The following is a 144,179-nucleotide window of genomic DNA, read 5'->3' as shown; positions in this document are numbered from 1 at the left end:
AATTTAACCAAGACAAGACTTGTATACTGAAAACTACAAAAACATTGCTGAAAGGAATTAAAGACCTAAATAAAGAAAAAGATATTCATGTTCATGGATTAGAGGACTTCATATTAAGAAGACAATACTCCCCAAAGAGATATACAGATATACAGATACATAAAAATAGTTATCAATATCTTAATGTCATTTTTTGCACAAATGGAAAATCTGATCTTAACATTCATATAGAATTACAATAGATTCTAGTCAAACAATTTTGAAAAAGAATAAGTTGAAGAATTTGCATTTTCTGATATTAATATGTATTTCAAAGCCACAGAAACGAAATGTAGTATGGTACTGGCATAAGGATAGACACACAGGCTGATAGAACAGAATTCAGAGTGCAATTATAAACTCTCACGTTCACGGACAATTCATTTGTAACAAAGATACCAAGACAATTCAATGTGGAAAAAAATCATCTTTTCAATAAATTATGCTGGGACAACTTGATGTTGACATGTAAAAGAATGTAGGCTCACATCATATACAGAATATAACTCAGAATCTTTCAAAGAAGAAAGCGTAGTGATACATCTTCATGATCTTGGATTTTGCTATGGATTCTTAGATTTGACACCAAAAGCCTAAGACACAAAAGAGAAAATGATAAGTTGAAATTAATGAAAATTTAAAACTTTCCTGCATCAAGGCATATCATCAAGAAAGTGAAAAGACAACTCACAAAATAGGAGAAAATATTTGCAGCCATATATCTGATAAGGTCTGGTAATCAGAATATGTAAAGAACTCTTACAAGTCAACAACAAAAAGACAACCTAATTTAAAACTGGGCAAAGGACTTGAATAGACATTTCTCCAAAGAAGATATATAAAAGGCCAATAAGCACATGAAAATATATTCAATATCACCAGTCACAGGGATTGCAAATCAAAACCACAGTTTTATACTACTTTACACCCACTAGGATGGCTATAATAATAATTTTAAAAAGGAAAATAAATGTTGGTGAGAATGTGGAGAAGTTGGAATCCTCATACTGATAATGCAAAATGGTACAGTTGCTGTCAAAAAGAAATAAGCAGTTTCTCAATATGTTAAACATAGAATTATTATATTATCCGGCAATTTCAGATAATTGAAAACAGGTGTTTGAACAAAAACTTGTACATGCTCCTTTTCTATTGGACCTTTTAGAAGTCTGGCCTTTTCAGCCTTTAGTTGTTTATTTTCTTTCCTTAATCTTTCATTCTCAGCCACAAGGAATTCCACATGCCTCTTCAAATCTGCAATTTTGGTTGCCTGCTCCTCTATAATTGTTTTATCATCTTTGGGGGCTTTGCTTCCAATACATGGCTCTGCTGGCTCACTCTTTTGCTGAAGTAAATAAAGTAGTGTGTCTGGATCCCTGTCAAAGATCCCCTGAATCCCAGGCAGGCATTTCTCTGTGGAAGGGCTGTACTTCTGAGAAAGGGGACTCCGGCCCTCTGCATCCTCTGCAGAGGGTTTGTGAGATGCCTGAAGATGGGCAGCTACATCCTTGTCTGTGTTCTGCTGGGCTTTCGATCTTTCTTCACGCTGGGCCCTTTTCCATCTCTCTTGGATGAGGAGGAGCTATTTCATATGGCTATCCCTTTGCAATTCCAGTGAAAGATGAGCCTGCTTAGACTGTGTCAGCTTCATGGCTTCAGAAAGATACGCTGCAGCCTTTTTGTGACAAGAAATAGCCTCTTCGTATTTGCCTGCAGCTAATAAATGGTCTGCTCGTCTGCTCTGTTAATGAGCGGGGTTGAGGGGTCCTTCCATTACTTTCATAGACCCCGGGGTAAGCGGTGGCCTTAGGAAGGGAAGTCGTGGCGCTGGGGAACATGGAGGGGACTGCAAGGGAGCGCGATGCAGCCACGGAGACTGCGGCCCCTCTCTGCGCCCCAAGAACCAGTGGTAGGCCTTTTTTTTTTTTTTTGAGATAGAGTCTTAGTCTGTCACCCAGGCCAGAGTGCAGTGGCATGATCTCGGCTCACTGCAACCTTTGCTGCCCGAGTTCAAACAATTCTCCTGCCTTAGCCTCCCGAGTAGCTTGGATTACAGGAACCTGCCACTGCGCCCGGCTAATTGTTTTTGTATTTTTAGTAGAGACGAGGTTTCACCATGTTGGTCAGGCTGGTCTTGAACTCCTGACCTCGTGATCCACCTGCCTTGGCCTCCCAAAGTGCTGGGATTACAGGCGTAAGCCACTGTGCCAGGCCCTGCAGTCACTATTTTTAATCAATGACAGGAATCCAGGAGGACACAAGTTCTTTAGAATCTTAATTGATGGCTTTGATGATAAATGTTTACTATTGCAGATAATTGTTTCAGTTCCCTACCAAACATGTGACAATAAGGAGATACACAGTAATTTTTCTTTCAGGAGGTAGAAACAAATTGAATACTTCCTTCAAAATATTCTTTTAATCCATTCCCCTAAAGCACAGCATAATCACTCATTTTCAATTAAATCTCTTTATAAAGGTCATATAAGTAAAAAGAGTCATTATCAAAGTAAAAGCTTAATGCAAAGCAAGGAGGAAAAAAGACATTTTCTTTAAGGTGAAGGTACCTTGGTTTCATAGAATTTGTAAGGTAAACAACAATTTCCCGCCAGAGTCATTTGGGAAACGCCCACGAGCACCAGTATCAGGGGAGATGATGGCTTTGCCCACAGAGGGACTCAGGTTTACACAGAAAAAAGAAGGTTGAGAAATGAGGCCCAAACTCAAGTGTCCTCCTACGTTCATGGGGAGAGACAGCTCTGACATGGTTTTTGTCAAGTGCAGCACGTGGCGTATTTCTGGATAAAAGCTGGATTCCAGAGATCTAGCCCAGTTCTACAAATCCAGGGGAGGTGGACACACCATAGTCTTTGTGGCCTGGCTCCCCAAATTGGGAGTGGGTTCCTGTAAGGCACTGACAGGTAAAGCTCATCTATTCTGATGGTGTACACTTGAATTTTTCCTGTTTTGAGTCCTTAATTTGCTAGATGAGTCCGTGTGTACAATTGCCTACTATATTAAATAAACTATTCCATGTTGGTTTGGTGGCAAAATCAAATTATTTGCCTATCTGGTTGCCCAATTGTTCACTTGAACTGACCAGCACCTGGCATGAGTTAACTGTCCTTATCATCAGCTAGATGCTGGCTAAATGGATTGGTTAGTTCACTGACCACTTAATTCAGCTAAGAGGGTAGATCCTATTCAGACAGCCCCTGAATCCTCCTCTGCTTTTTGTTGTTGTTAGTGGAAGTTACAAAGCCCAGGATAATTCACCGAGTACTTGTGTTTTTTCTTGGCTTTGTGATAAGCCTCTTATCTTTTGCCTGAATTTGCTTTATGTGTGTGTCCTGGGGGAATGAAATGCTTCTCAATTAGGAAAAAAAATCTTAAGTTTGAAAGGAATGTTTAAAATCATCAGATCCAAATAATTCTCTACTGATTTAGTCTCCTTTAGTTGTCTTCACATGTTTTTCTCATTGAACATCTCCAGTGATGGGGAGCAGATTCCTTCCATTTACCTATAGACAATACTAACTGTGCTGGGCATATTTGGAAGGAAAGGAGGGAGTAGATGAGAAAGAGCTGGAGAGGAGAGGATGAGGAGAAAGCACTGCCACTTACAGAGCACATTCCCTGGGCTCAGCCCTGTGCCAACATCATTTACAGATATATTGTGCAATTTGCTGGGCTGTGGCTCTAGAGTCAAGCTGCCTTATGTGAGCAGAGTTAACATAAGAGCATGTTAGCAGAGTTCACATCTCTAGCTTTTTCATTAATACCCTTTTAAAATTTGCTCTCTTCTGCTGAGGAGATAAGGGAGGAGATAGTGGCTGCATCCTAGGGTGGGAGGTCAGTATCACTGGCTTCTCTGCTGCCCTTGAAGGCCTCTTCCTGCACAGACCTGGAGATGGTAGAATTGTTTTTCCCTTAAAGATTGTCCAACTTGCCTTTGCTAAATGTCTTTGTGGCTGAGCAGCAATTGAAGCCAGCCTATTTAGTTTTACAGTCCATGCTCTCACAGGCTTCACTGTCTTTCTAGTTAATTCTCTCCTACTTTCACCTGGCTTTCCATTCTCCATCATGGGGCTCTGCCCTGCATCCAGGTGGTGAGGCAGTCCTGCAGCAGAAATGTAACTGCCTGGTAGAGGGTAAGAGGTAATGCCCTGTGCACATAAAAGTAGCAGCGTGAAGGCAAGTTCAGGAGATGATATAGAAAGTTGTCAGAGAGTGTGACTCTTTATGGGATTGCACCCTCACCAAGCAACAAAGCAGGCCTCACTTTCCCTGAAGTTAAAACAGGATGAAAGGCTGCCCTGTGAAAACTTTTATCTTCCTGCCTCTATGAGATGATGCACCTGAGCCTACGTACTCAGGCTCCATGACAGGCAGTGTTAGCGGTCAGGTACGAGAGATCTAGAGTGAGTCTAAATTTCATCTCTTCCACTTTTTAGAGGATTATCATGGATAAGTTACTTCACATCTCTGTGCCTCCATGTAAAGTGTGCCTCCATCTGTAATAAGAGTACTCACTACATAGGGTTGTTGTGATGATGAAATTTAGTTCTATATTTTCAGCACTTAGAACAGTGCCTGGGATAAAGAACATCACCATCATTAGCAGCAGCCCCAGCCAGGAGTTTGGCTGTGTTCTGTCAGAACTGAAGCCCTCTCTTTGAGATCTCAGACCATCATTTGTGCTTTGCAGGGGCTGGAGAGAAGTTTCCTCTTTGCACCTTCCCCATACTCCACTCAATGTGTTCAGGGTCTGAATCACCAGTTGCTGGGCATCCTCTGGGCACCAGGGCATCCTCTAGGCGCCAGGACTGCCAGGCAGCACAGATTCCAGGTTATTTCTATAAGCCACCTGGAAAGCTAGAACTGATGCTCCACAAGATGGTTCCCAGGACATTGGATCAGTTTAAACATGCGATCAGTGTATTGCCAAAGGCTATTGGTATGAGAACAGATAGCAGGAACAGCTTAATTATTCATGCAGTTGCACACACACACACATACACACACACACACACACACACACACACACACACACTACGGGATACTGCAAAGGAGACTGAGCTTTGTTTCCAATGCTCCCTTCAAAGTAAAAGCAATTCCTTGGTAAACTTAAGTAATGTCTGCAGCCCTGAATAACCAGTGATTTCCCAGTCTTTTTAGTTATATGCTTTTTGTACCTACTTAGCACATGTGACATTCTCTGGTCCTAAATGCCGTTTTATAGTTTATGGCAAACTGTTAAACAACTTGCTCAAAGTTTGATGCATAAACAAACAGAGCTCCTGCTTTGTTTGGGACTCTCTGGCTACTCATGGTAGCTACCTCATTATTATAGCCACACAGTGCTTTCTGTGCCTGTTGTAGACTTTCCCAACTCCACTTGCTTTCCTGCAGCCAACTAGTCCCTCTAAAACTACCTCAAGCAGGTGCAGATCCAGCACAAGGGAGTTGAGGATACTAAAGTGGGTTCAGCTTCAGACCTTGCCTGTGGCCTTAGCAGTTTTTTTGTGGGGGTTGGGGGAGATTGTCTATCCACCCCGAGCGTTTTGGTTGGGTGCGTGGTGGGCTTTAACCAATATGGTACTGAAGATGAGACTTGGGCTTCCTTAACTCATTTAAAATAACCCAAGGCTATCTTACACTCAATTGGTTGGTTGCACACAGTGTGTTAGGCCAGTTAGTTCTGAATCTTCTTTTCCATTTACTGCAGACCTAGATAAAATATTTTCAATGATCTGATTTTATCTATTTAAAACTGTGAGATAAGGCATTCCTGGGTTATACCAGCATGCACGCTGACCTCAGAACCAGAGAATCTCAGCTGGGCACGGTGGCTCACACCTGTAATCCCAGAGCTTTGGGAGACTGAGGCGGGCAGATCACTTGAGGTCAGGAGTTCAAGACCAGCCTGGCCAACAAGGTAAAACCCTGTCCCTTGTAGAAATACAAAAATTAGCCAGGCATGGTGGTGTGCACCTGTAATCCCAGCTACTTGGGAGGCTGAGGCAGGAGAATCGCTTAAACCCGGGAGGCAGAGGTTGCAGTGAGTCAAGATCGTACCACTGCACTCCAGCCTGGGTGACAGAGTGAGACTTTGTCTCAGAAAAAACAACAACAACAAAAAGAATCAGAGAATCTCAAACCTCACATTCACATGATTTTCTCTTGATAGTGCCACGGAAACCGAAACAGAAATAAAAAACTTCCTTCCCAGCTCAGGAAGAAACTGAAAAGAAAAGGATACATGATTGATAGGACAGGGCCATTTCACTAAAGACAAACAATGCTTGAGGTGGGAGGAGAGGGGTTCTTTGTCTTGGATCTGTGACTCTCTTAGGTCCTCTGTGAGAGTTCTCGAATCCTCTGGAATGTGCTCCTCATCCTCCTCTCAGTCCTACCTCCCTTCAGATCTTCTTCCTTCCTTTTCATAACTCACCAGATGAACACAGTACATGCAGGAAGGGCATATAGTAGGTGATTCTTCCTCTCTTTCTTTGTCCTCCTTCCCCTTTGCATTCCTGCTTCCATTTTTCTCTGCATTCCTCTGTTTCCATTTTCCTCAAAGACTGACATTGCTCCTGAGGAAGTGAAGATACAAGATAAGAGAAAAGGGGAGATTGAAGGCATAGGTTCTTAGTCCAAATTTTTTTCTTTCCCATTTTAGACCTTGAAATGAAAAGATGATCTCTCTCCACTCAAATAAGAAACCTTCCAAAAACCTGAGTGGGGATTGAAAACCATTCACTGTCCATGTTCTTTGTGTAAGCTAGAACTTTCTACATTTTCTTGTTTTATCACTGGGTGTTCTGTTTCTAGTGAAGCTGAGGCATGGTGATCCTGTCCTGGGAAAACCAAACGATGAGAGTGGAATTCGTGCTTCAAGGATTCTCTTCCATCAGACAGTTAAATATTTTCCTCTTTATGATACTTTTAGTTTTCTACATCTTAACTGTTTCTGGAAACATCCTCATTGTCCTTCTAGTTTTAGTCAGACATCATCTCCACACCCCTATGTACTTCCTCCTGGTGAACTTGTCCTGTCTGGAGATCTGGTATACCTCTAACATCATCCCCAAAATGTTGCTGATTATCATAGCTGAATAGAAGACTATCTCTGTGGCTGGCTGGCTGGCACAATTCTACTTCTTCGGATCCCTGGCTGCCACGGAGTGCTTCTTGCTCGCTGTGATGTCCTATGATCGCTACCTAGCCATCTGCCAGCCTCTTTGCTACCGTGTCCTCATGACTGGCCCCCTTTGCATCAGGCTAGCTGCTGGCTCTTGGTTCTGCTGCTTCCTCCTTACAGCAATCACCATGGTCTTGCTATGTAGACTAACCTTCTGTGGACCCTATGAAATTGATCACTTCTTTTGTGACTTCACCCCTCTGGTTCATCTCTCCTGCATGGATACCTCAGTGACTGAGACCATTGCCTTTGCCACCTCTTCTGCAGTAACTCTGATCCCATTTCTCCTCATTGTAGCCTCCTACTCCTGCGTCCTTTCTGCTATCCTAAGAATCCCATCTTGCACAGGCCAGAAAAAGGCCTTCTCCACCTGCTCTTCCCACCTCACTGTGGTCATGGTGTTTTATGGGACACTGATTGCCACATACCTTGTGCCCTCAGCCAACTCATCCCAACTCTTGTGCAAAGGGTCCTCTCTGCTCTACATCATCCTGACACCCATGTTTAACCCAATCATTTATAGCCTGAGAAACAGAGACATCCATGAAGCTCTGAAGAAGTGCTTGAGGAAGAAGTCAGGTGTTTGCCTTAGATAATAAGAAAAGGAAAAAAGTTGTATTTGTCTAAATGTTGATGAACTGGGCTGAGTCATTTAAATTCTACATAAAACGCAATTGCCTAAATGAAGAGCTACCTAAAACAGATGACCAGATACCTCTACTGAGTTATGACAGCCCCAGGTAAACTGCTGTCCCAGGATATGATCTATGCAGGTCAGACTGTGCTCCATCATCTCCAGCAGACTTGGATTCTTATGTAGAAGCCCATATTCAAAATGAGCCAGTAAGTGTGTTCATTCGTTCATTAAAATATTCATCAAGGGTTTGTTAATGCTCAAGGCATTGTGTTGGACATAAGTGATAAAGTGATGGGCAAAAACAGAGGCAGTTCCTGCTTTCACTGAACTCACAGTCTATGGGGAGAAAAACATTAATCAAGTAATGAATATAAAACTACATATATGATATAAAACTGTACTTGTAATTCAAAATTGAAAATAAGAAGATGACCAGCACATACCTATTAGAACGGCCAAAACCCTAAACACTGACAACACCAAATGCTGGTGAGGATGTGGAGCAACAGGAACTTTCATTCACTGCTGGTGGGAATACAAAATGGTACACCCACTTTGGAGTATACTCTTGCAGTTTCTCACAACACTGAATATACTTTTACAACAAAATTCAATAATCACATTCATTGCTATTTACCCAAATTGGTTGAAAACGTATGTCCATACAAAAACCTGTACATGGATGTTCATAGCAGCTTTATTCATAATTGCTGACATTTGGAAGCAAACAAGATGTCCTTCAGTAAGTGAATGAATAAATAAACTGTGGTACATCCAGATAATAGAATACTATTTGGTGCTAAAAAGAAATGAACTATCAAGCTATGAAAAGACATGAAGCAACCTTAAATGCATATTACTAAGTAAAAAAAAAAAAAAAATCTGAAAAGGCAAAATTATGGAAATAAGTGAAAAGATTAGTAGTTGCCAAGAGGTAGGAGGGAGGGAGGAATAAGAGCACAAAGCGGAGCGCAGAGAAATTTTACAGCTGTGAGGCTACTCTGTATGATAATACAGGGGTAGATACATGCCATTATACATTTGTCCAAACCTATTCAATGTACAACACTAAGCATGAACCCTAATGTAAATTACGGACTTTGCTGATGATGTGTCATTGTGGGTTCATTGATTATAAAAAATGTACCACTCAGGTGTGAGATGTCAGTAGTGGGGAAGGCTGTGCATGTGTGAGGGTGAAGGATATGTGGAAACCATCTGTATTTTCTGCTCAGTTTTGCTGTGAACCTAAAACTGCTCTAAAAAATCAATTTAAAAAGAATAACTATTATTATAGATGTTAAGTGTATATTAATAATGTAAAACTTCAGTCTCTTTGGAGTAGATTTTGCCTAGGAAAAGCATTTTCTAGTCCTTTGTACTCTTGAAATTAGAAGTGGGAAAATGAAGATTTGGGGAAATAAGCTAGACAAAGGACCTATGACAATATCTCCAATACTCCATCTCCTCCGCTGCCACAGCGGTAGGCTTAGTTGGAAGTTAGGGATTTATATTTATTGAGTGCCACCTCTTCCTGCCAGGCTGTTGTCTGTACTGGGTCCTCTTCCTGTTGGCACATACTCTCAGCAGTTAGAACACAGGGTGTGTTGAGCTTGTGTTTGTTCTTGGCTCTATGCAATTCTAAAGAGCAGAATTGACTTCAGAGTAGAAAAGCTGAGGTCAGCATTGCACACGGATAGTACCTGCCTCCTTCTCTGGTTCCTACAAAGTATGTTCCCCCAGTGCTGGGAACAGGAGTCTTTCTTATCCAAACTTTTCTCTTTTTTTGAGTTAAGCAAAGAGATTATATTCACCATTCATGGAGGTTACTCAAAACTCTGGCTGGGAAACAGTTCATAAGTATCTGAAGACATTCTCAGGCTTTGCTTATGAAAAGATAATTAATTGCCCTCTTCTTGTAAACTAGAAGAATATTGTTGAAATCATCTTAGAGTAGTTTCAGCAAAAGTAAAAGTTGTCAGCTTTCAATTATCTGCAGGTGGCTCATCTGCAGCAAGTTTCAAAGCCACACTAAATTTAAAGGAAGATGGATGGCTGGATAAGAGAGCAAGATCTGCATCAAGGGCAAGTTTGAATTCAAGCACTGCCACTTTCTAGCAGTGTGGCTTTGGTTAAGTTATCCAACATCACGAATCTTAGGATTTCCTATCTGTAAAGGAGAAAATGCCATGTCTTTTTTTTCTTTTTCTTTTTCTTTTTTTTGAGACAGAGTCTTGCTCTGTCACCCAGTCTGGAGCGCAGTGGCACGATCTCGGCTCACTTCAACTTCCACCTCCCGGGTTCAGGCAATTCTCCTGCCTCAGCCTCCTGAGTAGGTGGGACTATAGGCATGCACCACCACACCTGGCTTTTTTTTTTTTTTTTTTTTTTTTTTTGTATTTTTAGTAGAGACAGAGTTTTACCACGTTGGTCAGGCTGGTCTCGAACTCCTGACCTCAAATGATCTGCCCACCTCGGTCTTTCAAAGTGCTGGGATTACAGGTATGAGCCACCGTGCCCTGCCTGTCATGTCTATCTCATACTGCTAAGAACATGTCCAGTTCACGGTCTGGCCCACAGGAAAAGCTCAGTAAATGAAGAGCTCTTGTAATTCTTCTAGGTTCCACCTTCTGCACCAAATCCTAGTCAAAACTATGCTCTACTAAGAATTATTTTTGATATTATAAAGTGATAAATGCTCAGAATTTTTTTTTTTTTTGAGACAGAATTTCACTCTGCTGCCCAGGCTGGAGTGCAATGGTGCAATCTCGGCTCACCACAACCTCTGCCTCTGGGGTTCAAGCGATTCCTGCCTCAGCCTCCTGAGTAGCTGGGATTACAGGCATGTGCCACTAAGCCAGGCTAATTTTTGTATTATCAGTAGAGATGGGGTTTCACCATGTTGGTCAGGCTGGTCTTGAACTCCCAACCTCAGGTGATCTGCCCGCCTCGGCCTTCCAAAGGCTTGGAATTACAAGCATGAGCCACCGTGCCCAGCCAATGCTCAGAATTTTTAAGGTGCACAGAGAATATATGGCTTACCTAGTCTATATATTATTTCACAGATAGAAAAGTGATCTCCTACTTTAGGTGGACTTTTCCTGGGTAATTATATAACAAAGGCTAGAATCCAGTGCTTCTGTTTCCAAATCTAGGCCTCTTCCCCAAGGACACACCACCTACCAACTAAGTGGCTTCTCTCTCTGTCCAGAGGCACCTAAGAAACTTCCCTTTTATAGTAGTGCTCCCCTTATCTGAGGTTTTGCTTTCCATGGTGTCAGTTGCCCTCAGTAAACTATGCTCCAAAAATATTAAGTGGAAAATTCTAGAAGTAAGAAATGTATAAGTTTTAACTTGCCTGTTCTCCTGAGTAGCATGTTAAAAATCTTTCACTGTCCCACTCTGTCCTGCACAGAAGTGAATCATCTCTTTACCCAGTGTATCCACACTGTGTAGGCTACCTGCCCCATTAGTCACTCGGTAGCCCTCTTGAGTGTCACAGCAATTGTCCTAGTATCACAGAGCTTGTGTTCAAGTAACCCTTATTTTGCTGAATAATGGCCCCTAAGTGCAAGAGTAGTGAGGTTGGTATATTGTTATTATTGTTTTATGTTATTATTAGTTATTACTGTGCCTAATTTATAAATTAAATTTTAGCAGGGGTGTGTATGTATAGGTAAAAAACATAGTGTATATAGGGTTTGGTGGTATCTGTGGTTTCAGGCATCCACCAGGGGTCTTGAAGTGTAGTATCCCCTGCAGATAAGAGGAGACTACTGCATATGCCAGATTTGCCTCTAGGATCACTGTTAGGTTACGCTCGGCAGGGATAGAGTGCAGTGTATCACAGCACATGCCAGTGCCATTGACATCCCCTGCCAGCACTGAGCTCCACGTTGTACCTTCTACAAAGTCACAGCCTTGAATTAGGTAACACGGCCTCAGATTTTTGTGGTGAGCAAACCCCTATCAGATGGGAGATATTCCCGTTATTCTTTCTGCAAAAAGCCACAACTCCCAGCCTTCTAAATAGGGAAGGGGAAATGCTGGGTATAGAACTGGCTTATTTTCATTGTGACATGACAATGAAGCACAAAGACTGGAGACTCTCCTTCCAGGTCACTGAGGGATGTAGGACTGGAGGAGCCACACCCCTGGTCTCACAACTGAAAATAAATTCCAACACTGGCAAGGAACCCAGAAGTCTGACCCCCTGGACCAGTGGTTTTTTATCCTGAGAGTTGGGCAAAGGTGCCTAAGAAGCCACCAAAGGAGGAAAGCGGCTGAGCAGTCTCTGAGCCCCACCCCTGTGCTCGCTGAGCAATTCTGCTTTTATCTATCCTGTTTACTTCTATTCCGTTTAAAACTTCATTTGAATAAAGACTTTTGGTGCTATACATGCATGCCCACACACTTTCACACATATATCTTTTTGGTAGGCCTTTTCTTTCTTTAGAGCTTACCTTATTTTTCTGCTAGAAAACATGCAAAACACAAGAGTCATGTTTGGCTTAATTTATATCCTGTGAGTTCAAAGACAGTTGGTGTGCCCTTGCTGAGAGGAGAAAAAGGAGAGAGTATCTGGAGAAGGCTACAGCTAACAGAGAATGACCAGTTTCTATAGATAATTTTGTACATCACCATTACAAGCACTATACCTTTTTAAGCCTTCTGAATCTCTGTAACTGACTTTTCTTCTACAAATTGAGTCATAAAACAACACTTGCCGCCAGGCGCGGTGGCTCACGCCTGCAATCCCAGCACTTTGGGAGGCCGAGGTGGGCGGATCACGAGGTCAGGAGATGGAGACCATCCTGGCCAACATGGTGAAACCCCGTCTCTACCAAAAATACAAAAATTAGCTGGGCGTGGTGGTGGGCGCCTGTAATCCCAGCTGCTCGGGAGGCTGAGCCAGGAGAATGGCTTGAAACCGGGAGGCGGAGGTTGCAGTGAGCCAAGATCGCCACTGCACTCCAGCTCAGTGACAGAGCAAGATTCTGTCTCAAAAACAAAACAAAACAAAAAAAAACACTTGCCAATATATTCTCCAAATTTATGAACAATGCCCATCCCTGTATGGCATGGGATACCACCAGTTAGCCTGGCTATACCCTGACATATTTGTTCTTTGAAGCTCAGGTGTGAGATGGCCTTCAAAAGGTATGTCTTGTCATCCACAGTCAAATTACTTCAGAGGACAAGAAAAGGGAGTAATGCTACATGATGATCTATAAGTTACTGATTATTGCCTTATAGCTGGCAGTCCTTTGGTGATAAATGGGAGAGGATACTGATGTACAGTCAAGGTTGGACTGGGGAACTACATGGGAGATATCACAGCCACTGCAGTCATCACAGGATGTAGCAGTGTTTCCTGAGAGACTTCTCACTCTTCCCTCTCTGAGTTGGGACAAGAAAGCCCATTCAGTCTGGGCTACGGTGTCATCCAGTCTTGGTGGTTTCTCACTATCCACATCCATCTGAGCTCAAAGAAGATGAAACCTAAACAAGAGAGAGTCACAGCCTTCATGCTGAAATCAAGAGTCTGCAGCACAAGAGACCACTTTTTTTTTTTATACTTTAAGTTATAGGGTATATGTGCACAACGTGCAGGTTTGTTACATATGTATACATGTGCCATGTTGGTGTGCTGCACCCATTAACTCGTCATTTACATTAGGTATATCTCCTAATGCTATCCCTCCCCCCTCCCCCCACCCCATGACAGGCCCCTGTGTGTTACGTTCCCCATCCTGTGTCCAAGTGTTCTCATTGTTCGATTCCCACCTATGAGTGAGAACATGTGGTGTTTGGTTTTCTGTCCTTGAGATAGTTTGCTCAGAATGACAGTTAAGGAGACCACTTCTCGTACATCCTCCTGGGACCTACCTGTCCCTCAACCACTGAGTGAGTCAAGTTTGTGATGGTTCCTATGTAGCTGACAGACCTGGGCCAGTCTCTTAACTGCTTTGGGGCTCAGACTCCAAATCTGAAAAACCAGGAATATTGGCTAGGTGTTTTCTAAGGAACATACTAAGAATAATAACTAATATTTATATGGTATTTTAAACTTTATAAAACTTTTCCACACAGTTACTCACTTGCTCCTCATTTAGTTGTAAAGTAGAAACCATCTCCATGGCACAGATGAAAAAACTAAGACTCAAAGATGCTAAACAACTTTCACAAAGTGTCTCTGTGAATGCCTTCAGGTTTCCAACATTCCATTACATCACACTCTTAGCTCTAAGATTTCATAATTCAGTGTTTTTCTTCTGGAGATATATATATATATATATATATATATACACACACACACATATATCACCATCCAAAGTACAGCAACTTCAAAGACTGAAGGAACATCAGCCCACACAGATGAGAAAGAACCAGCTGAAGAACTCTGGCAACTCAGAGAGCCAGAATGCCTTCTTACCTCCAAACAACCACACTAGTTTCCCAGCAATGGCTCTTAACCAGACTGAAATGGATGAAATGACAGAAAGAAATAGAATTTATATATATAATATATATATATATATGCTCACACACAGTTATATATATTTATATATAATTATAGCTATATAAAAATATATATATTTAATTACAGTTACAATAACCATAATACTGCCTTATCTTTGGGGCTTAATCCAATATGATACAGATTGGAAAGCTTGCATCCATGGTAGCTGCATGCTGGTACCACTGTCCCAGATGCCATACTGCCAAATAGTTTGGTACTTTTTACGTAATCTGTGACATATTATGCATAACTTGAATTAGGCACTAGTAATGATATGGGCTTTTGATAATACACTCCCAATTTCTGAAATCCAGATTTTAATTCATATTTAATATGATTTTTTTAAACTTTTATTTTAGGTTTGGGGGTATATGTGGAGTTTTGTTACATAGATAAACATATGTCATGGAGGTTTGTTGTACATATCATTTCATCACCCAGGTATTAAGCCCAATACCCAATAGTTATCTTTTCTGCTTCTTTGCCTCCTCCCAGACTCCACCCTCCAGTAGACCCAGGGGCTATTGTTTCCTTCTTTGTGTTCATAAGCTCTTATCATTTAGCTCCCACTTACAAGTGAGAACACACAGTATTTTGTTTTCTGTTCCTACATGAATTTGTCTAGGATAAAAGCCTCCAGCTCCATCCATGTTCCCAAAAAAGACATAATCTTATTCTTTTTTATGGCTGCATAGTATTCCATGGTATGTGTGTAACACATTTTCTTTATCCAATCTGTCATTGATGGGCATTTATGTTGATTCCATGTCATTGCTCTTATGAATAGTGCTGCAATGAACATTTGCACGCATATGTCTTTATGGTAGAATGATTTATATTCCTCTGGGTATATAGCCAGTAATGGGATTGCTGGGTTGAATGGTAGTTCTGGTTTTAGCTGTTTGAGGAATTGCCATACTGCTTTCCACAATGGTTAAACTAGTAATTTACTCTCCCACCAACAGTGTATAAGCATACCTTTTTCTCTGCAGCCTTATCAGTATCTATTGTTTTTTGACTTCTTAGTAACAGCCATTCTGACTGGTGTGAGATATTATCTCATTGTGGTTTTGATGTGCATTTCTCTAACGATCGATGATATTGAGATTTTTTTCATGTGCCTGTTGGGCACATGTATGTCTTCTTTAGAGAGGTGTTTGTTCATGTCCTTTGCCCACTTTTTTATTGGGTTGTTTTTCTCTTGTGAATTTGTTTAAGTTCCTTATAGATTCTGGATATTAGACCTTTGTCAGATGCATAGTTTGCAGATATTTTTTCCCATTTTGTAGGTTGTCTGTTTACTCTGTTGACTGTTTCTTTTGCTGTGCAGAAGTTCTTAAGTTTAGCTCTTAATCAGGTCCCAATTGTCAATTTTTGCCTTTGTTGTAATTGCTTTTGGTGCCTTTGTCATGAAATCTTGCCCATTCCCATGTCCAGGATGGTATTTTCCAGGTTATCTCCCACGGTTTTATAAAGTTTTATGTTTTAGATTTAAATATTTCATCCATCTTGAGTTGATTTTTGTATATGGTGTAAGGAAGAGGTCCAATTTCAATCTTCTGCATATGGATAGCCAGTTAGCTCACTACCATTTATTGAATATGGGGTCTTTCCCCATAGCTTGTTTATGTTAGCTTTGTTGAAGATCAGATGGTCATAGATGTGCAGCCTTATTTCTGGGCTCTCTATTCTGTTCCATTGGTCTACGTGTCTGTTTCTGTACCAGTTCCATGCTGTTTTGGTTACTATAGCCTTATAGCATAGTTTGAAAGTGAGCAACGTAATGCCTCCAGCTTTGTTCTTTTTGCTTAGGATTGTCTTGGCTATTTGGGCTCTTTTTTTTGTTCTATATGAATTTTAAAATAGATTTTTCTAGTTTTATGAAGAATGACATTAATAATTTGATAGGAATAGCACTGAATCTGTAAATTGCTTTGGGCAGTGTAGCCATTTTAATGATATTTATTCTTCCTATTTATGAGCATGGGATGTTTTTCCATTTGTTTGTGTCTTCTCTGATTTCTCTGAGCAGTGTTTTGTAATTTTCTTTGTAGAGATCTTTCACCTTCCTGGGTAGTTATAGTCTAGATTACTAGATATTTTATTCATTTTGTGGTGATTGTGAATGGAATTTCCTTTTGGTTTCACTATTGTTGGTGTATAAGAATGCTAGTGATGTTTGTATTGTACAACTTTGCTGCAGTTGTTTATCAGCTGGAGGAGCTTTTGGGCTAAGACCATGGGGTTTTCTAGATATAGAATCATGTAATCTGCAGAGATGGTTTGACTTCCTTTCTTCTTATTTGGATGCCATTTATTTACTTCTCTTGCCAGATTGCTTTGGCTAGGACTTCCAATACTATGTTGAATAAGAGTGGCGAGAGAGGGCATCTTTGTCTTGTGCTGGTTTTCAAGGGGAATACTTCCAGCATTTGCCCATTCAATATAATGTTTCTGGAGTTTTGAAAAACCATTTGTTGTCCCACAGCAAATGAATGGTTTTTTGAAACTCCAGAAATATCCAGATTATATGAAGTCAAATATTAGAATTTTTAAACACTTATGCTTATTTCTAAGTAACAATAGAAATGAAATTATATGATACATTTTCTTATTAAAGATGATGTTCTGGCACTGAGCTTAGTTGCTGTCTCCACTGCTCCATCTTCTCTGTTCCAGGAGTCCCTGAGTGATTCTACTGCAGCCTCTGTCTGTCATCCTGTGACCTGCAGGTACTGGGAGGAGATCCATAGAAAAGACTCCAGAACATATGGAGGCTGGGAAATGTACTGGTTGATTCCACCATGCTGTCATGGCTGCTGGCATACATGAGTGAACATAGATCCTGATAAAACACTTTTGCTAGAACCACCCATTGGAGTGTTGTGGCCAGTAGACTAGGAGCACTTTGGCCCCACCAGCATAGCAGGTTCCTAATCTCCAGGGACTGGAGAACAAAGCTAGAAGCTGAGTACCAGCCCCCCAGAGTCACAGCATGCAGATCAGAAGTGCTGAGCTGAGCCTTTGCCCTGTAAAACTTTCCAGATATGAATTCAGTTGACTGAACCCACCTCATGTTGCAATCAAACCACCAAGGGCATCAGAGAAGATAAAAGCCAAAAAAAAAAAAAATCCAAAGTACAGCATCTTCAAAGACTGAGGGATCATCAGCCCACACAAATGAGAAAAAAAACCAATGCAAGAACTCCAGCAATTCAAAAAGCCAGAATGTCTTCTTACCTCCAAATGACCATACTAGTTCCCCAGAAATGGCTTTTAACCAGGCTGAAATGGCTGAAATGACAGGAAGAGGATTCAGAATATGGATAGGAACAAAGATCATTGACAGGAGAAAGTCTAAACTCAATCCAAGGAATCTAAGGAATACAATACAATGATATAAAAGATGAAAGATGAAATAGCTATTTTAAGAAAGAACCAAATTGATCTGATAAAGCTGAAAAATTCATTTCAAGGATCTCATAATAAAATGCAAGTATTAACAGCAAAACCAACCAAGCTGAGGAAATAGTCTCAGAGCTTGAAGACTAGTTCTCCAAACTAACTCAGTCAGACAAAAATAAAGAAAAAACAATAAGGAAGAATGAACAAAACCTCTGAGAAATATGGGCTTATGTGAAGAGATCAATCTATGACTCATTGGCATCCCTGAAAGGAGGCAGAGAAGACAAGCAAGTTGAAAAACATATTTGAGGACACCATCCATTAAAGTTTCCCCAACCTTGCTAGAGAGATGAACATTTAAATTCAGGAAATGCAGAGAACTCTTCTGGGATACTATACAAGATGATCATCCTCAAGTCACATAGTAATCAGATTCTCAGAGGATGAAATGAAAGAAAAAATGTTGAAGGCAGCTAAAGAGAAGGGAGGAGACACCTACAAAGGGAACCCCATCAGCCTAATAGCAGACCTTTCAGCAGAAACCCTATAAGCCATAAGACATTGGGGGCTATATTTAGCATCTGTAAAGGAGAGAAATTTCAACCAGTAATTTCATATCCAGCTAAACTAAGCTTCATGAGCAAAGAAGAAATAAGATCATTTTCAGAGAAGCAAATGCTAAGGCAATTCATTACCACCAGTCCTGCCTTACAAGGGGCCCTTAAAGGAGTGCTAAATATGGAAATGAAAGACTGTTACCAGCCCAACACAAAAACACATTTAAGCACAGAGACCATTGACACTATAAAGCAACCACACAAACGAGTCTGTATAACCAGCTAACAACATGACAACAGGATCATATCTTCACATATCAATATTAACCTTGAATGTAAACAGACAAAATGCCTCAATTAAAAGGCACAGAGTAGCAAGTTGGATAAAGAAGCAAGATCCAACTGTATGTAGTCTTCAAGAGGACCATCTGACATGCAATAACACCCACAGACTCAAAGTAAATAAGTGGAGAAAAATCTATCAAGCAAACAGAAAACAGAAAAAAGTAGGAGTTACTAGTCTAATTTCAGACAAAACAGACTTTAAACCAACAAAGATCAAAAACAACAAAGAAGAGCATTACATAATGGTAAAGGGTTCAATTAAACAAGAAGACATAGCTATCGTAAATATATATGCACCCAACACAGGAGCACCCAGATTCATATAGCAAGTTCTTAGAGACCTGCAAACAGACTTAGGTAACCACACAATATTAGTGGGAAACTGCAACACCCCACTGACAGATCATTGAGATAGAAAACTAACAAAGATATTTGGGACCTGAACCTGACACTTGACCAAATGGGCCTAAACAACATCTACAGAACTCTCCACACAAAACCAAAAGAATATACATTTGTCTCATCTGCACATGGCACACACTCTAAAATTAACCACACAGTTGGCCATAAAACAACCCTCAGCAAATTTTAAAAAGACCCAAATCATGCCAAACACACACTCAGACCACAGTGCAATAAAAATTGAAATCGGTATGAAGAAAATCATTCAAAACCACACAACTACATGGAAATTAAACAACCTGCCGCCAAATGACTTTTGGGTAAATTATGAAATTAAAGCATAAGTCAAGTAATATTTTGAAATGAATGAGAACAAAGATACACTGTACTAGAATCTCTAGGAAACAGCTAAAGCAGTATTAAGAGAAAAGCTTATAGCACTAAATGTCCACATCAAAAAGGTAGAAAGATCACAATTAACAACCTAACATCGTACCTGAAGGAATTAGAAAAACAAGAGTGAAGTAACCCCAAAGCTAGCAGAAGACAAGGAATAACCAAAATCAGATTTGAACTGAAGGAAATTAAGATGCAAAAACCATACAAAAGATCAACAAATCAAAGGGCTGGTTATTTGAAAGGATAAATAAGATTGACAGACTGCTAGCTAGACTGATAAATAAAAAAAGAGAGAAGTTCCAAATAAACACAATCAGAAATGACAAAAGGGACATTACCAATGACTCCACAGAAATACACAAACTCTCAGAGACTACTATGAACACTTGTATGCACACAAACTAGAAAACCTGGAAGAAATGGATAAATTCTTGGAAACATACAACCTCCTATGTTTGAACCAGGAGGCAATTGAATGCCTGAACAGACCAATAACAGTTTCCAAAATGAAATCAGTAATAAAAATCCTACCAACCAGAAAAAGCACAAGACCAGAAGAATTTACAGCCAAATTCTACCAGATGTATAAAGAAGAGCTGCTACCATTCCTACTGAACCATTCCAAAAAATTCAGGAGGAGGGTCTCCACTCTAACTACTTGTATGAAACCAGCATCATCCTAATACCGAAACCTGGCAGAAAAAAAAAACAAAAAAGAAAATTTCAAGCCAATACCCCTAATTAACATAGACACAAAAATCTCCTACAAAATGCCAGCAAATTGAATGCAGCAGAACATCAAAGAGCTAATCCACCATGATTAAATAGGCTTTAACCCTTGGATGGAAAGTTGGTTCAACATACACAAATCAATAAATGTAATTCACCGCATAAACGGAACTGAAAACAAAAACCACATGATTACCTCAATAGATGCAGAGAAGGCTTTTGATAAAATTCAACATCCCTTCATGTTACAAACCCTCAACAAGCTAGGCATTGAAGGGACGTACCTCAAAATAATAAGAGCCATCTATGACAAACCCACAGCCAACATCATACCGAATGGGCAAAAGCTGGAAGCATTCCCCTTGTGAACTGCAACAAGACAAGGATGCCCACTCTCACCACTCCTATTCAAATAGTACTGGAAGTCCTAGCCAGAGCAATTAGGCAAGAGAAATAAATAAAACCCATCCAAATAGGAAGAGAGGAAGTCAAATTATCCTTGTTCGCCAATAATATGATTCTATATCTAGAAAACCCCATAGTCTCTGCTCAAAAGCTCCTAGATCTGATAAACAACTTCAGCAAAGTGTCAACATATATAAAACCAATGTACAAAAATCACTATCATTTATATACATCAAGAGCTTCCAAGCTGAGGACCAAATCAAGAATGCAACCCTATTCACGAACACCACAAAATGAATAAAATACCTAGGAATACAGTTCACCAGGGAGGTGAAAGATCTCTACAATAAGAATTACAAAACATTGCTCAAAGAAATTAGAGATGACAGAAACAAATGGGAAACATTCCATGCTCATAAATTGGAAGAGTCAATATTGTTAAAATGACCATACTGCCCAAAGCAATTTGCAGATACTATGCTAATCCTATCAAACTACCAACACTATTCTTCACAGGACTAGAAAAAAACTATTTTAAAATTCATATGGAGCTAAAAACAAATAGCCAAGATAATCCTAAGCAAAAAGAACAAAGCTGGAAGCATCATGTTACCTGACTTTGAACTATACTACAAGGCTATCGTAACCAAAACAGCATGGTACTGATACAGAAACAGACGCATAGACCAATGGAACAGAATAGAGAGCCCAGAAATAATGCTGCACACCTACAACCATCTGATCTTCAACAAAGCTGACAAAAACAAGCAATATGGAAAGGACTCCATACTCAATAAATGGTACTGGGCTAACTGGCTATCCATATGCAGAAGATTGAAACTGGACCCCTTCCTTATACCATATACCAAAATCAACTCAAGATGGATTAAATTTTAAATCTGAAACCTAAAACTTTAAAAACCCTGGGAAATAACCTAGGAAATACCATTCTGGACAAAGGCCCTGGTAAAGACTTGATGATGAAGATGCCAAAAGCAATTGTGACAAAAACAAGAATTGATAAATAAGGCCTAATTAAACCAAAGAGCTTCTGAACAGAAAGGGAAACTATCAACAGAGTAAATAGACAGCCTGGAGCATGGGAGGAAATATCTGCAAACTATGTATCTGACAAAGGTCTAATATCCAAATCTATAAGAAGTTTAAACTAATTAACAAGCAAAAACCAAACAACTCCATTAAAAAGTGAGCAAAGGACATGAATAGACATTTGTCAAAAGAAGTCACACATGTAGCCAACAGGCATATGAAAAAATACTCAGCATCGCTAATTATTAGAAAAATGCAAATCAAAACCACAATGAGATACCATCTCACACCAGTCAAAATGCCTATTATTAAAAAGCCAAAACATAACAGGTGTTGGCGAGGTTTCAGAGTAAAGAGAATGCTTATACGCTGTTGGTGGGAATGTAAATTAGATTAGCCAGTGTGGAAAACAGTTTGGAAATTTCTCAAAGAACATAAAACAGAACTGCCTTTTGACCCAGCAATCCCATTACTGGGTACATATCTAAAGGAATACAAATTGTTCTATCATAAAGACACACACATGTGTATGTTCATCATAGCACTCTTTACAATAACAAAGACACGGAATCAATCTAAATGCCCATCAATGATAGACTGGAAAAAGAAAATGTGGTATATATACACCATGGAATACTATGCAGTCATAAGAAAGAATGAGATGATGTTCTTTGCAGCAACATGGATGCAGGTAGAAGGCCTTATCCTAAGCAATTTAATGCAGGAAGAGAAAACCAAATATCGCATATTCTCACTTATAAGTGGGAACTCAACACTGAGTACACATGGACACAAAGAAGGGAAAAACAGACACTAGGGCCTACTTGGGGGTGGAGCGGGGAAGGAGGGAGAGGATTAAAAAACTACCTGTTGGTCACTATACTTACCCCTGGGTGATGAAATAATCTGTACACCAAAACCCTGTCACACGCAATTTACCTGTATAATAAGCCTGCATATGTACGTTTGAACCTAAAATGAAAGTTAAGAATGATGTTCTATAGCATTTTCTTCAAAACTTTACTCTTAGAGCCCATAAGCAAAATCCAATGTACTACTAGTTAACTTTAATCTCCTATTTGAAGTTTCCAATCTTATAATTCTCACAAAATCTATGCCTCCTAAACTCTAATATCCTTATATATTTAAATAACTCTGAAATAAACTTGGAAGTTATATCTATATTCTCATATTTCAACAGTGATTATCTTCCAATAATAAAACAGAACTGCTCACTTAGAAGGCTTTTGAAAAAGGCCTAAATGGGGACTAAATTCAAAATGTCTATGTGAGTATTTGTCTATTCAGAATGTATTTGGGCAAATACGACCGCACAATAGTAGAGTACTCATAATTTGTATTCCCACTATTCGTCTGGCCAAGTTCAAGTTTCCTAAACTCTCAGGTTCTATTATCATCTATGATGGTGATCAGTATACCCCGTATTGAGAAGACCAAGCCATGAGTCTGAGCTTCTGCTAAATGCCTTTTCTAATTTAGTTTTTTCAAAGTTTTTGAGCGTTCTTTTGGGTTATTCAATAACATGGGGTTCCCTGACATTGTCTTATTCTCTATTTGTTTTTGTTCTTGTCCCTCCAAATGAATTCTAAATATCTGATGGTCAGAAACAGAATTAATTCTCAATAAAATTTTATAGGTATGGGTATAAGTGGGCACGTTGTTCTCTACCAAACCCCTAAACCCAGGAAACAGCCACCTCTAGTTGTCTGGCACTTGGAACAACTCTTCCCAGTGAAATGATGGAAAGAGGCACATTCAAGGAAAAATGTTCTGCATTAAAATGGTCACCTATTTTGCTGTGAACAATTTGTCTTGAGATAGTCTTCCCGATATTCCTAAGATTCCCCCTTATTTATCACTTCTCTCTCTGCAGATGTTCAGTCTGCCTATCTCTTTCTTCCCCTTACTCTCTCTGCCCGTCCCAAATTTCTGGTTCCCCTAACTTTCAGGCCTCACATTACCTGAAACTATTCAAATATTTATAGAACACCTCTTATGTGCCAGACCCAATACCAGGCACTAAAAATACAGTCATGAGCAAGATCACCCAACATACACAGAGTAACACAGAACCTACAGAGCTTTCAGTCTAGTGGGGAAAACAATGAAAAACAAGGAATGACAGAGGGTGGAGGAATGCCTGTGGGCAATGGGAGCAGAGAGCAGGAGTAACTGTTCCTGCCTGGAGGGCTTTCTGGTGCTATGATGGGGGATGAGTAAGGAATTAAGTGAACAGGTGAGAGGATATTCTAGAGAGAGCTCGTGAGACAGAACTAGATTGATTTGTTTAAGCAACTGAAAGGAATTCCACACCCAGTGTTACCCAGTGTGAGGAGATCTTGGGGGTGGGGCCGGGAAAGAAATAGCCAGCTGAGAGTTTTAAGCTGGGGAGTCATGTGATTAAATTTGCATTTTAGAAGGCTCTCCTCCCTTCTTCCTGAGGACAGACTGAAGAAACATCCAAGCTGGTCTTGAAGGAGAGTGGGATCCTGTAACACAGGTAAAAGATAAAGACTAATGTAATTTCTATGGGGTTGGAGAGAGGTGGTCTGGTTTGAGAAATATTTAGGCAAAAGCATAACTGACAGGACTTGGTGGCTGATAATAGGTGGCGGTGTGGGAGAGAGAATAGCTTAAGAGGACACCTGGTTTCTCATGAACGTGGCTGAAAGGCCAGTCAGGCCTTTCCTGGGTGGTGGACACGGTGGGAGGAGCAGGCTTGAGTGTGGGGATGCCAAGTTAATCAAACTGAATTTGGATATTGAATTTGAGGTGCCTGGGAGAGAGTGGAGCTCAAAGGAGAGATCATGGCATCTATATAGATTTGTGAATCTTTGGAATAGACAGATAGTAATTAGAGCCATCAGAATGGGTGAGATAACTAGGAAAATATGAGTTCAGCCAGAAGCCTCTCCTCAGCCCCACCACTTCAGGGACCTGTAAGCATGGCAGCAGCTCTGAGTGAGGGGCAGTGATTCCAGCCGAGGTGCAGAGAGTTTTTAATAGCATTCCCTAAAGTGTAGTTACACTGAAAAATTGTTCCCCAAGAGAAACTACACACACACACACACACACACACACACACCCCACACAGTTCCATGCTCAGATAAGTTTGGAGAAATCTATATATTATTTCCCCTGCTTAGAGAATATTAAGGACTGACAAGTTCTGCAGTAAAGACCTTTTTACCTTCATTTAATTCAGTTTTCCCCACAAGACAGCCCTGGCTGGAGATTACTCTGGATCTGAATGTCTCAGGGTGAAGGAAGCAGGAGACAGCTAGCTTTCCCAGAGACATGCCCCCAAGTCAGCACCGCAGAGTGTCATCTATCTGTTCATTTATAAGATGAAAACACTGGGGCCCAGTGATTGCTTCCAAGTTTCATAGTTAGCTAGTGATACATTTGGGTTGTCACATACTCCTTTGACCCAATCTAAGAAAATTCCAGTGATGCAGCATAGTGAAACTAGAAACACATTTTTCAAAATATATTGATCACAGTGTTTCTCAAAAGGCATTCTCTGTGACCTTGAATTTTAATCCTACCTCTGACATGTCTTAGTTGTATGAGCTTGGGCAAATTTTCTAACCTCTTTGAGCGCCTGTTTTCTTGTATATAAATAAGGATGTAACAGTAACTAGTAGGATTATTATTAGGTGTTACCATTAATAAACTGAGGCTGACAGATTGAGACTTGCTCAAGATCTCACAGCTAAAAGAGATAAAGCTGGAACTGAAACTCAGATCTTTGGCTCCAAATGTGGTGTTTCCTGTACTAACCAAATCATTTCTACCAGTGCCCCTGGGATTATGCCTTGGGGACTCACCTTAAGACAGTCTTGCTCTCGAGACAGAGAAGTCTGCAAATGGTGTCCAATTCAAGTCTAGAGACTGGCTGAAGCCAGACAGAGGGAGTATGAGGAGGGGGCAGAGAATCTTCAGAAAGACATTCCAAAGTCTCGGGCCTAGAAAATGTTTAGAAATATTGGTTCCTATGTTCCCCTCCAGTCTGTCTACCTGAATGGGAAACTGGTGGTGGGGCCAGGCATACTTCTTTTTGAACAAATACACAGTTAATTCTGAGATGCCACCTTGATTGAGAAGCACTGTCCTTTTCTAAGCAAAAATCATTGCCAAATTACCCTAGAATCCACCACTGCTCACAGATCTGTGCCTGAACCAACTTGGTTTTGAAGTTTTCCTTTGTTTCACAAAACTAGTTTAGGGTGGGCTGAGAGGAAGCTTCTAAAAAGCCACTGGGAAAGTACTAAATCTCTGAGACTAAAGAGGGCGGACTCAGCCTCACTTCCTCCTTCTTCTCATCTGGGCTTCCTGTCGTCACAGCATGATCATATTTTTTCACCCTTCACTTCTGCTTTTACACAAATAGCCCCGGATATCTGTGTTACCAGCCTTGTCTCGGCCACCTCAAGGATAATCACTAAATTCTGTCTAAAGGACTGAGGAACGGTGCCTGGAAAAGGTAAGGTTGATGACGTTTTAACTTGGCTTGCTGTCTAATGTGGGGTAGGGCGTATTCTTAGGGGTCTCCATATACCTCTCTAGTAACCAAAAAATCTCCAGCAACTTCTCTTTCACAAATATTTAGTGCACAAAGTAAAACAGATTAGCAAGATCCTAGTAACATCCCCAAAGGCAATCAGGCCAGAAATACTTTTACTTAATCAGGTTCCCATTATCTAAATCTCTGAGTCGAGGCATTCACATGCCTTAATTGCTTCAGAGCTTGAATTACTCTGTGTAGTAATTCTGATGCCTGGAGCTTTCTATGTGAGATGACATTGGGGAGATTTCCTATGTGCTCTGGTCTTCAGAAAATTGGTCTTGTGATTTTAAAGTAAGAAAGAACCCACAGCCAGAGCTGTCTTTAGAAAGACAGCTAGAAGACACAGTTCTTTTTCATTTGAGAAAATTTCAAAAGTAAATTTAGTGACTCCCACTGTGGTTCTTCAAAGCCACTAAATAGAAAGGTGGCTAAAAATCAAAACACCAGGATGTGCTCAGTAACTGTATTTTAAAAGGTGAAAGCTAGACATCTCTAAAGGATGCATAGATTGTTGGCTTTTAAGGAGCAGGAAACACATTGTGATCCTCAGCATTTCCCCAAATTATCCTTGGTGTACAAAACATGACCACTGATAAATGTAACATGAAATGCACGTATAAAGTGCAATCCCCAAAACTTGATACTGCAGTAATTTCCAATCATGTGCTGTAACTAATGACTGAGGTTGCATGGACTCAGCAAAGTGTTAGCAGAGCTTCGGTCCTGACTCTCTGTGACCACCATAGGAAACTCTATATAAGAGCTTTCTTCTTCCAAGACCTGTGAGAATTTCACTTGATTATGCCCTGGAGCAGAAAGGAGAAAGTTCTCTTTGACTACACCCACCCATCTAAGTATGAGGATTGGGAACAGGGCAGAGGGCTCTAGATTTCCAAGAGGGGTGGGGACGGGGAGAGGGCTCTAGATTCCCAAAACACCTCAGAGTTTATTGAGCCTTGTATTAAAAAATAAAAAGCAGTCTTTTAAAGAAATTCACTTAATAATCAAGTGGTAGGTGCCTCCTGAGGCCAGGCACTGTGCTTTGGGAATTGTGGGGGAGGGAGATGAAAAGGTAGAAGGAGAATATTTGTCTAGCAAACAGTCCTACTCTTAAGAAACTCCCATGGGAGATAAGAGATATCATACTGTGCATGTGCTTTGGAAGAAAGCTGAGAAAAAGCAAACTCCCAGCTGCTGGACAAACAAAGAGGTTTTGCTTTCTCAATCTTGAGGAGAATCTGTACTATTTTGAAATTGTGGTTGAATGGGAGCAAAGACTGAACTGAAACATTATTTCCTGTGATGTTTCCTGTGTGGGCCAGTTAAGAACATTTAACTTTTAAATGAAAGGATTGGGTACCTTTATATTCATGAGGAATGATTCCAAGTTCATGCCTTCACAGCTATGGTTACCACCACCTAAGTGACCTCACCTTTGTTCACTGACAAGAGGCACAAACTGGAAAGGACAAAGTCTGTTGGTCCTTGGTTTTTTGTGCCCTCTGATTGACCTCTGACTGCACAGAAGCCCTCGGACTCTGGTTCTCCTTTCCCACTCCTACCCCATGACCAGATATGGCACTTGGTGCTGGAGATACAGGATAACAGAAAAGATTATCATCTGAAAGGAGTTGTAGAGTTTATTATGGATGACAGTCACAGCAATATACAAATACAGTGCAATGTGCTCTTTTCTATAATAGATGGAGAACGTGCACAAACTGTAGGAGGAGTTAGGACTGTGCCAAAAACTGCCTGGAGAGGTGACTGGTGGGTTCACTTTCACAGAAGTATGGGTTTGCTATAGAGACATTCTAGACCAAGGGTGCTGTATATTCAAATTCAAAGAAGTGTGTACCTCCAGGCATGTTAGAAATGAGAGAAAGCAAGTGAGACTGCAGTGTAACACACCATGTTTACAGAGCCACATGAAGTGGGAAGCCCTTTCTCCTACTTGGCACCAGAAAGTGGAGGGCAAGATCGCTGACCAGGCAGGTCCTAGGTCCAGCTCTGGGTGGGGCTATGCCCACCATGTTCACACGACAGAATTGATGGGATGTGGGTTTGAAATGAGGGAGAAGAGGCAGGTTTTTGCCTCCTCAACCTAGATTTTCACTTAGAGCAGAAGGAAGGGTGGAGCTTCTTGTGAGGTTACAGCCATTGTTTTCAGCTTAGCTTCTGTTCCAGGAAGTACTGCGTTGATTCAGTTATAGTGGTTTGTTCTGCGTTCCTAGATTAGTCAGCCTAGGGCACTTCTTGTACCGAGCAAGCATCCACTGTGTGTAGATCACCCTGGGCCCTAGAGACTGGGCACCTGTCCTCAGGAAGCTCCTAGGACCCATCTGCCACTGCAGGTGCAGGGCACTGAAGCAAAGTAACCCAGAGAAAACAGACAGCTATGCAGAGCAGGACTCCAGCATGGCTGCTGGGGCAGAGGAGGGAAGGATTGAACTGGAGGTTGGGTGGTCAGTTTGGGAAGGCTGTCTGGAGGTAGGTTTTGGGAAAGAGAAAGACAGGCATTTGCAAAGCCAGTGGATGACCACTCAGAGTAAAGGCCAGGAATCTCTATGCTGAGAGTTAGAGGTGAGTGCTCTCTCTTCATTATCCATTTCATAAGCACACAGCAGAATTTCCACCCAAGCAATAGCATCAATATGTCATAGCTCTGACCAAGAATTGTTGTAAAAGAAAATATGACACAAGCATACATTTTTATAATCATTTAAAATGAGAGTGCTATATTCCAAGAATTAGAATATTGGTACTTAAAGCGAAGTTAGAGATTATTTAGATTCAAATAAAGTATCTAACTCACAATGAGAGCCAATAAATGGGAGCTGTCGCAACTGTCCAATCTGCTTACTTTTCAGGTAAAATGACTTGTCCAAAAATCATAAAATTACTTAATATTTATTTAGAATGTCTTCTGATTCTCTATGGCATGCCCTTTCTTCTACATTATACTACAGTCCCTTTTCTAAGATATTTTTTATTAAGTAAGCATCATTAGACTGTATTCTTCATTTACATAAATTCCTAGTGCATTTTAACATAAGCAAACATAAAAATACCACTTAATTGTAAATGTAATTGATCTTAAGCTACTATGCTAGCAAACTAAATACTTAACATATATTTTATTTTCCAAACCTTTTTGTTTGGCCTTTTCTATTTCAGGAGAACTAGATTGAGGAATAGGGGTAAGAAATGATTTTAATGCCTCATATCTTTTAAAACTTGTTAAAGTTTACTTGTTAAAGTAAATTTGAACTTATGGCTTACTTTATATCAGGAGCAAATAAAGGCATTCAAGAATTATTCCATGGTTTAGTCTTCTTAAAATAACTATTATAGAATCTCAGTATTTATAACATAGAAGACAAATTGTAATGATTTTGAGATGAGAATCCCTTAGATCATTTATTTATTTCCCATCTCTTTAAAAAAATAATGACAAAATTCAGACTGATAAAAGGTTGAAAAAATATTATGAAAAATTTCTAAATCCTTTTCACCCAGATTTCCAAAATATTAACATTTTACTTCATTTGTTTATTCTCTGGCTCTCTCATTTGAGAGTAATTAGTAACTTGATTGATGTCCCTTCCCCTAAGTATGTTAGTGTATATTTCTACAAACAAATGCATTCTCTTATATAACTACTTTACAATGATCAAAACCAGGAAATAAACACTTATGCAATATAATTAACAATCTATGTACTTTATTCAGATTCCACCAATTACCTCTTTAATATTCTTTATAGCAAAAGGAAATTTCTAGTCACGCATTGCCTTCAACTGTCACTTTTGTCTCCTTTAGTCTGGAACACTTCCTGAGTTTTTCTTGCCATTGATATTCTTGAAGAGTAAGGTCAGTTCTTTTTTAGAATGTTTCTCCATTTGGGTTTATCTGATGTTTCCTCATGATTAGATTCAGGTTATTTACATTTTTGATAGGAATACCAACAAAGTGGCTTTTCTTATCCCACAAAGAGTCTTGCTTAATCTGAGCATAGCCAGCCTGCAGACACCATGGACAGGCCTCTAGCCGAGGGACCCTGTATGTAAAGTTCTGCATATTTCTACCTAGGAGGACGGAGAACCTCTGGTCTCTTGACTCTGTAACAGTGCTAACTGTTTTAGGTAACTGTTCCTGATTTAGGAAGTAAGCTTATTAGAAGAGTCCCTGTCCCACCTCAGCTGTTATTAGTATCTTGCTAAGCTCCCACATGGGAGGAAGTGAGCTTCCAAGATCATCTGGATTTGTCTTTCTTCACTTTTTCTCTCCTCTTTTCTTCTTCCTTATTTCTCTCTTCTTCTATAAATCACCAAATCCTCTCCCCTAACAGCGGCCTAGAAGAAACAAAATTTTTATCAGATTACAATTTTAGGAAGGAATAAGATAACATATTCCTTGATTAGTTGATGGAGAGATGAGTGGACACGAATACATGAGAGTTGATGCTTTGGCTTCGTTTTATTTTACTCCTACTTCTTCCTCTACAACTGCTTATTACTCTTCAAAAGGACGTACAGCGATAACTTTGATTGCACCTCAGCCACTGCTCACAGGAGTTCAAACAAGCTGACGAAAAATGGAAGGTCTTCTCCTGGATGCTCAACACATTGTACCAAATGAGTTGGGAAGTAATAGGCACAAAACCAGAGCCTGGGGTGGTGGAAAGAGCATGGGCTTTGGAGGCTGAAAGAACTTGGCCTTCACCCTGCCTTTGATGATTCTTAGCTGGGTGACCTTGTGCCAGTCCTCGGCTTCGCTATTTGCAGAATGGGGCTAATGACAACTAAGTTGTCAGGCTGATTTGAGGATCATAAATAAGACATTTATGAGGAACTTAGTTATTTTGTGGGATTCAGTGAACTATTTATTATGTATCTAAGTTTGTTTGAGCAAGGCCTAAATTTGGGAGCCCTCACTGGGGCAGATTTTCGCTCCTATTTAGAAAAACTTTTTCTTAATCACAGCCTCAATTGTCTTAGCTAGGGAACAAAGACTGCCACAGGCTCTGTGTAGGAAGGGATAGGGAGCCATAATTACCTTGCGAATGCTCTTGTATGTAAATTGACAATCTGTATATAGAGAAATGTATATGGAGAAGTGTCTGGAAAGAGTTTGCCAAAATGCTAATGATGGTTATCTCTGGGAGGTGGGATTTCAGAAGATTTTATGCTTTCTTCTTTATACTTTTCTTTATTTTTTAAATGTAGAATTTTTTTTAAAGAAAGCATGCTTACATTTGCTTTCTATTGCTGGATTTTTCAACTTTTCCTAATAGGTTTGAATGCAGTAAGAAATGTGTTCTAATAATATATATTCTCAATCTTAGCTTACAAAGCTGTTTCTCTACCAAACACTTCCATTCACTGAAAGAAAACAATTTATGCATCTTAAAGAAACTGTGCTTACATTTGCCTTTTATTGCTGGGATTTTCCAACATGTCTTAACAGATTTCAGTGGAGAAAGAAATGTGTTCTAATAACATATTCTCAATCTTAGCATAGAAAGGTGTTTTTCTATTAAACGCTTTTCTTCACTGAAAGGAAGTCTTACAAAAACTGTACTTGCATTTATTTATTTATCTTTTATTACCGAAATTTAAAATTTTCAATTTGTCCTAATAGGTACAAATGGAAAAAAAAACATGTGCTTTTCTTTATTGTTTGATTTCTTTTTGTTTTTTTATTTTTTTTTACAAATGGCACACGAAACCTCTTTTTAAAACGTATGAAACAAGCAAGGGATTATTCTTGCCCCGTGTATATCTTATTCCTAAAAATCTGTTAGAAGCTAAGGGTTACCCTTAGGAATGGACTGGTAGGTAAGCTCTGAACTTGATCTTTCAGTGAGTTTTCACTGAATAAGGCAGATACTCAGGGACTGAGCCATCCTGGAAATAGTATCTCATTTAGCCCTCAGAACAACCTCTGAGGTAAGTATTAATAACCCTATTTCAAAGATATAGTGAAAGACAGGTTAAGCAAGTTGCCCAAGGTCACACTTCTGATAAGTAGTACTACCAGAATTCAAAACTAGACCTGTCTGATTACAAAGCTAGTGTTTATCAAACTGTGTTCCACAGAATACTATGTTATTTGACCTGTTAATAAGTGATCTCCAACATAAAACTAGGTTTGTAGTTATATAAACATATTTTTCTCTTAGAGACTCACAGCGCACATTAGCATATAACAAGTTTTTCTCTTACACTGTTTTTTTCTTTATCTTGGCTTTTGTTTGAGGAGCACTTATTAATATCTCATAAGCGTAATGGTCTATGTAGCACCAAAGCTGTCTTATGTGGCTCCAGACTAGCTTGTAATATTGGATCAGATAAGGCTGAAGATGAAGAACTGATAGAGGTTCTTTTTTTTTTAACTTAAAAAAAATTTTAAATAGAGACAGGGTCTCTCTATGTTGTTCAGGCTGGTCTTGAACTCCTAGGCTCAAGGGCTCCTCCCACCTCAGCTTCCCAAATGGCTGGGATTACAGGTGTGAGCCACCACGGCCAGGCTGATAGAGGTTCTTGAAGCCTCTATCCAACCTTAACCACTTCTAAGCTTGATTAAATTCAAGAGTAGATTACATGGTGCTGTTAGTACAGGTCAAAAAAAAGACAGGGATGGAATTAGAAATCCACAGGTTCTACCATCTCAAGCCCATTGGAGGAAACTAAAGGGCAAAGTTGATCCCTAACCTCCATGTTGAGTTGTGGAAGGTAGCCACAGTTAAGTGCAGTTTGGTCACGCAGGTTTCCTGGAAACTGATGTTGGTGGCTTTTTGCATAGAACCATGAGTCATGCGGCTAAGAGTCATAGACTTTGACTGTGGGAGGGGTGTCAGTTCCTCTAGATGGTAGTTGGAAGGGGTGGGAGGCTTAATCACTGCCCAGTAACAGTGAAGAAGGGGAAGGGGAAACGGAGCAGCATTCTCTCTGGGGCCCTTATGGCATGTGGCAAAAGTAGTGACAATCTTCACCAGGTGAGAAGATTTTCTTACTCAATTTAGTATGAGTCTGGAGAGGTAGAAAGTGGGAAAGGAAGGAAGAAGAGGTTCTTCTTCCTGTCTGTGAAGGAAAGAATCAGTAGGAATGTCCCTAAGTTTGTGGGCACCTAGCCAGCTGGTGCTCTGTGGACAATCAGGTTACACTGGCCTGAATTGTCACAGGATACCAGGATGCTGGGGCTGAAGTGACTCTAGGAGGCATCTAGCTCAATTCCTTTCTGTTACTGATGGGTAAGTTAGTTATTTTCCTATGTCCAAAACATCAGTTTATTAGCAGACTGAAAATTCAAGCCCAAGGCTCCTGACTCTGCAGTGTCATGTTCATTCCACTACATCAGATAATTCTGAGGTAATGAGGCTTTGAGAATTCAAAGATGAATAGCATAGATCCTACCCTCAAGGAGCTCACATTCTAGTGAGGGCATAGTCACTTATAAAACAAAATGGTTAGTACAATGGCAGAGGTACACAGGTATTACAGATACTCCTTAGGGCAAGTGAGGGTTGGGTGTGAAGACTTAGACACAAACAGAGAGAACTTCCTGGAAAAGTGACACATCATTAGGATGATGAGTAACTAACCAGAATAAGAAGCCAGAAAGAAAAGAGAAAATTTCAGCAAAGAAACACATTACCAAAGTAAGGAAGGAAGCATTAAGACAAGGATTCAATATTGCTTTGCTAAATTTTAAAGTATAATACAGGGGGTGTTGCCATGAGTGTGGAGTGATGGACAGGAGCAAATTAGGAGGGGCCTTTGACGTAAGTGTACATGCACAAATCCATCACCACAGTCAAAACACTGAGCGTATGCATCACTCACCACAGATTGTTGTGGCCTTCTGTAATCCCTTTCTCTCACCCTTCCCTGCTCCCTCTCTACTCACCTCCTGCCCTCCCCCATCTTCATCCTCAGACAGTCATTGATCTGCTTTCTGTTGCTATAGATTAGTTTTCATTTTCTAAAATGTTATATAACTGGAATCACACAGAATGTACTCTTTTTTATTTAACCTCTTTCACTCACCATGATTATTTTTACATTCACCTGTGCTGTAGAGGGTAACAACAGTTCATTCTTTTTAATTGCTAAGTAGTTTCCATTGTAAAATTATACCACTATTTATTTATACATTCACTTGTTTATGGACATTTGGGTTGCTTCCAGTTTGGGCTATTACAAATAAAACTACAAAACTATGAACCTTCCTGTACTAGTCCTAGTATGGACATATGCTTTCATTTCTCTTGAGTAAATACCTAGGAGTAGAATGGCTGGATAATATGATAAGTATATGTTTAACTTTGTACAAAACCAGCAAACTGCTTTTGAACATGGTTATACCATTTTACATTCCCACCAACAGTGTATAAGAGTTCCAGTTTCACTACATCCTCGCCAACACTTGGTGTGGTCAGGTTTTGAAAACATTTTAGCCATTCTAGGAGATGTGGAGTGGTATCTTACCATGGTTTTAATTTGCATTTCCTTAATGACTAATGAAGTAGAGAATTTTTTTCAAGTCCTTATTTGCCATCCATATAGTATCTTCTTTGGTGAATTGTCTGTTCTGATCTTTTGCCCATTTAAAAAATTGGATTGTTTATTTTCTTACCATTGAGCTTCAAGAGTTGTTTTTATACTCTGGATACATGCCTTTTATCTCCTGTGTGATTTGGAAATATTTTTTCCCTTCTGTGCCTTGTCTTTTCATTCTCTTAACGGTGTCTTTTGAAGAGCAGAAGTTTTTAATTTTGAAGAAGTCCAATTTATCAACTTATTGTGCTTTTGGTGTCTTATCTGAGAACTCTTTGCGTAACCAAGGTTGCAAATATTTCCTTCTGGAGAATTATAGTTTTGGATTTTACCTTTAGATCTATGATTCATCACTAGTTACGATTTCATATGGAGAGAGGTAGAAATGCAAGTTCATTTTTGCATATTAATAGACAATTGTTCCAGCACCATTTGTTGAAAAAAGTATTCTTCATTCTGTAATGTATTAATTTTGTATTTTTTTTGAAAATCAGTTGTCCATATACATATGGACTCTATTCTGTTCTCTTGATATATTTATTTAACACCAGTGCTATGCTGTCTTTATTGTTGTAGTTTTATAGAAAGCAATATAATTAGGTAGTGTTTGTACTCCAATTTTGTTCTTTATCAAACTCATTTTTACTATTCTAAGTCTTTTGCATTCCCAAATGAATTTTAGAATTAATTTCTTGAAGCCTACAAAAAATTCTGCTGTAATATTGATGGGGATTACAATCTATAGATAAATTTGGAAGAACTGACATCTTAAAAATATTGAATTCCTGGTAGATGGACGTGGTATATCTCTCCATTATTTGCATCTTTTCAATTTCTTTCAGCAATGTTTGTTTTTAAGTTTTCAGTGTACAATTCTTTCACAACTTTTGTCAGATTTATGCCTAAGTATTTCATATATGATGCTATTGTAAATGATAATTTTAAAAATACTTGATTTCTAATGGTTACTAGTGCATAGAATGCTATTATTTTTTGTGGATTGAATCTTGTTTCTAGCAACCTTGCTACACTTACTTGTTAGTTCTAGTAGTATTTTTGTAGATTTATTTAGATTTTCTACAAAGACATTCATGATATCTGTGAACAAAGCCAGTTTTACTTTTTTTCTTTCTGGTTTGGATTCCATTCTTTTCATATTTCATTTGCACTGCCTAGAAACTCCAGTACAATGCCAAATAGAGTAGTTAAGAGTAAACAGACTTATTTTCCTCCTTATATAAGGGTAAGGCATTTGGTGTTATACCATTAAGTATGATGTTCTTAATTCTATGCCCTTCATAAATGCCTTTTATAAGTTTGCATAAGCGTTCTTCTATTCCTAGTTTGCTAAGAGTTTTTATCAAAAATAGATGTTGAATTTTGTCAAATAAATTTCCTGTATCTATTGAGATGATAATTTATTTTCTCTTTCAATTCGTTAATATGATTAATTAAGTACTTTTTTCAATGTTAAAATAAACTTGCATTCCTGAGAGTAGCCCCATTTGTTCATAATTTCTTATCATTTTTCTATATCGTTAGATGCTTTTTACTAAAATCTTGTTTATAATTTTCACATCTTGTTCTGAGGAACATTGGCCCGTGGTTTTATTTCTTGTAATTCCTTTCTGCTTTTAGTATCTGAAAAGTCTGGCCTCACAGGATAAGGTAGAGAGTGTACCCTCCTTTTCTATTTTCTGGAAGATTTGATATAGAATCAGTATTATTTCTGCCTTACATGTTTAGTAGAAATCATCAATAAGACATCTGGACTAGCAGTTTTCTTTATGGGAAGACTTCTAAACTCCAAATTCAGTTTCTTATTAGAGATAGGATTATTCAGGTTATCTATTTTTTGAGTGAGATTTGGTAATTTGTGCCTTTCAGTGAATTCATCTATTTCATCTAAGTTGTATTGGCATGAAGTCATTTATTATATTGACTTATATTTTTGATATCTATAGAATTTGTAGTGTTGTTCTCTCATTCCTAATATTGATAATCTTTGTTCTCTATTTTAAAATTGATTACCTGTGTATAAGTTTATCAATTTTATCAGTCTTCTAAAAGAGCCAACTTTTGTGGGGTTTTTAAAATTGTTCTTCTGTTTAATTGATTTCAGTGTTTATCTTCATTATCTACTTCCTTCTGCTTATTCTGGGTTTAGTTTGTTATACTTTTTCTAGTTTCTCAAGATGCAATCTGAAGTCATTAATTTGAGACCACTTTCCTTTCAGCTATAGACGTTTAGCACTAAAATTCACCCCAAAATATTGCTTTAGTGACATTCCCACATTTTCAACATGTTTTAAAAGTTTTTCTCAATTCAGAATTCTAATTTTCTCTTTGATTTCTTCTTTCATCTATGAACTATTTAGAAGTATGCTATTTAGTTTCCCAATTTGAGGAAATTTTCTAGGGATATTTCTGTTATTGATTTCTAATTCAATTCCTTCTAAATTTGTTGAAACTTGATTTATGGTCCAGAATGGTCTATCTTGGTAAATGTTTCATGTAACCTTGAAAAGAATGTATGTTCTGCTGTTGTGGGGTGGAGTGTTCTATCACAATCAGTTAGTTTAAGTTGACTGATGCTGTTGTTCAAATATTTACTGCTTTCTGTCTACTGATTCCATCAACTATTGAGAGAAGGATATTGAACTATTCAAGTATAACTTATACTTGTCTATATCTTCTTTCAGTTCTGTTCATTTCTGTCTCATAAATTTTGACTAGGTGCAAAAACACTTAGGATTTTTATGTTTTTTAGCTCAATCAGTCCCTTTCTAATTATAAAGTAATCTTCTTTATCCTTGATAATTTTTTCTGTAATAGTGTTTGTTTTAGTCTAATATAGACACTCCAGCCTTTTTTCCCCTTTTATTAGTGTTAGTATGGTATATCTTTTTCCATCCTTTTACTTTAAAATGTATTTGCTTCTTTATATTTTAAATGCATTTTTTGTAAGCAACATAATTGGGTCTTGTTTTTTTAATCCATCTATTTATTCCTGCTTCATATTTTAAGTATTCAGACCATTTCATTTACTGTGATATTGGTATGGTTGGGATTTTAGCATATTTGTTTTTTATTTGTCTCATTTTTCTACTTGTTCTTTATTTTTTCCCATTTGTTGTTCCCCCTTTTCTCTTTTTCTGGCTTCTTTTGATTAATCGAGTATTTTTAAAGATTTTTACCTTCAAGTGAGATTTCCACTTTACATATAAGAAGCTCACAGTAGTATACTTCCATTTCTCCCTTCCCAGTCTCTACACTATTATTATCATAAAGTTTACTTTTACATTTATTATTAATGCAATGCAATACTGTTACTATTTTTGTTTGAACAGTTCAGTATCTATTAAAGAGATTTGGGCAGGCGCGGTGGCTCATGCCTGTAATCCCAGCACTTTGGGAGGCCGAGGCGGGCGGATCACAAGGTCAGGAGATCGAGACCACGGGGAAACCCCGTCTCTATTAAAAATACAAAAAATTAGCTGGACGTGGTGGCAGGCGCCTGTAGTCCTAGCCACTCGGGAGGCTGAGGCAGGAGAATGGCGTGAACCAGGGAGGCGGAGCTTGCAGTGAGCCGAGATCGCGCCACTGCACTCCAGCCTGGGCGACAGAGCGAGACTCTGTCTCAAAAAACAAAAAACAAACAACAACAACAAAAAAAGAGATTTAAGACGAGGTGCGGTGGCTCAAGCCTGTAATCCCAACACTTTGGGAGGCTGAGACAGGCAGATCACCTGAGGTCAGGAGTTCGAGACCAGCCTGGCCAACATGGCGAAACCCTTTCTCTACTAAAAACACAAAAAATTAGCTGGGCGTGGTGGTGCATGCCTGTAATCCCAGCTACTCAGGAGGCTGAGGCATGAGAATTTCTTGAACCTGAGAGGCGGAGGTTGCAGTGAGCCGAGATCACACCACTGCACTCCAGCCTGGGTCACAGAGCAAGACTTCGTCTCAAAAAAATAAAAATAAAAATAAATTAAAGAGATTTAAATAACAAGAAAAAAAGTATTGTGCATTTATTCCTGTAGTCACCATTTCTGGTGCTCTTTGTTCCTTTGTGTAAATCTGTAATTCCATCTGGTCTCATTTGTCTTCTACTTAGAGGATTGCTTTTAACATTTCTTGTAGTATGGATCTACTGATGAGGAATTCTTTCACCTTTTGTATATCTTAAAGTCCTTTTTTTAAGTTATTAAAATGTATTTTTATTGGGTATAGATTTTTAGTATGACAATTTTTTTCTTTAGTATTTTAAATGTGTTGCTCCACTTTCTTCCAGCTTGCCTGTTTTCCAATAAGAAGTCTGCTCTTATTCTTACAATTGTTCCTTAGTCCATAACATGTCTTTTTTTCCCCTGGTTGTTTTAAGATTTTCTTTTTATCACTGTTCCTTGAGTACTTTGATTATAAAGTACCTTAGTGTAGCTTTCTTCATGTTTCTTGTGCTTGGAGTTCATTGAGCTATTGAGCTTCTTGGTTCCATAGGGATATTATTTTCATCAAATTTAGGATTTTATTTAGTCATTATTTCTTCAAATATTTTTCTATCTCTCTTCTCTCCTCAATTTTAGAGACTCCAGTGACATGTATATTAAGCCACCTGAAATTATTTCTCAACTCATGATGCTCTGTTCATTTAAAACATTTTATTTTCTGGCCAGGCATGGTGGCTCACACCTGTAATCCCAGCACTTTGGGAGGCCGAGGTGGGTGGATCACTTGAGGTCAGGCATGCGAGACCAGCCTGGCCAACATGGTGAAACCCTGTCTCTACTAAAAATACAGAAATTAGTTGGGCATGGTGGCACGCGCTGTGGTCCCAGCTACTCGGGAGGCTGATGCAGAATTGCTTGAATCCAGGAGGTGGAGGCTGCCGTGAGCCAAGATCACGCCACTGCACTCTAGCCTAGGCAACAGAGCGAGACTCTGTCTCCAATATATATATATATATATATATATATATATATTTTTTTTTTTTTTTCTGTCTGTGTTTCTTTGAGGATATTTTCTCTTGCCGTCTTCAAGTTCGCTAGTTTTTTTCTTCAGCAATATCTAATCTGCCATTAATCCAATCCAATGTATTTTTCATGTCACACATTGTAGTTTCATCTTTAGAAGTTTGATTTGAGTCTTTTTATATTTTCCATCTCTCTATTTATGTTTATTTTATTTTATTTTATTTTATTTTATTTTGAGACGGAGTCTCGCTCTGTCACCCAGGCTGTAGTGCAGTGGCGCGATCTCGGCTCACTCCAAGCTCCGCCTCCCGGGTTCACGCCATTCTCCTGCCTCAGCCTCCCGAGTAGCTGGGACTACAGGCGCCCACCACCACGCCTGGCTAATTTTTTCTATTTTTTAGTAGAGACGGGGTTTCACCGTGTTAGCCAGGATGGTCTCGATCTCCTGACCTTGTGATCTGCCCGCCTTGGCCTCCCAAAGTGCTGGGATTACAGGAGTGAGCCACTGCGCCCAGCCTATTTTTTTGAAAACATAGTATCTGGCTTAATGGCTTTACTAATCTAACACCTGGGTTGGTTTTCATCTATCGCCATATTATAGGTTGTACTTTCTTGCTTCTTGCATGCCTGATATTTTGAGTGAATCTATGTGTAAATTTTACTTTGTTGGGTGCTAAATATTTGGCATTCCTATAAATCTTATTGAGCTTTGTTTTAGGATGCACTTAAGTTACTTGGAAAGTGTTTAATATTTTGGGCCCTTACTCTTAAGATTTGTTGGGTAGAACAGTGTTCAGTCTAGAGCTATCTGTTCCCTATTACTGAGGCCACATCCTTCTGTGTACTCTAGCCTGTGAATCTTGGAGTTTTCCAGTCTGACTGGTGGGAATAGTCACTGGTGCTGTGTGAATGCCAGGCACTGCTCAGATGGTTCCTATCCTTGGGTAGTTTTGTACATGCAGGTGCTAATCAGGACTCAGCTAAATTCTTAATGGACACTTTGGTAGACTGAATAATAGGCCCCAAATATGTCCATGCACCTTATAGGGCAAAGATGACTTTGAAGTTGTGATTAAATTAAACATCTCGAAATGGGGTGATTATCCTGGATTAGCCAGGTGGTTCTTATCTAATCATATGGGCCCTTATAAGAATGAAGCAGGAGATAAGAGTGGAAAGTAGCAGATGTGATGACAAAAGCAAGAAGTTGCATGATGCAAGAAAGGAGGTAAGGAATGCAGGTGATTTTAGAAGCTGACAAACACAAGGAAACAAATTCTCTCCCTGAGCCCTTAAGAAGAAATGTAGCCTAGCCAACAACCTGAATGTATACTTCTGACCTTCAGAACTGTAAAATAATAAATTTGCGTTGCTAAGGCACGAAGTTTGTGGTAATGTTTTAGCAGCAATAGGAAACTGATGCAAGCACCTGCTGCGAATCTCTGGGGTTTGCTCTCTGTGCACCTTTCTTTTGTACATTGCAGTGTCCTATAAACCCTAGCTGCCTTGGTCTCCTCAAAATCTCAGCTCTGCCAGGCTCTCCCTCTATGCTCCATGGTTTGGAAACTGTCTGTGAATATAAGCTGAGGCAATCACAGGGCTCACACCATTTATTTCCCATCTCTCATGGGTCCGTGCCCTTCATTGTCTCACATTCAGTGTTTTGCAGACCATTATTTTATAATCTACATTTTTTAGCTGTTTCAGGTGAGGGGGTAAATCTGGTTCCTGTTAATCCATTGGCCAGAGGCACATTTCCCAAATATGTGATTTTATATTTTTACGTTAAGAAAAGGAAAATGAAAAAGGTGAAATGAATTTTAATAACATTTTAGTTATCTCAATATGTACAAAATACTATAATTTAAAAATGTAATCCATATTGAAAAATTACTGATATAATCCTTTTTGTACTAAGTGTATATTTTACACTTATAGCACATAGTAATTCAGACTAGCCAGATTCTAAGTGCTCAAAGCTGTAGCACAGCTCTAGGGTACAGTGAATCATGAGAGTCTGTATTTAGCTGCTCAAGGGGACTACATTCATTTGAATGTTTCAGCTTTTATGTCCTCCACCATGAAATATTCTTTGATCAACCCAGCTGAAAATCTTTGCATCTTCATGGCCTTTGTTACTGTTCTTTGGGACTTGAGATATTTTATCTTTTATTGATTGATGTAGCTTGTGCAAAGGGCAACAGGAAGGATTCTCAAGAATTTGGAAATGAGGACTGGCAAATGTCACATTCTAAGAGTTAATTTAATTTTTTAAAATTCTAGATAAAATGAATAAGATTATTTATTCATAGATGTGTCTTACTCTATGAGATATTTTGTCAGTGTGATACTGATAAAGGGCTGGGAAACACTCAAATTCATCATTCACTCCTGATAAACAGAGTAGTTCTTTAAGACTCAATAATCGGCCGGGTGCGGTGGCTCAAGTCTGTAATCCCAACACTTTGGGAGGCTGAGACGGGTAGATCACCAGGTCAGGAGTTCGAGATCAGCCTGGCCAACATGGTGAAACCCCGTCTCTACTAAAAAAAAAAAATACAAAAATTAGCCAGGCGTGGTGACGGGCGCCTGTAACCCAGCTACTCGGGAGGCTGAGGCAGGAGAATGGCTTGAATCTGGAAGGTGGAGGTTGCAGTGAGCTGAGATCATGCCACTGCATGCCAGCCTCGGCAAAAGAGCAAAACTCCGTCAAATAAATAAATAAATAAATAAATAAATAAATAAATAAAGACTGAATAATCATGGGTTCAATTTATTGAGTACCGGTCTTGCTGTATGCCAGTCTGTGTGATAAGATCATTTAATATTCACAACCACCCTATAAGGGATAAGTGTTGGCCCGTTTTACATAGGAAGAAATTGTGACTGGAACTGTTAAGTTGGTGTCCAATTCTCACACAGCTGTTTAGAGGCATATGTAAGAGGAAAATTCAAGTTTGACCCCAAAGCCTGGGTAGTAAATTATCACACTTTACTTCTGATATATATTCAAATGCATTTATAATCTAATTTATTTTATTTTATTAAAGTAATCATGTAGATTTAAGAATAATCCTGAGGAGTAAGACAAGAAGAAAAGAGGGGAAAAGAGCACAAAGTAAAGGAAAAGGATATGAGATAGATACAAGTATTTGGTGTTTACAACAGAGAAATTCACTTTATTGTGGAAGAGAAGTAGCTCATCAGGCTTATCTACAGCCTGGATGAACTATTCCCTCAAGACCATGTGATTCCCGGGTACCTTGAAACTGCAAAGGAGATACTATGGATTGCACAAGTGACCCGTGCACTGGAAAAGGCACAATTTTAATGGAAAAAAATCACTGCCTCAACATTCTGCTTGATATATCAGTCCTGTGCACAGTTTTAAAAATGAGTCACTTTATAGAATATCATTACCTCTGACAGAAAATTCAAAATTCTGGCCAGGTGCGGTAGCTCATGCCTGTAATCCCAGCACTTTGGGAGGCCGAGGCAGGCGGATCACCTGAGGTCAGAAGTTTGAGGCCAGACTAGGCAACATGGTGAAACTTCGTTTCTACTAAAAATACAAAAATTATCCGGGCATGATGGTGCATGCCTTTAGTCTCAGCTACCTGGGAGGCTGAGGTGGGAGGATCACTTGAGCCTGGGAGGTGAAGGTTGCAGTGAATTGAGATTGTGCCACTGCACTCCAGCCTGGGTGACAGATTGAGACCCTGAAAGAAGAAAGAAAGAAAGAGAGAAAGAGAAAGAGAAAGGAAAGGAAAGGGAAAAGGAAAATGAAAATGAAAAGGAAAAGTCAAAATTCTGTATCTGGATTTCTAGAATTGAGGACCAGACATTGGACATTGATGTCCTCACTAAGAAAATGATATTCTAGTTGAAAAAAATAAAGCTTACATTGCTATCTCTTTTTACTTCCCCATTGCATATTTGTTGGCTTGTTTTATCTTTGCTGTAAGGCTGTTGTCTTCTGGAGGATAGCTACTGCTTAGTCACGGTTGCATCTTCCACAACATCTAGAACAGAAAACATAAATGTTTCTGCAATAAAAGAATAAATGAGGCGTGGATATGTTCCCCCTACTTTCATGTGGAGAAGTTTACTGATCAAATGTAGCATGTACATGAATCACAGAGTATTTAAGAAACTGGCTGATCAAGCTGTTGGCTTTCTTGATGGCTGATTGACCAGTCCATCCCTGACTTCAAGGGCTTAAGTGCCCAGGCACTAGTTGCTAATGCTGCAGTTAGAGCTAAAGCACTGGCCTGGTCTCTGTCACTGTGACTCATCCTCTTCTAAGAATGGCTCTATTTTCTTCTACAATACTTAATTCAATGTTAAGCATTGTTGGCTTGCTGAATTGGACAAAAACTGAATGTCTAAGATGAGCCAGTTGGTATTTCAGTTTAGAACTAGGAAAGCGCAGAGTTTGGGGAAACTTTCCAGAGGAGAGCCACAGCTCAAACCCAAGGTAATGCTAGAGATCCCTGAACATTTGTGCACTCTGATCTCTGGCTACTTTACAGAGCGAGGTAACTTAACTTTCTTCTTCCTTATTCCTTAGGGCAAGAATATCACGGCATGGGCATGAGTAGCTTGAAACTGCTGAAGTATGTCCTGTTTTTCTTCAACTTGCTCTTTTGGGTAAGTGTGTCTCTTCTGAGCATGGTTTAGCTCACCTTTGCCCAGCTAAGCTCTCCTCATTCCTCTACTGAAGAGGCTGGTGTGGGGTAAAATGCATGCGTGTTTGGGTCATGTCCAGCACAACCATCCTAGAAACAAAGGAGTAATAATTTTTCCCCTCTTCCTGCCACAGAATAAACCTGCAAAATTGAAAGGTACCAGTGCAGTTATTAATGGAGGTGCTGTTTCTCTCTGAGGGCTTTAGTTTACTACTACTCATAGCTAACATATATAGGTGAGAAACCTGAGACTGTGCTCTGGATATTGAGTGCCTCTGTTTTTCTTGTCTTTTTTTCTAGATTCCTTGAAACAATAAGTGATTGAAAGGAAAGTCACCCTTTCCAGGGAGGTTTCACTGTACAAAATTCAGCAATTGAATTTCAGATATAGGATGGGTTGGTACTTGTGTATATGAGAAGATTATTATAAGTTTGGCTTCTCTAGTTTTCTGCCTAGCAAGATGAGCTTCCTCAAGCAGGGCATCTTCTCTACATGGTCATGGTTTCTACAGAGAAAGCCATGTGTGAACGACTGAAAAGATAAGGAACAAGAAGTTAGACCTATATATGGTGAAGATATTGTGTGGCTCACAGAAGTGATCTTTCCTTGGTATCTGGAGATGGGTAGGAAGAGTTGTGAGTAGGTCTCCACATGAGAAAGCTGAGATTGCCTCTCCAATGTAAGCACGGAAAAGTTTGGTAAAGAAATTGTTCATGAGACTCTTGATTGAGCCAGTTAAAAATAAAGTGATTCTGATCTCAAGGAAGTGAGAATATGAGGAGATACCCAAGAACCACATTTTGCTTCAGGATGTTGTGGGATTCTTCCTTTCAGATCTGTGGCTGCTGCATTTTGGGCTTTGGGATCTACCTGCTGATCCACAACAATTTCGGAGTGCTCTTCCATAACCTCCCCTCCCTCACGCTGGGCAATGTGTTTGTCATCGTGGGCTCTATTATCATGGTAGTTGCCTTCCTGGGCTGCATGGGCTCTATCAAGGAAAACAAGTGTCTGCTTATGTCGGTGAGTCCTTACAGCAGATGTGGTGCCCCAAGTCAGGGAGATGGTGCCTAAATCCCAGGCAAGATGTTTATTGGTAGATCACTTATAGGCACAGAAAGATCACAGGAAAATGAGATTGGTACCTCAGATCAGCCAAGTCTGCCCAGACCAATAGTATATTATGTATGACTAGGGTCCCATGGACAGGTGAAAGAGGGCATTGCTATCCCCCTTGTAGCCATTTTTACATTGCTAATAATGACTTTTGTCATTATTGTAATTCCCCTTTATAGCATTTTATTTTTTCTTTATGTCTGGATGAAATCAGGTGTCATCCATCTTCCAAAATCCTCCTCATGCTAGCTATTATTATGTACTTTCAGATTCTGACTGAGAGTCGCTAACTAATGGAAAATAATTTCTAGACTCTTTCCTCCCCAAATGCCAAAGGATGCTTCCTTAACTCATGTCTGCACAAGATACTCCGTAGAGAGATCCAACTTAGGTGAGGGCTCTGGCTGCAGCCATTGAGGTCTAATGTGAGAGATGCTACAGCCTTTTGCATGTTCCCTATCAGGTACTATCCTGAGGAGTACCTTAAGGCTTAGGTTTTGCCTGTAAGCACAGTGCCTGTAGAGCACTGAGCTCTACATTTCTGTAGTGTTCCCAGAACAGAGCTTGGTGTAACAGTGCCACTCTACCAATAGGCGTGGGTTTCTAATCACTTTGGTTCTTCCTTAAGTCATTTGGTTAATCTTTTTTCCATTATGGTTCAACATTTTGGTGGTGGTTTTTTGTTTTGTTTTTTTCTTGTTGTTGTTGTTTTGGAGATGGAGTTTCACTCTTGTTGCCCAGGCTGGAGTGCAATGGCATGATCTCAGCTCACCACAGCCTCCGCCTCCCGGGTTCAAGCCATTCTCCTGCCTCAGCCTCCCGAGTAGCTGGGATTACAGTCATGCGCCACCATGTCCGGCTAATTCTGAATTTTTAGTAGAGACAGGGTTTCTCCATATTGGTCAAGCTGGTCTCTAACTCCCGACTTTAGGTGATCCACCTGCCTCGGCCTCCCAAAGTGTTGGGATTATAGGCGTAAGCCACTGTGCCCAGTCTGTATGGGTCAACTCTCAAACTGGAGCCAAGAGAAAGAATTTTTTAAAAAGTCCCTCTTCTCAGATAGTTCTCAGACTAATGGCAAAGGATGGAAGATAGCAGACATGGGGTAAGGTAAATGTTTTAAGCAGTCAAAATTAATGTTGGGGTAAAAAAGGTGAAGGAGAAGGAATAAGTGAAAATGTTTTCTGTTGTGTGTTATTAGCATAAAAGGAGTAAGCATCGAAAGCTGGAAACAAATATGAGTTAGAACCATGGCTAGGACCCTTCTTTCTAGCATTGTACAGGGCTCCTCTCAGCCACTACCAGCAGTCCTCCACCCAGAGGTATCCCTGATCTTGTAGAAAGGACCAGGCCCCAAATGATCTAGTTTACCAACCTTTTGCTTAACTGCTTCAATAGGCAGATGTCAAAATTGCTTAACTTATTCAACAGGTGGTGGTGTGTATGTATTACGCATGTAGTGCTCTGATAGGCACAGCAGGTAGGAAAGAGCAAAGAAGACAGTTGATCTGCCCTCTAGAGTCTAATTGTAGAAAAAGAACACATATTTTCACAAAACAAAAGAAGGCTTACAACGGCCTGAGGAGGCAGAACAGGAACACCCCGTACGTGTGCAAATGCCCCTGGATGCTCCCAGAGCTGAGTGGGAGTGGGACGAGAATGGGGATCAGTGCTGTGAGAATGTATCTGCTTTGTCCCAGTTCTTCATCCTGCTGCTGATTATCCTCCTTGCTGAGGTGACCTTGGCCATCCTGCTCTTTGTATATGAACAGAAGGTAAGTTATAAAGACAACAACTTATTGTCTTAATACTGAAAGTGGGGAGTATGCAGTGGAGAAGTTGGTACAAAATTATAGAATAAGTTCTATAATAGAGATAGAAATGAAGTGGAAGGATAGAGGAAACAGAGAGTAATTGTAATTGGGGGAGAAAAAATTTGTATGAAAGAGATTGTATCTGAGTGGTATCTTGAGGGGTGCCTGGAAAGAGCAGTAAAACAAGTGTCTCTTCCTCTACTTGCTTTCCTCTGTGTGTTTGGCAGGAGAGAATGTCTGCCTCAGTGCCTAAGGATAGCCCTTGCTTTAATTGCTCCTTTTCCTCCTTTGTAAAGCCAGAGCTCTAGAAGGAAGCAAGCCTACTAAATACTTCTTCCTTCAATGCCACCTCATGCTCAGCATGTATGCCCATAGATAAACAGCCTCCCCTCACCCTTAGTTCTGAGGAGACCATTTGGAAGGGAAGAGCAAGTGGAACCACTAACCTATACTGGAAATTCCTTATTCCTTGAACTCACCTGCTTTTTACCATGTCTCCTCTGCTGGAATGTGCCTGCCCAGCTGAATGAGTATGTGGCTAAGGGTCTGACCGACAGCATCCACCGTTATCACTCAGACAATAGCACCAAGGCAGCGTGGGACTCCATCCAGTCATTTGTGAGTACAGGTGGAATCCTCTTCAGATCAGCCCAGACTTCATTTTCAAGCCTAAATCCTTGGGGGCTAGTTCCTTTTTCTGGAAGTTTCAGAATCTAAGGTCCACATCCCTGAATCCCAGAATAATGCCTTGGCTATCACAAACATGGGAGCCCAGTAATTAGTCTGATTAGTACAAAGTTCTCTACATTCTCTCTTTCATCCTTTTCTAACATGAATAGGTTTATTTTCTAAGTTCTGCTAGGATGTGAAGAAGACCCAAACACAGCAAACTGGATTAGTTTATGTATTTTCCAAAATTTTACTGAAAACAGCATTGTATAACACAAGAAATTGCCATTGAGTTCCCGAGTTGCCCAAATCAGGCTTGTTACCTAGCCCACCAACATCCCATTCCTCATGTACTGTTTCCACCCACAAACATGTATATGTACAGCATATACAAGCTCTGCATTCCTGACATGATGTGTTGGGAGATAAAGATGGAGCCTTGCACCAGTATAATCTATTTGTGTCTCAAAACAGTACCACTATGAAAGCACGCCGGCTTAGTGTGGAGTAGAAGAAATGGCACAGGAATTAGAGCCTGGAGACCAGAATTGGGTAGCCCTGGGGAAGTCACTTAACTTATTTAGATCTCCAATTCTTTATTTTTTTAATTCAGTTTAGAAAACTTTTTATTATATAATTTTTAGAAATACACAAAAGAGAAAAACAGAAAAATGAATCTCCCAATTCTTCAATAGTTAATATTTTCCAGTGTCATCTCATCTAATTCCCCACACTTTTTTCGTTAGAATATGTTAAAGCAAATACTAGACAATATATTATTTCACCCACTAAATATAAAAGAACTTCTTTTTAATACACCTAAAATTTTATAATTTCTTAATACCACTAATAAAGTCTATAATTAAATTTCCCTAATTTTCTCAAAAAATTTTAATTGACTTGTTCAAATCAAGATCTTAACAAGGCCTATGTGTTTATATTTGAATGATAGGTCTCTCTATTTATCTTTTAATCTATAATAGTACACCTCTTTGTTCTTGCTCTTTGTGGAAAGAAATTAGGCTATTTGTCCTTTAGACTTCTCCACTCTCTAGATCAGGCTAGTTGCTTCCTCGAGTATTTTGGTATCAGAGAGTCTCTGTCTCCCATAAGCCCCATGAACTTAAAAGTTTGATGTGGTTTTTGTTTTGTGGTAAGATTGCCATAGCTGTCACTTCCTGTTGCATCGTGTAAGCAGGTACATAATGTCTGATGGTCCTCCTTTCTGTGATCTTAAGACTGGTTGGTGGGTCCAGGGGTGGTCAGCCTAATCCCTCCATTATGCAGTCCCTGGGTGCCTTATTCTTGATTTGTAAAATGTGACTAGATTAAGCACAGGGGTCTCTACTCCACAGGGATCTTATGTGAATGAAATGGTATAACAGATTAGAAAGCACTTTGTTTTAAGGAGCCCATAGCAATCAGACCAATTCTGGACTTCTGCTATAGAGTCAGATCTGAAGGGCACACCTTTTCCTCTAAGGTCCACAGCTTTTTTTCACTGTTGACTTTCTAACCATCATCATTTTGGGGGTTTGGCTTTTAGCTGCAGTGTTGTGGTATAAATGGCACGAGTGATTGGACCAGTGGCCCACCAGCATCTTGCCCCTCAGATCGAAAAGTGGAGGTAATTTTGTCGGCAATGTTTCTGTTATTGACCTCTTTGTTTAAATGTTTAATTACCTTGGAAACTGCAGTCACAGAGGACCTAGACCTTCTATTGAGAAACAGGGGACCTTGAATAAAAGAGAGGCCAGGGCAACAACCTTGGGTAATTAGAAAAGTCAGAAAAACATACGAACAAACTCATTTAGACTAGAGACACTGTGATTGATCTTGCTACACTAGACTATTACATTAGAGGGGAACAGTTACTTTTGTGTGAAAGTAGGAGAGGGTTGTGTCTAGATATTTCTTAAGCAAGAAGTAGGTCTCCTTATGGTTAAAAGTGAAATGTATAGGGTTGAGATAGAAAAGTTTCTCCCTCTCCCTCTTTCTCTGCTCTTCTTCCTTGGAGATGGCAGAATCCAGCCCCTTAGGGAAATGAATCATAGGTGAAGGAGTAAGGAGTTGAGGGAGACAGAGTTAGTGGAACTACTGAAACAACCTGTCCAATTAATTTGGACCTCCAGAATAGGCTCTGAGAAGAAGCCACAACTATCTTCCAACTAGACCGAATCCCTGAGGTCTTGTCTCCTCATGTTATCTGCTCCTGAAGGGGTTTGGAAATCTCCAGGATTTTTCAGGTTTGTGGAGAAAGACTAGGACAACCATTGACCAGCAACTGCCCTGGCGCTTGGTAGGGCTATGATGGATTTACTGAATGTTGAAGCAGAAAGTGAAATGCAAACCAATTTTAGTATTGCATGCCCTATGTTAATCTCTGGTCAGCACTGAATGTTCAAAGACAGTAGGATGTCAGTTGCTGACCTGCCTCTTAGAAGCTAGTTTAACTCAGCGGGTAAGGATCTAGGACTTCTACATTAGTTACCACTGTAATGATAACACCACCAGAAAAGTCTCTAGTTTAATATTTCCCACCTTATGCCTATTTCTTCATTCATGCAAAGAAAATAAAAATATAATACCTAAGCCTCTTTGTATTACATAAAGCAAAATGCAAAGCACTGTATCTTCCAAATACTTCCTCTTGATATGGTGGAATTATAGAGTAGCATCATTTGTAACTGAAATGTCTTCTAGGGTTGCTATGCGAAAGCAAGACTGTGGTTTCATTCCAATTTCCTGTATATCGGAATCATCACCATCTGTGTATGTGTGATTGAGGTAAGAGCTTAACCACAGGGTTATTGTGAGGATTACATGAGTTAAGTCAGGTAAGATTTCAGAATAATACCAGGTACACAGTATTTACACAATAAATGTTAGCTATTTTTACTAGTATATGAATTCCCCCAGCCAAGTAGCAAATAATGTAATTAACAATTTGCTTTAAGGTATATAGAAAATGTGCTATAAGAACATCTCTTGGCCGGGCGTGGTGGCTCACACCTGTAATCCCAGCACTTTGGGAGGCCGAGGCAGGCAGATCACGAGGTCAGGAGATCAAGACCATCCTGGCTAACATGGTGAAACCCCGTCTCTACTAAAAATACAAAAAATTAGCCAGACGTAGTGGCAGGTGCCTGTAGTCCCAGCTACTTGGGAGGCTGAGGTAGGAGAATGGCGTGAACCCGGGAGGCGGAGCTTGTAGTGAGTCAAGATCGCGCCACTGCACTCCCGCCTGGGCGACAGAGCGAGACTGTCTCCAAAAAAAAAAAAAAAAAAGAACATCTCTCTGGTCAATTCATTCCTCAGAGATATGAGTGATTCACATGATTCACAGTCAAACAAAAAGCCACCAAGCAGAATCCCACTGTGATCCCTCCTCAGCTGGTCTGAAAAATATGAATTGATAAAGTATTTCATTTGAAAACCTGATCTTGCATGTTAAGGGGCTGATGACGAAAATTGTAATCAATTTCCTCTTTGTTTCTGTGCTTAGTTTGACAAGTGATGGGTGAATTGAGGGTAGTTTTTTGTCCTTTTTAATAAAAAAGGACAAAAATAATGTGATATTTCTAACATTTTTCTACCCAAGTGTTGGGTATATCATAGATTAGTTAAAACTCAACCAGGAAGCTCAGAGAAAATGATTTTTCTCTGTTTGGAAACAAAGGAGGCACAGAGCGTGGATAGAGATAACTCATTGCACAGTGTTCAGTGAGCAGAATATGACCATCCTAGCAGCAGGGCTTCTGTGACTTCCTCAGAAGATAAAACATGCTCCAGTACTTTACAGCCTGTTATCTTGTCATCATTGACCCCGTTTCTCTCCTCACTGCTATTCTTTAACCAAAGGAAAGAGATCCTGAGAGAGACTTGAAAGTAATGGTTGGAAGGGTGGTTTCAGTGTAACGGATACATTCTTTTTCTCAGAGGCCAATCCCAGGCATTGTGAAAGAAATGGCTTTTCTTATGAAGACTTCAAATTTTCCCAACTCTTTTCACAGGTGTTGGGGATGTCCTTTGCACTGACCCTGAACTGCCAGATTGACAAAACCAGCCAGACCATAGGGCTATGATCTGCAGTGGTCCTGTGGTGAAGAGACTTGTTTCATCTATGGAAATGCAAAACCATTTATAGCATGAAGCCCTACATGATCACTGCGGGATGATCCTCCTCCCATCCTTTCCCTTTTTAGGTCCCTGTCTTATACAACCAGAGAAGTGGGTGTTGGCCAGGCATATCCCATCTCAGGCAGCAAGACAATCTTTCACTCACTGATGGCAGCAGCCATGTCTCTCAAAGTGGTGAAACTAATATCTGAGCATCTTTTAGACAAGAGAGGCAAAGAGAAACTGGATCTAATGGCCCAACATCAAAGGGTGAACCCAGGATATGAATTTTTGCATCTTCCCATTGTCGAATTAGTCTCCAGCCTCTAAATAATGCCCAGTCTTCTCCCCAAAGTCAAGCAAGAGACTAGTTGAAGGGAGTTCTGGGGCCAGGCTCACTGGACCATTGTCACACCCCTCTGTTTCTCTTTGACTAAGAGCCCTGGCTACAGGAATTACACAGTTCTCTTTCTCCAAAGGGCAAGATCTCATTTCAATTTCTTTATTAGAGGGCCTTATTGATGTGTTCTAAGTCTTTCCAGAAAAAAACTATCCAGTGATTTATATCCTGACTTCAACCAGTCACTTAGCTGATAATCACAGTAAGAAGACTTCTGGTATTCTCTCTCTATCAGATAAGATTTTGTTAATGTACTATTTTACTCTTCAATAAATAAAACAGTTTATTATCTCAATCACAACATTCCTATATATCAAACACTCCTTCCATGACCCAGCCTGATTACCCTGATTAATGCACCAAACCAGGTGTATTAATTGTCTCCTGCTGCATAAAATATTACTCCAAAATTTAGTGGCTGAGGACAACAAACATTTATTATCTCATGGTTTTTGTGGGTCAGGAATCTAGGAGCAGCTTAGCTGGGTGATTCTGGTTCACAGTCTCTCACGTAACTGCAATCAACATGTCAGCCTGGGCTGCAGTAACCTTAAGGCTCAACTGAAAGAGGATCTACTTTCAGGCTCTCTCACATCGCTGTTGGCAAGCCTCAGATCTTTGCCACTTGTGCCTTTCCACGGGGCTTCCTTATGACATGGAAGCTGGCTTCCCCCCATTTAAAGACATCCAAGAAAGGGCATGAGATTCGGCACCCAAAACAGAAGCCACAGTTTGTTGTTTTTGTTGTTGTTGTTTTGAGATGGAGACTCACTTTGTCACATAGGCTGGAGTCCAGTGGCACAATCTCGGCTCACTGCAACCTCTGCCTCCCAAGTTCAAGCAATTCTCCTGCTTCAGCCTCCTGACTGGGACCACAGGTGTGTGCCACCATGCCTGACTAATTTTTTGTGTGTTTTTAGTAGAGATGGGGTTTCACCATGTTGGCCAGGCTGGTCTTGAACTCCTGACCTCTGGTGATCCACCCGCTTCAGCCTCCCAAAGTGCTGGGATTACAGGTGTGAGCCACGCCACGGTTTTTTTTTATAACCCCAGATGTGCCACCACATCAGTTCTGCCATATACTGTTTTTAAAAAGTGAGTTGAATTGTTCAGCTCACACTCAAAAAAAAGGAGATTATAGACAAGGGTATAAATCTGTAGCACATAGAGATCACTGGAGGTCATCTAAGAGGTTGCCAACCCCACCATATTTGTTTGGTCAAAAAAAGAAGCTAAATTGAATTGTCTATAAGCTAAATTTAATTATCTACATATAACCACACTTTGTAAGGCAGAAAATAAGACCATATCTAATAGGGAGCCAAATGTAGAGAAGTCACAGAAAGGAATAGAGAAAAACTGGTTTCTGTTCCTGAAGTTTTATGTATCATCTCCCCTCTCCTTTTAAAAAAATTAGTATTTCAGTGGTAGTCTGTAGAAAAACCTACAACTTTTGCATTTTCCTGAGACAAAGAAGTAGCAGAGGAGACATTCTCTCTCTCTGTTTTTTGTTTGTTTGTTTGTTTTTTGTTTTTGTTTGTTTGTTTGTTTTTTTCTGAGACAGAGTTTTTTGCTCCTGTTGCCCAGGCTGGAGTACAGTGGTGCAATCTTGGCTCACTGCAACCTCCACCTCCTGGGTTCAAGTGATTCTCCTGCCTCAGCCTCCTAAGTAGCTGAGATTACAAGCACACGCCACCACTCCTGGCTAATTTTTGTATTTTTAGTAGAGATGGGGTTTCAGCATTTTGGTCAGGCTGGTCCCGAACTCCTGACCTTGTGATCTGCCCACCTTGGCTTCCCAAAGTGCTGGGATTACAGGTGTGAGCCACCTCGCACCTGGCCTTTTTTTTTTTTTTTTTTTAGATGGAGTCTCACTCTGGCCAGGCTGGAGTGCAGAGGCCTGATCTTGGCTCACTGTAACCTCTGCCTCCCTAGTTCAAGCAATTCTCCTGCCTCAGCCTCCTAAGTAGCTGGGATTACAGGGGCACACCACCACGCCTGGCTAATCTTTGTATTTTTACTAGAGACAGGGTTTCACTATGTTGGCCAGGATGGTCTCAAGCTCCTGACCTTAGATGATCCACCTGCCTTGGCCTCCCAAAGTGCTGGGATTATAGGCGTGAGGCACCGTCCCCGGTGAGACATTCTCTTGAGTATCACAAGTTTCAAAAGTATCTCACATTAAACATGCACAAAATGAAACTTATCATTCTATCTTCCAAATCTGCTTCTCTTCTTTGTTCCCCATATGAGTGAGTGATAATATCACCCACCTAGTTTTCCTAGCCAGAAGCCTAGGCTTTGTCTTTAACTCTAGCCTGTCCTTTACTCCCAAAAACAAGTCACAGTCAGTCATGAAGCTCTGAGGATTCACCCACCAAGTATCACCAAATTCATTAATTTTCCCTATTTCATTAACTTGCCTGTATTCCTTCAATAGTCTACTATCTGCTCTTCTAGTATTCACCATTGGCCCTTATCTACACCATTCTGCATATAGCAGCCAAAGTAATATTTCTAAAACATAAATGTAATAATGACACTTTTATGCTTGAAACTCTTCAATGACTCTGTTGTTCTTAGGATAAAGTCTAGATTTTTTATTTATTATAGCTGTCAAGCCCTACATGAGATGGCTCACTCTTAGCTCTCCAGCCTGCCTCTTGCCATTCTCATTTTGTTTTACTCACCAAAATAATACAGCACATAGTGCATCTTAAAAGAAGCATGCTTAGATTTACCTTTTAAATGGGTATATGTAAACCTTTCATAATAAGGCTTTGTGGAACAAAGGCAAGAAACATCCCTTAATAGCATGCTAACACTTCCTTACAGTGATCAAATCAAACTAAATCAATCACTTAAAAAAAAAAAAGACAAAAAGAAATACAGACAGAAAGGAAGAAAGAAGAAAGAAAGAATTCTAAAGAATAAATTTCAGGCATTAAAAACAGTGATCTCGGAACGTCTGAAATACAAGAAGGATCAAAGAGAAGATGTAAATATGTGGAAAATATAAATGACCACTGATTTCATAAAAGTTATAACAATGTGTTCCTTGAATTATAAACAAAAGATAGAAGGTATAGCGAGATGGTAGACTAGAATACCAGTTTCCCCTCCCCATCCAAGGACACCAATTTAACAACTAACTAACACAAAAAAACACCTTCGTATGAACCAAAAATTAGGTGAGTCCTCATAGGACCTGCTGTTAAGTTGGTATCACTGAAAGTCATGCTGGAGAGGTGAGTAAAACAGTTTTGAATCTCTAATGCCACTCCTGGCAGCAGCAGCATGATGCAGAGAGTGTCTCTGGGTGCCGGCGGAGGGAGAACACAGCAATTGTGTGGCACTGAACTCAGTGCCATCCCGTTAGAGCAGAAAGGAAACTGGACCAGACTCTGCTGGTGCCTGCCCATGGAGGGAGCATTTAAATCAGCCCTAACCAGAGGGAAATCGCCAATTCCAATTGTCAAAACTTGAATTCCTGCAAACCTCATCACCAACAGCTACAGTGCTATGTGTTTCTAAGTAAACTTGGAAGGCAGTCTAGGCCATAAGGATTGCAAATCTTAGGTAAGTCCTAGCATTGAACCAGGCCCAGAGACAGTGGACTGGGAGGGGCATGTGACCTACTAAGACACCAGCTGGGGTGGCTAAGAGAGTGCTGGCATCACCCTTCACCTAACCCCAGGCTGCACAGCTCACAGCTTGGAAAGAGACACCTTCCTTCTGCTTAATGAGAGGGGAGGGAAGAGAGAGGAGGACTTGTTTTGCATCTTGGATACCAGGTCAGCCACAGCAGATAGGACACCGGTCAGAGTTGTAAGGTCCCTGTTTCAGGCCCTAGCTCTTGGATAGCATTTCTAGACAACCTCTGGGCCAGAAGGGAATCCATTGCCTTGAAGGGAAGAACCCAGTCCTGGCAACATTCATCACCTGCTAAGTGAAAAGCCCCCAGGCTCTGAATAACCAGCAGTGAAACCAAGTTACTATGTCCAGGGCTTTGGGTGACCTTCTGAGACTTGCTTGTTTCAGGTGAGATTCAGCACATGGCTAGCTGTGGTGGCTATTGGCTGAAACTCCTTCTACTTGAGAAAAGCGGAGGGAAAAGTAAAGGAGACTTTGTCTTGCACCTTAAGTACCAGCATGGGCACAGGGGAATAGAGCACCAAGTAGGCTCCTGAGGTCCCTGATTCCAGGACTCAACTCTTGAACGGCATCTCTGGACCTGCCCTGGGCCAGAAGGGAGCCCACTGCCCTGAAGGGTGAGTCCCAAGACAGGCAGCATTCACCACAAGCTGACTTATGAGTACTTGGACCTTAAAGGAACATTAGCAGTAGTCTGGCAGTACTCCCTATGGCTTGTGGTGGTAGTGGCTACAGGGTGAGGCTCCTCTCCTTTGGAAAGGGGAGGGAAGAGTGGGGAAAACTGAGTCTTATGGTTTGAATGCCAGCTCAGTCACAGTACAATAGAATATCAGCTAGAGTTCTAAGGTTTTCCACTCTAGTCCCTGACTCCCAGACAGCACCTCTGGAACCACCCAGGGTCTAGAGGGACTTGGCACTCTGAAGAGAAGGACGCAGGCCTGGTTGGCTTTGCCATCTGTGATTGTAGAGCCCCAGGGCATTAAGTGAACATAGGCAGTAGTCAGGGAGTGGTTACAGCAGGCCTTGGGCAAGACTCAGTGCTGTGCTGGCTTGAGGTATGACCCAGCACAGTCATAGTGGTGGTCATAGAGTGACACAGGTGTGCTTGTGTCACTCCATCCCCAGGTTTAGATGGCTCAGAACAGAAAGAGAGAGAGAATCCCTTAGTTTAGGAGAAAGTGAGGGAAGAGAACAAGATTCTCTGCCTGGTAATCCAGGGAATTCTCCCCGATTTTATCCAAGACCATCAAAGTAGTACTTCTATGAGTCCATAAGAACCACAGTATTACTGAGCTCGAGGTGCCCCTAAAGCAGATACAGCTTAGATTACAACACTCAAGTCCTTTTGAATATCTGAAAAGCCTTCCCAAAAAGGACAAGTACAAACAAGCCCAGACAGTGAAGACAACAATAAATACCTAACTCTTCTATGCTCGGACACTAAAGGACATCTATTAGAATCAACACCATCCAGGAAAACATGACCTCACCAAAAAAACTAAAGAAGGCAGCAGGGGCCAATCCTGGGGAAACAGGGATATGCAAGCTTTCAGACAGAATTCAAAATAACTGTTTTCAGGCAACACAAATTCAGGGTAACACAGAGAAGGAATTAGGAATTCTATCAGATAAGTTTAATGAAGAGATTAAAATAATTAAAAAGAATCAAATTCTGGAGCTGAAAAATGCAATTGGCATATTAAAGAATGCTTCAGAATCTTTTAGTAGCAGAACTGATCAGGAAGAAGAAAGAATTAGTGAGCTTGAAGACAGGCTATTTGAAAATACAGTCAGAGGAGATTTAAAAAAAGAATAAAAAACAAGGAAGCATGTCTGCAGGATCTAGAAAATAACCTCAGAAGGGCAAATTTAAGAGTTACTGGCCTTAAAGAGGAGGTAGAGAAAGAGATAGAAGTAGAAAGTTTATTCAAGGGGATAATATCAGAGAATTCCCCAAACCTAGAGAAAGATATCAATATCCAAGTATAAGAAGATTATAGAGCACCAAGCTGACTTAATCCAAAGAAGACTACCTCAAGGCATTTAATAAGCAGACTCCCAAAGATCAAGGACAAAGAAAGGACTCCAAAAGCAGCAAGAGAAAAGAAACAAATAACATACAATGGAGCTCCAATATATCTGGTAGCAGACTTTTCGGTGGAAACCTTACAGGCCAAGAGAGAGTGGCATGACATATTTAAAGTGCTGAAGGAGAAAAACCTACCCTAGAATAGTATAACCAGCAAAAATATCCTTCAAAAATGAAGGCAAAATAAAGACTTTCCCAGACAAACAAAAGCTGAGGGATTTCATCAACACCAGTTCTGTCCTACAAGAAATGCTAAAGGGAGTACTTCAAACAGAAAGAAAGGGATGTTAATGAGCAATAAGTAATCATATGAAGATACAAAGCTCACTGGTAATAGTAAGTACACAAAAAGACAGAGAATATTATAACACTGTAACTGTGGTGTATAAACTACTCTTATCCTAAGTAGGAAGACTAAATAATGAAACAAATCAAAAATAATAACTACAATAACTTTTAAGACATAGACAGTACAATAAGATATAAGTAAAAACAACAAAAAGTTAAAGAGCAGAAGGATGAAGTTAAGGCATAGAGGTTTTATTAGTTTTCTTTTTGCTTTTTTTAAATGCAGAGAGTGTTAAGTTGTTATCAGGTTAAAATAATGGGATATAAGATAGTATTTGCAAGTCTCATGCAAAAACATATGATGGATACACAAGGAATAAAAAGCAAGAAACTAAATCATATCATCAGAGAAAAATCTTCACTAAAGGAAGACAAGAAAGAAAGAAGGAAGAGAAGACCACAAAACAACTAGATAAAATGTAAACATTTACAGATAAACTGTAAGAATTAATAAGAGATTTTGGCAATGTTATTGGGTATAAAATCAATATACTAAAGCCAACTGTATTTCTACTTACCAGAAACATAAAATAAAAAAGAGACAACAGACATGGTGGCTCATGCCTATAATGCCAGCACTTTGAGAGGTTGAAGCAGAGGACTGCTTGAGGCCAGGCATTTGAAACCAGCCTAGTCAACATAGCGAGACCCCATATCTACCAAAGAAAAATTAAAAGCCAAACATGGTGGCTCATGCCTGTAGTCCCAGCTCTTCAGGAAGGTGAGGCAGGAAGATCACTTGAGCCCAGAAGTTCAAGGCTGCAGTGAGCCATGATTATACCACTGCACTCCAGCCTGGGTGACAGGGTGAGATCCTGTCTCAAAAGAGAGAGAGAGAACATTTATGATTGCATCAAAAAAATAAATAAATAAACCTGAAAAAGATGTACAAGACCTTTACACAGAAAATATTCTAATTTGATTGGAATTCTAAAGAAGAGAGCTATATCCTGAAGATGTATACCCACAGGAAACTATCATACTCACTAATAGGAAGACTCAATATTTTATATATGTCCATTCTTTCCAAATTGGGCTATAGATTCAATGCAGTCTCAAAAAAAAAATCCCAACAAACTTTTTTAATGGAACTTGAACAAGCTGATTCTAAAATTTACATGTAAATACAAAAGGTCAAAACAACTGGGATGCTCTTGAAGAAAAAACACCAAGTTGGAGAACTTACTTTAAAAATATTGATACATATTTTAAGGTTATTACAATAGTATGGAAATTATAATAGTTTATGTTGTTTCAGGGACAGGTTAAACAGACCAGTAGAATATATTAGAGTTCTTAAAGAGGCCCCATGCTGAGAAGTACAAAAGAACTCTCAGCATATAACAACTCAGTCCAAACCCCTGCACTAAGAGACCTGACCATACTCTAGCATGGCTTCTAGCAGCCTAAGGTCATGTCTTGAAAAATAGCCAAATCCCCCTTTTGAGCTTTAAGAAAGCTCAAAAATGATGGGATAATTTCCTGTTTGTTCCAGCCAAAACCTGGTGAAGGTAAGTAGATCCCTGAACCTCCTCTTAAAACATTGACTTTAGAAGGCTTGCAATTATATATTTTTTGCTACCCTTTGAGATGTAAATGTTCTACCAGAATTTTCTTCTCAGAGATTTTAGAAATGCAAACATTAAGGGAGATAACTTACTGTCAGTCTCTGTGGGAGGATAAGGACTTAATTTTGGTGGGCATCTTGCTCCAACTTCCACCACTGCCTCCTGTGATTAAGATTTGAGCCAGGCGCAGTGGCTCACGCCTGTAATCCCAGCACTTTGGGAGGCTGAGGTCAGGAGTTCAAGACCAGCCTGGCCAAGATGGTGAAACCCCCTCTCCACTAAAAATACAAAAAAAATTAGCTGGGCTTGGTGGTACACACCTGTAATTCCAGCTACTCAGGAGGCTGAAGCAGAGAATTGCTTGAATCCGGGATGCAGAGGTTGCAGTGAGCCGAGATTGCACCACGGCACTCCAGCCTGGGTGACAGAGTGAAACTCCATCTCACACACACACAAAAAAGTTTTGAGAAGTTTTTTTCTTTTCCAGTTAAGTGCCAATTAGTAAACCCAGATGGCCTACTCACACACACACCAACCCACTTTAACATCCTTCAGCACCTTACTATTAGCATACTCTAGATGTTAAAAAATCTCTTGCCTTTTGTTTCAACAGAGTTGAACTCAGATGACATGTGGTTCTCTCCCCTACTGCAATAGTTATTACTGAATACAATTTGCCTTTACTGCTTTAACTAGTGCCCAACTTGTTTATATTTCAAAATGCTAATATGTTTGATTTATATCACGGTGACCTTTCAGAGAGATGATAAAAGAAGGGTCTTTTCAACAAATGTTCCTGGGAAAACAGAAATTCTATATAAAAAGAATAAGTTTTGATTCCTATCTCACATCACAGCAATTTGTAAATCAATTTCAAGTGAATTAAATATTTAGATGTAAAAGACAAATATAGAAAGCTTTGGGGAGTCTGGGCATGATGGTGAAGAATATAAAAGCAAAAAGCCCCATTCAAAAGACAATAACTTTAAAGATTAAAAGAACATCAGCCTACACAGGTGAGAAAGTGCGAGTGCAATAACTCCAGCAACTCTGAAAGCAAGAGTGTCTTCATACCTCCAAATGATCACACTAGCTCCCCAGCCATGGTTCTCAACCAGACTGAAATGACTGAAATAACATAGAATTCAGAATCTCAATGTCAAGGAAGCTCATTGAGATACAGAAGGTTGAAACTCAATCCACAGAAAACAGTAAAATGGTTCAAGAGTTGAGAGAGGACATATTCATTTTAAGAGAGAACCAAACTGAACTTCTGAAATGAAAAATTAGCACAGGAACTTCATAATGTAATTGGAAGCATTAATATCAGAATAGACCAAGCTAAGGAAAGAATCTCAGAACTCAAAGAATCTCAGAACTCAAAGACCATTCTTTTGAATCAATACAAGCAGATAAAAATAAAAAAAAATTTTAAGAAAATGAACAAAACCTCTAAGAAATATGAAATTATGTAAAAGAGACCCAACTCATTGGATTCTTGAAAGAGATTGAGAGAGAGCAAGTAACTTTGGAAACATATTTAAGGATATTGTCCACGAAAATTTTCCCAACATCTCTAGAGACGTCAACGCACAAGTTCAGGAAATTCAGAGAACCCCTGTAAGATATTATGCAAGATGACCATCCCCAAGCCACATTGTCATCAGATTCTCCAAAGTCAATGTGAAAGAAAAAATCTTAAAGGCAGCTAGAGAGAAGGGGCAGGTCATGTACATGGGCTAACAGTGGACCTCTTAGCAGAAACCTTACAGGCCAGAAAAGGTTGGGGGCCTATATTCAGCATCATTAAAGAAAAAAAAAAAAAAATCCAACCAAGAACTTCGTATCTAGCCAAACTAAGCTTCATAAGCAAATGAGAAATAAAATCCATTTCAGGAAAGCAAATGTTAAGAAAATTTGTTACCACCAGACCTGCCTTACAAGAGGTCCTTAAGGGAGGGCTAAACATGGAAATGAAAGCCTAATACCTGTCACCACAAAAACACACTTAAATACATAGAGCTTACTGCCATTATAAAGGAACTATACAATCAAGTCTACATAACAACCAGCCAACAACGTAATGGCAGAATAAAATTCTCACATATTAATATTAACTTTGAATGTAAATGGGCTAAACACCCCACTTAAAAGACACAGAGTGGCAAGTTGAATAAAGAAGCAAGACCCAACTCTATACTGTCCTCAAGAGAGTCATCTCACATGCAATGACACATATAGGCTCAAAGTAAAGGGATGGAGAAAGATCTATCAAGCAAACAGAAAACAAAAAAGGGCAGGGGTAGCTTTTTTTTTTTTTTTTTTTTTTTTTTTTTTTTTTTTTTTTTGAGACGGAGTTTCGCTCTTGTTGCCCAGGCTGGAGTGCAGTGGCGCGATCTCGGCTTACCGCAACCTCCGCCTCCCGAGTTCAAGTGATTCTTCTGCCTCAGTCTCCGAGTAGCTGGGATTACAGGCATGCATCACCACGCCTGGCTAATTTTTGTATTTTTAATAGTGACGGGGTTTCTCCATGTTGGTCAGGCTGGTCTCGAACTCCTGACCTCAGGTGATCCACCCACCTCTGCCTCCCAAAGTGCTGGGATTACAGGTGTGAGCCACTGCGCCCAGCTGGGGTAGCTATTCTTATATCAGACAAAACAGACTTTAAACCAACAACAATCAAAAAGGACATTATATAATGATAAAGGGTTCAATTCAACAAGAAGACTTAACTACCCTAAATATACATGCACCCAACATTGGAGCATCTAGATTCATTAAGCACGCTCTTAGAGACCTACCAAGAGACTTAGATAACCACACAATATTAGTGGGAGACTTCAGCACTCCACTGACAGTTTCACAGATCATCAACGCAGAAAACTAAGAGAGATATCTAGAATCTAAACTTGACACTTGAAAAAAACAGACCTAACAGACATCGACAGAATGCTCCACCTGAAAACAGAATATTCATTCTTCTCATCTACACATGGCACATATTCTGAGATCAACCACACATTCGGTCTTAAAGCAATTCTCAAAAAAAAAAAAAAAATCCCTGGGGTGGACACAGTGGCTCACGCATGTAATCCCAGCACTTTGGGAGGCTAAGGTGGGTGGATCACCTGAGGTCAGGAGTTCAAGACCAGGCTGGCCAACATGGTGAAACCCCGTCTCTACTAAAAATACAAAACAGTTAGCTGGGCATGGCAGCACAGGCTTGTAATCCCAGCTACTTGGGAGGCTGAGGCAGGAGAATCGCTTGAACCCAGGAGGCAGAGGTTGGAGTGAGCTGAGATCGTGCCATTGCACTCCAGCCTGGGCAACAGAGTGAGACTCTGTCTCAAAAAAAACAAAACAAAACAAAACAAACCTGAAAATCATACCAACCATGCTCTCTAAGACCACAGTGCAATAAAAATAGAAATAAATACCAAGACGATTTCTCAAAACCACATAATTACATGAAAATTAAACAACCTGCTCCTGATGACTTTTGGGGTAAAGAATCAAATTAAGGCAAAAATTGAAAAAGTTCTTTGAAATGAATGAAAACAAAAATACAACATACCAGAATATCTGGGACACAGCTAAAGTAGTGTTAAGGAGAAATTTTATAGTGTTAAATATCTACATCAAGATGTTAGAAAGGTCTCAAATTAACAGCCTAAGATCACACCTAGAGAAACTGAAAAATAAGAACAAACCAACTCCAAAACTAGCAAAAGGAAAGCAATAACCAAAATCAGAGCTGAGGTAAATGAAATTGAGATGTGAAAATTCACACAAAATATCAATGAAGGCAAGAGTTGGTCCACCAAAAGAATAAACAGGAACAGTAGCTCACTATAGATTAATAAATGAGAATAAGAAGATACAAATAAACACAATAAGAAATGATAAAGTTTACGCTACCCTCAACCCCCCAGGGAAAAAAAACCTGGAGACTATTATGAACAGTTCTATGCACACAAACTGGAAAACCTAGAAGAAATGGATGAATTCTTAGAAGCATACAACCTCCCAAGACTGAAGTAGGAAGAAACTGAAATCCTGAACAGATCAATTAATGAGTTTCAAAATTTAATGAGTTATTTTTTTAAAATCCCTATCAACCAGAAAAAGCCCTGGAACAGAAAGATTCACAGCTGAATTCTTCCAGATATATAAAGGAGAGGTGGTACCAATTCTACTAAAATTACTCAAAAATATTGAGGAGGAGGGGCTTTTTCCTAACTCATTCTACAAGGCCAGCATCATTCTCATACTAAAACCTGGCAAAGATAAAAAGAAAAAAGAAAACTTAAGGCCAATATACCTGATGAACACAAACACAAAATCCTCAACAAAATACGAGCAAATTGAATCCAGCAGCAAATCAAAAAGGTAATCTACCAAACAATCAAGTGGGCTTTATCCCTGGGATAAAAGGTTTGCTTCAACATATACGAATCAGTAAATGTGATTCGTCGCATAAACAGAACTAAAAACAAAAACCACATGATCATCTCAAGAAATGCAGAAAAGGCTTTTGATAAAAATTAACACCCCTTCATATTAAAAGCCCTCAAAAACTAGGCAATGAGGGAATGTACCTTAAAATATTAAGAGCTATCTATGACAAACCCACAGCCAATATCATACTAATGGGCAAAAACTGGAAGCATTCCCCTTGAGAACCAGCACAAGACAAGGATGCCCACTCTTACCACTCCTATTCAGCATAGTACTGGAATTCCATCCAGAGCAATCAGGCAAGAGAAAGAAATAAAAGACACCCAACTGGAAAAGAACAAGTCAAACTATCTCTCTTCATAGACAATATAATTCTATACCTAGAAAAATTCATAGTCTCTGCCCAAAGGCTCCTAGAATTGGTAAACAAGTAAAGTTTTAGGATACAAAACCAATGTAAAAAAATCAGTAGCATTTCTTTTTTTCTTTCTTTCCTTTACTTATTTATTTTTTTTTAGACCGAGTCTGGCTCTGTCGCCCAGACTGGAGTGCAGTGGCATGATCTTGGCTCATTGTATCCTCCACCTACTGGGTTCAAGCGATTCTCATGCTTCAGCCTCCCAAGTAGTTGGGATTACAGGCATGCACCACCACATGTGGCTACTTTTTGTATTTTTAGTAGAGATGGGGTTTCACCATGTTGGCCAAGCTGGTCTAAAACTCCTGACCTCAGGTGATCCACTTGCCTCAGCCTCCCGAAGGGCTGGGATTACATGTGTGAGCCACTGCACCCGGCCAGTAGCATTTCAATACCCCAATGATGTCCAAGCTGACAGCCAAATCAGGAATGTAATCCCATTCATGATAGCCACAAAAATAATAAAATATTTAGGAATTCAGCTAACCACGGAGGTGAAAGATTTCTACAAAAAGAATTACAAAACACTGCTGAAAGAAATCAGAGACCACACAAACCAATGCAAAAAACATTCCATGCTCGTAGATAGGAACAATCAATATTGTTAAAATGGCCATACTGCCCAAAGCAATTTGTAGATTAGTGCTATTTCTATCAAACTACCAATGTCATTTTTCACAGAATTAGAAAATACTATTCTAAAATTCACATGGATCTAGAAAAGAGCCCAAATAGTCAAAGCAATCATAAGCAAAAAGAACAAAGCTGGAGGCATCACACAATCTGACTTAAAACTATACTGCAACACTATAGTAATCAAAACAGTATGGTACTGGTACAAACACAGACACACAGACTAATGGAACAGAATAGAGAATCCAGAAATAAAGCAACACATCTACAACCATCTGATTTTTGACAATAACAAGCAATGGGGAAAGGACTCCCTATTAAACAAATGGTGCTGGAATAACTGGCTAGCCATATACACAAGACTGAAACTGGACCTCTTTCTTTCACCATATACAATAATCAAATCAAGATAAATTAAAGACTTAAATGTGAGATGTAAAACTATAATTAAAACCCTAGAAGAAAATCTGGGACATACCATTCTAGACATAGGTCTTGGCAAAGATTTCATGATAAAGTCCCCAGAAGCAACTGAAACAAAACCAAAAATAGACAATTGGGACCTAATTAAACTAAAGTACCTGTGCACACCAAGAGAAACGATCAATCTACAGAATGAGAGAAAACATTTGCAAACTATACATCTGACAAAATTTATTATTCAGAATTTATAAGGAACTTAAATTAACAAGGAGAAAACAACCCCATTAAAAATGGACAAAGTATATGGTCAGACACTTCTCAAAAGAAGGCATACATGTGGCCAACAACCATATGAAAAATGCTCAACATCACTTATCATTAGAGAAATGCAAATCAAAAAAGATACCATCTCACACCAGTCAGAATGGCTATTACTAAAACGTCAAAAAACAACAGATGTTGGTGAAGTTGTAGAGAAAAGGGAACACTTAGACACTGCTGGTGAGAATGTACATTAGTTTAGCCACTGTGGAAAGCAGTTTACAGACTTCTCAAAATACTTAACACAGAAGTACCCTTCGACCCAGCAATCCTATTACTGGGTATATACCCAAAATAATATAAATTGTTCTACCAAAAAGACACACACACTTGTATGTTCATTGCAGCACTATTCACAATAGCAAAGACATGGAATCAACCTGGATGCCCATCAACAGTGGACTAGATAAAGAAAATGTGGTACTTATACACTATGGAATACAACACAACCATAAAAAAGAACAACATTATGTCCTTTGCAGTGACATGGATGCTTCTGGAGTCCATTATCCTAAGCAGACTTGCTTAGGATAATGCAGAAACAGAAAATAAAATATTGCATGTTCTCACTTCTTTTATGGGAGCTAATCATTAAGTACACATGGACACAGAGAGGAACAACAGACACCGTGGTTACTTGAGGGTGAAGGGTTACTTGAAGGAAGGTGAGGATCAAAAAAATGCCTAATGAGTACTATGCTTACTCCCTGGGTGACAAAATTGTTTGTACATCAAATCCCAGCAACACACAATTTACCCATGTAACAAACCTGCGCATGTATCCCCTGAACCTAAAATAAAAGTTGAAAAAGAAAAAAAGGGACAACTCCTACAAATAAATGAGAAAAAGACAGATAATCCAAAAGGAAAAGTGGCAAAAGGCATGAAGAAAAGGAAAATCTAAAATAAAGAAAAGAAAAGGAAATCTAAATAGCTAATAAATATGTAAAACTGATTAAACTCATCAGCCACTGGGATAATGCAAACAAAAACCACAATAAAATACTGATTAGATTGGGAGGCTGAGGTGGGTGGATCATCTGAGGTCAGGAGCTTGAGACCAGCCTGACCAACGTGGTGAAACCCCGTCTCTACAAAAATCGTAAAATTAGCTGGGTGTGGTGGCAGGCGCCTGTAATCCCAGTTACTCAGAAGGCTGAGGCAGGAGAATCACTTGAACCCAGGAGGCAGAGGTTGCAGTGAGTCGAGATCACACCATTGCACTCCAGCCTGGGTGACACAGCCAGAATCCGTCTCAAAAAAAATACTGATCAGATTAGAAAAATAATTAAAAGATCAGATATATAAATAATACATATCTTACCAAGGATATGGAGCCTCAGGAAACCTGATTAACTGCTGGTGGAAATGTTTCATGGTACAACAATGTTTCACAACAGTATGTCCTTACATAGTAGAATTGAAGATATGACCCAACAATTCCATTCCTAAGTATATACTCAACATAAATGCATGTTTATGTGCACCAAAAGAAAGTATAAGAATGTCAGTAGCAGCATTATTTTTAACTACCCGTGACTAGAAATCATCCACATTATCATAAACTTACAATGGGCAAATAAATTATGGTACAGCCACGTAAGGAATTATAGTACATAGTAAAAATAAGCTACAAATATTTCTAACAACATAGATGAATCCTACAAATAAAATATTAAACAATAAAAAGGCTATAAAATAAATTTACGGCCGGGCGCGGTGGCTCAAGCCTGTAATCCCAGCACTTTGGGAGGCCGAGGCGGGCGGATCACGAGGTCAGGAGATCGAGACCATCCTGGCTAACACGGTGAAACCCCATCTCTACTAAATATAGAAAAAAAAATTAGCCGGGCGCGGTGGCAGGCGCCTGTAGTCCCAGCTATTCGGGAGGCTGAGGCAGGAGAATGGGGTGAACCCGGGAGGCGGAGCTTGCAGTGAGCCGAGATCGCGCCACTGCACTCCAGCCTGGGCGACAGAGCAAGACTCCGTCTCAAAAAATAAATAAATAAATAAATAAATAAATAAATAAATAAATAAATTTACTTACTATGTTCAAAAATGTACAAAACCGTATTATTTAGGGATACCCTCACCAACAGCAAAAGCACAAAGTAAAGGAAGAAAGTCACTATCATAAAGTCAGAACAGTGACTATCCATGGAGGAGGAGAACAAGTGGTGATTGTGAAGGAATATGCAGGAAACTCTTGGGATGCCAGTAATGTTTCATTCTTGATCCGGGTGTTGTACGCAAGTCCAGTGTTTCTTTTATCACTACTTGTTCAAATGCTATTTATGTCTTATTCATTTTTTAGATATTATGTCACACAAGGGTAAAAAATTTAAAAAATAATAAAAGCTGTGAAAATAAAAAGACAAATTAACTTTTAAAAAGCAAGAGATTGTCAACTGTCTTCTCAACAGCTAGTAGTAGATGCCTGATTGACAACAGCACATCTTTGATGACTGTTGCCTATCTTTGATGTGGTAGGAGAAAATAAATGTCAATGTAACATTTTACACGTAGTGGAAAATATCTTTTAGCATGTATGTGAAATGTAGACCTTCAAAAAAACAAAAACTGAATGTGTTTATCAAGAGCAGGTAAAGGAATTTCCTTTACTCACTAAAAGAAATTCTAAAATATGTACTTTAGGCAGAAAGTGATCCCAGATGAAAAGTCTGAAACCAGAAAAAAATGAAGAGCCTGGTAAAATGATAAATACATAAATAATCTAAATATATTTTGACTTTATAAACAATGATAATAATATCTTGCAAAGTTAAGAGTATTGTAGACAGGAAAGGTGGCAAATGAAGTTAAAGTGCTTAAATGTAATTTCATTGCTGGAAAGAAGACAAACATATTGATTAATTTTAGACTTGTAGGGTCGAATAACACATTACATCAACTAACATTAAATATGCGTGGTTACATGAACTAATCAGTAAATGCAGAGAAACAACATATAAAACTCAAAAATGATAAAAAGTAAAACCTAATTCGGTCAAAGTAATATAAAATGATACCAAAAAAGAAATATTGAAAAGATTGGAAAATAGAAAGCAATAAAAATAAGAAGAGTCAACACTAACATCTTAGTAATTATAAGTAATGTAAATATTCTAAATGTACAAATAAAAAAGACAAAACTTGCCCCAAACTGTCTGTTTAAAAAATAAATTCCAATATATGCTGTTTATAAGAGATAGCTCTAAAACATAAAGATACTGAAATTGAAAGTGAATAGTTGGAAAAATATGTCTTGCAGGCACTAACCAAATAAAAGCCAATGAAGCTGTATTAGATAGACCTCAAGGCAAACAGCATTTATAGAAACAAAGAGGGTCACTTTATAACGAGAAAACTGTCAACTCATAAGGAAAAAAATAAAACTTCAAATTTGTAAACTCCTGCTGTGACTTTGTCCAATTTGTCTAAACTAAATTATGTTTCCTGCTTAGGGTGTGCCACAAGACATATTTTCACATGAGATTTGGAGGATGATAGTGAAACTGCAGTCATGTTTTTTTACACTAGCGAGTTCAGGGCAGAGTCACCATATTTGCTGACTCACCTTGTGGGTGTGGGCAGCAGCCAGTCTAGCAATTGTTTCCCCTTCTCCTGGATCCTCCTTCAGGTTCTCCTACTCCTGAGCCAGAGTTATGTTTAGCATCAGGACAAAGTTTCTCCTGCAGGACACCTACATTATCCATTATTGGAGCAGTGAGAACTGACAGGGGCTCGTGTGTCCTCACAGATTCCAACTTACATTAGTTGGTTCCTACTTGTTGCCACTCTCTCCCAATTTACATCCATCTTTCCTTCCCAATTGCTTACCCTGCAGACTTCCAGCTCTAACATCAGACGGGAAGACAATGTCTTTTCAGAGATTGTTTAACCAGCTCCCAAAATTGTGTAAGTAAAATTTATGTAACAAGTTATGTGTGTATTTGTATATTCAAGTGCATGTGAAACATCTGCAGAAACTGACCACAATTAGGGCCATAGGGTAATTTGTACCACAATCTCTGTCTTCAACTCATTTATTTAAAATATTTACTCAAAGTTTATGATATGCCAGGAATTTGGGCGCTTGACATATATCAATGCACATAACAAAAATCCCTGCCCTTAAGGAGCTTATTTTTTTGTTTTTTTTTTTGTTTGTTTGTTTTTTGGAGAGAGGTCAACATAAAAAAATAGCTGTAGTAAACAGTTAAACTCTATAGTATGTTATAAAGTTATATGTGCTATGAAAAAAATTAGATCAGCTAAGGGGTAATATAGGTAAGGGACTGGGATTAGTTTGAGATCTATAACTTGCAAAGAACAATATGAGAGAGGAAAATTATAGCACCATCTTATTCATAACATACAAATCCTAAACAAAATCCTAACAGAATTTGTCCAGCAACATATAAATGGTGTTTTATGCTCAAATAATTTTGTCTCAGAAATTAAATACATTAGTTTTAAAAATCATTAAATGTGATTTAATTCATTGATAGATTAAATATGTAAGATTATCTTAATATATCAAAATGCACTGAATGAAATTTAAAATTAAAAACTTTTAACAAAATTACTTTAAAAATTGACTTTCTTAAATTTATAAAAGGTATCTAAAAACACCTACCTCCCCTCCACTACACAAACATAAATACACACACATACAAAACCAAAAGAAATCCTAAACTCTGCAACAAACACCTTGCTTAATGATAAGGTGCCGAACATTCCCTTTGAGACTGATGTCAAGATAAGATTGTGTGCTGTCACTAATACTCAGCACTGTCCTGAAGATCAGGACTGTGTAGTAAGACAGGAACAAAAAATAAGAATGGAAAGGGAGAAATAATATTGTTATTACTCATAGATGATAATGATTTTATTTTATAGTCAATCCATTATTACTAATAGACAAAACATTTAAAAATGTATCATAGTTGATAAAGATATATCAAATCCAAAGATTAATTAAACGTTATGTATAAATGACAAAGAAGTATAAAATGAAAGAAAAAAACTCAGGAGATTTAGTTTTCTGATAATTGTGATGAGGTTATTTGGATATACTATCTCACTGAAAATAATAGAAATGAGGGATAAAATATTTGTAAAATCACCTTAGAAGAACGGACAACTTGAAGAGACAGTGAGAAAACTCCAAGGCCAATTTTATGAGAAAGACAGGCAAAACATCAGCACCCAAAAGTGTATTGAGCATTTAGAGACCTCACACACTTGGGCTTTGGTTCAGAGTCTTCATGGCACAGAAGTCAGAGGAAGAACTTCCCCAGGCAAGGAGTCTTACAGGAGATCTTCTCCACACATTACACTGGACACTAAAGAACTACACACTCAGATTAAGAGCCAACCAGAAGAAAAACCACTCCCTCCGCCCAGTTGGAAGGAGTTTCTCTGCCAGGAAACAGAGCATAATATTTAGGGAATACAAAACTGGACATAAGAAGTGGGAGCCACGGCCTGGCCCTCCAGTTTACACCTGAGTTAGACATAGCTTAGGTCAGCCAAGAAATCGCTGGCTATACATTTACTTTGAGGTGGTTTCTTATGAGTGGTACCTACAAGTACCTGACAAAGTAAATGGCACAACATAGTGAAACTAGAAAACCAAAGTCAATGGGAAAAATCCTTAAAACATCTGTGATGGTTAATACTGAGTGTCAACTTGATTGGATTGAAGGATGCAAAGTATTGTTCCTGGGTGTGTCTGTGAGGGTGTTGCCAAAGGAGATTAACATTTGAGTCACTGGGCTGGGGAAGGCAGACCCACCTTTAATCTGGTGGGCACAATCTAATCAGCTGCCAGCGAATATAAAGCCGGCAGAAAAACTCGAAAACGTGTGACTGGCCTAGTCTTCCAGCCTGCATCTTTCTCCTGTGCTGGATGCTTCCTGCCCTCAAACATCGGACTCCTAGTTCTTCAGTTTTGAAGTTTGGACTAACTCTCTTGCTCCTCAAGCTTGCAGACAGCCTATTGTGGGACCTTATGATCGTGTAAGTTAATACTTATTAAACTCCCCTTTATATCTATCTATCTATCCTATTAGTTCCGTCCCTCTAGGGAACCCTAACTAATACAACCTCCAAACAAAAAAAAGATTATCTTCCAAAAAGTGGTAAATTGGCTAAACTTTTCTGGAGGCTAAAATCAGTAGTATGATAACTTCAAAGCTAAAGAAAAATAACTGCCAAATTAGAATTCTATGCTCAATGAAAATGTCTTTCAAAATGAAAATAATAAAAAGAGAATTAGAAGGCAAGCCACAGACTAGGAGAAAATATTTGCAGGCACATCTGACAAAGGGTCGTTATCCAAAATAACCCAAGAACTCTTAAAACTGAACAATAAGAAAATGAGCCACCTAATTAAAACATAGGCAAAAGATGTGAACAGGCATCTCATCAAAGAAGATATACAGATGACAAATAAACATATAAAAAAATGTTCAACATCATATGTCATTAGGAAATTGCAAACTAAGACAATGAGATACAATACATATCTATTAGAATGGCCCAAATCCAAAATGCAGACACCATCAAATGCTTGGAGGATGTGAAACAACCAGAAGTCTCTCATTCACTAGTGGCTGGTGGTAATAAAAAAGTACACCCACTTTGGAATATAGTCTTGCAAAACTGAGCATGCTCTTACTGCATGATCCAGCAATCATGCTCTCTTTGGTGTTTACCCAAAAGAATTGAAAACTTATGTTCATACAGAAACCTGCATATAGATGTTTATAACAACTTTATTAATAATTGCCAAAACTTGAGAGCAACTAAGACATACTTCAGTAGATGAATGGACAAACTGTGGTACATCCAGACAATAGAATATTATTCAATGCTAAAAAAAATTACCAAGCTACAAAAAGACATGAAGGAACCCTAAATGCATATTACTAAGTGAAATAAGCCAATCTGAAGGCTACCTAATGTATGATTCCAGCTATAAGACATTCTGGAAAAGGCAAAACAATGGTGACAATAAAAGGATCAGTAGTTACCAGGGGTTAGTGGGGAGGGAGAAATAAATAGGCAGAGCACAGAGGATTTTTTATGGCAGTGAAATTATTTCTTATAATACTACAATGGTAGATACGTGTCATTATAACATTTGTCAAAACCCATAGAACGTACAACACCAAAAGTGAATCTTAAACTCTGGACTTTGGGGTGATAACGATGTGTTAGTGCAAATTCATTGATTGTAACAAATACACCACTATGATGGGGGCTGTCGATAGTGGAAGAAGCTGTACATGCGGTGGGGAAAAGGCATATATAGAAAATTCGTACTTTCCACTCCATTTTGCTGTGAACCTAAAACTGCTCTAATAAATAAAGTGTATTAATTTAAAAGGTTGAAGTGAAATAAAAACAATTTGAGACAAGTGGGAGAATTTATGACCAGCAAAATCTATTTAGAAGAAATTCTAAAAGATATACTTCAGGCAAATGGAAAGTGGTCCTAGGGAGAATGTCTAAGATACAAGAATAAATGAAGAGAGGGAAAAAAGTGGGCAAGTATAAATGAACATGACTTTCTAAAACCAGAATAATGTTTATGAAGTTTAAAATGTACTTAAAAGGTCTACTCAAATTCCCAGACAATAACATTTGAATTGTGAGGTGTGTATATGAAGTTAAAGTGTTCTAAAAGCTTTGTATCATCTGGTAGGTGAGTAAAGGTTTTAATTAAGTTAAGAATTTGGTAGTTAAGTGTTCATGTTTTCAATGCTTGGGTTACCAGTGAAAGTACAGAAATAGTATGAATAACTTCTAAACTAATAGAAAAAAAATGAAATGATTAAAAAGGAAAACATATTCAGTCAAAAAATATCAAGAAAGGACTTTTCTGTTGGGACTAATAAACAATAAAAAATAAAATGGAAATGTGAATCCAAATATTTCAATGGAAACACCAAATGTAAAACAATTAAAGGTCCAACTTTTTAAAAAATCATAAAATTGAATAAAAACAAAATTTAACTAATGCAACAAAAAAGCTTTATTAAAATCAGGCAAAATAATAGTTTAAGGAAAATAACATTATTATAAGTGAAAGACCACTTCAAGTCACCAAAATAATAGCAATTTAAAAAATTTTATATGTCAAATTATATAGTCTCAAAATTTATAAAGGCAATGACTGACAGAACCATAGAGAGAAATAGACAAGTAGATAATTATAGTGGGATATGTCTAGCAAACTTTTTTTCAGTGATAGTGCTATGGTTTAGACGTGCCTCCTAAAGTTCATGTGTTAGAAACTTAAGACTCAAGACAACAGTGATGAGAGGTGGTACCTTTTTTAAAAAAAGCTTTTATTTTAGTTTCAGGGGTATATGTGAAGGCTTGGTATACAAACTTGTGTTATGAGGGTTTGTTGTACAGATTATGTCATCACCCAGGTGTTAAGCCCAGTACTCAATATTATCTTTTCTGCTCCTCTCCCTCCTCCCACCCTACAACCTTATGTAGACCTCAGTGTCTGTTGTTCCTTTCTTTATGTTTATGAGTTGTCATCATTTAGCTCCCACTTATAAGTGAGAACATGTGGCATTTGGTTTTGAGTTCCTGTGTTAGTTTGCTAAGGAAAAGGATAAACCTCCTGCTCTATCCATGTCCCGGCAAAAAATATGATCTTGTTCTTTTTTATGGCTGCATAGTATTCTATGATGTATATGTAGAGAGGTAGTACCTTTAAGAGATGATTAGGATTTGAGGGTTCTGCCCTCATGAATTGATTAATGCCATTATTGGGGAAGTGAAATCATTATTGTGGGAGTGGATTCCTTACAAAGGATGAGTTCAGCCTTCTTCCCTCTCTCATATCATGTGCCTTCTGCAATGTTATGATGCAGCAAGAAGGCCCTCACCACATGTTGGGGCTTTGATCCTGGACTTCCCAGCCGCCAGAACTGTGGGGAAATAAATTTCTGTTTTTAGAAATTACCTAGTTTCAGATATTCTGTTATAGCAGCATAAAACAAAAACAGGTAAATAGAATTAGTAGATGTAAAAAAAAATCAGTAAAGAAAGAGAAGATTTAGGAAACGTGATTAATAAAATTGTCCTAACAAACCCATATATATAAAGTTATCCGTCCAATATGAATAATACAAATTGTTTTCAAATAAACACACATTGTAGTTGTTTTCTATTGCTACTGTAACAAATTACCACAAACTTAATGGCTTAAAACAACACAGATTTGTTCTCTCATAGTTCTGGATATCAGATGCCCAGAATGAGTTTTAAAAGGTTAAAGTCAAAGTCTCAGCATTTCTGTTCATTCTGCATGCATTAATGGAGAATCTATTCTTTGCCTCTTCAGCTTCTAGAGGCTATGGCATTCCTTGGGTCTTGGCCACATCACTCCAGACTCTGCTTCCATCGTAACATTGCCTTATCTCCTCCATAGTCAAAGCTCTCCTTCTCTTCCTCTTGTGATTACATTGGACCCACCTGGATAATCCAGGATAACTTCCACACCTCAAGAACTCTAACTTGGCCAGGTAGGGTGGCTCACACCTGTAATACCAGCACTTTGGGAGGCTGAGGCGGGCGGATTGTCTGAGGTCAGGAATTCCAGACCAGCTAACAGGGTGAAACCCCATCTCTACTAAAAATATAAAAATTAGCCAGGTGTGGTGGTGCACACCTGTAGCCCCAGCTACTCTGGAGGCTGAGGCAGGAGAATCTCTTCAACCCGGGAGGCGGAAGTTGCAGTGAGCCGAGATCGCACCACTGCACTCCAGCCTGCGAGACAGAGCAAGATTCCATCTCAAAAACAACAACAACAACAAAACTCTAACTTACCATATCAACAAAGTTTCTTTTACCATGTAAGAAAAAATATTCATAGGTTCCAGGTACTTGGACATCAACATCTTTGGGGAAGGGGCATTATTAGTCTACCACATAAATGAACATTTACCAAATTTTATCATGTGCAAGGGTCATAAATCGAGTCTCAAAAAAATAAAAAGATAAAAATCACATGAAAATTTTTTATCATGATGCAATTTTGGTAGAAATCAATAACAAAAAGAATCAGAAAATCTTTATATATTTGAAAAATAAGAAATACACTCCTAAGTAGCCATGAATTAAAGAAATAAACAATGGCAATTAGAAAATGTTTAAACTAAAACTCAGAGAAAATACCATTGAGAGATAGTGGCCAAAAATTTTTCAGAACAGATAAAATGTAGGAGATGCAGTTAAACAAGTGCCAGAGTGACATTTGTTTTCTAAATTCATATATTAGAAGAGAAAAAAGAGTGAATATTAAAGAGCTGAGCATTCACCTTAGGAAGTAAAAACAGAATGGCAAAAATAATCTGTAAGAAGTAGAACAAAATAAACATTAACATTCATACAGGAATTAAAGATATGTAATAACATGTAGAAGATAGGATCAATAAAACTCGAAACAGGTTCTTTCAAAAATTTAGCAAAAATGAAACCTTCTGGTAAGATTGTTGTAGATAAAAAGGAAAAGTCACATTACAAATACAAAGAATGAAAAGGAGATATCACTAGAGATTCTAGAGACATTAAACAGATATAAAAGTATTGTGAATAACTTTATGACAATACATTAAAAATTAGTTGAACTGGAAAAATTCCTAGGAATTTAATTTACCAAAAATATTTCAAGCAGAAAACATGACTAGTCCAATAGCCATTTACAAAATTGGATCAATAATCAAAAATATTATCATAATGAAAATCTAGTCCCAAATGGTTTCACTGGTGAATTCTACAAAATATTAAAAAAGAAATTATTGTAATGTTTCTCAAAAAACTCCAGACTAAAAAAAGAGAATACTCCCCAGGCTTATGTATTAGTCCGTTTTCATACTGCTATAAAGGAAAGAAGTTTAATTGACTCACAGTTCCACATGGTGGGAAGGCCTCAGGAAATTTACAATCATGGCAGAGGGCAAAGAGGAAGCAAGGTGCCTTCTTCACAAGGTGGCATGAAGAAGGGCCAAGTGAAGGGGATTGAGCCCCTTATAAAACCATCAGATCTTGTGAGAACTCACTGTCGTGAGAACTCACTATCATGAGAACAACATGGGGGAAACCGCCCCCATGATTCAATTACCTCCACCTTGTCTCTCCTTTGACATGTGACATTTATGGGGATTATGGGGATTGCAATTCAAAATGAGATTTGGGTGGGGATACAAAGCCTAACCATATCAGCTTAATACCAAAACTTAAAAGGAACATTATGATAAAGAAAAATTATAGCCATTCTCACTCATGAACATAGATGCAAAAATTATAAACAAAATATTAGCAGCATTTATCCTAGAAAAATGGATAAAAGATTATGATCAAGTTAAGTTTATTTTAGGAATGCATTAGAAAACTAATGTAATTCATCATATTAATCAAATAAAAGAGAAAAACATATGATCATCTCAACAGATGTCCAGAAAGTATTTCACATAATTTTAACATTCACTAATTATTAAAACAAACACCTTTTAATGAACTAGTAGTATAAGGAAACTTTTAAAATCTACAATGATGATTAATTTTATGTATCAACTTGGCTAGGTCACAGTACACAGATATTTGGTAAAACAACATTCTTGATGTTTATGTGAAGGTTTTTATAAATGGGATTAACATTTAACTCGGTAGTTTTGGGTAAAGCAGATTTCCCTCTATAATGTGGGTGAGCTTCATCCAATCAGTTGAAGGCCTTAAGAAAAACAAACAAACAAACAAACTGACCTTCCTCAAAGAGGGAATTCTGCCATCAGACTGCCTTTGGACTCAAATTGCAACTCTTTCCTCAGGTCAGTCTCCAACCTGTCAGCCTACTCTGCAGATCTTGGGCATGCCAGCCTCCACAGTCACATAAACCAATTTCTTAAAATCTTTCTCTCTCTCTCTCTTCACACGCGCATACACATACACACTCTATTGGTTCTGTTTTTCTGTAGAACCCGGACCAATACACAGTAAAAGAGAGTATTTACAAAAAAACATACAACAAACATCATTCTTCATGGGGAAATGTTGAAAAATTTCTCTCTGATATTGAGAAGGAAATAATAATTTAGTATCATACTAGAGATTCTACAGCAAGAGAATAAGACAAAAAAAAAGAGATAAGATAAAAGGATGAGAAAGGGATAAACAAAACCATCATTCGTTACATATAATATGTAATTGTATATGTAGAAAATCCAAAACATCTGCAGGTAAACCAATCTGTTAGAATTGGTTTATCCAATTTAATCTAATGAGATGAATTATCTAGAATGAGAGAGTTTAGCAAGGTTATTGGGTACATAGTCAATATACAAATGTAAATTATATTTTGATATGCTAACAATAATCAGGTAGAAAACAAAATTGAAGCCAGATATGATAAAAATACTTTAATCAAGCAAATACAAGAATAAATCTAATAACAAATGTGTAAGAATTCTATGGAGAAAACCACAAAATTTTACTGAGAGAAATTAAGATAGACCCAAATAAATAGATAAATATGATGGATGGAAAAGATTGGTAAAAATGTCATTTTCACCCAAAATTGATTTATAGTTTTAAATATCATCATAATCAAAAGCACAATATTGTGTATGTATAAGACAACAATTCTAAAATTTATATGGAAATTCAAAGAACTGGAAATAGCCAATATATCCTTGGTGAAGTATAAGGTAAAAGACTTGATCTATCAAATATAAAGACATAATGAGGCTAGGGTAATCATGACAACACAATATTGGCACAAGGATAGTTAGGCTAAGGGAATAGAAGATAAAAAGCCCTAATGTCTATCAACAATAAAATGGAAATGGTGGTATATTCATACAATAATATATCACATGGCAACAGAAAGAAACTGATGGATGAATCTAGAATATTGAATGAAAAATTACACATTAATATATATTATATTTATACTAAGCACTTTTAGAGTTATATATTACACTTCACACTAAAAATATTTTAATTACTGTTTTTAATATATCAAAAGATTAAGAAACTAAAAATAAATCTCCAAAAAGTTGTACAAGACCTTTTAAAGAAAATATTAGAGTTTAAAGTAAAACTTAGAAAGACATTACAAAAGACTTAAATAAATGAAGAAATGTACCATGCTTAGAGATTGCATCTCTCAACATTGTATATGTATCAATTACCTCCACATTAATCTATTGTTTCCATTCAACCCCAATACATAGCCAACAGATGGCATTATGGAATTTGACAAGATAATTCTACAATTTGTATAAAAGTACAAAGGATCAAGAATGTCAAGATACTTCTGCGGAAAAAGAATAAATAGGGTATCTGCCAAGATTTATGTTAAAGCTATTGTAATTAAGACATAAGTGTGCACTAAGAAATAGATATACCAATGGAACCTAAGAGAAAGACTAGAAAATAAACCCAGACATATATGGACACTTGCCATATAATAAATTTGGTATTACAGATCAGTTGAGAAAAGGTAGACTTTTCAATTAAGAATGTTGGGACAATGGTTATCCATATGGAAAGAAATGAAACTGGACTCTTCATTCACACTATACACGTAAAATCAGTATGAGGTGAATTAAAGACCAGTCTGTTTGAAAGGCGAAATTCTAAAAACTCTTAGAAGAAATTATGTGATAATTTCTTTGTAAATTCAGAATAGTGTATAGTTACGTTTCAATCAGAGGAGCAGAATCACTAAAATGTGGAGTATGTGTGTGAATCTGTATGTGTGTGTAAAGTAATTTGCTCCAGGGATCTGAACTTCTTGCCTCCTTGTGAGGAGCTATTGTCTTTCCTCCTGATCCTAGAACTTGGAGTCCATAATATAAGAAGTCAGGAATTAAAAAAAGATAAATGTAGTGTGAGCGAGCAAGAACACGCTGGAACACAGAGGAATAACCTGAAGCTCATGAGGACCTATTGAAACCTATGTTGGTTCTTAGTGTCTCTGACATTAATGGTATGGGTGGCCTCCAGTAGCCAGAAGTCTTTGTTACAGAGCTAAACACAATTACCTGGCCAAGGAGTAAGAGAAGCTGAAGAAAGATCCAGGGGATGATGGAGTAGTTTCAGATGTGGCCACTGCTTCATGCCAGTGAGATGAGTCAGTAGATCAGAGACAATACGGGTCAGCTACAAAATGGCTGCTGCTTCACTTTTGCCTTCCAGGTTTTCCACAGTAATGTCTCTTGCAGTCCACCCTAACTAGAAATATACAAAAAAGTGAATTCTGGGAAATGTAGTTCACCCTAGCCAGGCTGACATATTACAAAACCATCAGAGGTAGAAATAGTTTTCTTAAAAAACACATAATAAGCAGCTGTTATAGTACATATTTTAAAAATTTTATTTAAAAAGAAATGTGAGTATCTTTTCTGAGTTCTTGAATACTTGAAAATATCTTTTCCTTCATCTTATACATCATTCAAGAAGTGCATGTGTAGAAAATCCTTGATCTACATTTTTTCCCTCTGAACTCTGTAAAAGTGCTGTTTTCCCTCAGTATTATTAAAACAAAAGTAAAAATTCCTGGCAGTTTTGGGCTATCTTTTAAGTAACACTAGTTTTGGCGCGGTAGGTCTGAATAGTTTTTGTATTCATTCTTTGTCTTTATAACCTAACCCTTTTGTTACAAGTGTCTAGATATACTGATATTATCAGTAGCTATCCAGTAATTTGTCCCCTTGCTTTCTTACCAATAAAAATACAATTTTGTTTGTTGAATAGTAATGTTCCTAGCCTTCATTGCAATTAGAGGTGGCTATGTAACAGTTTTGGCCAGTGATCCAATGACACATGAAAAGAGGTTTTGCTTTTCTAACATATTTCTTCCTTTATCACTTCCTTCTTCCTGCTCTTGAAACTAGAATGAGACATTGGAGGTGAAGCAGCCTTCATGTGACTATTTATGCCTTCTGCATTTATGTTCAGTGGTAATTCATCAGTGAACAAAACAGTCAAATGTCTCTCCCTTTGTGTATCTTAAACTCTAGTGTGTATCAACAAACAATAATAGAATTAAATAAGTAAACTATTTAGAATATGAACAATGATAAGCGCTGTAGGAAAAAATGTTAGAATACGAGATTCTAAGAAGCTAGTGAGTGTAATATTAAACAAAGTGGTGGGGACAGGGAGCAGGCCATGCAGCTAGCTAGAAGAGGAACTTTCCAGAGAGTGAGGGGGAAAAAATCAATGCAAAGACTGGGAATATGCCTACTATATTTAACAACCAGCAAGCAGCTAGTTTACTGAAGTTCAGTGGTGACAGAGGACTAGTAGATGAGGTTAGAGAGGACAGACAGATGGGGAAAATTAATGTAGGGCTTTTAGGTCATTGTGTAGAATTTGCCATCTACTTTGAGTGAGATAAAACATCACTAGAGAGTTCTGAACAGGAGAGTGACTTGCTGTGATTTATATTTTTAAGACTTTGTTTTAAACCTTTTTATTTTCATCGAATTTTATACCTACATAAAAATTGCAAACGTAATACAGAGCTTCCTTATATCCCTCACTGTACTTTCCCTAACGTAAACACCCAACATCAAAACAAGAAATTGTTTATGGCTGCATAGTATTCCATGGTGTATACATACCACATTTGCTTTATCCAGTCTGTCATTGATGGGCATTTAGATTGCTTCCATGTCCTTGCTATTGTGAATAGTGCTACAATGAACATACATATGCATGTGTCTTTATGATAGAATGATTTCTATTCCTTTGGGTATATACCCAGTAATGGGATTGCTGGGTCAAATGGTAATTCGGTTTTGGCTCTTTGAGGAATCACCATACTGCTTTCCATAAGGATTGAACTACCTTACACTTTCACCAACAGTGTATATGCATTGCCTTTTCTCCACAACCTCACCAGCATCTGTTATTTTTTGACTTTTGAATAATAGTCATTCTGACTGATGTAAGATGGTATCTCATTGTGGTTTTGATTTGCATTTCTCTACTGCTCAGTGATATTGAGCTTTTTTTCATATGCTTGTGGCCCGCATGTATGTCTTCTTTTGAAAAGTGTCTGATCATGTACTTTGTCTACTTTTTAATGGGGTTTTTTTCTTATAAATTTGTTTAAGTTCCTTATAGGTGCTGGATATTAGATCTTTGTCAGAAGCATAGTTTACAAAAAAGAATGAGATCATGTTTTTTGAGAAACATGGATGGAGCTAGAGGCCATTATCCTCAGCAAACTAACGCAGGAACAGAAAACCAAATACCACATGTTCTCACTTATAAGTGGGAGCTAAATGATGAGATCACATGGAAACAAAGAGGAAACAACAGATACTGGGGCCTACCAGGAGAGAAGGTAGGAGGAAAGAGAGGAACAGAAAAAAGAACTATTAGGTACTAGTCTCAGCACCTGGGTGATGAAATAATCTGTACATCAAACTCCCATGACACAAGTTTACCATATAATAAAGCTGTACATGTACCCCTGCACCTAAAATAAAAGTTTTTTGAAGAAAAGGAAATCAACATTTGGTGTGATATTATTAACTAAACTACAGACCTTATTTGATTTTCACACATTTTTTTCCTATGTGTTCTTTTTATGTCTGGCATCCTATCCAGAGTCATATATTGTTTTTGTTTTCCTTTCTTAGTCATTTCCAGTCGGCAACAGTTCTTCAATTTTTTCCTTATCTTTCATGACTTGACACTTGGAAGATTGCTAATCAGCCATTTTGTAGAATGTCCCTCAATTTGGGTTTATTTGTTAAAGCATTTTTCTCATGATTGGAAATTGTAATAGTCTGCTCAAGCTACCATAACAATGAAACACAGATTGGATGGTTTAAACAACAGAAATTTATTTCTCACGGTTTTGAAAGCTAGGATCAAGAGTTCAGCTGATCCGTTTGTGGTGAGGGCTCTTTTCTCCGCTTGCAGATGCCTACCTTCTCACTGTTTCCTTACATGGCCTTTCCTCTGTGTGCAGGCATGGAGCGGTGGGGAATTAGAAAATGAGCTGTCTGATGCCCTTTCTTATAAGGACTCTAATATTATACTATTGGATTAAGGTCCCACCTTTATGATCTCAAGTAACTATAATCTTAATTACTTTCATAGAGGCATCATCTCCAACTACAGTTATACTGGGGGTTAATGCTTCAATATATGAATTTTAGGGGGGACAAAAACATTCAGTCCATTACAGAAGGCTTTGTATTTTTGGCAAGACTACCACAATATGCACAAAAAGTCTTTCATTATGCATTATATTAAGGTATTGATGATGTTGATATGTCTTTTTTTAAATAATAACAATGTTTATTAGAATATCCTATTTAAAACCAGCAATCTGTGCAACATACTCAGCTTTTAGGAGACGGGCTGGCCCCAAGTTTCTTTCTGATGATGGACTTAGTGGGCTGGCATCTTGACCCTGTCATCCAGCCTGTGGGTACCATCAAAAGGCAGCATGACCTTTTTTTTTTTTTTTTTAATACTTTAAGTTCTAGGGTACATGTGCACGACATGCAGGTTTATTACATAGGTATACATGTGCCATGCTGGTTTGCTGCATCCATCAACTCGTCATTTACATTAGGTATTTCTCCTAATGCTATCCCTACCCCAGCCCCCCAACCCCCGACAGGCCCTGCTGTGTGATGTTCCCCTCTGTGTGTCCATGTGTTCTCGTTGTTCAATTCCCACCTATGAGTGAGAACATGCGGTGTTTGGTTTTCTCTCCTTGTGACAGTTTGCTTAGAATGATGGTTTCCAGCTTCATCCATGTCCCTGCAAAGGACATGAACTCATCCTTTTTCATGGCTGCATAGTATTCCATGGTGTATATGTGCCACATTTTCTTAATCCAGTCTATCATTGATGGACATTTGGGTTGGCTCCAAATCTTTGCTATTGTGAATAGCGGCGCAAGAAACATATGTGTGCATGTGTCTTTATAGTAGCATGATTTAAAATCCTTTGGGTATATACCCAGTAATGGGATTGCTGGGTCAAATGGTATTTCTAGTTCTAGATCCTTGAGGAATCACCACACTGTCTTCCACAATGGTTGAACTAATTTACACTCCCACCAACAGTGTAAAAGTGTTCCTATTTCTCCACGTCCTCTCCAGTATCTGTTGTTTCACGACTTTTAAATGCTCGCCATTCTAACTGGCATGAGATGGTATCTCATTGTGGTTTTGATTGCATTTCTCTGATGACCAATGATGATGAGCATTTTTTCATGTTTGTTGGCTGCATAAATGTATTCTTTTGAGATGTGTCTGTTCATATCCTTTGCCCCCTTTTTGTTGGGGTTGTTTGTTTTTTTCTTGGAAATTTGTTTAAGTTCTTTGTATATTCTGGATATTAGCCTTTGTCAGATGGGTAGATTGCAAAGATTTTCTCCCATTCTGTAGGTTGCCTGTTAACTCTGATGAGTTTCTTTTGCTGTGCAGAAGCTCTTTGGTTTAATTAGATCCCATTTGTCTATTTTGGCTTTTGTTGCCATTGCTTTTGGTGTTTTAGTCATGAAGTCTTTGCCCATGCCTATGTCCTGAATGGTATTGCCTAGACTTTCTTCTAGGGTTTTTATGGTGGTAGGTCTTACATTTAAGTCTTCAATCCATTTTGAGTGAATTTTTGAATATGGTGTAAGTAAGGGATCCAGTTTCAGCTTTCTACATATGGCTAGCCAGTTTTCCCAGCACCATTTATTAAATAGGGAATCTTTCCCCATTTCTTGTTTTTGTCAGGTTTGTCAAAGATCAGATGGTTGTAGATGTGTGGTGTTATTTCTGATGCCTCTGTTCTGTTCCATTGGTCTATATATCTGTTTTGGTACCAGTACCATGCTGTTTTGGTTACTGTAACCTTGTAGTATAGTTTGAAGTCAGGTAGCATGATGCCTCCAGCTTTGTTCTTTTTGCTTAGGATTGTCTTGGCAATGTGGGCTCTTTTTTGGTTCCATGTGAACTTTAAAGTAGTTTTTTCCAATTCTGTGAAGAAAGTCAGTGGTAGCTTAATGGGCTACCATTAATGGGTAGCATTGAATCTATGAATTACCTTGGGCAATATGGCCATTTTTACGATATTGATTCTTCCTATCCATGAGCATGTAATGTTTTATTATTGATGTTTATCTTGATCATTTTTGTTGGTATCTGCTAGGTTTCTCTGCTACAAAGTTGCTGTCTTTCTGTTTATAGTTAATAAGTATCTTCTTTGGAGGCTATGGAAATCCTATTTCTCCTCGAACTTTTGCCCACTCATTTTAGCATCCATTGGTGAATCTTGTCTGCAGCTACTATTACTAGGGCATTTGCAATGATGAATCTCTATTTTCTCTTTCCATCGACAATTATTAATTGGAATTCAACTGTAATGAAGAACGCTTCCTTTCCCCTCTTTTATTTATTTGATTTTTATATTGGTATAGATTAAAAAGTTTCCCTCTTGGGATAGTTGGCAGTGCTTCAGTCTCATATTGGTATAGATTAATAGGTATATTTTATTCTAGCGGTCAAATACTATTTATTTTATTGTTCAAATTATTCCAACTTTGGTCATTAGTAACTTCTTTAGGTTGGCTCCTCTGTTTCTTTGATAAGCCCCCATTTGTTACAAAATATTTTCTTACCTTCTGACATCACAAGATGTTCTAGGCTCATCTTATATTTTCCTTGCTCAGCTCTGAAATCAGCTTCTCCAAAAAGCATTGGTTTCTCATGTTGAGAATGGTGTTTAGAAGCCAAGATCTTGAGGCAGAGCAAGATGGCAGAATAGACGGCTCCACCAATGGTCCCTGCTGCCCCCACAAGGTCACTAATTTAGCAACTATCTACACAGAAAGAACACCTTCATAAGAACCAAAAATCAGGTGAGCACTCAGTACCTGGTTTTAACTGTGTACTGCTGAAAGAGGCCTTGAAGACATAGGGAAAAAAAGCCTTGAATCACTGACTCCACCCCTCCCCAAACCCCCCAACAGCAGCCAGGTGGTGTAGAGGCCAGGTTGTGTGGAGGGCATCTCTGGGTGCTGAGGAGGGAGAGCACAGCAATTGCGGGACATTGAACTCAGTGCTGTCTTGTTGGAGAAAACCAAACTCACCTGATGCCCACCCATGGAGGGAGAACTTAAACCAGCCCTAGCCAGAGGGGAATCACCCATCCCAGAGGTCGAAACTTGAGTTAATGCAAACCTTGCCATGGAGAGTTACAGTATTCTGAGTTGCTTCATAAACTTGAAAGGCAGTCCAGACTATAAGGACTACAACTCACAGGTGAGTCCATGTGCTGAACTGGGCCAAGAAGCAGTGGACTTGGGGGACATGTGACCTATGGAGACACCAGCTGGGGTGGCTAAAGGAGTGCTGACATAACCTCTCCCCTAACCACAGGGTGCACAGATCACAGCTCCAAAAGAGACCCCTTCCTTCTGCCTGAGGAGAGGAAAGGGAATAGTAGGAGGGACTTTGTCTTGTATCTTGCATACCAGCTCAGCCACAGAAGGATGGGGCACAGGTCAGAGTTCAGAGACCCTTGTTCCAGACCCTAGCTCCTGGATGACATTTCTAAACACACCCTGGATGAGAAGGGAACCTGCTGCCTTGAAGGGAAGGACCCAGTCCTGGCAGCATTCATCACCTGCTAACTGAAAAGCCCTTCAGTCCTGAATTATTAGCAGTGATACTCAGGTACTATGTTGAGGGCTTTAGGTGAGCCACTGAGACTTGCTGGCTTCAGGTGAGACTCAGCACATTACCAGCTATGGTGGTTATTGGATGAAATTCCTCTGCTTGAGAAAAGCAGAAGGAAAAGTAAAGGAGACTTTGTCTTGCACCTTAGGTACCAGCATGGCAACAGGGGGATCAAGAACGAAGCATGCTCTTGGGTTCCCCGATTCCAGGGTTTGACTCTTAGATGGCATCCTTGGACTTGCCCTGTGTCGGAAGGGAGCCCCCTGCCATTAAGGGTGATTCTCAGGCTGGGGAAGATTCACCACAGCTAACTGACAAGCTCTTGGGCCTTAAGGGAACATTGGAGGTCCTCCAGCAGTACTCTCCATGGCTTGTGGTGGCAGTGGCTACAGCATGAGGCTCCTCCGCCTTTGGAAAGGGGAAGGAAGAGTGGGAAACACTGTGTCTTGTAGTTTGAATGCTAGTTCAGTCACAATATAATAGAACACCAGGTAGATGTCTAAGGTTTTTTACCCTAGTCCCTGACTCCCAGGTGGCACCTCTGGACCTACGCAGGGCCTGAGGGAACTTTCCAACCTAAAGGGAAGGAGGCGGGCCTGGCTGGCTTTGCCACCTGCTGATTGTAGAGTCCCAGGGCCTTAAGTGAACATAGACAATAGCCAGGGAGTAGTATCTTGAGTGAGATCCAGTGCTATGCTAGCTTCAGGTATGACACAGCATTGTCATAGTGGTGGTGGCCACAGAGGTGCTTGTGTCACTTCATCCCCAGCTTTAGGTGGTTCAGGACAGAGAGAAACACTCCGCTTCTTTGGAAGAAAGTGAGGAAAGAGAACAGGAGCCTCTGCCTAGTAATCCAGAGAATTCTGGATCTTGTCCAAGACCATCAAGGCAGTACCTCTATGAGTCTGCAAGAACCACAGAATTACTGAGCTTGGGGTGCCCCACAAAACAGATACAACTTAGAGCACAACACTTAAGTCCTTTAGAATATCTGAAAAACTTTCCCAAAAAGGACAGGTACAAACAAGCCCAGAGAGTGAAGGCTATAATAAATACCTAACTCTTCTATGCCCAGACACCAACGAACATCTACTAGCATCAACACCATGCAGGAAATCATGACCTCACCAAATGAACTAAATAAGGTACCAAGGACTAATCCTGAAGAAACAGAGATATATGACCTTTCAGACACAGAATTCAAAATAGCTGTGTTAAGGAAACTCACAGAAATTCAAGATAACACAGAGAAGGAATTCAGAATTTGATCAGATATGTTTAACAAAGAGATTGACATAATTTAAAAGAATTACCATTTTTTCAGCAGAAATTTTGGAGCTAAAAAATGCAGTTGGCATGTTGAAGAATGCATCAGAGTATTTTAATAGCAGAATTGATCAGGCAGAAGAAAGAATTAGTGAGCTTAAAGACCTATTATTTGAAAATACAGTCAGAGGAGATAAAAAAGTATAAAAAACAATAAAGCATACCTACAGGATCTAGAAAATAGCCTCAGAAGGGTAAATTTAAGAGTTATTGGCCTTAAAGAGGAGGTAGAGATAGAACTAGAAAGCCTACTCAAAGGGATAATAATAGAGAACTTCCCAAACCTAGAAAAATATATCAAGATCCATATACAAGAATGTTATAGAACAATGAGCAGATTTACTCCAAAGAAGACTACCTCAAGGCATTTAATAATCAAACTCCCAAAGATCAAGTATAAAGAAATATTTCTAAAAGCAGCAAGAGAAAAAAAAAATAACATACAATGGAGCTCCGATATATCTGGCAGCAGACTTTCCAGTGGAAAACTTATAGGCCAAGAGAGAGTGGCATGACATATTTAACATGATGAAGGAAAAAACTTTTTACCCTAGAATAGTATATTCAGCAAAAATATTCTTCACACATGAAGGTGAAATAAAGACTTTCCCAGACAAACAAAAGCTGAAGGCTTTCATCAACACCAGGTCTATTCTACAACAATGCTAAAGGGAGTACCTCAGTCAGAAAGAAAAGGACATTAACAAGCAATAAGCAATCATCTAAGGGTACAAAACACACTGGTAATGGTACACAGAAAAAACACAGAATATTCTAATACTGTAACTGTGGTATGTAAACTACTCTTATCCTAAAAAGAAAGACTGACCAATGAACCAATCACAAATAACAATAACTTTTCATGACATAGTACAATAAGATATACATAGAAACAGGAAAAAGTTAAAAAGTTGAAGGATGAAGTTAAGGCATATACTTTTTATTAGCTTTGTTTTTGCTTCTTTGTTAGTTTATACACACAGTGTTAAGTAGTTATCGATTGAAATAATGGTTTAAAAGATGGTATTTGCAAGCTTCACGGTGATCTCAAACAAAAAACATACAATGAATACACAAAAAATAAAAAGCAAGAAACTAAATCATATCACCAGAAAAAACTACCTTCACTAAGGGAAGACAGGAGGAAAGAAAGAAGGAGGAGAAGACCAGAAAACAAATAACAAAATGGCCAGAGTAAGCTCTTACTTATCAATAATAACATTGAATGTAAATGGACTAAACTCTCCAATTAAAAGAGAATGGCTGAGTGGATGAAAAAACAATATTCATTAATCTGTTGCCTACAAGAAACACAATTCAACTATAAAGACACATATAGACTACAAATAAAGGGATGGAAAAAGATATTCCATTCCAATGGAAACCCAAAAAGAGCATGAGTAGCTATACTTATATCATACAAAATATATTACAAGACAAAAACTATCAGAAGACACAAGGAAGGTCATTCTATAATGATAAAGAGGTCAATTCAGCAAGAGGATATAACAATTTTAAATCTGCATGCCTTGAGCACCCAGATGTATAAACCAAATATTGTTAGAGCTAAGGCGAGGGATAGACCCTAATACAATAATAGCTGGAGACTTGAACACCCAATATTCAGCATTGGACATATCTTTCAGACAGAAAATCAACAAAGAAACATCAGACCTAATCTGCACTATTGACCAAGTGGACTTACAGATAATTATAGAACATTTCATCCCTCGGCTGCAGAATACACATGCTTCTCCTCAATACATGAATAAATCTCAAGGATATACCATATTTTAGGTAACAAAACGAGTCTTAAAACATTCAAAAAAAATGAAATAATATCAAGCATCTTCTCTGATCACAATGGAATAAAACTAGAAATTAATAACAAGAACCTTGAAAACTATACAAATACATGGAAACAATATGCTCCAGAATGACCAGTGGGTTGATGAAGAAATTAAAAAGGAAATTGAAAAATTTCTTGAAACAAGTGATAATGGAAACACAACATACCAAAACTTATAGGATACAACAAAGGCAGAAATAAATGAAATTGAAATAGAGAAAATACAAAAGATCAATGAAACAAAATGGTTTTTTGAAAAGTTAAACAAAATTTACAAACCTTTAGCCAGACTAAGAAGAAAAAAGGAGACACAAATTAATAAAATCAGAAATGAAAAAGAGCATTACAACTGATACTGCAGAAATTAAAAGGATCATTAGAGGCTACTATGAGCAACTATATGCCAATAAATTAGAAAACCCGAGAACATGAACAAATTCCTAGACACATATAATGTTCCAAGATTGAACTATGAAGAAATCCAAAATCTGAAAAGACCAATAAAAATAGTAAGATCAAAGTCATAATAAAAAGTCTTCTGGTAAAGAAAAGCCCAAGACCCAATGGCTTCACTACTCAATTCTATCAAGCATCGAGAGAAGAACTAATACCAATCTCACTCAAACTATTCTGAAAAAATGAGGAGGAAGAAATACTTCCAAACTCATTCTATGAGGCCAGTATTTCCCTGATACCAAAACCAGACAAAGACACATGAAAAATGAAAACTACAGACCAATATCTCTGATGAATATTGATGCAAAAATACTCAACAAAATACTAACAAGCCAAATCCAACAATATATTAGAAAGATAATTCATCATGACTAAGTGGGATTTATCCCTGGGATGCAAGGATGGTACAACATACACAAATCGATTAACATGACACATCATATCAACAGAATGAAAGATAAAAATGATACGATCATTTCAATTGATACTGAAAAAGTATTTGATAAAATTCAACATCTTTCACGACAAAAACCCTCAAAGAACTTGGGATAGAAGGAACACACTTCAACATTTAAAAAAGCCATATATGATGGTCCCATAGCTAGTATCATACTGAATGGGGAATAACTGAAAGCCTTTCCTCTAAGATCTGGAACACAATAAGGATGCCCACTTTCACCACTGTTATTCAGCATAGTACTGGAAGTTCTAGCTAGAAAAGTCAGCCAAGAGAAAGAAATAAAGGGCATCCAGATTGGACAGGAAGAGGTCAAATTATTTTTGTTTGCAGATGATATGATCTTATAGTCAAAAAGCTTAAAGACTCCACCAAAAAACTATTAGAACTAATTAAAAAAATCAGTAAAGTTCCAGGATACAAAAACAACATAAAAAATCAACATCAGTAGCATTTCTATATGCAAACAGTGAACAATCTGAAAAAGAAATGAAAAAAGTAATCCCATTTATGATAGCTACAAATAAAATTAAATATCTAGGAATTAATCAAAGAAGTGAAAGATCTCTATAATAAAAACTATAAAACACTGATGAAAGAAATTGAAGAGAACACCAAAATAAAAATTCCACGTTCATGGAGCAAAAGAATCAATATTGTTAAAAATGTCCAAACTACCTAAAGCAATCTATAGATTCAATGCAATCCCTATCAAAGTACCAATGACATTCATCACAGAAATAGAAAAAAAAAACTATCCAAAAACTTATATGGAACCACAAAAGACCAAGAAGAGCCAAAGCTATCTTAAGCAAAAAGAACAAAACTGGAGGAATCATATTACCTGACTTTAAATTATGCCACAGGACTATAATAACCAAAACAGCATGGCATTGGCATAAAACCAGACAGACCCAGGGAACAGAACAGAGAACCTGGAAACGAATCCACACATTTACAGTGAATTTACAGTGAACTCATTTTTGACAAAGATGCCAAGAAAATATACTGGGGAAAAGACAGTCTCTTCAGTAAATAGTTCTGGGAAACTGGATATCCACATGCAGAAGAATGAAACTAGACTCCTATTTCTCGCCATATACAAAAGTAATATACAAAGTAGACTAAAGGATTAAATCTAAGACCTCAAACGATGAAACTACTATAAGAAAACATTGATGAAAATCTCCAGGACATTCGTCTGAGCAAAAATTTCTTGAGTATACCCTACAAACACAGATAACCAAAGCAAAAACGGACAAATGGGATCACATTAAGTTAAGAAGCTTCTGCACAGCAAAGGAAACAATCAACAAAGTGAAGAGACAACCTCCAGAATGGGACAAAATATTTGCAAACTACCCATCTGACAAGGGATTAAAAACCAGAATACGTAAGGAGCTCTAACAACTCAACAGGAAAAAAAAAATCTGATAAAAAATTAGCAAAAGATTTGAATACACATTTCTCAAAAGAAGACATACAAATAGCAAGCAGGCATATGAAAATGTGTTCAACATCACTGATCATCAGAGAATGCAAGTCAAAACTACAATGAGATATCATTTCTCCCCAGTTAAAATGGTTTTTATCCAAAAGACAGGCAATAACAAATGCTGGCTAGGATGTGGACAAGGGGAACTCTCCTACATTGTTGGTGGGAATGTACATTAGTACAACTACTATTGGGAACAGTTTGGAGGTTCCTGAAAAAAATAAAAATAGAGCTACCATATATCCAGAAATCCCACTGCTGGGTATGTACCCTCCAAAAAAAGAAATCAGTATATTGAAGAGATATCTGAACTTCCATGTTTGTTGCCACAATGTTCACAATAGGCAAGATTTGGAAGCAACCTAAGTGTCTATCAACAAATGAATGGATAAATAAAATGTAGTGCATTTACACAATGGAGTACTATTCAGTAATTAAAAGAATGACACCCTGTCATTTGCAACAACATGGATGGAACTGGAGGTTATTATGTTAAGTGAAATAAGCCAGACACAGAAAGACAAACATTGTATGTTCTCACTTATTTATGAGATCTAAAAATCAAAACAATTGAACTCATGGAGATAGTAGGATAGTTACCAGAGGCTGGGAAGGGTAGTTGGGCACTGGAGGGGGAGGTAGGGATTGTTAATGGATACATAAAAATAGAAAGAATGAATAAGACCTACTATGTGATAGCACAATAGCATGACTCTAGTCAACAATAACTTGATTGAACATTTTAAAATAACTAGAAGAGTGTAACTGGATTTCTTGTAACACAAAGGATAAATGTTTGAAAAGGTGGGTACCCTATTCTTCATGATGTGATTATTTCTCATTACATGCCTATATTAAAATATCTCATGTATTCCATGAATATATACACCTACTATGTACTCACAAAAATTAAAAATAAAAAGTTTAAAGTAAAAAAAGAAGATAAAAAACAAGATCTGGTGTTAAATGTGCTCATTACTCTGAAGTTTCACTGCTTCTAGGCCCTTTAAGAGTTAGGAAATGTATAAATGTATATACTATGCCACAGATATAGTCACATGTATATTTCTTAATCTGTCTACATTTATATTAAGAACCATTAATTTATACTGACACCTCTTACTCCAATCCAACATTACAGGGTGTATTTTGGCCTACCTCCTTTCTTTTAATAAGTCTTTCTCCAACAGTGAGAAACCTGGCTCTTATTATCTACTATATATGTACTTAGTTGTTCAATTCTAATGTACATGTAAAGGTAGCCTCAGTAGCACTAATTCATACCCCTGCAAGAAACCCTTTTACTAACTAGATTACAGCACTTTAGTACCATTCTTTTTGTCATTAGCCTTTAGTGCCCAGAAAAGATACTTAGAGTTACCTAGTTATTTTCTTCCTCACTTGCTTAACTGTGGTTGTTATTCATTCTTAATACATTTACTTTCATTTGTTAGTATTTGTATTCCATTTAGGGTTTCCCACACTTCTTGGTTGGTTTTATCATTTATTTATTTGGGATTATGTGAAGGGTATGTGAGACATAATTATGATTCCAAGAGTCAGAGCTATACAGAAAGATATAGTAAAAGAAATGTTACTGTACTTCATCCTTGCTAACCTCATTTCCTTCTTTATTCCTTTCCCTCTAGGTAATCAGCCTTACTAGTATTTTATCTTTCCTGTATTTCTTTTGAACAAATGAGCAGATAACTATTTACTTTCTATATCCTTTCTTTCCTACATGAAGGTAGCATGCTATGGATACTCTTTTGTGCTTTGCTTTTTTCATTTGACAGTCCATCTTGGAAATCACTCCATATTAGTTCATAGAGGTCTTCCTCATTCTTTTCTTATACCTATTTAATATTCCACTGCATGACACGCTATAGTTTATTAAATCACTCTCCTGTGGATGGGAATTTAGGTTGCTTCCAGTACTTTGCAACTAAGAACAATATTGCAACTAATAAACTTTTGCATTCCCATCAGCAATGTATGAATGTACCTATTTTCCCACAGCCTTCCCAACAGAATGTATTGCCATATTTTTACATTTCATGGAGTCTGGAAAGTGATAAATGGTATCTGAGTGGTTTTAATTTGCATACGCCTAGTTTCAAGTGAATTTAAACATTTTCCCTATGTTTTAAGGTCATTTTTATTTTTTTAGGGTGAATTTTCTCTTCGTGTATGTTTCTCATTTCTCTATTGAGTTTTTGGTCCTTTCTCCTTCCTTAAATTTTAACAAAATCGCTTGGCTATTGTGCTGAGGACAAGCTGTAGGACACTGGTAGAAGCAGAGAGACAGTTAGTTGATTATTCAATAATCTAGATGAGAGATATAATGCAAGCTAATCACAGTAGAGGTGGTGAGCAATGGTCGGATTCCAGGTATAATTTGAATGTAAACCAAGAGAATTTCCTAACAGACTGGTTGTAAGGCACGAGACAAAGGAAAAATTAAGGTGGACTCCAAAGGATTTCCACCTGATCAAGTGGAAGCCTGGATTTATCATTAACTAAGATACAGAAGATCTTGGTTGAGGCAAATTTTGTGTGGGTAATAACCAGAAGCTGATTTTGGCCTGTGTTGATTTTGAGATGCCCATTAGACTTCCAAGTAGAAATGTCAAGAAGGCAATTGGATATACAATTTTGGAGTCAAAAGAGGAGTTCCTGAATATAGACAGTATTTTGATCCATGAGAACTAGGTAAGATCATATAGATGTAAAATAAGAGACATAAAAAGATTGAGCTCTAAATAACTCTAACATTAAGAGATCAAAGAGAAGGGGAGGAACTAGCCAAAGAGACTAAGAAGAAGCAGTCAACGAGGTATGAGGAAAACAAAAGATTATTATGTCCCTGAAGCAGAGTGAAGAACAAATTGCAGTGAAGACAAAATGATCAAAAGTGTCAAATGCTACTGACAGGTCAAGTAAGAGACTAAGAATTGACCATTAGATTTAGCAATATGATAGTTATTGGAGACCTTGACAACAGCAGCTTTAGAATGCTCTTGCAGAAAAGATAAAACTCTAATTTGACTGAATTTCAGAATAAAGTTAAGTAAGAGACCAGCAGCATTGGACAAATTATGAAGAATAATGTTGTGAAGTATTCAAGGCACATTTCAGTGTCATGAAATACAACATCAGAAGAAATACAGGTGTTTGATGACTTTCATGAGCAGCAAAGCTTTAATAAGGAGCAGAAAAATAAAAAAGGAGGCTAAATTTAAGTCAAAAAAGGTAGATGCAATATATTTATTAGGATTTATTTAACCAAACATTGATGATTACTACGTGTCAGGTACTATTCCAAGTATTTATAAATATAACTAATTTAATCTCTTCTTCTTCCAGTCTTTAAAATTAACTAAAATCATTTTTTTAAAAAAGAGGCCACAATTTTTTCTTTTCTGTTTATACTACTCCCTAAGTACTTAGCTAGACCTTCTAGATGTCTAGATATCTGGCCCCTCTTTTGGTTCTTCATATATGCCATGCTCTCTTGTGCCTTAGAACCTTTAAGTTTGCTGTTTCCTCTGCTGGGAAAGTTATTTTAATCTGTCCCTTTTCTTATTTAATTCCTGCTTTTTCTTCAGATCTCAGTTCAACCATCATCTCCGAGGCAAAAATTTCAACTTCTTTATCTAAAGACAAGTAGAGGGCTACAGTAGCATATTACAGAAATTTTAAGAGCTGTGCTTAATCCACTTTGCTCACCTTGAATCTCTAGTCCTCAGATAGTGGTTCTTATTTTCCATTAAATGAGGAAACATTGAAGGGTTATGGGGAATGGCTTAGGTTATGTTTTAAAAGGATCACTCTGACTGTTTTACTGAGATGAAAGCAGGGACACAAAAGTGGAATAAGAAAGATAACTTATGAGGCTACCAATAATCCAATTCAGGGCTGATGATAGCACTGACAATAAAAAGTGGTCATATTTGGAGTATTTTGAAAGCAGACCCAACAAAATTTGTATTGGGTGTGAGGTGTGAGAGCAAGGAGTAAAGCATGACTTCAAGATTTTGGCCTGAGCAACTGGTAGGATGCGGTTGTCATCAGCTGAAATGAGAATACCTGTGGGTGAAGCTAGTTTGAGGGAAGAGCAAGATTTCTGTCTTGAACATAGGTTTGAGATGTCTATTTAGACATCCAATAGAGATATTAAATAGGCAGCTGGAATTCAAGAAAGCCTGGAAATAAAAGATAAAAACTGCAAGTTGGCAGTACATTGATAGTACTTAAAGCCATGAAACTGGATGAGATCACCAAGAGAGAGTATAAGCAAAGAGGCAAACCGTGGACTGAGTCCTCAGGTGTTTTAATGTAAAGAGATTAGGGAGAATGAAGGGATCAGCAAGGAGACTGAGAATGACTAGCCAATGAGGCAGAAGTGTGGTCTTTCAGAAGTGAAATGAAAGTATATCAAGGAGAAAAGGAGTCAGGACAAATAGCTGGTCTCTAAATCAATGTCATTAAAAAATTTTAAAACAAAACCGCTCACTTAAAAGCTCTACAGGGTGTAACAGCTAGATAAGACACATAGACCTAGATTTAATACTGCTTTAGAAAAACCAGTGGTAAAAGATGTTTTGAGGCCAAATTGGTAAATTTAGCTTTAGTATTAGAGATGAAAACACTGAAAGGGAAAGCTCAAGGTTGCTGTTTTTTTTTTTTTTTTTAAAGGTATGTTCTCACTCTGTCAACCAGACTGGAATGCAGTGGCATGTTCACAGTTCACTATGACCTTGACCCACTAGGCTCAAGTGATCTTTCCGCCTCAGCCTCCCAAGTAGCTGGGACTACAGCCACATGCCACCACACCTGGCTAAATTTTTGGCAGAGATGGGGTCTATTGCCTGGTGTTGAACTCCTGGCCTCAAGTGATCCTCCTGCCTCAGACTCCCAAAGTGTAAGGATTACAGGTATGAGTATGCCAGGGCAATTCTTGACTTTAAAAGCAGGATTCAGAATAGTGTAAATAAGGACCTCATTTTGATCAAAAATATATGTATATATGATGCACACAGAATGATCAGAAAGGATATATAAGGTATTAGTGGTAAACTTTGGATGGGAATATGAAGTTCTAATTTTTAGTATTTTGCTTGCTATATTTTCAATTTTTAATATTTCACTTGCCCTTCCCTCCCCCCCTTCCTTCTTCCTTTCCTCTTTCCCCTCCCTCCCTCCCTCTCTCCTTCCTTTGAGACGGAGTCTCACTCTGTTGCCCAGGCTGGAGTGCAGTGGCACCATCTCCACTCACTGCAACCTCCACCTCCCGGGTTCAAGCAATTCTCCTGCCCCAGCCTTCCCAGTAGCCGAGATTACAGGCATGCACAACCATGCCCAGCTAATTTTTCTACTTTTAGTAGAGACGGGGTTTCACCAGTGTTGGTCAGATTGGTCTCAAACTCCTTACCTCAGGTGATCCGCCCACCTCGGCTTCCCAAAGTGCTGGGATTACAGGTGTGAGCCACTGCACCTGGCCTATATTTTCTACAATACATTTGCACTGTTTCTATGACAGAATGTTTCAACATTTCTCAAAGGAAGTGATGATTCATGAAATTACATTCTGCTGATAAATCAAGAAGACTGACAATTGACTACTGAATCTAGTAATATGGAAGTCACTGGTGACCTTGACAATATGTTTATGTGGTGTGGGGAGAGCAAAACCTGACTGAAATAGTTTGGCAGTTCCTCAAAACATAGTTAAACACAGTTATTGTATGACCCAGCAATTACAGTCCTAGGTATATACCCAAGAGAACTGAAAATATATACCCATTAAAAAACCTTGTACACAAATATACACAGCAACATTACTTGTAGCTGCCAAAAGTGGAAACAATCCAAATATTCATAACGAATGGATAAAATGTGGTATATCCATGATGGAATATTATTTAGCAATAAATAATGAAGTGCTGATAAATGCTACAACATGGATAAACCTTGAAAACATTAGACTAAGTAAAAAACACCAATCACAAAGAAAAATATTGTATGATTCCATATATATGAAATGTTCACAACAGGCAATTCCATAAAGACAGAAAGCTTTTTAGTGCTTGCCTATGGCATAAGGAGAGGTGATGGGGAATGACTGCTAATGGGTATAAGGTTTGTTTGGGGGATGTTTTGAACATTTTGAAAATGTTCTAAAATTATAGTGTTGATGGTTGTACAACTCTGTAAACATAATAAAAACCAGAGAACTGTGTACTTTAAAAAGCTGGATTTTACAGTACATGAATTATATTGCAAAACAGCTGTTAATAAAAAGCAGCAAAATCTAGCTGATCTGTGTATTTCACTTCTTTACAGTATTTTCTGATTTACTCTTTTGTTGCCATTGCACAGATTTTTTTTTTCTTTAACCTCTCTTACTTCCAGAGATTTGATCTTTTTTTTTTTTTTTTTCAGACGGAGTCTGGCTCTGTCGCCCAGGCTGTAGTGCAGTAGTGGCACAATCTTGGCTCACTGCAACTTCTGCCTCCCAGGTTCAAGCGATTCTCCTGCCTCAGCCTCCTTAGTTAGGATTACAGGTGCCCGCCACTGTGCCGGACTAATTTTTGTATTTTTAGTAGAGATAGGGTTTTGCCATGTTGGCCAGGCTTGTCTCAAACTCCTGACCTCAGGTGATCCGCCCGCCTCGGCCTCCCAAAGTGCTGGGATTACAGATGTGAGCCACTGCACCCGGCCTGATCATTTTTTAATAACCTTGTTCTCCTTCTCCTCCTTTAAGAGACAGGGTCTCACTGTGCTGCCCAGGCTGGCCTCAAACTCCTGGGCTCAAGCAATCCTCCCCACTCAGACTCCTGAGTAGCTGGGACTACAAACACACCACCACGCTCAGCTAACTCCCCATCTCTTTATCCCTATCCCTACACCATTCCCAAACTTTCCCAAATCAAAGATTAACCAGACAGAGAAAATACACTTTTACAGTTTAAGAAATATTAAATGTGATAACTGTTCAGGATCTACTTTTTACACAATCTCAGTAACATATGTACATAGTCCAAAAAAAAAAAAAGCAGCATTTGCCTGGGAACACATCACTATAAGCAAACATGGCCTGAATTCTAAAATACCTTTGGATTATATAAAATTACATTGTGAAGTTACAAATGTTGCTCATTCTTGAGAAATGTTTGAATGTTTAAATAGTGTTGCCATAATACATATTATTTCACGACATTAAAAAAAACAGTGGTGAATACAAGGTATCATCATTTTAAGGGTAAAGAGATAAAGCAAGTACATATACAAATCCACTGGAAAAGCTAAGTTTGCAGCTGATTTCCTCTCTTGGATTGTAAAATTTCAGTAATACACAGTCACTATCTACCGCTGGAATAATGCCTGAGCAATTTAGGTAAAGATACAAACAATAACAAAAACCCTGCCCAAATATTCAAACTTGGAGAATTCTAGTTAAAATAATAGAAAAATATAAAATTTATCCTTCCAAAAAAAGGTATCTAAGACAAAGGTATAGATACCCCATGTAAATTATTCACAAGTCATATGTGAATCAACCTTTTCTGTATTCCTTAAAGTTGTATAATCGACTGATGAAAAAACAAGTTTCATATTCAAAGACAGTTTCAGAACACATCTACAATTAACTTATTAATGCTGAAGTATATTTTAAAAAACAGCTATTTCACTGAAGTCTTTACAGGAGATTTTATTTTTGGTGCATCTTCTTACGCATTTCTTCAAGAGCTGCTTCTTTCTCTCTCAGCACCTGCTTAAGTCTTCTTATTTTTTCATCTCGAATGGTTTCTTCTAACTCCGGTGGTGTCACTGGGAAAATATCTTCGGTATAATTTTTATTGAAGAAATGACTTTGTTCATAAGCTGCATTTGAATTCAATGTGCCTTTCTCTTGCTTCTCATGGGTATAGTATTCCATCTCAGTTCTCTTTTCTTGTCTGGTTTTGCTGTGACTCGTGAGAATGTTATGTTGTGACACATCTGAAGTTGGTAAAATACTGCTTAGGGGTTGGGAACTGGTGACATTAGCTTCCCCATTTATGATTGCGTTATAAGCATTCTCTGTTTTTCTCTTCTTTATGTGATCCATCTTCTTATTAGTTTTTGCTTTTCTTTTCTTATCAAAATTCTGCTGCAATATTGAATAACATTCCAAAACAAAAACAAAATGTTACTGCTAAATGCACCGGGTACTATCAAATTTAACAACGTCTGCAGAAACAAATATTTAGCTATTACAATTAACAAAATTTATGGAAGACAACTACAGCAAGAAGGAAATATTTCCCACTGTATGGTACCAAAATGTCTTAATCATATTCAGTAAGAAGAAATTGCCTAATTCACATTTTCTTGCTCAAGTCAAGTATTAGAAGCCATACTGACTCACCACAGAAATATAATAGCACTTGTAAAGTGCCTGAGATATAAAATTGATTGTTTTTTTCTTTTCCTTTGCACAGCAGGCACATATGGAGGATTTTCATTCGAAAAGGTTTACTAGTCTCTGATCTAAAGTTCAGAATATTACATGATAATGACATACTCATAAGTCAAAGTATAACAGTAGGCAAAGTTATAGACATTTCTTTTTATCATTATTAGCTATATAAGTTGCTTAAAAGGTTATTATTAAGAACATATGCATGCTTATATCTTCTACTACATTTGAATTATTTCCTTTAGATAGAGTCCTCAAAGTAGGATGACTAGTTAAAAAGCTATGGCCATTTTCTTGTAATATAATGGGAAAAAAATGTAGGTGAATAAAAAAAATTAAAACACATCTTTAACTGGGATGCATTTTTACCTGTGCGTGTGTGTGTGGGGGGGGGGCGGTTTATATATATATATATATGTATGTATGTATGTATGTATGTATGTATGTATGTGTGTGTGTGTGTATATATATATATATATATATATTTTTTTTGAGACAGAGTTTCTTTCTGTTGCCAGACTGGAGTGCAGTGGTGCGATCTCAGCTCACTGCAACCTCTGCCTTCCGGGTTCAAGCGATTCTCCTGCCCTCAGCTTCCCAAGTAGTTGGGACTACAGGTGCGCGCTACCTCACCCAGCTAATTTTTTGTATTTTTAGTAGAGACGGGGTTTCACCATGTTGGCCAAGATGGTCTCGATCTCTTGACCTCGTGATCCGCCCGCCTCAGCCTCCCAAAATGCTGGGATTACAGGCGTGAGCCACTGCACCCGGCCTGGTTCTTTTTTTTTTTTTTTTGAGATGGAGTCCTGCCCTGTCGCCTGGGCTGGAGTGCAATGGTGCGATCTCGGTTCACTACAAACTCTGCCTCCCGGGTTCAAGTGATTCTCCTGCCTCAGCCTCCTGAGTAGCTGGGATTACAGGCACCCGCCACCAGGTCCAGCTAATTTTTGTATTTTTAGTAGAGACGGGGTTTCATCATGTTGGTCAGGCTGGTCTTGTATTCCTGACCTCAGGTGATCCACCTGCCTCAGTCTTCCAAAGTGCTGGGGCCTGGTTGTTTTAAATATCATTTTGGTATTATGTATTTGCAAAACCAGTAACAACCATCATTTATACTAATGCACAAGGGTTAAAACCAAATCAAGAAAAGTAATATTCATGTATCATTTGTAGTACCTATGAAGAGCACATTAAAATGTATTACCTACCTGTTTTCTCTCTCCTTCCTTCACCATAAACTCTGTCTCTTTGTAAGTACCACTCTTTACCAAACTGCTAAAGGAATCGAAACCTTCTCCAGAGGTCAAATGGTCAGGAATTCGAGTAAGGCACACTCTCAAATCCTTAGTAAGGCCAAATATCTTTTTAAATTCAGCATCACTCTTCAGATGTAATGCCTTATTACTTCTTCCTTGAGAATCTTTCTTGTCATTTCTTCCTTGGGCACCTTTATCTGATGTTGATGCCATCTCATTATGGATCTGGAATTAGGAAAAGAAAACACACAAACAATACTGCTAATTATTCAAGTTACTTTATTAAGCAACTAAGTGATTATTTCATCTTACATAAAAGAACATATCATGCTTTATGATAGGTTTGTATTATCCTTGCCTTACCACCCACACTCAAAAAACTGAATATAAGGAAGTACAAACTTAAAATATTCCCCCCTACAATTTCTCTATTAATTTGTTGCACTAGAAAGGTAATAAGTAGTCAATTCTAAAACAACTAAAATGAGAATACAGACTAATGACAAGGTTAAAATAACATATATGACATTATTTAGAAATTGTAGTCTTCTGGAAAAGTCACACATGCCTTTAATCGATCTTGTATTTAACAATCAGAATTTACCTCCTTACATCTCTGGAGTTCAATGAATTTCTGTACTGAAGGGGAGAAATGCTGACATTATTGAGTAGACCTCTGAGTAAGCAAGGAAAAGATGGGTACAAATATCTAGTAAGCACACAGACAGACAAACCTTAAGTCGAACATAAAGGTAACTATGTGGGCATGTTGGGTAACTGGCTGAGGAGTCACAAAGAGCTAATAAAAAGGAAAATGAAATTTGTCTACCAAAAAAAAAAATCAACCCATCAAAGATGCTGATAAAATCTTATTTCCACAAACTACTGAAAGGTATTGATTAGCCCTGTCTCACCTTTTCCATGGTATACCACCACCACCACCACAAAAAAACCCCACAAAACCCCAAAACCAACTCTTTTACATGCATATTGATCTCCTCATATACTAAAAAGGCTATTATATATGAACATACATATATACATGTATGTATATACATATACTCACATATTTTTACTAAGCTTTGAATTCACATTATCCTTCCCCAACTCTTCTAAACCTTTTTGCTCTGTGAATTTTTTGTTTTAAAGATTTGGCATGCCAAGTGATTCAAGAGAAAGATTGTACTCCTTTGTACAAGATTGTACCCAATTGTACTCCTCCTCAAATTTGCTCAGATGGAAGTTTTGACTTAAATACTCATATGTGCATAGTCTGTGTGTGATGGGGTTGGCAGTGGGGGAAAGAGGTATCATAGATAACTTTGAGAATTAAGAAAACAAACTTTTCTATATAGATATATAAAAAGAGCACCCTGACATGGCAAAATTACCTTTGGTTCTTGGTCTCTGAAAACACACTGTTGTGAAGTAACAGTTGTTGCATCAACAGAGGAACTTATTTTCTCTATGCTCTGGAGGACACTTCCTTTTCTAGCATAAATGACGGCTGTTACTTTTCTGGGGGCATTGTGTCCTGTACTAAATCCAACTGGAAAGATTGGATTTGTGAATAAAGTCTTACTCTGTTTTAAGTAGTTACTGGATTGGTTCATATGTGGATTTGTGGTAGAAGGAGATGGTTTCTCCACTTTATTCTTCTCTGCCCTTAGATTGGCCATGGAAGCAAGCTGGGTATTGGAAAGTGATTTTGTCTCCATCTGGGAAGATTTACTTTTAGCCAAAACAATATTTACAACCTCTCTGGATATTTCTGTGACTGGACTTGAACTCACTGTCTGTAACGTGTCTTTTCTTACTGGAGTATCAGGAGAAACAGAATTCTGTTGGTCAATTTGTGATGGCAGAACATCTGTCCCCTTTTTAGCCAACAGATAGACTTTCCCATTAAACATAACCAAAGCATTATCTTTAATAGGCATATTTTTGGATCGCGTCCCACTAGGATCGATGGTACTCAATGGTGGCATATTTATAGTATTATCTCCCAAATTTTTCCTATCTACAAAAGTTTTTAAAATCTTTGAAGCCACATTATTTGAAGACTTAACAGGAACAAGAGATGGCGTAAAAGGCTGTAGATTATCTTGGAAAATCCATTTCACTGGAGCAGCTTGAGAATGCTGACCACCTTTCAATTGTGTCTCTGTAGCAACATTCTTTGGAATTTGTGTGGTATTTAGTATTACTGGCTTTGCTATTTCTGTAACAGGTTTTGGGTAAATGTTTTGAAAGTTCTTGGTAACTACATTTTTCACTGTATTTACAGGAGATACATAAATAACGGTTGGCATTTGGGAGGCCTCAACCATTCCTGAGGTACTGGTGGTGGCAGTTGCAAGTATCTTTTGCTGCACTGAAGGAGGCAATGATGACGCTGGTACAGATTTCACTTCAGCATGGGCTGGAATCTGTAAATGATGCCCAGAAGGCAAAACTGGAGACTTCACAGTCACTGGAAGACTCTGGGTATTAACTACAATAAAAGATGAGTCTTTTTGTGTTGAGGGAGGAACAGCAAATGTTTGCATGGTGAGTCCATCAATTTTCACACCATGACTCTGAACTTTAGAAACTGATGAAGAAAAATTTCCAGTTCCCACAGAAGTAACTCTACCTTTTTCTGATGTATCTACTGTTCTTGTAAGAAAATAGTTTGAAGAACTGGCTGGCTGAAAAATGGGCAATTGAACTGATGCACTTGTGGAAGAGCTGGAAATCTGAGTCTGAAAAGTAACTTGAACTGGTTTTCCTGTATTCCCTTTCAAAGCATCAGACATGACTGAAGATTGAACTAGTGGTATAAGATTTCCAGAAGACTTAGGAATTGGAAGTAATTGCAGAAGATTTTTTCCATCCGAGCCAATCGTCTGAACTACTTGGTACATGCAGCCTGAAACACTTAAAAGAACATTGAGTAAATAAATACAACATACTACATGGTATATACATTTTATTTAAAAATAAATATTTGTAAATATTTGTAAATATTAAAATATAAAGTATATAATTTTCCATTTTGAGTTTTTAAAGTGAAAGACTGCAAAACAAATATTTTGAAGTAGAAGAGATAATGATATAGTCAACTCCTTACATGATTAGGCAATGGGTATGAGATAATAACATTTATTCCTAAGACTAAAAGTAGACATTTCTAAGGTTTTGCCCTATATAAAATTATACTACTAAAGTAAGCTCCTCTTAAAATATTAGCATCCTCCCTTCCCCCTTTCCCTGAATTCCTTCCTCTGGTCCTCCTCCTCTATTCTAACTGAAGATTCTCATTCCCTCTCCCCTTACTCTTATTCCATTTCTCTCTTTTTCCCCTCAATCTGTTCTGTCTTCTTCCTTCAATAACTCACAAGTTCTGCCAGCCATTCTTCTTTTGCCTAAGCTATCTCTCATGGTGTTATCTTAGTTTGCCACATTTTTGTGCTATAGATTTCACTGAACTGTTTACATAGGAATCATTTTCTTCTGATTACTGTTTCAGCACATTTGAGGTTTAGTGCTACATAGTCTCTGGTATAGCAATTATTTATATTAGTCAATTGTCAATCACCTATCAACCCATACATATAATACCACTGCAATTTCAGCTGAATGGTTTTCAATCAATGTGGAACAAACTGGAAATCAATTTTTTTTTAACTGAATCAATTCTGACCCCCATGCCTTGAATTATTTCTTAGTATAGACTGTCTAATCTTAAGAAAAATCAATATATACTAATCTCTGTTTGCATAATTAGTTATTTGGAGATTACTTGAATGTAAATACCTTACCTTATTTATATCTAAAACATTTTTCAGCTCCTGGGAAATATTGAGCTTTCATGTCACACATACTATCACTCTACCTAGGTACGCCTCACCCAACTCAACTCTTCACATAGCTCAAGTCTTGGCATAAATGATATTTCTCAAGAGATACATTTTCTGACCACTTTATCCTTGTCTTTCCTTCATAATTAATCCATAACATTATGCTTGTTAGCTTCCTTCATGGTATATATCATAGATTGTCATCATATATTAATATGTTTGTCTATAGACTGTCTCTCATATTATATTCTAGCAATATGAGTGCAGCGTCCATATACCATAGACCTAGCATGGTCTTAGATAACTAAGATCAAATAAATACAAAAGTTCAAGGGCAAATAATAACGATAATAATTAAGATTCTCAAAAGCATAAAGGTATGTTTTTAAAACTCTCAGGTATTAATAAAAATCAATACCCAAAATTCTATGTATCCGTAGAAATTTGGTTTACCTTTCTGCAGCCCGAATAACATTATTATATCCTTACAAAAATTTAAAAGTCTTTTGGACACGCGAGAGTGGGTCAAAATATTACATTGACCTTTTGTTATTGTTGCTGTTGAGACAGGGCCCGGCTCTGTCATCCAGACTGGAGTGTAGGTGTACAATCTTGGCTCACTGCAATCTCCACCTCCTGGGCTCAAGCTATCCTTCTACCTCAGCTTCTCAAGTAGCTGAGACCACAGATGCACGCCACCAAACCCGGCTAATTTTTGTATTTTTTATAGAGGCAAAGTTTTGCTATGTTGTCCAGGCTGGTCACACACTGACTTTTAATAAATTAAAAGTTAACTTCTAAAGAGAATAACCCCAAAGAAAAGGATGAATTCTTGCTTTCAGGGTTTTAAGAGGAAAAATCTACCTTTATTACCTCCCTGCACCACAAGAAAAGCACATTTGACCTGGATAAGAACATATTCAATATTAAGTCATTACACAAAAATTTACCAAGTGTCTGTTTTAAGTTAAGCACCAGACTCATTAGGAAAAAAGGGTCAGTAAGCTGTAGCCTCTGGGCCTAATCTGGCCCACTCTGTTTTTGTGCATTCTTATATTTTAATTGATTTTTAAAAATCAAAAGAGTAACAGTAGCCTCTGTAGTGGCTCCTCAGTCTTCTTTGCCAACTCATACTTTCGAATCAACTTTCAAATGTTGGGAGTTTACCAAAGCTTAGAAAGAATCCTTCTCTTCCTATTCTGTACTCTTTTGTTAGATGCTTTCTTCTCAATGCATAACTTCAATTAAATTATCACTTACACATGAACAATTTCAATATTTCTATCTGTGGCTTCTTTGAAATTTAGGCTTATACATCCAAATTCCCTTTTAACATTTTCATTCAGAATCTCAAACGTTCCTAAAATTCAACATGGCCAACAGATCTCTGCCCATCCTAATCCCCCAAATTCCATCTTCTGCAGGGTTTTCTTTGCTAAATAGCATCTCATCTACCTTAGGTGCCTTAAGTCAGAATAGATAAATCCTCCTTTCTTATTCCTTATATTCAGTGATCACAAAATCCTGTTGATATTGTCTCCTAAATTTCCTTTCATCTGTTCAATTCTCTCCAAATCAACTGTTACCACTCTACTCCAAGCAAACATCATCTCTGGCTTAGAATACTACAATAGCTTCATGACTGATTTTTTTCTCCAATTGTATCTTCTACCTTTCAATTTACTCAGCACACTAAAACTGATCTTTCCCTGCTTAAAACATTGCAGTGGCCTTCCATTATTCTTAGAGTCGTAGGAAGAAAACCATTGCTTCTGATGCAATGTTAAGCCAAAGGAACAGAGGATTTTAAGAAAATAGGGCAATTACACTAAAAGTTTCTGAGATGCCAAATAGGATGAGGATTAAAAATGTACACTGAAAATAGTGCTGTGAAGATCAATGATGGCTTTAATAAGAGCAGTGTGGTAGGGGAAAGAAGTTGCTGAGGAGTGGATATGAAGCAAGTAGACAACTCTTTTTAAACTTTGACTGTCAAGGGGAAGAGAAAGACTGGCAGGAAGCTACAGGAATAAATGGAATCAAAGAAGGGATCTTTCCTTTTTCTTTGTTTAAGGTTAGATTAACCAGAACATATATAAATACTCAAGTGAGCCAGTTCAGGGAAGAAACTAGTAATAAAGGAACAAAAGGGATACACAATGAGAAGGAGGTAGGAAATGGAAACCAGAGAGACAGGTGGAGGGACTCAACCTTAAAGAGAGCTGGAGACCTATCTCCTTCCATTGCAACACTGGAGAAGAGATTAGGTGCATTTTCAGGTAAGCATACAACTTTGGGGTTAGAAGGCTGAGGTAATTCTCATTTAAAGGGTTTTATTTTCTTTATGAAAAATCACATGACATCATTTGCTAAAAGTAAGAGCAAAAATATGCAAAGATTTGAGGAGAATCAAAGATTGGAACAGTCTTCGTGAAGGAGTAAACTGACCACAGAAGATATTAGAGTTGCCAGGATGTGTTGATGGCATGGGGAGACAGGTAATGGTTATGAATTTATAGTAGTACTAATCTGTACTCGAGATTTTTCTTGTCACACCAAGCACAGATAAAGAGAAAGCATACTGAGTTCATCCAGGGTTGGGGTGGCATCAGGAAGGTGCAACAAAAAAATCAAAGAAGAGCAAAAGAATTTAAGGTATTGATAAGAGTTATTAAAATGAAACAGAGTCTAAACTGGATAGGAAGAAAATGAGAGAATAAAAGGCTAAAGTATAGGGATAAAATAAAGGGATTATTGGTCTGTAGGGCCAGATAAAGTTAACAGTTACAGTAGGAACAGTTAAACAAGTCAGCTAGAAATACAGGAACTGGCATTTAGAAAACAGGACGTGTGAAACAGTTTTGTAGATGCAGCAATTTCATCTAATAATAAGTACTACAAAAGTAGATAGGTGCAACAGAACAGAGAATAAGATCACTGGGGGAAAAGATCTCTGTAATAAAGACGAGGTGACAAAGAGATTATCCGTACGGATACTGAAATCACATGAGGGAAGATGGTGAGCTAGATGGTGAACTAAGCGCCAAGTTCAGTGACAGGAAGTTGGTAGATGGTGTTAACAAGCTGCAATTAAGTGATATGCCAGAAAGTTATCTTGAAGCCTACTTTCTTCTGCAGTCTATTTTCTTTCCTATTATTCTACTAAAACTTCATTCTCAAAGATTACCAAATATGTTCTCACAGTTAAATTTGTCTTTATCTTCATTCCCTAGGTACCTCTCTGTTGCAACTAATTATCCCTCCATATTGATCCTCTTACCTATCATAGTTTCCACTGTGCACAACTTCTGTTTCTCTTGACTTTCCTAATGCTCCCTTACTCATTTTCTGCATTCTAAGCATTCTCCTTTAACTATCCCACATTTCTTGACCCTGTTTTTCTCCTTCAAGACATTCTTCCTTAAAGACTGCAACAATTCGCCGGGTGCGGTGGCTCATGCCTGTAATCCCAGCACTTTGGGAGGCCGAGGCAGGTGGATCACGAGGTCAGGAAATCGAGACCATCCTGGCTAACACAGTGAAACCCCATCTCTACTAAAAATACCAAAAAAAAAAAAAAAAAAAAATTAGCCGGGCGTGGTAGCAAGTGCCTGTAGTCCCAGCTATTCAGGAGGCTGAGGTAGGACAATGGAGTGAGGAGGAGGCGGAGCTTGCAGTGAGCTGAGATCGCGCCACTGCACTCCAGCCTGGACGACAAAGCAAGACTCAGTCTCAAAAAAAAAAAAAAAAAAGACTGCAACAATTCTCACGGCTTCAACTATTTTCAACTATCTTCTTTGGAATAATGACTCCCATAGTTATATACTTTTATTCCTGTCCCCTACTGGAATTGACATCAGTTCCATATTTGTGATGTCTTACCAAACATTTTAATCCCATCACTTTAAATCTACGAAGTTAAAATTACTCTCTATTGAAAACTAGTAGTCTATCCTACCATTCAATCATATGGCAGTGCCAATATTTTCCACATCATATAGGTTTTAAATCACCTAGCCATTGCTGATTTGTCTTTATCATCATTCTTATTTACTTTAAATTCATCCACAGAACCTTGCATATGTCCTTACAAAAGGTAAACATTTAATAAATGCATACTGAATCATCAAGTCTATACGGTTTTCTTTTTAACCCATTTCATCCATCTTTTCTTTCTTCATCATTGTGACTTCCACCATCTACATGAGATCCTCATCAGATGTGTCTAGCACTCATCATTCTCATCCCTACAGTATTTTGCTGATGTTTAGTTTTTCTGATTGCAGCCACTATTGACTATTATGTATCTCTGGCAGACTAAAATTGTTTTCATCCTGTTATCTCTTGTTCAAAGTTTTAGTATTCATCATTGCCAATTCAGCTGGACGTGAAAATCATCTACAATCTAGCTCCAACCAATCTCTACAATACCACCCACAACTTCTCAATGTGAAATCTCTGCTCTTACCAGAGAGATCTCTTTGCTATTCTGGAATATGCCATGTATATTACATTATTTACTCAAAGTATTATTATTTTTCTTCTCCAACAATATAAAATTAGTTTCCAATTCTATCTTTTCCATAAAATATCTGCCAGTCACTCCAGCTTAATTTCTTCCAACTTGGAATCCCGAATGCACTCCCATTGGTGCTATTAATGTTGGAAATTATATAATGCTTTCTTTATTGACTTTAATCTATTAGCTAATTTTTTAAAATGAGTAAAGTATTGTTTCATTCATTAAGACTGAAACTCCTTAAGGTGAGAGGCTTTGTAATTTATTTTGCAAATATCCTTCCAATACCAAGCATAGTATTTTATATGACGTCTATATTTCTGCTTTATAAAAAAAACTATACTGTGTGAGCTATTTTCCAATCTGATCACTAAATTTTTCCCTCTCTTTTCCTCTATTTCACCTCCAAAAAATAAAAAAAAGGAAGAAAAATTAAGCTTCTTCCATGTCAGTGTACCAGTGAGAGTCACATAATCTACCACAGACCATAAATTCCTGCAGGGTAGATTATCCTATTCATATCTATATACTCCGCATCTAATTCAGAAACTGGAAATTGCACACAATAATGTTAGCTGAATTGAATCCTACAAGCTATAATTTTATTAAAAATCCATGATTTCTTGGCAACAAAATGTAATGAGTTCTAAAAATTAATCTGCAGAATGCTAAGAAGTAATAACTCAGGATGAAATTCGTACTCCTTCTATCAATATACAGTTTTTCATATCTAGAAGGAGCCTTCCATTGAAGAGATTAAATAATTAAAGTCCTACAAAGATTCTGTTTTCTGAAAGATCATATTCTGCGGGCTAATGTCAGAACTAAAACTAGAACCAGATTCTGCATCCCATTTTCTAGTCTGGTCACCTAATTACTTTAAAGTAATTACTTTAAACCAGCTGGTGTTCAAACTGAGAAACTACATTTGAAAAATAATACAGTTTAACAGTTTAAAAGAGAAAAGAGGAACATATTAGAAAGATTATGGGCTACTAATTCTGGTTCTTATAATTACAAGTTGACTAGAAAATGTACTTATCCTCTTTGAATCTGTTTCTTCATTTGTTAAATAGGGGAAAATAAAGCTTACTAGGAGAAGTAAATGAAATAACTGCCTGGGAGCGTAACAGTTATCATCTTCCATTAAAATATGCAATTGGTCTCTGAGAATAAGGTAAGATAAGGTCTTTTAAAAATGTAATGAGAAATATGGCCGGGTGCAGTGGCTCATGCCTGTAATCCCAGCACCTTGGGAGGCTGAGGCGGGCGGATCATGAGGTCAAGAGATCGAGACCATCCTGGCCAACATGGTGAAACCCCGTCTCTACTAAAAATACAAAAACTAGCCGGGCGTGGTGGCACACGCCTGTAGTCCCAGCTACCTGGGAGGCTGAGGCAGGAGAATCACTTGAACCCAGGAGGTCGAGGTTGCAGCGAGCCACTGCACTCCACCTGGCGACAGAGCGAGACTCCATCTCAAAAAAAAAAATAATAATAATAATGAGAAATTTAATAAAAAGGCACATTAAACATATTGGTAATGTTATATAACTTCTGACATTTTTTACTATTCTAATATTGATATGAGGCATTCATATATTAGAAATAGACTAATAAAAATGTTGAAGGCTGATGAATATTTTATAGATATTTTTGCAAAATATATTTTTTTCAACTGCTAGGAAATCCTTTTCTTACTATCTATGACATAACATTATATACATATAGAACATAATATATCTAAGTACATAACATAGTTATCTATCCAATAATATGTACCATGTATTGCGTACATGATAGATATACCAGTTGTTACTAACTCTAATCCTAATAAACAGTCAAGAAAGTTATGAACTGCCATTCCCATTTTATACTTGAGAAAATGGAGATTTGGAAACATTTAATAACTTACTTAGAATGACACACTCCCCTTGAGAAAGCTTATCTACTTTCTGTATTTACTTTAGCATAACCCCATTATAACAGGGTCCAAAAAATTCAAATGTATAAACTAAGAGATTAATGACAGATTTCATTTAGACTGTATAGTATGTGTGTCTGTCTCTCCCTCACACACACATACACAGACACACTCAAATCACAAAATAAAACACTGTACACAACAAAATGCATACTGAACTGACAATGAAGCATCATCATTCCAGTCAAACCAAACCCCCTGCTGAGAACACTTAAGTTTAGCTCCCCATTTGAATACAAATGGTTTTGGGAAGATAGCTGCCAATGGCCAATCACATGACGTCTTAATTCTTATTATTGTAGGATATATAATCACAGGCTTTCATTATAGTACCTCTAAGGTGATGCTTCCCAAATCTCTAGTCTCAGCTCTGACTCAGCCTGAGTTTCATATTCAAATATCTGACTGCTTTTTTGATGTGTTCCTCATCTCAGTTAATTTACCAATATCCACCCAGAAAACTGGCATCATAATTGATCCCCCTTTCTTCCTGCCAATTCATTAACGAAGTCGGTCTATTTTCCCTTCTATATTTCTTTGAATCCAACCCCTACTGTACTGTACCAGCTAGTTCAGGCCCTCAGAATTTCTGAAAAGACAACTGAAATAGGATCCTTATATGTAGATCACTCACCCTCAAATCCACACTGCCAACGTTATCTAAAATGTACACCTGTGTCAGTCTTTTTCTTAAAATACTCTGAACTATTTCCAATAGATGAAGTCTAATCTCCTTAGCAGGGCAAACAGAACCCTTAAGAGCTATCTATCTACCCTACTTGTACAGAATCAAGCAACAAGTATCAATCATAAACCATACACGTCCTTTATTTACCAGTTCTCTGCATAAGCATATCCTGCTTTTATCTTTAACTGGATAGCTGATACTTATGTTTCCCAACTCAGCTGTTCTTGGAATCTTTCTTCCAACTCCCTTTCTCTACTCTCTTCCTTTACTACATCAACTCTACCTTCCTCCTCCTCCACCATGACTGTAAGGTTTTCCCTGGCAACAGCCCATATCCTATTATTTAATCAGTCTTCCCATTTAGCACAGTCTATCACATAGATAGTAGGCACTAAATGAATGTTTTTTCATCAAATGTTTAAACTGTATTGATAATAAGTGGTAAGCTAGGATATGAACCCAAGTCTCTTATGACTTAAAAGGTTCTTTCCACTATAGCGTTCTGACTCCTGCTTTATTCTTCGACAATAAAACCCAAATCAATATAAATTAAATGCATACTATCACAAGTATCTTCCAGATTTTTCCTTTGTACTCTAAGATTAAATTTGGGTTTTACATGTGATGTTCTGATGAATTAGAGATACTTCAAACAATATACAACAATATACAATTCTGTATTATGCTACTGAAAAATTTTAAATAAGCAGTAACAGGAAAAATTTAAGCTACAAACAATAAGAAAATCATAGTCATTTAAGTTATAAAAATAAATGATTTAGTACCATCAAACATGTTACCAGAAAAATAAGAAAACTAAGTTTCCAATAGACTACAAGGGCTGTTAATATTATTTACAAAATTATATTTGGATGTTTTATTACTTACAAAACAGAATGGAATCAAATACGCAACCATTAACCAAAGTAAATGTCGAAGCTTCAGAAAGTCATCTGGTAAATGTCCCAAATATACGATGTAAAACCTCAATGATTTAAATAAATACATTCAAAAATAATAAAAACAATGCATAAATCAATGAGTTAATGAACTCAAAATCAAAATGACTTATGAATGTAATTTGTAATTTAAAAATCTCCAAATCCCCAAAAGGATTAGAAACTGGATAACAGAGTTAAGGGTACACACACACACACACACACACACACACAAAGTAAAGTTGTTTATCTTACTTTTTGTATTTAAAAATGCAATCCTGAAACAAATTTTCTATACATTAAGCTAAGTCAGAAGTCAGTAAGTATTCAGGTACTAAAATAAGGCAGCAGAAATTAATCATTAGAAAGTAATTCTACTTTTTCATATGTACACTCTCTGCCCCTTCCCCCAAACTTCCACCACAAAATTTAAAAAAAGAAAAAAGAAAAAAACACACAAGTACACCAAAAAATGGCTCTTTTTATGATTTGAAATACAATGGTTCTATCTTGACAGTTCAACAGAATTTTGGCTCATTACTATTAGTGACCATTTCCTTTTATAATATTGCTTTTAAGGACTCACCATTACTTACGGTCTTTATTGCAATGAAGTTTTCTACTTGTAATTAAAGAAAACTACCTGCTGGGCTAAAATCTGTACAGAATTAAAGTTGCATGCTTATAATAGTAATAGTTAACATTTAAATCGTGCTTTACTATTTTCCTGCACGACGTATTTTACATTATTTCATTCTCCTAATCTTTAAAATATTTCTAAGTGCTATTATTTATAGACTGGAAACAGGTACCTGGCCTCACAAATGCTAACTAGCAAAGTTGAGATTAACCCCAGGTAGCCTGATTTTCTTCAAACGAAAATCCTCTTCCATGAGTTGTGCATCTTAGTTCTTCATTTTCTTATTAGAGTCTGCAGACCCTATTTTTTCCTCATCACTTAATCTACTAACCATGTGAGAGTACAAGTGAAAATATTCTGCTTTAGCTAACATTGTTTCCGATTCATTTCCTTGTAATACAATTTAAAAAAAAAAACCCAAAAACTAAGTTACTGATCATCTATTTTCTAACTACAAGAATATCTTCCTTAGAAATACTGGACTCTCCTCATGCCAAATATAAATAGCCAATGAAATGGCACTTCATTACACCCTACTTCAAAAACGCTGTTCGAAAGGACTGACTTTACACGAGAATTTCTCCAGTCTTACTTCTCTCTTCACATAAAGCTATTACTTGAAATTTTAAATATTCGATCTCCTTATTCTAAAGCCATTTTTCTTCAATCACACACCCTTTCTGTCTCACTATTAAAATCTAACTATTTTCACTGAAGGTCCAGCGCCACCAGGGCTGCACTTGCTAATCCGCGCTGACTGCTGCGTTTCTGCGTGTGCATGAGAATCTTCCAGAAGGTTTGAGTCACATAAGAGCGTCGGCCATCTTGGTTTTCATCTCCCGTGGAGATCTACTCGGTCCGCCTATTAAACTTGAGACGCTGGGGTCCCGCGGAGCCGGGGAGCCGCTGTGTCAGGCTCTAAAGAGGTTTTACATTTCCCAGAGGAAAGCGCTCTATGGGCTTTAAGCGCCGCGGAGACAAGCGCTTCCCGCCTGGGTGGCGCACTCTGCGGGCTCCAACTCCTCTCAACTACACAGCGTCCGGAAACGACGGCCGACTCCACATCCCTAAGACGGACAGAGGGGCAGCCGTGGGGAGGATTCGAAACCGGTACTTACCAACGCGAGGCGTTGCCTGAATTTTCCTCTGCGGGTTTCAGGAAGACCCTCCGTAGGTTATTTGACATTTTAGTTGGGAGAAAGGGGACACCTCATCCAGGAAAGTGGGAAGCGTGGGGCCGAGTTTCTCAATGGGGCGAGAACCAGAGCGAGGGAATGTTGGGCTGGAGTTGCCCACAGCAACTGTGAGGGGTTCGACCTTAACGGAGGGCGACAGCGGGCTCTCGAGAGGGTGTATCCCCAGGCTTCGGGACGAGGTCGCGCACCGCCCAGAAACCGGAAGGCTCCTGGCGGTGGACTGCACCCTCACGGCCCTACGCTGAGAGAGAATCGGCGTGAGTCTCCGCCCTCAGAGCCTACGACAACGCTCCAGACTCCGCCGCAGCAGGCGCAGGGGGTGTGGCCTTGGTGGCACCACCCCCAACAGAGCCTGGTCAGCGCTGAAGACTGCGTCAGTCTGGCTCTGCCGCCCCGCCCACTGAAGCCGATAGCTGGAGCAAAGCTCGGTCGGGCGTCTTCCGGGGTCGTCACGTCCGGTTGCCAAGGTGACTGGCTCGCTAAAGCCCAACCCTTATGATGCAATCCAATGGCAAGTGATATTTGCTATCTTTTCTTCCGGATCAAGGAACAAATCGCAAAAGAAAGCTCTCCCGACACCTACGCAAAATAAAATGTTTCCGGGGTCAATCACAAATTTTCTGCTTCTGTGCTCGCCGCTAGTGTACGTTTTTCTTTCCCATCAGTGCATTAAAAGACATCGGCGCGCTTTTTTGGAGTCATGCACTTGTGGCCTGAGAAAACTTCAAACGCCTGCCTGTGGTCAGCGATTATTGTTGCTGCTTCTCTGAAGGTTTCCCATTTACTCCTCTTTCCTGAAGCTTTGCCTCTAGACTTACTTAACTCTTTCCTCCAGCCTATGTTCATCGAAACTATCACTTATTGTCATATAGACCTTTATTTCTGAAGGGAGATCTGGGAGTTGCATCAGAACATCCATTGTATTCATTAAATCATTTATTCAGCTGTCCATTGCAGTTGATGCTCTTTATCTCACACTATTTCAGAATTTTTCCTCGCAGCACTATTAATTAGTCCCTCATCTTGACGCCATTGGCAATATACTTTCCTGGTTTTGCTCCTACCTTTTTGTCTACACCTTCTCAATCTCTTTTGAAGATATCTCCCTTTTCAAGGGAGTTCCTTACATCTTGATCACTGATTCTCTTATGTTTTCAAACTGTCTTGTCTCGATTAGTGGTTTTATTCATGCTCCTGGATTGAATTACCACCTCCACCCATTATTTTACCACCAAACACATGTATGTCCTTGGCACGGATTTAAGTGTTTTACAAAATTAATTTACTCCTAACAGCTAATAAAATAATTATTATATGCAGATGAAGTAACTGATGCTCAGAGAGGGTGAACAACTTTTTAGAGGTCATAGAGCTTGTGAGTGATGGAGCCAGGCTCCAAATCCAGGTTGTCTGGCTGAACACACCATGTACTACTGCATTATGCTGCCGTGTGACTCATAAATTTATGTTCCCAGTTCTGATTTCTCTGAGATCTATACCTGGATGTTCAAGTGAATTGTTGAGATATCCTTTTTGCTATTTTAAAAGCCCCTTCAAATGAAACATGTTCAAAACCACACTTATGACTTGCTTCTCTTCCCCCCACTACACATTTTCTTTTATCAGTGCTATCTCAGAAAGAAAGAACTTCCTTCTATTAAAGTTGCCTAAATCCCAGTGTCATCCTTAACACTTTCCTCTTTTTATTCCAAAATATACAATTCACCAACTTTTGCAGATTTTATCTTCTAAATATCTTACAAGTCTGCTTTATATTTCTATTACTACTACTGTAGAGCAAGCTTACTTGGTCTAGTAAAGCTTTAACTGATACCCTCATATCCACTCCTTTTTTATTTTTTATTTATTTATTTTTTTAGAGGGAGTCTCACTCTTATCGCCCAGGCTGGAGTGCAGTGGGCAATCTCAGCTCACTGCAAGCTCCGCCTCCTGGGTTCACGCCATTCTCCTGCCTCAGCCTCCTGAGTAGCTGGGACTACAGGCACCCGCCACCACACCCAGCTAATTTTTTGTATTTTAATTAGAGATGGGGTTTCACTGTGTTAGCCAGGATGGACTCGATCTCCTGACCTCCTGATCTCCCCGCCTCAGCCTCCCAAAGTGCTGAGATTACAGGCGTGAGCCTCATATCCACTCTTGTATTCCTCTAAATGCTGCAGCCAGAGATACCATATGGAAACACAAATCTGATGGTGTCATCTCACTGCGTTAAAAAAAAAAAATCAGTTTCCCCATTGCTCTTATGAAAAGGATCAAAATCCTTGATTCTTTTCCTTTTTTTCTTTTTCTTTTCCTTTTTCTTTTTCTTTTTTAGACAGGGTCTCACTCTGTCACCCCAGACTGGAGTACAGTGGCGTGATTTCAGCTCACTGCAATCTCCATCTCCTGGATTCAAGCGATTCTTGTGCCTCAGTCTCCCAAGTAGCTGGGATTACAGGTGTGCACTACCACGCCTGGCTCATTTTTTGTATTTTTAATAGAGACAGGGTTTCACCATGTTGGCTAGGCTGGTGTCTAACTCCTGACCTCAAATGATCTGTCTGCCTTGGCCTCCAAAAGTGCTGGGATTACAGGCATGAGCTACCGTGCCCAGCCAAAATCCTTGATTCTAATCAAGATGTTGAACTAGTACAGACTGCTGACACCTGGAGAAATAAAAAAAAAAAAAAAAGGAAGTTTAGATTTTTAGGAATTAACAGCAACAACCACCACCACACACACACACACACACACACACACAGAAAAAAAGCAGCTGTGAAAATTTCGATCTGTAGGACATTTTCAGAACTGGTATGTGAGTGTATAGAGTGTTACAGGCTAAAGCCAAGGGCCACCACGGGAAGCAGAGGGTGGAGGCAACTATTTGAATTTTTCTCTTGTAACAGGTATGATCATTAATTGTCCTTTGAAAATAAACCTGTAGTAATAGCCAAGCCCCTGGTACAGACAGGATAAAGTCAAGGCAGGAAAAACCCATGCTAAGGTAAGGCACTGATGAAAATAGATGCAGGATTACCTGCCAGTGTTGGGAAGTCACTACTCCATCCTTTCCGCAAAACCACCCTGGCTGGTATATTATAAATAGGTAACTTGACTTTTATCAGTGTGGTCTTGCACTACAATTTAAATATAACTCTTACCATGGAAATTGCCTTTTGGAGTGGAAGCTAATTGGTATGATCAGCAGTGCTTCTTTGAATTCCTTAGGACATACACTTTTCTTCTAAATTCACTGGGAAATGCAGACTAAGGCTTAAATATCTTTTTGTTGTTGTTGTTGTTGAGACAGAGTCTCGTTCTGTTGCCCAGGCTGGAGTGCAGTGGCACGACCTTGGTTCACTGCAACCTCCGCCTTTCAGGTTCAAGCGATTCTCCTGCCTCAGCCTCCCGAGTAGCTGGGACTACAGGCGCGCATCACCTCGCAATTCAGTTAATAAAGACTAGTTTAAAGACATATTTAGAAATGAAATGACTGTTACTAAATTAGCATTACAAAAACAGATCAAAAATGTTAAATGTACAATCAAGTTACATGGAAAATTAAAGTAATAGAAAACTACAGTAGACCCTGCTTATCCAGTTTTACCTTCTGTAGTTTCAGTTACCCATGGTCAACCGTGGTTCAAAAATATTACGTGGAAAATTCCAGAAATTACCAATTCACAAGTATTAAATTGTGTGCCATTCTGGGTAGCATGATGAAATCTTGAGCTGTCCTTTTTTGCCCCACCAGGGTGTGAATCATCCCTTTCTCTAGCATATCCCCACCTGTTAGTCACTTAGGCGCCATCTTGGTTTTCAGATCCACTGTCATGGTATCACAATGTTTATGTTCAAGTAACCCTTATTTACTTAAAAATGGCCCAAAGTACAGAAGTAGTGATGCTAGCATGTTGTTCTATTTTTATTATTAGTTGTGATTAATCTCTTACTATGCTTAACTTATAAATTAAACTTTATTATAGGTATGTATGTATAAGAAAAAAAAATGTAGCATGTATCCAGTCTGGTACTATTCATGGTTTTGAGCATTCACTGGGAGTCTTGAAACATATCCCCCACAGATATACTACAGTATATCAGTGAAAATCAGAAAAAAATGAACATATTTGGGGGATGAGAGTGAAACCAAATATGAACTAAAATAAACACACTAGATGAGATAAATAGTTGAATGCATGCAGCTGAATAAAGAATTAGGAGACTGATAGAAGAGAGTAAAGAAAATGTTGGAGGGCAGTAGGAAAGGATAAAAAGAGAGCAAATATAAAAATAAAAGTTAAAATTTGTCTAATAGAAAAGTAGAAGTTTCAATATCTGGAAAATAGGATTGCAGAAGGACAGAAATTAAAACAAATATTTTTTAAATGTAAAAACTATTTTTCCAGAATTAAAGAAAATAGAAAGATGTCAGTTAAAGCATGTCCTAAGGTATCAAGTAAGAGAAATAAGAAAAAAAATGCCTTAAGAAATTAAAACTAGAATATCAAAAAGAAAAAAAAAATAAAGCCCTCGGGGAGGAAAAATGTATTATTTTCTGCATACCAAATAACCATATATTTCTGCATAACAAATAACCATAAATTTAGCAGCTAAAAATAACAAATGTCAGTTAGGAGTCTAGGCACAACTTAGTCAGGTCCTCTGCTATAGAGTCATTTACAGGGCTGCAATCAAGGTGTTGGTCAGGGCTACTGTCTCATCTGAAGGCTCAACTAGAGAAAAAGCCAATTTCAAGCTCTTGTGTTGTTGGAGGGATTCAGTTCTTTGCAGCAGCTGGATTGAGGGCCTGTGTTTCTTGCTGGTTGTTGGCCAAAGGCTGCTGCCCTCAGTTCCTTGTCATGAGGGTTGCCAAAGATAAACCCAACTGGACATTAGTTAAAACATTGAAACAGATTTTATTCAGTAACTACTGATAGTAAGAGAAACAACTGAGTTCCACTTTTATTTGTGCAGAGGCGATTGGGTGTTTTAACGGGAAAATGAGGGACCCATGAGCAGAGGCTCAAGAAAAGTCAGAGAAGTAAAAAATTACAAAAGATTGATCTACATAAATGCATCTAGGCCAGCTGTGTCTGCTCTCTGGCAGTTATTGAAGTTAGGACTCTATTTGCTTAGAAACTGAGAGACAGGGGTCTTATCCTTCCTGATGATTACATTTCAAAGGAATGTCCTTCAGTTTCTTCAGAAGGACACTTCTGAGTTGTAGGAGATACGTATACATTTCAAAGGGAAATGAAAAGGATACATAATTATAAGCCCTTTTTAGTAAATGTTCTAAGAAAGAACTTATCATCAGGTGTTGGCTAGAGCAAAGAGTAAATTCTTGTAGCAGCATTGAGCTTTGTCAGGCAGGCATTTTAATGGGAGGCTGAAGTCAACTTAAGGACATGGCCTTATCTCTTAAAAGCAATGCTAGAGTTTGGATGCCTTTTAGTGCAGAGGTTTGGACAGAGTTGTTCTGGCCAAGAGTGTTGTAGTTCTCACATCCTCCCCAATTTGGCAGCTTTCTTTATCAAAGCTCACAAAGAAGAGAGTCTAGTAGTAAGATGAAGGTCATAATCTTAATGTAGCTTAAGTATGGAAGTGACATCCTATCACCTTTGATGTATTCTGTTGGTTACAAGAAAGTCATTAGACCAGCCTACACTTAAAAGGTAATGATTACATAAGAGTGTGAATACCAGGAGGTGGGAATAATTGGGAGCCGTCTTAAACTTGACCTGTCACAAGGAGCAAGCATTTTAAAAAATCAAATTGGCATTAGATATCTTAATAGATAATAGAACATTTGATGCAAGAATACAATGAAACTTTAAGCTATTAAGGAACAATTGAAAAAAGATAAAATTACGAGTCATGCAAAAGTAAATGAACATGTGTTTTTTCCAGCGTCTTTTTTGTTGTGGCAGAGACACAACAAAAAAGAAGACATTAGGCCAATATCCTTGATGAACATCAATGCAAAAATCCTCAAAAAAATACTGGCAAATCAAATCCAGAAGCATATCAAAAAGCCTATCCAACATGATCAAGTAGGCTTTATTCCTGGGATGCAAGGTTGGTTCAACATATGCAAATCAATAAATGTGATTCATCACACAAACACAACTAAAGACAAAAACATGATTATCTCAATAGATACAGAGAAGACTTTCAATAAAATTCAATACCCCTTTATATTAAAAACCCTCAACAAACAAGGTATTGAAGGAACATACATCAAAATAATAAGAGCTACATATGACAAACCCAGAGTCAACATCATACTATTTGGGCAAAAACTGGAAGCATTCCCTATGAAAACCAGCACAAAACAAGGATACCTTCTCTCACCACTCCTGTTCAACATAGTATTGGAAATCCTGACCAGTGCAATCATGCAAGAGAAAGAAAGAAAGGACATCCAAATAGGAAGAGAGGAAGTCAAACTATCCCTGTCAGCCAATGGCACAATGCTATATCTAGAAAACCCCATAGCCTCAGCCCAAAAGCTCCTTCAGCTGATAAACAACTTCAGCAAAGTCTTAGGATACAAAATTAATGTACAGAAATCATTAGCATTTCTATACACCAACAGCAGTGATGCAGAGAGCCAAATTAGGAATGCAATCCCATTCGCAATTGCCACAAAAAGAAAAAAGTATCTAGGAATACAGCTAACCAGAGAGGTGAAAGATCTCTACAAGAGGAACTATAAAACACTGCTCAAAGAAATCAGAGCTGACAAAAACAAATGGAAAAGCATTCCATACTCATGGATAGGAAGAATCAATATAGTTAAAATGGCCATACTGCTCAAAGAAATTTATAGATTCAAGGATATTCCTATTAAACTACCAATGATGTTCTTCAAGGAACTAGAAAAAACTATTTAAAAATTCATATGACACCAAAAAAGAGCCTGAATAGCCAAGGAAAGCCTAAGCAAAAAGAACAAAGCTGGGGGTATCACACTAACAGACTTCAAACTACGGTAAAGGCTACAGTCACCAAAACAGCATGGTGTTGGTATAAAAACAGACACATATATCAATGGGACAGAATAGAGAGCCCTGAAATAAGCCTGCACTTCAGCAAAGCTGACACAAACAAGCAATGGGGAAAAAACTCCCTTATTAATAAATGGTGCTGGGATAACTGGCTAGCCATATGCAGAAGATTGAAGTTAGGCGCCTTCCTTACACCATATACAGAAATCAATGCAAGATGGATTAAGGACTTAAATGTAAAACTCAAAACTATAAAAATCCTGGAAGACAACCTAGGCAATACCATCCGGGACATAGGAATGGGCAAAGACACAAAAAGCAATTGCAACAAAAGCAAACATTGACAAATGGGATATAACTAAACTTTCGAGCTTCTGCACAGCAAAAGAACTATCAGCAGAGTAACTAGACAATCTACAGAATAGGAGATAATATTTCCAAACTATGCAGCTGACAAAGGTCTAATATCCAGCATTATAGGGAACTTACACACATTTACAAGAGAAAAACAAACAAGCCCATTGAAAAGTTGGCAGAGGACATGAACAGACACTCTTCAAAAGAAGACATACATGCGACAAACAAGCATATGAAAAAAAGCTCAACATCACTAAGCAGTAGAGAAATGCAAATCAAAACCACTATGACATACCATTTTGCACCAGTAAGAATGGCTATAAAAAGTCAAAAAATAACAGATGCTGGTGAAGATGTGGAGAAGAAGAAACACTTACACACTGTGGTGGGAGTGTAAATTAAGTCAACCAGTGTGGAAAACAGTGTGGTGATTCCTCAAAGACCCAAAACCAGAGCTACTGTTTGACCCAGCAATCCCATTACTGGGTATGTACCCAGAGGAATATAAATCATTCCACCATAAAGACACATGCACACGGATATTCACTGCAACACTATTCACAATAGCAAAGACATGGAATCAACCTAAATGCCCATCAATGGTAGACTGGTTAAAGAAAATGTGGTACATATACACCATAGAATACTATGCAGCCATAAAAAAGAGTGAAATCGTGTCCTTTGCAGCAACATAGATGGGGCTGGAGGCCATTATCCTTAGCAATCTAACACAGGAACGGAAAACCAAATACCAAATATTCCCACTTTTAAGTGGGAGTTATGATGAGAACACATGGCCCCATAGAGAACAACAGACACGAGGCCTATTGTAGGGTTGTTGGGGAGTGAGGAGGGAGAGCATCAGGAAAACTAACTAATGGAGACTGGGATTACTACTTGGGCGATGAAATGATCTGTACAACAAATTCCTGTGACACAAATTTACCTATATAACAAACCTGCACATGTACACTTTAACTTAAAACTTAAATTAAAAAAAAAACTCCCACACATTTCAAAAGGACAATGAGCCACACCCATCCACATAAGGCGTTTCAACTTTTCACCTTAATTCAGTTAACCCCCCTCCTACTACTTAATAACTCACAAGCTGCAGCTCTTCAAATTGTCACCTTGGCTACTCAGTCCTCTGTATCCTCTCCCTTTAATTTTCCCCTCTTTCCTCTTTGCTTATTTGTATTTGCCTCCATGTTCTTCCATTTTATCTCTTATTTCTTTCACCTTTTCTATCTCTCTTTTGTTCTCTTCCTTACACAGGCTGGGTGGTAGGTGTGGGAGCTGGGTGCAGTGGCAAGAGTATAGGCATACATTTCCAAAAGCAAATTCAAGGTCTTTTACAATGTAAAGTATCCTGTCCACATATTATTTATGTACTTACTAACCATTTAACATGTTAAAAACTGTACTTCCATTTTTTTGGCAGTTGCTGTATTTTTGTTTAATGTATCAGTATTTTATATTGTTTCCCTAACTTCAGTTTCCCATGAACCCTGGGGTTTTTATTGTATGATTCTGCATAATGTGGTGATGTTAGGAATGTATATGTCATGTTATATCAGAACTACCTACAAAGATAATTTAAAAACCTTTGTAAAGCCACTTTGGGTGAGATGAGCAACAGGGGCTGGATTTAATCTCCTACTTGAAGCAACGTCTGTAGCAAAAACAACAGCAACAAAACAAAAATGTGTGAAACAGTACCTTTTAAGATACTGGAATCAGGCAATGAAAGACAGTGATTTTGAAATATGGGAAAAAATGAGGTAAGCGTTACCATTGCCTCAGCTTACCATCTTGAGAGATTTTCAGCCTACAGCTGAAGGAAGAGGAACTGAGGCAGAGCCTGTCAGACTAGCTGTGTTGAGAAATGGAGCTGATTCCTGGGAAACCAAGGCAAAGTTGATAGGACAGACTATCAAAGAGACTATCAAAGAGAGGCAATAACTGCGTGGAAGGAGATATATGTGTGTGTGTGGTGGTGGTGAATTGGTGGTGTGAAGAGAGAGACAGAGGGAAGAAGAGATTTATTATGGAAATTGTTTCATGTGATTATAATGGTCAAGAAGTTCCACCATCTGCCATTTGGAAGTTGGATAACCAGGAAAGCCAGTGGTGTAGTTAAGTCTGGATCTAAGGATTGGAGAGCCAGAGGAGCCAATGGCATAACTCTCAGTTTGACTCCAAGGCCTAAGAACCCGGGAGTGGGAAGGAGAGTGCAGGTGTAAGTCTCAAAGTCATAGGGCTTGAAAACCAGGAGTGCTCATGTCTGATGGCAGAAGTGGATGAACCTATCTCAAGAAAAGAGGGAATGCATCCTTCTTCCACATTTTTGTTCTATTCAGACCCTCAACTGATGGGATGGTGCCTGCCCACATTGGTGAGGGTAGATCTTTTTATTTAGACTACTGGTTCAAATGCTAATCTACTCCAGAGACACCCTTACAGGCACACACAGTAATAATGTGTTCCCAGCTATCTGAGCATCCCTTAGCCAAGAGAAATTGATACATAAATTAACCAGCACAGTTCATGTTGAATATTCAGTAGAGTACTGACAAGCATTTGTCTGTAATGAAACTCAATGCTGGGGAATGAACTATCAAAAAGGATAAGAAGGAATAGTACCTAACACACAGGGCTGGAAACAGTGCATCTTTCCACTACAGACTGGCAAAATTCATATTTCATGTGTGTGGAATAGAGTACTGCTACACTCCAGATGTACCTAACAAATCACAAAAACAAGACCTGAAAGTATCAAACTTCTTCCAGATAAAATAACTGTATCTCAAAACAAAACTCAAGAGAATGCATAGCAATACAAAAATAGCCAGCATCCAACAAGGTAATATTTACAATGTTAGAGCCTAATCAAAGATTACCAGGCATACAGAGGCAATACAATATCCACAATGAAAATAATCAAAACTGACCCAGATATTGGAATTAGCAAATAGGGATATTAATACAAATATTACTACTGTATATGTTCAAAAAGTTAAGTAAACATATAGAAGATATTTTTAAAATTCAAATAAAATTTCCAAAGAGGAAAGCTATAGTGATAAAATAGGAAAATACACTTTACCTCATTTCTATGATGATTTTGATGTCATTTACTTTATTGAATTCAGCCAACTCCTATTTTATTTTACAGTTTTTTGTTTGTTTGTTTTTGTTTTGTTTTTGAGACAGAGTTTCACTCTTGTTGCCCAGGCTGGAGTGCAATGTCATGATCTCTGCTCACTGCAACCTCCACCTCCTGGGTTCAAGGGATTCTCCTGCCTCACCCTTCCAAGTAGCTGTAATGACAGGCATGTGCCACCACACCCAACTAATTTTTTTAATTTTTAGTAGAGATGGGGTTTCACCATGTTGGCCAGGCTGGTCTTGAACTCCTGACCTCAGGTGATCCACCTGCCTCGGGCTTCCAAAGTGCTGGGATTACAGGTGTGAGCCACTGCACCCAGCCATATTTGTTTTTATGTCCACTTCTGCTATGAGCTTTGAATTTCTAAAGTATTTTTACTGTTTTATGAAGTCTCACATTTTTCTTTTGCCTCATGCTTGATTTGGGAAGAAGCTTTTATCACCAAAATGTTTTGATTCTAATTTTATGATTGTGTTCACAGTACCTATATATGAATACTGACAGCCACTTTCAGTTCATTTTTAAATAAAATACTTTCCTGCACAGCAGTTAAAAAAAGAAAAATACACTTTATTAAATTAATGGAAGATTACATCTTACAGAAGAAATAATAACTGAGCTTTAAGCTTAGTCCCTGATGTGGTTCTGTTTGTATTTATCTTGTTCGGTGTTTACAGGGAATTTTGAATCTGCATTTTGTAAACTTAAAAAAAACTGGCCAGGCGCGGTGGCTCATGCCTGTAATCCCAGCACTTTGGGAGGTCGAGGTGGGTGGATCACGAGGTCAGGAGATCGAGACCATCCTGGCTAACACGGTGAAACCCCATCTCTACTAAAAATACAAAAAATTAGCCGGGCGTGGTTGTGGGCGCCTGTAGTCCCAGCTACTCGGGAGGCTGAGGCAGGAGAATGGCGTGAACCTGAGAGGTGGAGCTTGCAGGGAGCCGAGATCGCGCCACTGCACTCCAGCCTGGGCGACAGAGTGAGACTCTGTCTCAAAAAAAAAAAAAAAAAAAAAATTAATATGACAGTTCTAGGATATAATTCCATAGTTTAGTTAAATATTTACTCTTCTTTGGTAAAAATGCCTCAAAGAGTTTTTACGCTCATTTCTTAAGCAATTTCTTTTCAATTTTCAAAAATTATTCACCAGTATTTCTTCAAATACTGTATCTTTTTCTTACTCTCTCACTTCTGTCTTGACTCCAATTACCCGTATGTTAGACCTTTTATCAATGTCCCATGTGTCTCTTATGTTTTATTCAATATTTTATATCTCCTTTTATGTTCTTGATTCTTTTATATTTCCCAGTTCACTAATCATCTGAAAAATCATATCTAATGAACTATTTACTAATCTATTAAACTTCTTAATTATAGTTGTTTTTCATTTTAGGACTTTCATTTGACTCTTTTTTTATATTTCATATCTCTGATCAAGTTTTCCATTTTAAATCTTTATTTGTGTCAATTAATCATAATTTAAAATATCTGTTAATGCCAAATCTTTTCTGAGTCTGTTTTTATTGTCTATTTTACTCTTTGTTTTTGTCTTTTTGCTTATGTTGTATAAGATGTCTCACAATTTGTATTGGGTGCTAAACATCGTCCATGAAAACTTTAAGGAATTAAGTCCTCTTCTAAGTACTAATGACCATATCAATCCTGCAGAGGGTTGATTTGAGACTTTGTTATGACCACTCCATTTCAATTTATTATTATTTATAGAGAGTGGTCCATATTTCTAGAGTGTGATCATTCTGGGATCTCAATTGAAAACCCAGTTTTTACCAAAACCCCTTTACCTTGGCAAATTTTGAACTCCAATCTCTGTCTCATCAGTACAACATAATTGCTGAAACTTCTGTACAGTTTGTTAGCCTCCTAGCTGCTGTTTTCTGCTGGATTTATTGGATTCCTGCCCCTTAATGTGAAGCTCAGAATTTGGCCAGTGATTTGACGTGAATTTGTAGCCGGCTTCTTCCCCTATGATTTATTTCCCTTTGGGAATTTGCTTAAGTCCCAGCCACTTGGCATCTCTGAATTCTGATCTCTGCTTCCGCATTCCAATATGACTATGCTGTATACTTTGACTATAGTCCTCATGTTAAAAAAATTTTTCAGAAAATAGGTTAGGATAAATATGAATCTTTTCTCTTATGCTTTCCTTTTCTCAAGGATCATGGTTCCTCAACTCCTGACATTATTAATTACTCCTCAATGCCTTAAACCATTGTATTATACAGACTGTTCACATGCACACACACACACACACAGACACACATGTATATGTATATGTTTGTATGTGTATATGTAAAAGGGTTACTAAAATATAAGCTATTCCATCCTATTCAGAACTAAAAGTTTTCTCAAGAAAACATTGATTCTGTAATCTCAATATTTATAATTTTCCTTTCTAGGATATCTAGTTCCTTTTTGATTCTGTTAATTGTCTATAGTTTTTGGTACATGCTTGTTTTCCAACTTTAATTTTATTCAGTAAATATATTTTTTATAGTTTGATTCTGATTATTTCAGTATCTAATATCCTTAAGAAGCTTATTATGCATCATTTCTGATTATAATTTCTGAATGCAAGATCAGGTTTTTTGGAAATTTATGTTAATTTTCTAGTCTTTTTATAAGTTTTTCATTATAGATTTATAAAAATTAAAAGTCTAGCCTTTCATTCCTCCATAGATAATTTTCATTTTCTTTTAAAAATAAGATTTTAAAAATTAAAGTATTATTTACATACAATAAACTAGAGAAATCTTAGGTACACAGCTCAGCAAATTTTTCACTTATGAACACATCCATGTAGAATATTTTCTTTTCTTTCTTTCTTTCTTTTTTTTTTTTTTGAGATGAAGTTTCACTCTGTTGCCCAGGCTGGATTGCAGTCACATGATCTCAGCTCACTACAACCTCTGCCTCCTGGGTTCAAGTTGTTCTCCTGCTTCAGCCTCCTGAATAGCTGGGATTACAGGCATGTGCCACCACAGCCGGCTTATTTTTGTAGTTTTAGTAGAGATGGGGTTTCGCCATGTTGGTCAGGCTGGTCTTGAACTCCTGACCTCAAGAGATCTGCCCACCTCGGCCTCTCAAGTGTTGGGATTACAGGTGTGAGCCACTGTGCCTGCCTGGCCCATGTAGAACATTTTTTGGAGCCTGCAAAAGGCTCCATGCTGTATGTTGCCACTCAGCACTCCACCAGTAAGGAAAAGCACTATTCACACCACTATTACATGAGTTAGCTTTGCCTTTTCTTATAAGGACACCAGTAAGATAAGATTAGGACCTATAAAAGTAGTTGGCTTTTATATAGAAAAAAATTTATAGCATATCATGGCTTCTTTTGCTCAACATTATGTCTGTGATATTTGTCTATGTTGTTACATGTAGCAGCAGTTTGTTTTTTCTTTGGTATGTAATATTCCATTATATAAGGCCATAAGTTATTTATTCTTCCTAATAATGATGGACATTTGTGTTCTTCCTAGCTTTTGGCTATTTGCATTTTCTTTTGCTAGTCTTTGGAGGAAGATGCCCATGTCAGAGTACTTTAAATGACACACTTGATTTTTTTAGAACCACATAGGTAACTTTAAGTTTCCCTTCACTAGTGACAAAGGTAAGGCAAGCAATATCTCTTGCCAAACCCTTCACATAGATCCCTGAGTTATTTACACTTACACTGAGTATTTACCACTTTGAGATCCTAGCATTATATAGGGGAGGAGCCTCCTTTTAGATTGCTACCTTGGATAGGATCTAGATTTTATCTACTTTTCACTGTTCCCTGAATTACTTCTATAGGCTGAATTGTATTCTGCCAAAATTCATACACTGAAGCCCTAACTGATCTTTGTGAAAGATCAGTTGGCTGTAAATATGTGGCATTATTTCTGAGTTCTCTATTCTGTTCTAATCTGACACATTGATCTAGGTGTCTATTTTTATACCAGTACCATGCCGTTTGGGTTATGATAGCCTTGGAATATAATTTGAAGTCAAGTAATGTGATACCTCCAGCTTTTTTCCTTTTTGGTTAGAATTGGTTTGGATAATCAGGCTGTTTTTTGGTTCCAAATGAATTTTAGGATTGTTTTTTCAAATTCTTTGAAAAATGACAGTGATATTTTGATAGTGCATTGAATCTATAGATTGCTTTGGGCAGTATGGTCATCTTAATTATATTAATTCTTCTCATCCATGAGCATGTTTTTCTATTTATTTGTGTTATCAACAATTTATTTCGTTAGTGTTTTGTAGCTTTTCTTATGGCAATCTTTCACCTCCTTGGTTAAACTTATTCCTAGATATTTCATTTTATTTTTTTGTAGCTATTGTAAATGGGATTGATTTCCTGATTTTATTCTCAGCTAGTTATTGGTGCATAGAAACACCACTGATTTTGTACACTGACTTTGTATCCTGCAACTTTACCCAATTCATTTATCAAATCTAAGAGTTTTTTGGTGGAGCACATGTTTTTGGAAAAATTGCACTGATAGACTTGCTTGATGCAGTGTTGCCACAAACCTGCAATTTGTAAATAAAAATGCAGGTATCTGCAAAATGCAGTAAAATGAAGCACAATAAAATGAGGTATGCCTGTAAATGACTTTCTGGGAAAGGTAAAACCCTGGAGACAGTGTAAAGATCAGTGGTTGCTGGGGCTAGGGAGAATAGAGGGGAATTTAAGTACAGCACCAATTTCTAAGGCAGTGAAATAATTATTCTGTGATTCTATAATGCTGGATACATGTCATCATACATTTGTCAAAATCTATAGAATGTACAACACCATGAGTGAATCCTAATGTAAACTATGGACTTTAGTTAATAATAATGTATTATTGGCTCATCAACTGTAACAAATATACCACAATAATGCAAGATGTTAATAGGGAATTAAAAGTGAGTAATAAAGGGTATATGGGAACTCTGTACTTTTAGCTCAATTTTTTCCATTTATCTAAATCTGCTAAGAAATAAAGCCTATTGATTAAAAACATTATAGAATACCTCTCAAGCTGTATTTAAAGGAAAACTTATGACTGTAAATTTCTATATTAGAAAAAGGAAAAAAGTATCAAATCAATGACGTCAGTTTGCTTGTATTAATCAGGGTTCTCCAAAGAAATAGACCCAATAGGAGAATGAGACAAGGTCTCATTCTGTTGTCCAGGCTGGAGTACAGTGATATGATTATACCTCACTATAACCTTGTAACCTCCAACTTCTGGGCTCAAGCAATCCTCCTGCCTAAGCCTTATGAGTAGCTAGGACTACAGATGTGTGTCACCATGCCTGAATAATTATTTTTATTTTTTATATAGATAGGTTCTCACTATGTTGCCCAGGCTAGTCTCAAACTCCTGGCCTTAAGTGATATTCCTTCCTTGGCCTTCCAAAGTGCTAGGATAACAGGAATGAGTCACCATACCATACTTGTATGTATGTATTTATTCACAATGTCGTGCAAAACATTTTTTTTTTTTGAGATGGAGTCTTGCACTGTCGCCGGGGCTGGAGTGCAATGGCACGATGTCGGCTCACGGCAACCTCTGCCTCCCGGGTTCAAGAGATTCTCCTGCCTCAGCCTCCTGAGTAGTTGGGATTACAGGCGCCCACCACCACACCCGGCTAAATTTTTGCATTTTTAGTAGAGACAGGATATCTCTATGTTGGCCCGGCTGGTCTCAAACTCCTGACCTCAAGTGATCCACCTGCCTCGGCCTCCCAAAGTGCTGGGATCACAGGCATGAAACACCGTGCCTGGCCTGCAAAGCATTTTTATTATCTCAGAAGATATGTTCTGTCTACTAGAAGTCAGCTTCCATTTCCCCCTCTCCTAAGCTCCTGGAAACCACTAATCTGCTTTTGCTCTCTACAGATTTACCTAATCTGGGTATTCCATATAAATGAAATCTTAATATGTTACCATCTGTGTTTGGCTCCTGTTACTTAGCATAATATTTTCTAGGCACATATCTGTTGTAGCATGTATCAATACTTCATTTTTATAGTTGAATAATATTCTATTGAATGGATATACCACACTCTCTTCATGCATTCATCTTTTGATGGCCATTTGCATTATTTCCACCTATTGGCCGTTGTGAATAGTGCTGCTATAAACATTCATGTACAATTTTTTGTTTGAACACCTGTTTTTAATTCTCTGAAATTACTGAGTCACATGGTAATTTTTGGTTTAACTTTTTGAGGAACTGCTAACTTATTTCAGCAGTGGCTGCATCATTTTACATTCTCAGCAAAAAATGTATGGGTGTTCAAGTTCCCCCACATGTTTGTCAACACTTGACATTTTTCTATTTCTTAAAATTGTAGTCATTCTAGTGGGTGAAGAGGTTTTGATTGGCATTTTCCTAATGACTAATAATATTGAGCATCTTTTCATGAGCTTATTGATTATTTGTATATCTTCTCTGGAGAAATGTCCATTCAATTCATTTGCCCATTTTTGAACTGGTTTCTTAAAAAATGTTAAGTTGTAGGAGTTCTTTATATATTCTGGATATGAATCCATTATCAGTAATATAATTTGCAAATATTTCTCCCATTCAGTAGATTGCCTTTTTGTTTTCTGTTCTGTGTACTCTTAGGTCATGATTGGTCAGGTATGGCCACAAGATGGGGGAAAAGGAGAGGCTCAGGAAAACAAAGTTTATTACATCATGGACCCTAAAGAGTAACTGCCTGTCAAGAGGGGTTCACATAGGAAGAGTGCCAAGGGAGTGGGCTCAACCATGCAAGAGGGAGCCAAATAAGAGAGAAGACCCACGCATAAGTGCCTTTATTAAGGGCCATGGTGGAGTAAACAAGCAAGAGGCACAAAAGGATTTCATTGGTGCATTTGAAAGTTGGTAGATCACAGTCAGGGAGGGCAAGAAAGGAAACTTATGGCAGAAGCCAACCTTATCACACTGGTACACCTGGTTACTTGGGTGTGGTGCTCATAGCCTGTTTGTGGGGACGTTGAGGCAGCAAGAAAATATAAAGTTTTAAAATTTACAATACTTTCAACCCTGTGGTGCCTCAACATCATTAACAATACTAATTGGGAGGAAGAATACTTGCCACCTGGATTGTGGAGAGGTTAAAGGTGACTAGTTAGCCACTGAAGGCAAACTTTGATGCAGGTGGCAACTAGGAAAAGTTCTATTAGCCATATGGCAAGTGGTTGAACTCAATTCACAACCAGGCATGTAGCCTTGTGTGAGAAAGCCAAGAGAACAGGTCAGACCCCTGTGGATTTAAGGAAATACATTGGTAGATTTTGGTTATATTATAAAAGTTCTTTACTTCTTAGCCTATTCCTCATAGCCTGTACCTGTCCGGAGTTATTCATGTATATATGGCAGGAGGTGCCTTGCATGGCACAAACCCCTCCCTCCCTGGCTACTGAGTAGTCAAGAGCAGTGTGTTATCCATTATCACTTGGGCTAGAGACAAATAGGCTTGTTGTGTAAAGGACAATGTTTCGTGTAGCCTTTGAATATGATCTGAAAGGGCCTATGATCTGAAAGGTACTGGTTGCCAGCTATGATTTTATTTTGTATGCAAAAGCTGCTGTTCTGGTGCCAATGCTGGCAGCTCCTGTGGCTATGGTAAGCCCTATTAAGATGGGAATAAATATTACCTATTTTGCCTAGTGTTTTGGGGTTGATGGAAATGAGCAGTTAGCTGGTTGGTAAAGAACTAGGAGAATCCTCAGTGTAACCACTGAACATGGGGGTATGGTTTTATTGGGGAAAATATGGGGGATTAAGCAAGGAAAATATATAAGGTGCTATGCCTATGAGTTTGGGCCACAGTAGAACCTGAAAGTGCCATTATTTAGAGTATAATGTACCCATGAAGATATTATAAGGAGGTTGAAGGCCCCAATGTGGAGAATGGGCCAAGTGTAGTGGGCTCCTGGGCACAAGTGGTAAGCCTAAGGGGGTAACTTGACTATAATGTGCAGCTGTCCCTGGTGAGTATAGCTAGAAATGAAGGTAGCTGGTATATTGAAGCAAATGGGAAATTTAAGAGTTTTATTGGAAGCCATGATAGAACTTTGCCTAAGGTGGTGTCAGCAGGAAGGTCATTAAGGTAGGCCCATGCCCACTGCGACTTAGTGGTAGGCTCAACAGTTGTGAAGGGTTATGGCCATAGCTGAACCTTTGGCAGCCTGTACATATGTGTTGGAGATCTTGGTCTGTACCAGGTTGGTGTAGCGGTTGTGACATAAGTGTGAGGAAGACAGGAAGTACAGGTATTTATGGGTGTGGTATCTGTGGGTATAGGTTCCTGGGCACCAGCCTCAAAAGTGCTGGGGTGCATGGGTGTTTCTGCCATGGTTGGTGTTGCAGGCAAACAGAAATCGCAGGAAATCATTAGAAGTGCACATAGGAATAGAAAATCTGGAGGGTAAGTGGCTAGGCATGACACAGAAGACATACTAGGAGGAATTCTACCCTGAGTGGCATTCAAGAGGAAATGCTTTGCATCCCACAGAGGCTTAATGCACTCTAGGGCTGCTTTGCAATAGTAGGGCTTTGAACTCATAGTTTCACAGGCAGGTGTCAGCAGGGCAGGATCCAGGGTCAAACAAGTAACAATCTCAAGGAAATAGTCTTCCCAGGGTTCATATTCATATGGGGCAATATAAGGTTGCAGTATATTTGGATCAGCCATGGGTAGCAGGGGAATCAAGAGTGAGCACTGAGTGTGGGAGTTGTTTAAAGGGCAAGTGTCTAAAACAGTCCAAGTCTGGAGTAGAAGCAGTTGTCTGAGGTGAAATCAATTCCACTGGCAAGCACTTCAGCTGGGATCACGTTGTCTGAGATGATGTCATATCTATCAATGACCTCTTGGATTGGGTTGATGTCAGCAGCAATCCAGGAAAAGGGTGTCCCTACCATGTAGCAATCCATAGGGGATAAGAGGGAGCCTCTAAGGACTAAGAATTATGGTAACATGGGAAGGCCTTGCCCAAAATAGATTCACAGATGACTCTGCAGCTGCTGGAGACACAGATTTCTTTTTATTATTATTATTATTGTTATACTTTAAGTTCTAGGGTACGTGCGCACAACGTGCAGGTTTGTTACATATGTATACATGTGCCATGTTGGTGTGCTGCACCTGTTAACTCGTCATTTACATTAGGTATATCTCCTAATGCTATCCCTCCCCCCTCCCCCCACCCCACGACAGGCCCCAGTGTGTGATGTTCCCCACCCTGTGTCCAAGTGTTCTCATTGTTCAATTCCCACCTGTGAGTGAGAACATGTGGTGTTTGGTTTTCTGTCCTTGCGATAGTTTGCTCAGAATGATGGCTTCCACTTTCATCCATGTCCCTACAAAGGACATGAAGTCATACTTTTCTTATGGCTGTACAGTATTCCATGGTGTATATGTGCCACATTTTCTTAATCTAGTCTATCACTGATGCACATTTGGGTTGGTTCCAAGTCTTTGCTATTGTGAATAGTGCCACAATAAACATACGTGTGCATGGGAGACACAGATTTCTTTCAAGTCTGCTGGGTCATCAGTGACACAACGGGCAAATGCCCAAGCCACTTTGGTCTGGGACTGCCCTTCCTAGTCTATCCATAAAGGATGTATATTCTGGGAGCACTGATAGGCTGTGTTCAGAGAGACCCTATGTATGATTCTACATTCTGGGGCATACCTTCCCGTAGAGATCTCAGGTACAATGGAGCAAAGAATTAAGAGCCAGGGTTTAATCCACAGACATGAATTCAGTCAATCTACAGAGGCCATGCTCAAGAGAATGTCCACTAGCATATACTACTGCTCAAAATTGTTTAAACACCAATATCATTTGAGCTATTCATAATGGAAGTCTGCCAGCTTGGGAGGGATTCAGTCATGAGCCAGGCTCAAAGATAGGCTGCTCTCATGGAGCTCAGGATAACCTCCAGGCAGGTCCAATTCCCCCAATTTGTGGTACACTACTGAAGGGGCTCTGTGGGGCTGTTGCACATTCTACAGGTCAGGTTGAAACCTTATGGGTTGACCCGTATCCCCAGTGCCCAAATTAAGTACAAGCAAACTAACAAACACAGCCAAGGGGAGTACCAATATTTTATTAATTTGGCAGAGACTGTACCCTGGACCTGGGGCAGTTGTAGTAACACCAGTGGGGAATCTTGGAGTCTTAAGTACATCTGTAGGTCCTAGCTAAGTACAAACCTCCTAGTAATGAGAGTTGGGAACTAGTACGGTGGTGGTTGTAGGTCACTTTTGGAGTTTGTAATTTCCAGAAGTGGCTAACATTCTCCAGATGTAACTTGCTGTCTCCACAAATAGCAACCCACACATTTCCACTACTCAACCCTGTATCTATAATTTCCAATTCCTATCTCAGCGTGGAATGGGGATTAAGCAGGCACCCTTTATATCCTGAGTACACAGGCAGGGTCTCAGTCTCTGGCACCAGGTTGTCCAGGTACTCTTGTGCGCAAATTAAATGTCTAGGGCATTTCAATGGGCTTTCAGTTGTTAAGGGATCATATTTAGTAATCTGTTCCTTGATTAAGCATCCAAGTCAAAGAGGTTGGAGGAACAATTGAAAAGTCAAATTTATATGAGGAGAAATCATTGACAGAGTAACAGGTACAATCCTCCTGGACAGTAAAATGAGCCAGATTGCCCTTGTGAGCAAACAGGAGCAGAGCAGAAGGGTATATAAAATTAGTGTAAGGGATATAGAATCCTGTGGATAAAGAGTTGAGATAAATGATGGATTGTAGGAGAAAAGAGACCTACTTAAAGATCCATTTACCAAAGAGTAATTTTAGTAGCATGTCTTTCAACAGGCCATTGTTACATTCAGTGAGGCCTGAGGTTGTGGTTGGTATGGCAAATGAAAGTTCCATAAGATGCCCTGTTCTAGTGTCTGGTTCTGGGTAGCATGGGAGGGAAAATGAGTCCCTTGGTCAGAATCTATGATATCTGGAACAACAAAGGAAATGAAAATGGTTCTTGTTAGGCCAGGGGCAGTGGAAGGCCAGCATACCCCATAAAGGAGTCAATCATAGTAAGGGTACCCTAGGGAGCACCTGCAGTCGGGGGCAAGGGATCAATGTAATCAATACAACACCAGGAAAAGGGATAGAAATTCTGTGGAAAAGATCCCCATTGAGTTTCACACCAATATTTGATCTTGAAGCATACGTCACAGTTGTCAGTCTCTGTCTTGGTCAGAGAGGCTTGCAGGGGAATGCCTTGTCTATGGGCCCATTCAACAAACACACGCATTCCCCAATGCCCAGAGAGATTATGTGGCCAAGTTACCAGCAGGTATGGAAATGAGGAGGGATCCAGGGAGGCAACAGAAGTGGCTAGACAAAGTGTGTTAATCTTAGAAATCAGCCTGCTGTGTTGTTGAAATGTGCCTCTGGAGTATCACGTGAAGTTTGTGCAAAAACTTGTGACAAAAATAGAAATAGGCCAAGTTGACAATACCTTACAAATTTAGGATCCCCACAAGGGACAGCCTTGTATTAAGAAATCATCTCTCTGCCATTGGCCTTACCAGATGCAAAGCTGTTAGCAATCAGTAAAGATCTAGAAGAAGATCTATGAAGAAGCTACCTAGTAAGGGCATTCTGTAGGGCCAAGTGTACAGCTTCTAAGTTGAGCAGACCTGATGACACTGAACCTGGCTAGAGAGGTACTCAAAACCAAGTGATAGGCCATGGTTCTCCAGCAAGCTACATTGCATACAATGGTGACAATATCATCAGTAAAGTATATTGACTCCTTTTTCATGTCAGACAGTTGGTCCCAAGGGGCGCCTCATTTTCCAGATGAGGAGGCAGTGGTGATGCCAGTACCAGTGTCTCTAGGTCCATGGGCGAGAGGCTGAGCATGGGGCAAGCTACAACCTCCTAGAACTTGTAAAAGACCTGTTTGTCCAGTTTAACCCACTCCTGGAAGTACCATTTCCATTTAAGCAAGGAAACTTCCACGGCTGTGCTGAGCTGTTTCCGAGAGGAATCTATCCATCCATGACAAGGTAAGGATCTGGGTGTAGAGTTTTACCTGCTGGTGGCCAAAATGAGCCTTGGTCTCTATCAGTCATCAGTAAGAATTTGATATTTGGCATGTATCAGGCAGCTGATGGCAGCCTCTGGATCCAAAATCCCATCAGGAGCCATTTTTGACCATGCTTATTCCATATGCTCCAGAAAGCATTGTCAGGGTTGGCCAATATCTCAAATCTAAAACTGGCTTCTGGGAGAACCAACTGCCTTATACAGCCTGCTGAGTGTCTTCTAATGCTCATTGCTGGGGCTTCCCCCAATGGAAGGTAGTAGACTTGCAAGTGACTGTGTAAACAGGCTGAAGTAAAATGGAAAGGGGTGGAATGTGTTGTTGCCAGAACATGTAGAGACTTAACAGATGTTGAGTCTGGCAAATGTCTGGGTTGGGCTGAGCTGTAAAAGCTAATGTTTAACTGTGTTAGAAATTTGTTGGCCATTGGAAGACCAGACTATGCCCAAGAATTTCACTGAGGTTGGCAGACCTAGGATTTTGTGTAGAGTCATTGCTTGCCACTGTTCTTGGAGATGGTGCATGCAAATCCTCTTTGACTGCCTCCTCAGAGGGCCCTCATATCAGGAAACCACCTACGTAGTGCCATGAGAAGCCTTATGGGGAACTGTGTCAGGGTCCTGAAGTACAAATTGTAAGCAACGGCTGAACTATTTAGATAGCCTATGGGCTCAATCCTGCCAGAAAAATAGGGACACAGGAAGAGACATGTCCACCTGAGTCATGAGGGCAGGTTTGCTGGCCTCAACCCTGGTTGTGGATGCTGAAACAGCCCTGAGACTTTGCTCTAGCCCCTCCCAGCAGTGGTCAGAGAAGAGTCCTGCCAGCAGCACAGGGACCCAAAGGAAGAAACATTTGCCAGGACATGCTTGCTGACCCCAGGCCTACAGCAGATCCTGAAATGGTTCTGAGTCTCAGCTCAGCCCCTCTCAGTAGTGGTCTGTGATCATTCCTGCCAGCAGCACAGGGACACAGAGGACTACATGCAGCCTGAGTCCTCTGGGCAGGCCTGCTGACATTGGTCCCAGCTATAGACCCTAAAATAGCCCTGAAACTCAGTTCCAGATCCTCTCAGATACAGATTAAGGCAATACTGCCTGCCTAGGGATCCACCCAGTGACCCAGCAGGATAATTCATAGGGACCCAGAGAAAGCCACACCCATCCTCACACTTAGTAACAGGTTCACTGTTTGTGGCCCCTGAAGTGGATCCTCATCTCAGCACCAGCCCTATGGACCAAGGCTCTGGAGGCAGCCCAGACTATCCAGGGGCCAGACAGGATCTAAAGCCACTTCAGCCCCTGTTAACAGGCCAACCAAACACAAGTCATTTGAAATTAGACAATTAGAGGAACAAAAAGAAAAAAAGAATGAGAAAGAGTGAAGAAATATCAAAGGACCTACAGGACACCATCAAACATGCAGATATTTGAATTATGGAAGTCCCAGAAGGAGAAGAGGAAGTGAAGGGGAAGAAAGCATATTTAATGAAATACTGTATGAAAACATTTCAAATTCGGTGAGGGATATCGACATCCAAATTTATGAATCTCAAAAGACTCCAAGCAAGATCAACCTAAAGAAGAATACTCTGAAGCATATTATAATTAAATTTTCAAAAGTTAAAGACAATGAGAATTCTGAAAGCAGCAAGAGAAAAGGTAATCATTATATAGAAGGGAAATCCATAAGGCTAGTGAAGATTTCCCACCAGAAACTTTGCAAGCCAGGAAGGAGTGGGATGATATATTCAAAGTGCTGAAGGGGGAAAAAAAAAAAAAACCTGCCAACCAATAGTACTAAAACCAGAAAAGATGTCCTTTAGAAATAAAGGAGAGATAAAGACATTCACAGACAAACAAAAGCAGAGAGAGTTCATTACCACTAGACTTGTCTTACAAAAAAAATGCTTAAGGGAGTTATTTGAATTGAAACAAAGGATGCTAAGCAATAACATAAAACATAAGTAAATGAAGGACTCAAAACTACAGTCAAATATGCAGTCAAATTCATAATACTCTAATACTGTATTGGTTGTGTATAAATCGCTTATATCTATATGCCGATGTTAAAAGACAAAACTCTTAAAAATAACTATAGCTGCAATAATTTTTAAGGGATGTACAATATAAAATATATAAGTGGTAACATCAAAAACATAAAATGTGTGAGAGTAAAACTGGGATTTTTAAACGCAATCAAAGTTAAGTTGTTATCAACTTTGTGTTGGAAGAATGAATATTGTTAAAATGTCCACACTACCCGAAGTGATCTATAAATTCAGTGCAATCTCTATCAAAATTCCAATGACATTTCTGACAGAAATGGAAAAAAATTCTAAAATTCATATGGAGCAATATAAGACCATAAATAGTTGACGCATTCCTGAGCAAAAATAACAAAGTTGGAGGCATCACACTTCCTTATCTCAAAATCTACTAGAAAGCTGTAGTAATCATAGCAGTATGGTGCTAACATGAAAGCAGACAGATAGACAAATGGAACAGAATAGAGACTAGAAATAAACACAAGCTTATGTGGTCAACTATTTTCAACAAGGACACCAAGAAGACATCACGGAGAAAAGACAGTCTCTTCCATAAACAGTGTTGGGAAAACTGGCGTTGGGGATATCTACATGCAAAAGAATAAAATCGAATCCCTATCACACCATATGCAAAAAATCAACTAAAAAATACACCAAAGATCTGAGTGTAAGACTTAAAATCACAAAACTGCTAGAATAAAACATGATGGGAAAGTTTCTTGACATTGGTCTTATCAGTGATTTTTGGACAATATACCAAAAGCACAAGCAACAAAAGCAGAAATAAATAAGTGGGACTGCATCAAACTTAAAAGCTCCTGCACAGCAAAGGACACAATCCAGAAAGGGAAAAGCAACCTATGGACTGACAAATGTTTGCAAACCAGTTAACTCTTAAGGGATTAATATCTAAAGTATATAACAAACTGATGTAATTCAATAGCGAAACAATGAATAACCCAATTTAAAAATGAGCAAAGGGAAGTTCCACCAAGTAATGGTGAGCATTCTGGGCTCTGAAAAAATGGGCAAAGGATCTGAATAAACATTTCTTAAAAAAAGACATATAACAACAGATATATAAAAGGATGCTCAACATCACTAATCAGGGAAATGCAAATCAAAACCACAATGATATATCACTTCATATTGGTCCATTTTGCATTGCTATAACAGAATATCTGAGACTAGGTAATTTGTAAAGAAAAGGGGTTTATTTGGCTCATAATTCTGCAGGTTGTACAAGAAGCATAGCACCAACATCTGCTTGGCTTCTGGTAAGTATCTCCGGAAGCTTTTACTCACTGCTCTTTGCTCATTTTTCAATTGGGCTAATCATTGTTTTGCTACTGTGTTAGGTCAGTTTCTCATATAATTTAGATATTAATCCCTTCAGAGTTAAATGGTTTGCAAACATTTATCAGTCTATAGGTTGCTTTTTCACTTTCTTGATTGTATCTTTTGCTGTGCAGGAGACTTTTAGTTTGAAGGCAGAAAGCAAGGGGAGCCAGCGTGTCACATGGTGAGAGAGAAAGCAAGAGAGAGAGGACAAGGTGCCAAGTTCTTTTTAACAACCAGATATTATGTGAACTAATAAAACAAGAGCTCACTCATTACTGTGAGGGAGGACACCAAACCATTCATCAGGATCTGGCCCCATGATCCAAACACCTCCCACTAGGCCCCACCTCCAACACTGGGGGTCACATTTCTGCATGTGATTTTAAGAGAACAAATATTCTAACTATATCACACCTCTCACCTGTTAGGATGGCTTCCGTCAAAAAGACAAGAGATAACAATTGTTGGCAAGGGTGTAGAAAAAAGGGAACTCTGGGACACCATTAGCAGGAATGTAGATTCATGTAGCCACTGTAGAAAACAGTATATAAGTTCCTAAGAAAATTAAAAATAGAACTCTCATATGATCCAGAAATACCCCCATGAAATGTATGTTGGGTTCTTTGAATGGTAAAGGAGGCTGTGACTGATTGTTGATAAGTACTGAATAGAATATGGTGGCCAGATCCACACAGTCAACACACAAGTTGGTCATTAGAGATCTTCAACTAATTTCATTATGTTAAGTATTGAAGTCTTGATGGTGGAAACTTGAGCACTGGGATTTCGATAATTAATAGTTAAGTGCCTTTCATTGGTGAAATCCTTTTAAGACTGGCCAAATAAAACTACTGGAAGGAGAAATTGTGATAACAATCACCTTTTCTTCGAGTAAATCTTGAATACCAGGTCAAAGGCCAGCAGTACCTTGTTTCAAGAGATATTGTGGTATGTTCACTACCTTTACCCACAGGGGCAGCTCTACAGGTTTTCACTCTGTGGCTCTAACTGGGCCAGGAACTTGGGCTTATACCAGTGTCACAGGCAGTATGCAATGGCATCTTTTCTATGCCTATAATAGGAAAACTCAAAGCAAGAGGAGCCACCACAATGAACAGCTGTTATTTATTTATTGTTGATTGAAATAATTATTTTAATTTTTTATTTTTGTGGGTATATAGTAGGTGTATATATTTATAGGGCACATAACATATTTTGATACACACATGCAATGCATAATAATCACTTCAAGGTAAATGGGATATCCATCGTCTCAAGTACTTAATCCTTCATGTTACAATCCAATTATACTATTGTAGTTATTTTTAAAGGTACAATTATTACTGACTGTAGTCACTCTGTTTTGCTATCAAATACTATGCCTTATTCATTGTTTTTATTGTCTGTACACATTAACCATCCCCACTTCCCTCACCTAACCCCCACTACTTTTCCAAGGTAATTATCCTCCTTCTATTTCCATGAGTTCAATTGTTTTAACTTTTAGCTCTCACAAGTAAGTGAGAACATGTGAAGTTTGTCTTTCTGTGCCTGGCTTATTTCACTTAAAATTATGATCTCCATTTCCATCCATCTTGTTGCAAATGACTGAATCTTGTTTTGTTGTTGTTGTTGTTGTTGTTTTCCATGTTATCAGGGTACAGATGGTATTTGGTTACATGAGTAAGTTTTTTAGTGGTGATTTGTGAGATTCTCCACATTGTTTCCCATAGTGGCTATACTAGTTTACATTCCCACCA

At 38.4% G+C, this 144,179-nt stretch overlaps 3 protein-coding genes and 1 pseudogene across 8 annotated transcripts; 2 read left to right on the top strand and 2 right to left on the bottom strand.

Moving 5' to 3' along the window:
- Positions 1–1,096: 1,096 nt before the first annotated feature.
- LOC100990574 (nuclear receptor-binding factor 2-like) lies at positions 1,097–2,486 on the bottom strand (annotated as a pseudogene).
- Positions 2,487–7,245: 4,759 nt separating this feature from the next.
- On the top strand, positions 7,246–7,839 carry LOC100990904 (olfactory receptor 1468-like). The gene has a single exon (XM_055114594.1). The coding sequence runs from the start codon at positions 7,246–7,248 to the stop codon at positions 7,837–7,839; it is 594 nt and encodes a 197-aa protein (XP_054970569.1).
- A 15,936-nt stretch (positions 7,840–23,775) lies between these two features.
- Positions 23,776–52,922, top strand: CD53 (CD53 molecule). Its single transcript, XM_003810667.7, has 9 exons — positions 23,776–24,216; positions 26,110–26,202; positions 44,391–44,470; positions 45,344–45,532; positions 47,326–47,400; positions 47,962–48,057; positions 49,655–49,735; positions 50,812–50,895; positions 52,122–52,922. The coding sequence occupies exons 3-9, from the start codon at positions 44,408–44,410 to the stop codon at positions 52,191–52,193; spliced, it is 660 nt and encodes a 219-aa protein (XP_003810715.1). The 5' UTR covers positions 23,776–24,216; positions 26,110–26,202; positions 44,391–44,407; the 3' UTR covers positions 52,194–52,922.
- LRIF1 (ligand dependent nuclear receptor interacting factor 1) lies at positions 30,002–121,371 on the bottom strand. 6 transcript variants are annotated; one of them, XR_010112821.1, is made up of 6 exons: positions 116,307–116,786; positions 103,969–105,496; positions 102,530–102,802; positions 80,615–80,804; positions 43,724–43,842; positions 30,002–30,641 (listed from the first exon to the last, which is right to left on the bottom strand). XR_010112821.1 is itself a non-coding variant. In XM_063606442.1 (4 exons), exons 1-4 carry the CDS (start codon positions 116,372–116,374, stop codon positions 80,733–80,735), a joined length of 1,941 nt encoding a protein of 646 aa, XP_063462512.1. In that variant the 5' UTR covers positions 116,375–116,610; the 3' UTR covers positions 78,981–80,732. The 6 variants fall into 6 exon arrangements, 3 of the variants coding, with proteins under 3 accessions (XP_063462512.1, XP_003810713.2, XP_008961245.2); XR_010112823.1 differs by lacking the exon at positions 30,002–30,641 and having other exon boundaries at positions 41,904–43,842; positions 116,307–116,610; XR_010112822.1 differs by lacking the exons at positions 30,002–30,641; positions 43,724–43,842 and adding an exon at positions 74,847–75,496.
- Positions 121,372–144,179: the final 22,808 nt, after the last annotated feature.

Source organism: Pan paniscus, chromosome 1 (genome assembly GCF_029289425.2).
Source record: "Pan paniscus chromosome 1, NHGRI_mPanPan1-v2.0_pri, whole genome shotgun sequence".
In the NCBI taxonomy this organism is placed as follows: domain Eukaryota; kingdom Metazoa; phylum Chordata; class Mammalia; order Primates; family Hominidae; genus Pan; species Pan paniscus.
This window is presented reverse-complemented; position numbering and strand designations above follow the sequence as displayed.

Coding starts and splice junctions, on each gene's coding strand:
- LRIF1 (XM_003810665.7), bottom strand. CDS start 116,374: ATGTCAAATAACCTACGGAGGGTCTTCCTGAAACCCGCAGAGGAAAAT. Junction 105,497..116,306: donor TCAGGCAACGCCTCGCGTTG/GTAAGTACCGGT, acceptor TGTTCTTTTAAG/TGTTTCAGGCTGCATGTACC. Junction 102,803..103,968: donor TCAGAGACCAAGAACCAAAG/GTAATTTTGCCA, acceptor TCCTAATTCCAG/ATCCATAATGAGATGGCATC.
- CD53 (XM_003810667.7), top strand. CDS start 44,408: ATGGGCATGAGTAGCTTGAAACTGCTGAAGTATGTCCTGTTTTTCTTC. Junction 49,736..50,811: donor CCTCAGATCGAAAAGTGGAG/GTAATTTTGTCG, acceptor AATGTCTTCTAG/GGTTGCTATGCGAAAGCAAG. Junction 50,896..52,121: donor TCTGTGTATGTGTGATTGAG/GTAAGAGCTTAA, acceptor CTCTTTTCACAG/GTGTTGGGGATGTCCTTTGC.
- LOC100990904 (XM_055114594.1), top strand. CDS start 7,246: ATGTCCTATGATCGCTACCTAGCCATCTGCCAGCCTCTTTGCTACCGT.